General features: G+C 45.7%; 6 protein-coding genes across 8 annotated transcripts; 3 read left to right on the top strand and 3 right to left on the bottom strand.

Moving 5' to 3' along the window:
• Positions 1-3728: 3728 nt before the first annotated feature.
• Positions 3729-30464, bottom strand: NCAPD3 (non-SMC condensin II complex subunit D3; the record flags this gene model as incomplete). The annotated part of the gene is made up of 32 exons (XM_082009863.1): positions 30290-30464; positions 29237-29419; positions 28735-28796; positions 28381-28468; positions 26886-27019; positions 26093-26165; positions 25370-25495; positions 24931-25183; positions 24337-24420; positions 24100-24183; positions 21296-21369; positions 19872-20006; positions 18878-19098; positions 17260-17451; positions 16823-16920; positions 16577-16692; positions 15084-15191; positions 14428-14542; positions 14225-14332; positions 12943-13181; positions 12130-12209; positions 10702-10839; positions 10233-10366; positions 9883-10082; positions 9166-9276; positions 8590-8745; positions 7635-7804; positions 7254-7393; positions 7064-7141; positions 4102-4176; positions 3934-4000; positions 3729-3840 (listed from the first exon to the last, which is right to left on the bottom strand). Exons 1-32 carry the CDS (start codon positions 30434-30436, stop codon positions 3729-3731), a joined length of 4101 nt encoding a protein of 1366 aa, XP_081865989.1. The 5' UTR covers positions 30437-30464.
• Positions 30465-32957: 2493 nt separating this feature from the next.
• Positions 32958-40270, top strand: VPS26B (VPS26 retromer complex component B; the record flags this gene model as incomplete). Its single annotated transcript, XM_082009856.1, has 6 exons — positions 32958-33180; positions 36551-36707; positions 37556-37720; positions 38509-38684; positions 39330-39472; positions 40061-40270. 6 exons carry the CDS (start codon positions 32958-32960, stop codon positions 40205-40207), a joined length of 1011 nt encoding a protein of 336 aa, XP_081865982.1. The 3' UTR covers positions 40208-40270.
• A 3623-nt stretch (positions 40271-43893) lies between these two features.
• THYN1 (thymocyte nuclear protein 1) lies at positions 43894-48181 on the bottom strand (the record flags this gene model as incomplete). Its single annotated transcript, XM_082010052.1, has 7 exons — positions 43894-43940; positions 44054-44204; positions 44847-44942; positions 45604-45696; positions 46365-46433; positions 46925-47154; positions 48139-48181. 7 exons carry the CDS (start codon positions 48179-48181, stop codon positions 43894-43896), a joined length of 729 nt encoding a protein of 242 aa, XP_081866178.1.
• A 429-nt stretch (positions 48182-48610) lies between these two features.
• Positions 48611-55569, top strand: ACAD8 (acyl-CoA dehydrogenase family member 8; the record flags this gene model as incomplete). Its single annotated transcript, XM_082010037.1, is given in 13 exon segments — positions 48611-49323; positions 49325-49388; positions 49391-49405; positions 50301-50401; positions 50809-50978; positions 51667-51776; positions 52036-52112; positions 52391-52528; positions 52929-53064; positions 53167-53264; positions 53510-53662; positions 54595-54697; positions 55517-55569. Coding segments are annotated over 13 exon segments (1401 nt in total). The 5' UTR covers positions 48611-49140.
• A 1722-nt stretch (positions 55570-57291) lies between these two features.
• On the top strand, positions 57292-82908 carry LOC309412951 (beta-galactosidase-1-like protein 2; the record flags this gene model as incomplete). Its single annotated transcript, XM_082010004.1, has 20 exons — positions 57292-57374; positions 60545-60604; positions 61862-62059; positions 62648-62716; positions 63028-63123; positions 64699-64807; positions 65125-65217; positions 68097-68178; positions 71288-71352; positions 73623-73707; positions 74728-74865; positions 75534-75614; positions 75850-75956; positions 76365-76511; positions 76920-76991; positions 77971-78049; positions 79267-79354; positions 81172-81286; positions 82228-82344; positions 82822-82908. 20 exons carry the CDS (start codon positions 57292-57294, stop codon positions 82906-82908), a joined length of 1971 nt encoding a protein of 656 aa, XP_081866130.1.
• A 4866-nt stretch (positions 82909-87774) lies between these two features.
• B3GAT1 (beta-1,3-glucuronyltransferase 1) lies at positions 87775-101042 on the bottom strand (the record flags this gene model as incomplete). Of its 3 annotated transcripts, none has more annotated exons than XM_082009913.1 (4): positions 87775-87861; positions 94673-94969; positions 97535-98043; positions 100916-101042. In XM_082009913.1, 4 exons carry the CDS (start codon positions 101025-101027, stop codon positions 87775-87777), a joined length of 1005 nt encoding a protein of 334 aa, XP_081866039.1. The 3 variants fall into 3 exon arrangements, with proteins under 3 accessions (XP_081866039.1, XP_081866040.1, XP_081866041.1); XM_082009914.1 differs by lacking the exon at positions 100916-101042 and having other exon boundaries at positions 97535-97874; positions 97958-98043; XM_082009915.1 differs by lacking the exon at positions 100916-101042 and having other exon boundaries at positions 97535-97874; positions 97961-98043.
• Positions 101043-134864: the final 33822 nt, after the last annotated feature.

Here is a 134864-nt window from a genome sequence, read left to right as displayed (position 1 = left end):
TTTATCCATGCAAAGGGGAGTCTTCCTCTCAGCCGCTTGTTGCCCGGGCCTGGCTGGTGACTTTTACACATTTGTGATTGTCTTGTGCTTTTGACTCTGACTGCTCAGGTGCAGCCTACGGTGACAGATACCAATTCAGTAAATGCAACTAATGTTCTCAGCCCTTTTGTAAACTTACTGAATTCTCGTTACTCCATTTAACGTGAAACACAGGCAGCATCAGGCCAGAAGGATTGCTTCTGTTCACTGCTTTATAGAGAACTCATTGCACGCAGGTAACCCCTCATTCTAATCTGCACAAAGCAGGCTTGCCTCTTGTGTCTTTTGGTGTTTTAAAGAGGCTTATAGTGGAGGCAGAGAACCTAGTGCTAAGACATCCCTTTCAGGAAAATTAAAACCAAATACTTTCATGGGCTAAGATTGCCATAAAAGGTACTGAGATATCTTCAAGCTTTTTTACCTTCTCCATTCATTTTGTAAAATCCCACATTCTAAATTTTTTGCAGAGATATATTTTGATTACTTCAGAAAAGGTAACATTTCTATTTAAAGTGTAAATACGTGATGCCAGCAGTGTTTAAGTAATGTAGCTATTTTTTTACTTTTTAAGCTACAGAGAGGAGCTCAAATGTTGCTATAGTATGGCACTGTCAGAGCATATTGGTATTACTGCAAAGCGTAATAAAAAAACGCAGGTGGAACAGCGTCTCTTTCCTCTTAAGCGAGCTTCAGCAATTTCCTTGTCACAAGAGGTCTTACCAGACACAGAACAGAGTCACTCAGGGATAGTTTTTGTAAATTTATGGCAGGAGCTATCAACTTTTTTATATATAAAACTTACTGTTCTTGCCAGTGACCAACACTTTGTTTTTGTTGTTGCAAGAAATATCCAGGGATGGCTTTTTGGAATCAGTTCCAACAAGGTGACAGAGTGACTTCAATGTTTGCTACCCCTCTGCAAGTTCCCTAAAGCACTAACAGTGTGACAGCTATGGCAACTTGACAGGTTTAAACTGCATAGCCAAGGCAACTGTTTCTGGAGTTGGGAAAGCAAAAGCTCAATACAAAAGCACTTTTGTAGTGTCAGTTGCAAGTTTTCTCTAAATGGTGAAAGAAAAAAGAAAACAAAAGGAAAACAAACCTGGTTCTCTTGGCTTTAGAGAGAATAATTTGAAACATGTGTTTCCCAGAAACATACATGTTGATAGTGTTGAACAGCACTGGGTAATATAAGACTGCAAGATGTGGATGCAACACTAGAAATGTGCTGTGGTTTAAGAATTTTTTTTTAATGTAGCATAATTTAGTGTTCTTGTATTTCCAATATGAATTGAGTTGTCTTAACTTTTCCTGTATACAATATTTTGGATACTTGACAATTTGGACTTTGTCAGTGTTATTTTTTTAAGTGTTCTGCATTAATCTGCTTTGTTTCCTAGGGGCCTCGCTGGACATGCCATTGCTGCATTTGTTTTGCCTAAACAAAGTGTTACCACTTCTCCTTTTGCTAATGAAAGTAAAAATAAGGATGGGGCAGCAATAACCGTATGTTCCCTCTGTAACTTGGACGTTACTACTGCTATCTTGCAAATACATTATGGTTACCTCCTTAAGATATGCTCTTCAGCCAAGCCAAAACACAGTACTGTTCACTGGCTGCACGCTGCCTCTAATCATTGTGACAGTAGTGAGTGTAACATTCCTTTGCACCTTCTGTATATCCACTACTCCTTTTCTATGCTGCTTTTACGATACCTATAATAAGGGAGAGAAAGAAAAGGTTTGAATCAGGGTAGCTGTGGACACTATGGGAGCACAATCTACAGTCTCAACGTGAGCTAAATGCAGCCTTCACGTGAAAAGCCAGAAAGCTAAGAATCAAGGCTTATTTTTCAGTTCTAAAATGTGACAGTGGCATCTCTAACGAGAGAAGGGGAGATGATCCCCCTGATACAGCTCATGAGATATGACTGATGGAATTCATTGTATTATTGTGAATAATATTCAGGTTTGTACTAATGTATTACGTTTAACTTTGCCAAGAATGTTTTACATAAATACCAAGCTATAAAGCATTCTTGTAGGGTTTTTTGTTTGCTTTTGCTTTTTAAACAGCCGTGTTATTGGAGGCTTCTGTTTTCAATTCAGTGAAATAAGGGAAAGTCTATTCTGTCAGAGCACTCATCTACTTGTATTAGGCTGAAGGTTACAGAAAGTCCAAGGTATGTTGCTGTTTATCATTTTATTCTTGAACATTTGTTTATCCCTGGTTCTTCTCTAGAGAAGACAGATTAATGCTCATAGGGCTCACCTCAATATTGCTCGAGGACAGAACAAAAACTAGAAAAGCACAAATTAGGAAATAAATTATTCCCATTACCATTCAAAGTGGTTAAATAATATTTTAAGGCAGGAGAGAAGGTACAAAATAAATGGATGTGGCCATAATTGACCATCAGCTAAGCCAAAGCCATTCCATACATCCCCCGCTCCCAGGTTTTGACTTTGATTTCAAGAATAAAGTTTAACCTCACTTGAAGGAGTCTCTGATCTTCAAAAGAGAATAGGGAAAGTGAGGGCAAATTATGGGATTCCAGTGCAGGAGGTGCGTGCCTCTGGAAGGGCTGTGGTAAAAGCATGCTCAGCCTCTTTTTTTCCACTTGTGCAGAAAAGCCTACTCCGTTTCTGTTGTTCATGCCTGAATAAGGCAAACCAGCATGAATAAAACAGATTCCATTTTCAAATTTCAATGAAATCTAGGCCAAGAGCTCTGTAATAGAAGTTAACAATGGCAAAACTTCAGTTCGGTTCACGTGGCATCAGAGAGACTCGGGAACGGTCAGATTCCACCATTTACACAGCACATTTATGATAAACAAGTTATCTGTGCAGAGCACAAAGCTACACATATGACTTACCAACCTTGATTTTAGTGAGTTACTCATATCCTGCTTGCAGTCAAGTAAGAGTCTATATTTAAAAGCTGCTGGGTCCAACATTAATTGAACTGATTGCCTAAGATACCAGCGACGTAGTAGAAGAGACTTTGAGGCGGTAGAAATCTATAGAAAAAAATAATTTCGCTGTCAGATCAAGAAGAGGGGAGAAGCTGTGGGTGGAATTAATTCTGTAACCATTTATTTTCATAAAATTTTAATAGTTGGAAATAACATAGTGCAAGAATGGAAATATTCCATATAAAAGAACGTTAAGGCTGTTCACACACACAGGAGTTTGCACAATAAATAAGAGGTGATGTAGCGTGCAATTACCAGATTTAGGGGTGTGGCAGTGACAAGCTGTTTTACCTTTGTTCAAATTAAAGCAACTCTAGTATTTAACCAAGAGGGACAATGAGGGCTTGAGTGAATACGCTGAGCCCCTCACTTCCCTGCAAGCTGTAATAAATGCACTTATTGCTAAGCTTGTAACATTATACTCTTACTTTTCCAAATGGACAAATTATACATCCTGTGAGTGAAGAGCAAGCCTCCCTTTATACTGCAGCTTTCTAGCACTCCAGTGAGCTTTGTCAACAGCAGCAGCTTATAATACATACATACATTAATGCAGGCTTTGTATGCCCATATTCTAGACAGTTTCATGTAAAAAACAAGTAAGAACAGATAAGGAAGGGAAGATGTGTGCCCACAATGATTTATAATTACAGAGGAAAAGGACAGGTTTCAGGCAACATGATGACTCTGTACAAAAGCTCAATGAAAGGATCAGTTATCTGGTTTCAGTGGAGTTCTCCGCTGGGACCGTCTCAGAGGGACACGCTGGCTGCTCTGTTTCCTTGCTGGGGATTCTACTTTCCACTCACGTGGCAGGGATGGGCTGGAACAAAGGAAGCGGAACAACCATTTATTTTAAAGCACTTTACCAGTCCTTCTCACTGTGATTCCTGTTTCAGACCTGTGTTGGACTTACGGTTTCTCTGGTGATGTCAAACAGATAATATCTCTCGGCTCATCCTCAGTCAAGGCCTCTTTCTTCTCTGCAAATAATACATATATTTTAATATTTTAAAAAATGCCACAGATTTGATCATTTGGGGGTTCTTCCCCCCCTCAACTTAGAATCACAACGATAACTTGCCTGGAGGTGAAGTGGGTGTCTGTGTCAAGCTGATGTAACTGACCCCAGCACCAAAAGTCAAGTCATTAATGGTCTCTGAAAGAAAAAGCACGTATTAGCAGTCAGCTTGTGACACAGCCAGAGGGCAAGGCATGCTGTAGTAGAACACTTAAGTGTAAGTATATCCAGTTAATAGCAAGCTCATACACATCTCTCTATTCCAGCCCAGCAGATCTCAGTGTCTCCTGTCCAGCCACAAAACGATGTGCTGAATCTGATGGGCCATCTGTGCACATCAGCTTCAATCTCCAGACTTAGAGCCTTCCTTGTATGTGGAGGAAATGAATTTAAATACGGGACCTCAGTCAGGCGCCTCCTTGTCCTACTTACGTGGGAGAGGCACACCTTCCACTGAGGCTTTGCCATCTTTCACGTGTTAGATTCAGACCAGTTGCTTTGCCTAGTCAAGGCAGAATATGGGGCCCCTGCAGACTGACAAAGGGCCTGGACAGCCCTTCCATAAGGAACTGCCTGCAGCCAGGAAAAAGGAATCACTTTACAAGGAAGCTGGGTAGAATTTAGCTTGCCTGAATAGGCCATAGTTGTCAGCTGTCTCTTTTCTGTCATTTCTCTCAGGAGAGATGTCACAATATTCAGATTTTACTTTACTCAACACTCTGTTTTATGCTCATGTTTCCTAGAACCTTTCACAAGGAATTAAGGTAGAGAGTGCTTTATAGGGCAGGAGATGGAAATGCTGCTAAAAGGACTTCTCTCTCCAGACTAACTGGGTTTGCTCTTTAACTACTTCCCTGTCCTGGAAGGGAATCACTGAAGCTTGTAGTGGAAATCCAACTAAATCTATCTGCCTTAGTTGGCCTCTGCATCTCCCAAGACCGACCTGCAAGTGTCCTCAGACTTTGTGCAGTGTGTGCTTTAACAAGTTACCTTGGTTCAGGAGAAGTTTATGTGAAAGGAAGGAAGGAAATGGTAAAGAACTGTCATCAGGTAGGGCTTTCCATACAATCAAAGGTGGTATCTTCACAGTTTATGTACCACAGTGAAGCAATCTACACTTGCCCAGACCCACTTAGCCATTCTCAAAGTAACGAGCAGGAGTTGAGAAGGAGAGCCAAAGACAGCAGAGGAGAGAGTGACAGCCAGAACAGTTGAATAAGGTAGAGGGAAGAGGCAGCTGTTCTTAACTTCAAGTACAAAATGGTTTGCAAAGAACTGCATCTCCAATAGTTTCAGAATGATCTATCAGAGAAATAAAAATGTTTTATTTTGATTGTCTATCAGCCTGCAAGACCCAGCGCCACCATGCAGATGGCTCAACACACGCTAACTGAAGTGATGATACTGCTCTGCACAGTTTGTCTCCCTGCTGAAGGACACATGCTGCCTCGAAGCAAAGTAGGAATTCAGCCCTGGTACCACTGCAGATTAATGTTCTTCCTCCTTCTTCACCATATGGCGCTTAAGAGAAACAGCCGTGCAAGCTTCCAGACAGGGATATGGCGCTTAAAGGTTTCTGCTCTCTAAAAACATGCTCCCATTTTTTTTTTTTTTTTGCACAAAGATCATTGCTTGCTGCTCAGGCAGCAGAGAGAAACACCAAGGCAGACAAACTTAGCCAAACAGTGGAGCATATAGGGAAGAGAAGGGTCACATTTTCCAGTGAATGCACATCACTGCCGCTGGTTTGCGCCTGCCTGCTCGTGAATGTCAGGTATTTGCAGACTGCCACAGAGCTGACTGCCTTATTGGCTACATGTCGTTTGCTCTCCTGTGTGCGTGCAGGTCCGGTGTTTGCACAGATACAGGCAAAGAGTGCGGTCAGACACCTATGCTTCTGGAGCATCGACCCCTCCCTGCAACAATTCACAACCTGTCAGAGCTAACCGATACTCCCAGCTTAACTGGAGCGCTCTCCAGAGTGCGTGAGGGTGTTTATCACACTCACAATTCGCACTACAATGGAGATGCCCTAAAGGAGTTCGGCAGCGAACTCACATAAACGAAGGGAATCTACTGCTGGAACTTGGCTCCATTTGCGTTTTACTATGACTGCCTCTTGTGCTTGCAGAAGGTGACACTGCAGAATGCTGTGGGGCTGTCAGAAAGCATTCCAATAAAACCTAACTTTTGAAGGTCAGGTTTTGTGAAATGACAATTCAGCTGCAGTGGTCATAAGCACAGCTGAGTCTCACAATTTGTGTATTAGAGATTCCTCTCTGTGTATTTTTACTTTAATTTCCACTGCACAGTAAAAAATCCAAATCATTCCTTCTCCAGTGCTCAGTCCAGTTCTTTCTTAACGTAGAACACACACACACATGACTATGCAGGTTATTAATCCCACTTGAGCAGATCTCTGTGTTCTCTTGCAATTCTCACAGCTCACTGCCTGCTCTAGAAGCAGGTCATAGCTTACCTGACATCCTTTGTGGAAACAACAGGAACCCCTTATCTTAGAGCTGAAAAGGACCAGACCTTGAGTATTTTCCTCTGCAGCAGGGTGCTGTAATTCAGTCTAAAAATGCTAAGCTATGCTTCCAGAGTTAAGCAGAGCAAATGTCTCAATTCAACAGAATCTTGCACACTTCGGGTAACACATGCTATTAAGGAACCATGACAACATGCCTTCTTGGCACCCCAGAGCTGATGAAGGAAGAAAGGGCAGTAGCTCTGTTACTTCAGCAGCCCAAAATAAAAGCTCTCCTGCACTGACTCAATACTATAATACCCTGTGACATGTAAATGGAGACTGTATTGGACTGTCCTTTCCTATGTACATCGTTCACCTGAGACCTTCGTTTCAGAATGGTTCTTATATACTACAACCATTTAGATAAATACATAATCTATAGCTATCAATGACTAATTTTCTCTGCTCTTTAGGGGAGCCATGCATTGCTACCTCTATCAGAGAATGAGTGCTCAGCCCAGTTTGGAGAGGGTTTCTTTGGGTTATACTTACGTTCTGGTGTGCTGATTGCACGGCCCACCACAGAAACATTTTCACCGGTAGACTGTTGATTCAGGCTTTGAAAGGATGCTAGAATTAAGAACAGAAATGGATTCACTTAAGAGACCTCAAGGGTCTGACAATCAAGCTGTGTCAACTAGATCTAGTCCAGTGCCAGGTCAGTTTGCAGCAAGCTTCCTACCTTGCTTGCTGACAGCTGTGCTTGATGGAAGTGATACAGCCGATAAACTTCCTCCAACACTCTTAGTGCGTTGCTTGCTTCTGGCTTCCATTGCTTTCCTGGCAGAGTTCAGGATGGCAAGCGTGCTCAAGGATGCTGGCCTACAGGGCAAACCACGACAGAAACAGTAAAGAGATATTCTTCTGCAAGCCCAGATGAGATACATGCAATGAGGAGAGAGACCTGTCCCCTTCCCAATCCCTTATAATCTTAAACACCAAATGTAATGGAGAAGATTGTGCTCCAACACTGGTGACTTTCATACCGTTAAGTAAGGAGTGGATAAGCAAAGCAATAGCCCTGCAGAATATCATAACCGGTAATATAAACAGAAATGCATACCTGCAACCAAGTAACGGCTGTTTCAGGACATCATCACTAGGTGTAGTCAACTCAGAAGGCACAGAGGAAGGACTTGATCCAGGTGGCAAGGACGGTGTCCCACTTACAGGAGACTGAGCATTATTATTCCAGACACCAGAAGGTACAGCCGTCTCCAAAGATGGTGGTTGCTACAGAAAACAGGAGAAAAGATCATATGTCTAACAACGGATTCAAGTGTAGAAAACCCTAGATACAAGGTGCTTAGACCTACATGCTGTGTGATTAAGAACTGCCCTTTGTGTGACGGACATAAAGGGGTGCTAGGGAGAAAGAATTTATTGGACGAAACTTTAACAAGAAGCAAGTAGGAAGTTTTGATGGGATACATAGGTCCTAGTTTAGAGGTCTATATATAGGTGGTCTTTTAAAGTCAGCAGAGAGAGAAAGGTACTTCCAGAGTAGAAGTCATCTCATCTTAAGGTAGGTATCTAAAATAGTTCAGGACAATTGACCTGAGCACATACTTATTTCTTTACATGGACTTTAAAAGAAGATCTGCATCACTAGGACAGATCTAAGTTTCCACTTTGTGTACACCTAAAGTCAGACAAAATGAACTCTTTTCTTTTTGACCTGATCATCTTTATCACCCTGAGAACAGAGCGCAGTACAACATATAAGCACAGCTAGCGGCGAATTAGACTTAGTTCTCCCTTTAAATTGAATTCTTTTTACGTTAGTTGTTTCCTGCTTCTCTTTGCCTAATGCATGGTGTTTGTCGTCATTCTAAGCTTATTAAATGACTGAAACCAAAGCTTCTGTCAGCAAATGTGAAGAGGCATGAGAACATTACATAGCCATTCTGTTAAGAGTGCTGTGATAAAGTCCACAGACATACAGAGTCTGGGTGCTATGTGTATACAAACTTTAGCAGGGGAAACAGTACGTGTACAGAGTTAACGGCACCAACAACCTCTGCCCCCGCTGCCGAGACCTGCTCTTGGTCTGACTCCTTCTCCCTGGCCAGCTGCTCTTCATATTTCTTCATATCGTACTCCAGCTCGGCTGCCAGCTGCTTGTCCACCGCAAAGAAGTCTTTGATTTCATTTCGGTAATCTTGCATCATTTCCTGGAGCAATAAGGAATGTTTAAACTCTTTCAGAAATCTCTCCTGACTACTGATTCATGTCTCCATTCAGATCACAGCTGCTTAAGTGCAAAAGGAAATACCAGTTGGTAGAGCAGAGGTGTTTTTAACAGACTAAGAGTTTTGAATCCAATTTGTACTTCAGAACATGAAAAAGCTTTCCAGCATTCAAGCTTTCTGCCCACATTCCACTGAGGAGGCTCACATGTAACACACTGCGAGATCCTTATCTAAAATCCCTCCACCTCCCACATTATTTAACACAGTGGCAGTGTCACAACATCATATGCCTTCTAAACTTCCTTCTAAGGCGGCTGTTCATTCCATTGCTGATTGCACATCTAATACATTAACTTGAGAAAAAAAAAAAACAAAAAACGACAAGAAAACACTTCCCCTTACCCGTAGGTAGTTCATAAGGTCCCTAAGAGCTGGGCTCCTCTTCTGCTCCATCAAAGATTTCAGTGACGTGATTATTGGGATGATATTTTCTATGAAGTTCTTCTTTTGAACCTTTGTTTGAACAAGGCATGAAGAGTTACATGATGCAATAAAGGAGAAACCACTCCGTGGTTAGATGAATGACCTAAGTGAAAGGAGTTATCACTCCACAGCAAAGGAATTACCGCAATTAAGCCTGCTCTCATGCCTCAAGCATGTACATAGGCTTTTAACCTAAGTGGAAGCTTTTAAGATACATCACTAAGTCAGTCAGTTCTCTCACTGAAAGCAAATTGCCAAAAGGTGCACCAAAAAACATTGTTACGCTCAAACGCTTTACCAATAAAAGATCTGTGGAACAAATTTAGCCTAGCATAGCTTCACTGACTTCAAAGCAAATGCATTTCTAATCACTCCAACTAACCCCTCAAGTACCAGTATCCCTCACAAATCTAGCTGTAACGTCTTCATTTACAACACATGGTGCTTCCACAGGTGCCCTCAGATCAGAATGGACCTACAGACAGAGTCTGAGTAACAGCCTACAGGCACAGTATGTCATTGGCATTGGTATGCTGCTTGGATAGTTTTTGCCCAAGTTTCTCTGTCACAGAAAGGTAAAATTCCTCCGAGGATCATGGCCAGCCCTCCTCCCACACCAGATCAAGTGCCATTCACCTGGGAGATGAGCTTTTTTTGTGCCACCTGCATGACAGCATTGGCCATTGCCATTTCATCTTCATCAGGCTGAATGTCTTCATCAGGTTTTGATCTCATAGTTGATAGCTTGATTTCTTTGCAGCTAAGGACTGCAAATGTATCCGAGAGCAGCTCATTGGCTTCCAAGTCCAATGGAAGGACCTTATCCACAAAGCATGCTGGAACACACAGGGAAGAAATAAGAAGTATTTTACTGGAAACAGCAGTGCCAGTAAAGACAGGAAGAGAACACGGCTGGATTGAGAGGCTAGTGGTTTTATATAGACATCAGTTCTTTGTTTGACGTATTTTTAAAGACAGACCCTTACCTAGGATGCTGTGGCTGATCTTTGTTGTAATGCTGAACCTCTGCTCATCTGTAAAGTGGTCTAGCAGGAACCTGTAGATACGCATCCTTTTTTCTTTGTTATCTTTTCCCTTCAGAGAGAAGAGATTCTTTGCCCTGTGGTAGAGCAAGACATTTTACAAGGGCCAAGCCACATTATATGAATTCATAGAAATAATAAGACTTTAAATCAGAAAGGAATAGTTGAATGTCACTTTCAAGACCCATAAATCTGTCAGGATACCACATACTCCCACAAATTACATGCAGAAGTCCTCCCAGAAGTGTCATGGGGAAGGCAGGACATTCTTAATTTAACACTGTTTCCCCTAGCTGTTTCCCCCCTACTGCATACATAATTATAAATGCCACAAGCGCTTTGCTGCAACCAAAAGCTGCACAGCCAGACAGCCCATCATTTAGCAATAAGGAGATAAATGTGCTCAACTGACCGCACACTCTGGGGGAACCTGTTGTACTTCTCGTGTTTCTCATAGCTATTGAAATGGAAAATGCACTCAATGAAGTGTTGGGAGAACATTACTGGATTCCTCTTCAGCAAGAGATGCACCAAGCAGAACTCTCCAAACCTGGAAAGGAGGAAAAGGAAGAACTTATCATCCGTCAGCTTCTAAAAGCCACCCCTGAAACACAGCGTAGGGTTACAAGCCGTAAAGTGGGAGGATGGTTTTCCTCTGCTAAGTCTTCCTCAATACCATGTTTAATTCTTGCCCAGCTCCAGCTGGGCCCAAACAAGGCTATCAGTTTATTGACTTTAAGCCTTTTTTCATCCAGAAAGAGATAGATGTTTTCAGCGTCCACAATACTACTTCACTTTTTTGCCATTCAACAGAGACAGAAATAAATTTGAACTTGAATTCAGGCACAACACTTTCATTACTTAAATAACTTAAGTTGTATTGTGGCTGAGACACTTACAGTACTTTGCAAAAAGTGAATCACCAAAAGTCCTGCAAGAGGTGCAAGTCAATCCCAGACTTGAAGAATGTGTTTTTGTCTGGATGCAGTCACTGAATGCAGATGCAAAGAAAAAGGCTCCCAAAGAAATAGCACTGTGTTCCTTAGCTAAAGCTCTAGGAACGTGATGTTGCAATGTCACCATCTACTGGAAAGACATTTTTACATATTAAAAAGTCACTGAAGAGAAAAGAAAGTGTGAATATGTGCTAGTACGCAATGACAGGTTGATGGCCTTGGAAACACCAATATTCAGATGGACTGTTCCAGGTAGAAAGAAGTAGCAAACTGTCCAAGCCTCCTTGCATCCAGCATCCCTGTACGATCTACCATCCTTAGAGGAACCTGCCCCCCTCTCATTTCTTATGTTAACACAGCAACTTGAGACTTTGAAACTACAAAAACTTCATAAACATGCACTTAAAACCAGTTTGCATAATTCCTCTTACATGTCAAAGTAATACAAAATGTAGTAGATGGTTTAAAAAGGCAAGGCATGCCATGTAAGAAAAAAGAGACTATTTAATCCTATTCTTAAAACAAGACCAGTACTCAAGACAGAACCTATTAGAAAACCATGAGGACGATTTCCTAAAGGCTTGTTTCAAAAAGTCTTTTTTTTTCTGGGTAACTAGGAGTCAAAAATAGAGCAGAGCTGCATGTTTTGAAGACATCCAAGAACACACAGCTTGCTACTTCAAATTACTTTGAAAGAGGTTCTCCACTCCTTTGCTACCATTGCAGACCCTAGAGCATGAACAACTATCATTGAAGAGGTTAATGAGAGAATCATCTGCTCTCTTGCTGAAATATTTCTCTGCATGCTGAAGGTGCAAGACTGAAGCTGGTTTTAAGTACATCTCTGATCTTCAACTACTTTATTTTACAGATGAGTATTTTACCTGGCAATATCTGGATTTGGATCCACCAAGACGCTGACGAAACGGAAGAAGAGACAGTCTTTCCATTTCACAAACTCCTCCTGTAAGAAATCAGCGGACAATAAATTCTCAGCCTGAATCACGAAAAACCTAGTGTAAACCTTGAGACTGCAGTCGTGACAATATCTGAATGTACATCAGGCAAATGAGCAAGCCATACAACTTCAGCTGGAGGTACGCAAAACAAACCTTGACAAGACAATGTTTTGGAGGATGCTTTAAACAGCATAAAATCCACAGCAGCGAGCATCTAGGTTTACCACAGGTATCAGTAAAAAAGTAGAAACATAAAAAATCTGTTCTCCCATCCCAAGGCACACATGCTCTTCAACACTGTTCTCAGAGCCAAATGCACTCCAGATCTGCCTTGGTTGGCTTCATATGAACATTGGGAGGGTAAACATCTTGAGCCTCTCAACATTTACATCTTTAGAACAATAAGGAGAGACAGGAGGACAAAAAGGTGCCTGTGCTGCTTGTTATATTCATTCATAGAGGAGTGACACTGAAGGGAATTCAAAGAAACAAAGAGAAGACAAGAAAAGAAGTAACCACTGACTAAAACTAATCTCATTATACAACTGTGTCCTCAATACGATTTCTGCCTAGCTAGCGAAAAAAAGCAGTAACAAAATACATAGTTTAAAGTCTTCTTGATTAAGTGTAGATTAATCAAGGTATAAGCAATATACCCACTAGACAGGTTGCCAGTATTCAGCACAACAGAGGTACTTGAAGCGGGCTGTCAGATACATGCTTAGGACCTTTATTTACCTGCAGAAGGTTGGTAAGCAGGATCAGCGTCTGCTTACGAATGAAGGAATTTGGGTCCTTCAGACACAACGAAATGTTGGGTACGTATCTGTCCACCATGGATGTGTAGCGGACACATAGATCACACATAACGATGACAACATTATTGCGAACAGCCACATCATGCGATACCTCCAGTTCTCGAGCTAGAGCTGCAATGCATTTCTTTGCCAGATCTTCATGCTGTAAACATAATTTACCTGTGAAACAGGGATGAGTCTGTCAGTGCTGTGAATATATTCTTCTTCCTAACCACCACAGCCCCACTTACTGCCTCCTTTGGGTCCAGTACAAGCCAAGAAAGGAATCAGGAAGTAAACAGAGGAATAAACAAGAAACACATGCTGAAACTTGATGAGCAATCAGCACGATCTCTCAAAGAAATGATACTTCAAGGAGTTCTTCCAAACTCCTCTTAGTCCTACAGTGTGGGTCTCTATGCCAAATTCCCTCCTTCACAATGAACTATTTCTGTGTACAGGGTATTATTCAAAGCAGCTAAAAAGAACAGCCCCAGCTGTCATAGGCATAGCAGGGAGACACCCACCTCTAAGAGCATCACTAAACCAACTTAAAATAAAATAGCCTGCATTCTAACATGACTTCTCCCTAACTGTTTCTAAGCTCTGTACAAAAGTATCAAGCTTCCCAAAGCAGTTAAAGAAAGAAAAATACTGTCTATCTGCAAGAGAAGAGACTTGTCACTAATCATAGAGGTACTACAAAACCAGAACTTTCACTTAGTACTCTCCATAATATGGAAGATACAGACCGAAATACTGGAGATACAGATTGACCAGGCTTCTCTCAAAGAAGCTCTTCATTCGTGCTGAGAAGAACAAGTAACTACGTGCAGTCATTCTGTTCTAAACTGCACCAAAAGCACCAAGTTTTCTTCCTCCTTTGTTGAGTACCTTACCACATATAAGTTGATCCTTCAGCCAGACAGCGACCAACTCCGAGTACAAGGACAGTACAATTCTGAAGGACATTGCTAATTATTGATCACTATTAATGTGTTAACCACCTTGAGAAGCAGTCACAGAGATAGCAGTATTTTTATGGTTTGTGCAACTGGTAACCATGGATATTTGCCTTGCTAAAAGCTATGAGCTGAGGCAATGCAAACATGGAGCACTGTGGCTATCCATTACAACTGACACAGCTTTTGAGTGGAACTTTAACCAGGAAGGGTGGGAAGTGGATACGTGAGGGCATGCTTCTGCTGCAGGATGGCACTTACCTAGAGTAATGAATGCATGAGCTCTGACCACCGGAGGCATGGCTGATCCTCTGAATTGGGACAGTGGCTGAGAAGCTGGAATTTCCTCACCATATGGAGAGCTGGACACTAGGAAAGAACAGGGCAGAGATGAAAACATGCTTTTCTGGTAAACAGTGTTGTCTGTAAATTTAAAATTAAAGGCAGTAAGGAGAGCGCCTCACATTGGTCCTCGTTGACAGAAGCAGCCAGAATGGACTGAATCAAAAGAAAGATGTGTTTCTCCACTTTGGCTGGACACAGCTGTGCAGCCTCACCCAAGATGAAGAGGTGTCTCACCTACAGAGGAGAAGCAACACTGCAGTCAACAGACAATGGCTGAACTGCAAATTAAGTCGGCAGGAGTTGGTATGGTAGTTCTCCGAAACCAACTTAAAATTCCTTCAATCCTTTCAAGAAGACAGTGGCTAGAGAACAGAAGGGTGAAGATTTGAAACAGAAATGGGGGGGGGGGGGTGTTTAATATGCTATAACCTGCACACATCTACTAGTAATACTGAAATATTCCTCAAAGCATTCTATGCGTTTCATAGACTTATTTCCCAAACGGCTCATCCAAGAAATATGAGTGGAAAAGCAAAGAAAAAACACGTAATTTTATTAAAAATACATGGGGTATCATATCCTTAAAGCAACTGCTGATGTATAAACTGTTGTATGCTCCCAGGCCCATAAATACAAGATTTCATTACAAGCTCACACACAAGGCATGCATATCAGTGTTTTTCTACATAACAGTTACTGGTGTGAACTTTAAGGAGCACCAGTTTCAAGTACACCTGCATCCTGTGACCAATCTGTGAACGGGAACCAAACTTACCAAAAGGTCTTCTTGCAGCTGCTCTGTTCCATCCTCTTTAAGGACTATATCTGAAATATAGCTTTCACAGGTGGATACTAAATCGCCACACACCTGGTTGAGCAGCTCCTGTTCCATAATCAAACAAAAATAATTTGGCAATTTATTAATAAAACAAAATGTAGCTGTAGTATCTGTCCACATACAAATCCCTAATCTGAAAGTCCTTATATGCTTTTAATAATCTAGATCCTATTGAAATCGATCAGACAGTGACTTAGAGCTTTAAAAATTCTTCCTGCACATCAAAGGATGTGAGTGTCAAAACAGCTTGGAGAATCTGTTTTTTAATGATCCACAGGCCTAAGTTTACTTCATTATAGAAATCACACAAATTTAAACAAAAAGGATTTAGGCAACTGTTCCATGTATATCCAACACATTTGAAGTTGTCTGTGTGCGTTTTTAAATGTTGTTTGTACATTCAAATGAATTCCAAGGGGTGGAGGGGAAACAAAAAAAGCTAATTGTCTACCAGATTGTGAGGAAAATAAAGCATCATTTCTCTTTTGCTACCATCTAAAACGGGTAACATAAGAAACCAAATACATATATGTATGGCAGCTAAGCTGATGGAAGTGCTAAAGTGACCAACGTACAGGAACATCTGCATTTGGTTGTAAGCCAGCATATACTGTGATGAATATAACTACAAGAGAGGATTTTCTGACTGTCAGTTTAAAAAAAGACAGAAATCCTCAATCCACCCTGGCTTCTGAAGTACAGAGTGTGCAGTTTTGCATACTATTTACTAAACTTTATTGGAATGCCTATTATAAAATAGCTGTCATCAATACTGAAAGAGAAATATAACACATACACAAAGAGAAACCTTTAGCAAGAGAGACCTGCATCAGTTTTAGCTTCTTTGCAACTGTGCTCAGGCCAAGATCTCTATTTTACCAGCAAAAGATAGCCCACCTTCTCACTACAGAAGTGGAACAAAGCTATGGCATAAAACAAATGAGGGCAGAGAAGAGAAATGTGCAAATGATGCGTTATTAACATCCTGTCTGGTCCCATGAAAGAGGTCTAGAAAATATGTGTATCTACAGCAGCTCTGATATAGAATAATCAGAGCTTACTGTATAAATCTATAGCTTTGAACTGGACCATGCCTGAGAAATACCTGTTATCATAAAGGCACAGCAATAGGTCTCCTTTAGGTAAACTTTGACAGAAGGCAAATGCAAGGTATTTCAGATGGGGAAAAAAAATTATTCTGAAGAAAAAACATTTCTTACAAGTCCATCCTTAGCTACAGGCTGCTCTCCAGCACAACTGCAGCAAAGCAAGGAAAAGAGCTAAGCAGAACAGACTCAAGTTGCTGGCGTCAGATCCTCTTTGTTTAGTGAGCTAGTCAACCAACGGACTGGAGGCAGAAGCTGCCTTCAAGAGACAGCCCTCCTAAGTGTGAAAAGAGCTATTTTAAAAGATGTATTTTTAAGTCACACCTGTGCCTCCTCCAGCACATCTGTATACGCATGGCAGAGCTTCTGCAAAGTTTCTACAGCTGGGCTAATCACCTCCAAGGGACACTGAGACTCTCTCAGCCAGCACTTGATATTATCTGCAAAGGAGATCACACACATAAAATGAGCATTTTCTAAGCTTATCAACTGCTTATGGAGAAGAACTAACTGTTAAGATGGGAGGCATGAACCCTGCCTTCTCCTTCGCAGTTTCTGAGGGCCACTCACCCATCAGTCTTTGACAGGTGCTTTTAGGGAGGTGCTTTGCAACATGGCCGATGACACACAGTATATGTCCCGTAGTATCAGTGCTCATGTTCTGCTGCCTGAAAAATAGTAGAGCAGACAAACTAACATTAACACTAAGGAACATCACCAAACCACAGCAGAAAAATCCTTTCATCTGGGATATGCGTTAAGGCAGACCTGTCAAACCAAATGAAAACTCAAAAAGCTTAAGGTAAGAGTTGGTTACCACACAAATCTGCGGGCCATTACTTGCCTCCTAGCTGCAGAACCAATTGCCTGAATGATTAGACTGTAACCTAAGCAGATAAACAGCACTCTGCCTGTGGAAGGACAGAAAGTGCTCACTTGCTTTGTTCCTCCTTTTCATGCACATCTCTCTTGCAGAGTGGAGGACGGAGTTCAAAGCACACATATACCTGCTGACATTGTCCCAGGATTCAATGACCTTGGAAAAATCCAGCTTGGGTGAAGAACCTGCCACCTTAGCAAGCAACATCCAAGCCGGTACAGCATGCTCTGTTTCCACATGGGACATGACATTACTGATGAAAGTGGAGGTGAACTTGTTCTGTCTGGACCACATATGAAAAGCTTTGTTCAAGTAACGGCTACAAGGAAGACAGAAAACAAAAGTAAGTTACAGCAGGAGTAAACAAAACACTTGGTCTTAGATACTGGCAATAAAATCCAACATCCCTATCCAGGATACACTGGGCAACACAACAAAGCTGCTATCACTTGGCCTGTCCACTACTCAGAATACGTCAGAATTTCTACTACATATTTTACTAGCAATATTTTCAGTCTCTCAGTTCATAATCCTGACGCACTACAGACCTGGCATACAAGCATGGATGTAGTGCTGTGTGTGACTAAGATAGAAGGTCCAGGTGATACCCTGACAAATCAAGAAAATATAAATTCAGCAACCTGTAACAAAGACTTTCCAGTAGTTGTTTTTTAATACCCATAATGGGACAGCTGCTCACTTTTCTATTTAACCCTAGCTACCTACTTCATGTTGAAAGAGTTCTGAGATTTATTAAGCTGCAAGGTACTCTAAGGTCATGAAGAAGAAGGTGCCATGAATCTGCAAACTATGTTATAAAATAGCCCAAATTAGAACACTGACAGTTTCACAGATTGGCAAGGTAGCACAACCAGTATCTCATTTGCTATTTCTGAGCAATTATGCCCTGTTGACTAATAAACATACAGCTGTCTTTAATCAATGTTGTGTCCTTGTCATACTGTGTGTCATCCCATTTCTTCTGCGTCTTCCCACAGCATTCTGCAAAAGGCAGAATAATTCTATTTGTCGTAAGGCAAGTAACATACTGAACATCAGAATTAATAAAAGGCGATGTTCTCCTTTCTTTATATATCCTCTCTTACTTCTGTCATCAGAACACCTCCATTTGACTTAAATATTCATGCTGCTATCAACACATCAAGAACAGCATGCAACACCTCCTGTATTATGAACACTCAAGTTCAGAGAGAGAGCACAGGTAACAAGAAGAGCAAGTGAAAATACTCAACACAAAGGAAAACTGCACTCTTCTCACCAACGGCCAGCTTGTCCATGCTTGACAGCTCCTCTGTCCCAGGAACTGGCAGAGCAACACAAGCACCTCACAACATGATAGTGTTCATCTCTAGCAGCAATATGCACTCATAATGTCCATTTCAACAGGAAATTCAAACAGCTTAACCCCTCCCCAATAAATTTAGTTTCTTGTCCTTGCACAATATACGGTACGTGTATTTAAACAATATGTAACCTGTGACACCTAATGGTCTGTGGCCACACAGTGAATGAGAGGGCTGAGAGTATAAACTCATACTCTTATCTTAGTCCTCCAGTCAATAGGCAATTTCCTCCCATAAAGGAAAAGTTGCATATTCTACCAAATTCTGGATTTTGTCCCTGAATGCTAACATAGTAAAGGCAATAAAAATATCCGATGCATTGGACAAAGGCTGTTATGGAAAAGCCATCAGAGCCCACAATGAAGGGAAAAATGCACTTACTTCAGCTCCTGGCTTTCTGAAGTCAAGAGGGTAAGGAGATCCCACGCCAGAGCCTGCTCTCCATCTTCACTCCTGATTTTATTATAATACTTTATATGTTGCAACAAGAGCTGGTCAAGGCAATCCAAGGCCTTTTCTTGCACAGAACTTTCAGTGTCCATCACAAGAGGCACCACTCCATTTAACCAGGCCTTCTGCACTAGAACATTATCGTACTGAGACTGAGAGAAACGAACGTTGTATTAGAAACGTTTTTAAATCGTTATAGAACTCTGTATGCATGGGTAAGATGAGCAAAGGCCTAGCAGCCTCCAGATTCAGCTACTAACTTCGAAAATAAATTTTAATAAACCCCAGCATACCGCTCAGCTTGCACAGCAATGTGGCAGCACATGGGACAAGAGAACTTGTATCTCCCTGACATCACAAGGTATTTGATCATATCTATGATCAAGCTACCTGATGCTTCTGCTAAAGTACTGTAATACTTTGTTTTTGAAACCCTATAAATAATTATAAAAGTATCACAATAAAGCTGTACAGCAGATGATTTAACACTAAAAAAAAAAAGCTTTGCTTAATATAAACCCTATGCTCCAAGCCTAAGTTACTAGCCCTTTGTGAATAAATAGGAAAGATAGAAAAATATTACAATGCTATCATCTACATATTACATCTCAGTAAAGTGATTCAGATTTTTTTTTAACTTGAGAAGGCCAGCAACATAAACATTTCCTCCCTGGCATATAAATCAACAGCCAGGAAAAGAAATGTTTCCAACGGTTGGAAGCATCTTACATAAATCACAAGTATGTATAAGAATGAATCACGACTTCCAATCCAAAAGGTAATAAAAAAATTAAAGCACAGTCATGAAATGAAATTCACTGAATGAACAACTGATGTGTATCAGATTTGGCTGTTTCCTCCTTCTTTTAACCCACAGTTTGGTCATCGCAGGTCTGCATAAGAATCATGATATATTTTTCCTCACCGCAAGGAGCTCTGTTAGAGACTGCAAGGCCTGCTTCCGCACAGAAACAGCAGGGTCCCGGCAACGATCTTGAAGAGTAGACAAATCTTCTGCAGTACAAGGGATCACTTTGTGCTTCAGGATATTCATAAAAACCTAGAAGTCAAATACCAGCATACCTTTGTTGGGAATACAGGCCATGCACATTGGGTAGCAAATCAAAAATACAATCTAGCCCCTACCAACGTTAAGCAGAGATTAATTTATCTTGCCGAGAGTGAAACATCACATTAACACTTTATGAGTACTGGGCACAACCAGAGATGTGGAGTGAAACAGAAAGCATCTGTTCAGTTGTTCTGATTTTATAACAGCGTTTGGACAGAGAGAAGAACTGGGGTTGTTCAGCCTGGAAAAGAGAAGCCTCTGGGGAGACCTTATTGCAGCCTTTCAGTACTTAAAGGGGGCCTACAAAAAAATGAGGACAGACTTTTCAGCAGGGCCTGTAGCGATAGGACAAAGGGTAATGGTTTTAAACTAAAAGAGGGTAGATTTAGACTAGATATAAGGAAGAAATTTTTGACAATGAGGGTGGTGAAACCCTGGCCCAGGTTGCCCAGAGAGGTGGTAGATGCCCCATCCCTGGAAACATTCCAGGTCAGGTTGGACAGGGTTCTGAGCAACCTGCTCTAGTTGAAGATGTCCCTGATCTTTGCAGGGGTTTGGTCTAGATGACCTTTGAAGGTCCCCTCCAACCCAAAGATTCTATGACTCTTGTATGAACCACGTCTTTTACCCGGTAATATGGAAGACAGGATTTTTAATTTTTTTTTTTTTTTAAATCAAAAAGCATCAAAACAATTGTAAAGCCTTAACTTGAGAAGCTCAAATCAGTGTGTGAACTGAGGAGGAAGAATTGGAGTGAAGAGGACTAACACAGGAAGGCAGTCAACAGCAGATGCGTGTTTTTTAAAATGATGAAATTTTCATTGAAACATATCTCTTTAAAAGCTAATGACTTCATTAAAAAAATTGAGCAAAAAGCAAAGCAATGCATACCTCAAAAAGAGGCTGGATATAACCTAACCTCTTTGTTAACAAGGTCAAAACAAACTAAGCAGCTAATATGCTTCAGTTTATAAGGAAGTTGCTTAATTGAAATGCCTATTGACATTTGAAAAGAGCCTCTCTTTCTAAATGACGGAATAAGAGAATGCTGACAAGAGTACTAGAAAAATTTTCCATCATCATGCTTGCATTATTTGCTTATTGGGAATTAGCAAGCAAGACCTTTTTAAGGCCTTTAGGCACTCTGCAGGAAGAGCAAGCAGCTACAGGTAGGCAAAGTTACACAGAGTTTGCTACAGTACTATGGCCTAGTTATTTATTTTAACAGCATTCTGGGTAATCACTGAGAAGAGGGAAGCATGCAAAAAACACCGTACCTGCACAGCAGATTTCCTCACATTGGTTTTCTCATCTCCGGCTCTCAGTCTCAGCATGGCCATGACTTCTTTTCCTATCCAAAACCGTGGTAAAAAGAAATTACCCACACCACCATTTAGCAGCACTAAGCCACTAAACACTGTGCAGCAGCAAGGAGGAATACAGCTCTGAACTCAACTGAGAAATTCGCTGCCTGAGACATTCGGAGCGCAAGAGAGGAGGACTGAACAAAGCACAATAAAAAAACTACCCAAAATAATTGAGAGTGAGGTATAAGCCAGAGGGGAAAAACAACCAACCAACCAACCAACCATTTTTCCAAGTTCTTTCATTTGAAAATATATCGTAGGACTTGTCACAAAAAAATGTGATCTACCAAATTATTTGATACATGCGGAAAAGTAAAATAAATCTGTGTTTCTGACCTATTTATTTTTCTACATGAAAGCTGTCAGGCTACCTTCACAATTTGAAAGCTCATCAGGTGAATCATACACAGTTCTAACAAAAGTCTGTAGCACAGGTAACCCTGCCATCTGTGGGAAAAGCATGTTGAAGGCAGACCACAGACAAATGGATCCAATGCAGACCCAAGATAAGTTAACAGACTTGTATGCAGAGAGCTCAGAATGCCTACAGCCTTTAGCGAGTTTTCCCTCAGGGCTCCACACAGTATCAAGCATTAATATATGGACTGCTGTGTTTTACAGAGGAGAAATTACTGCATTTATGAACTGACTTGAATTCCTGAAGGCTACAGAATGGCAGCTGCAAAGAAGAACCCAAGAGTCTACAAGGAAACCGGAATACATCTCTCCTCCCGGAACATCATGTTAGGCCTCATACTTATTTCTGCACATTCTCAGGAAAAATACATAATCGAGATGATAGTTTATTAAATGACACATAAATGAATACAGAGAGCCACAATCAACTATTTCTCACCTTTTGAATCATTCAGATGGACTCTTGGCAAGCAGGCAATACTGATTTCAAACATTTTATCATTGCTTTTAAGGTTTCTATTTATTGCTGATCGTTAGATTTCCAATAGCATTAAGTAAGATTTCCCAAATATATGCCAAATTTGAAGATCAGTTACTTAGAGAGATTCACGTGGCTATCCACTCTGTTGCCGTTAAGAAATAGGATTAGTCACAGGAAACTAATCAAAAGTAGTTTGAAAATAAATTTTTACCAAAGGAAGCAAAAGTACTTTGATCTGCGCTTTCTTAGTGGGCAGCTAACTGCAATCGCATCTTCCAGCTGAGAACAGCTTGACAGAAAAAGCACAAGATCTTTTTATTGCAAGATTTTGCCATTAAAATAGTCCAGTTCTTGTGAAGGTGAATAAAATAACCACACTTTGCCAACTGGCATTGATTTTACTCACAGTGACATAGAGAAGAGAAAAAAACCCCAACCATCAAACCACGAACCAAACAAAAAACCTGCGTTCTAAATGGCTGAGAACTATCAAGGGAACATAATGTTTATATACTGTTGGGCAGTGGTAATTCTGCAATGCATATGTCACCCTGCAGATTATCTCTACCCTTCTTATCTTTGCCCTTGTGCATGTAGCATGTTCTGACTATCCTCAGCTAAGATTTATTTTGCTTCTAAAGTATGAGCTGTTTGGTCTTCATAGAAGTGCAAAATTAGCACAGGCATAAGCCAAACACAGGCGTGTGCCAGACAGCTTTGCTAATGCACCTTGACTGACTCGGCGAGCCCTGTATTTCAGCTATCCTCTTGAGCTCCAGACAGTCCTTTTTCATCCAATCCTTTTCTTAATTTGTTTTGCCAAGTGCCAAGTGTATGCTCAGCTGGGTATCAGATACAAAACCAGGCATCCTCTGCCACAAGGAGTCTGCAACTAAACAGGGAATACACAAACCTTAAGTGGCCTGGAGGACATTTCTATCTGAGAGAGCAGATTAAGGAAATTTATCAGCAAAATGTTTTAAAAGAAAGCTTTCAATGGAGAAGATTGGAGCCTGGCTCATGGAGATAGGGAGAGAGATCCCATGTGAAGAGCAGCATGAGACGTGTAACAAAGACACAAATGCAGGATGTGAACCAAGCAGCGAATTGAATTGCCAGCAGTTCAAGAGAGGTGAACTGCAAGAACTGAGAGCAAAGATACTGGCAGAAGCCTAAAGGTTAGGAAGAAAAGCTTTTACACAGAAGAGGAAAAGAGGAAGAGATTCAAAGAAGGAACATTGTGGCCACAAAAGCCAACTTACTTGCTGATTTCATGCTATCAACAAATTAGAACTAGCTGCTTGCCATTCTGCTTCAGTCCGTTTAACCTCACGCTTTGCTTTCAACTCCAGCCAATACCTGATGCTGCCGAGAAGTGAATTCTTCCCTACATAAGAGTGCTAGCCAAAGGTGCTGTGTTTCATGTAGGAAAAACATAGTAGTTCTTGGTGCACTGGAGCACGAGATTTAATTACTCTTAAATTTATGGAGTTACAAGTATTATATCCCACATCAATTACCATCCTTTTAGGAAAGAATAAATTACCTGCTTTTCGATAAGTGTTGCCACCACATTAGTGCAAACAAACATCAGTATTTCAAGATTAAATGTATTGTCCAGACCTGAGTGGAAATAGTACTTCTTTATGGCTGGCACTTCCACCCCCTTCATCACCCATAAGTGTTTTTTTAACAGCTCTACAGTAAGATCTCTCCACTTTCTTTGAAAAATGGACAATGAATACACCTCAGAAGGTCTAATTTCAATTAAGGTTTTGAAAAGTTATCTGAAAAGGTTAGTATAATTTTGACGTACCGTCAAGCACAGCAGTATCACTGCTGTCTGTCAACTCAATAGTTTTGAAACTGTGTAAGGTCCTCAGTGGATGGTTGGACACAGCTGAAAGAAGAGTTAAAAGTTTAAGAATAAAAAAGGCACGTGTTCTCCCAGCAAGATGGTTCACTGCTAAATAGAGAGCCTCATGCATGCCCTAGGTTTAACAGATATGCACATTTTTAGAAAATGGCATGCCAAGAAAAGCCTGCGACTTACTATAAGAGAATGACTCTATACCTTCTGCGCTGACTGTCAATCTCGCAGTGTTTGTGTTTGCTTCCAAGACTGTATGGTCAGAGGCTGCCAAAAAGAAATAAAAAAAGAAATTAAATGAAGTATTTTAATTCTGGATATTCTGTCATTCCAAATGTTTTCAGCCAAGTAATCTAACCGTAGGATGCTATGTGCATACTTCTGAATTGTGCCATCTGGCCTTTACCACACCTAAGGGAGTTCAGAATGCCAATCACGAACAAAACAACTTAGCAGAAGCAAAAGGCAAGTCAAGATTTAAATCAACTGTCAGACAAGAATTAACTTTTTTTTTCTCCAATGAACAATTTCAGTTGTCTGTAAATATCCTTCAAAGGTACCTCATGGAGGAATCTACTTAGAACCGATATACAAGAATAAATCCCTTCCAAATAGAAGGCTTCAGGAGTAACAAGACTCATGTATTATGACACAATACACAAGGACACTATGTGCAGATTTTTAAGTTCCTGACAACTAGTTCTCCCATCTCTCAGTAATGATTCCCCAGAAAGTTCAAGAAATATTTTCACTATCTAATTTATACATAATACTTACAGCTTTGTAGTAAGTCCTGTATACTCTCCAAAGTAGCAGCAGCTTTCATGTCGAGACAGTGGGCAAAGCTGCTTAAAGCTTTGCTACGGACCACGGGTGCTCTGTCCGAACATCGGCCCAATACCATGACCTGTACTAAAAACTTATGCCGTAGAAACTTCTGATGATCCAGGGACAAGGAGCTGTCCAAGTTCCTCTCGGGCACATCCAACAAAGCTAATGCTACATCAAGAGCAAACACTCTATAAGCAACCTGTTTGTAAGAAAAAGCACACAAGGTGCTCTGTTAACGTAAGCGAAGACACAGGCATTGCCTACTCCGTTTACCCGTTTTTAGGTACCAGCACTAACAACGACACTATTCAGTACTGATATTGAACCCTTCATCTTCAAAATACTGCTGTCCCTGAACCCTGTAACATCAAGGAGATGTACTTACTTTAGCATTGCGTGAGTATTTATAAAGCCAGGCGATGAAGTCAGCAAACTCTACACAAGGGAGTTTATTCAGCAAACCCACCAAGGCCTGTGCAGCATGTGTGCGATAATCAGCTTTATCTGGGACCTAAAAAGCAAGGGCAATTGCATGGTATGGTATTGCTCTCCTCTAGAAGTCAGAATGGCATTTCAGGGCTTAAAATAAGCGTTTTTTTATTTAACGAGGCGATACAATCACATTCAGCAAGGACTGGGAGAACAATCACAGCTTCCTGGTCACTACTTCAGCACTCACCCACAATCACACAATTCCCCAAGGCAAAGGTGGAGCTCAGAGTAAATCCAGAGGCAGTATTTCTACATGTCAGTCTTCAGATAGTTAGCTAGGCAAAGAGCTCTCATAACCCTCGTTTTCCTCCACCAAAACAGTGGTAAAAGCAACTGCAAATTTTGGAAAAGTCAAAAGTAGGGTACAACCAATTGTGAATGAGAGGGGAAGTGTTCAGCCGCAGTATTCTAGGGTGTGATGCTATTTTTAAGATGTCTGAAAACTCCGATAAAGATCAACACAAAACGCAATCAGGCTGCCAAGAAATTGGCAAATGATTAAAATCTTTTCATTCCTTACAGAACATTGTGAAAATGGATTTCTTAACTATTACAGATACTGCAATGTATCCACATGTGAGTTCTTCAGCTTAAGATGCAACAAAGCTTAGCATACCTTGGTACAGATATGTTGCAGCAATATTCGAAGAACAGGAAAAACAACTTCTTTCAGCTCATCTACTAGAGAACTGCACAGAAGGAAAACAAGCAGATTTTAAGAAGGCTGGTTTTATAACGCAGCAAAAATCAAGTCAAGGACGTTCCTTTTGGAATGCATTTCAAAAGTCAGAAGAAGTACGCAGTCTGGAATCACGAGCGCTAGTGCAACAGCATATACTCAGAGAGCAGACCGACTTACTTTCTACATTAACCTGGCTTTACAGGCAGAAAACATTTCTTCCAATACCTTTCTACAAGTAGAAGGACAATATGAAAAGCTTCTTTATTCTCAGACTGCTTACTATATGTTGTCTGGGGATCTCTGCACAAACTACATTTTTCAACAACATGGATGCCCACACAGGGGGAATAATGAAGATAGGCAAAATATATCTTTAAGTAGGAGAAAGCAAAGAACTACGGAGAAATGAACTCTGTATTAATCTTTTATCTTCTTTACAATACTTTGTAGTACACCACAAGACCTGAAAAAGTGACACAAAGCAAAATACAAAAGGTAGGTCCCTTCCACTTGCTGCCACCTTTCTGCCAAACAGCACCTTCCTTCCCCTCCACCAGCAAGTTATTCCTATTACAGACATTTTAATTAAACCTCATCTGCACAAACAACTTCAAAGTCAGTGCCAGTTTGTCTCATCCCTTTATCAACTGAACAGTAAAGCAAAGGCATGCCAGAAGAAAGAGCAAGACACACCCAGGAAGGGTAGTGCCAGAGCTCTGTACTTCACCTGATGAATTTTATAGCCTGGTTCCTGGCAATGATCACCGCTGATGTGATTGCAAGGACTGTGTGTCTGGAACCTGCACCGCTTTCCAGCATAAGAATGACATTGAGGAGTCGCTGGAAGACATATCGAAGAATCTGGAAAGAAAAGGTCGTTTTCAGGTTCATTTCAGTAGCAACTGGAGCCCATGGATAAGCATTATGACCAGATTTATGAAATAATTCTGAACCAAAGAAACTCAGATCCAAATAATAGTTAGGAGTCAAAATATGACTCCTAGCAGAATAATTCAAAGAGGACCCGTTCATTAATATGCACAACATCTTTCCTAGCTGTGATGTTCTCATACCAGTTCAGCAAGGCCTAAGAAGGGCTTCCTGACATCAACAGATCCCCTCCAAAGCAGTGGACTTCCATTTAGCAGAAACGTTTGGAATTTGAAGAAATTAATCGGGTTTTTTGCATAGAAGACATATTAAACTAAATGCATGTTTTTACCACCATGTGCACTTGAACTTTTGGACCTTCCTCCCTGCCACGCTTTTGGGATCACAGCACACCTCACTATCCTGACATCCACTGAGCAGTCAAAGAGGAGAGGCAAGGAAGCTGAGGCGGGTCTGAGAAGGGGAGCTACTACATCTTCCCGATGTCACAAATGTCAATTCTGAAAAGCCTGTGCTGCACTGCGAAACTGAGGAGGCTCAAACACATAGGTCTAGGGCTGCCAAAGCTGGGCAGACACTCAGGTATACATCAGGTTAGCGTGTATTGAGCTCCAGGCTCTCCTGACTAGACAGCTGCTAATACCCTGGCTTGCTAGCTCAGAAGTAGCTGAGATGGGTTTACAGAGACTCGCAAACACAGTAGCACGGTCACACCCGAAGTTCAAAAGCTCCATCCACAGGAGCAGCACACAGATAAGTGGGAGATGACACAGTGTGCCTGACAATTTAACAAAATAAAAATGTAAAGCTGCAGACACATTTCTGGTAGAACTGGATGTTCCATAATGACAGAATATTCTCTGAATGAGAATCAGCCCTGCTTACCATCATCTGCGCATAACACTTCCCCATCATGCTTCACTGCTGCACAACCCAGTGCCACAGCACGCTACCAAGCAGTGCTGGAGCTCCACCTAGCAGGAAACAAGAAAATTCCAGGCAAATGTAGTAAGCTGGAATTCTCTTTTTTAAGATACAGAGATCTAACGCTACTGTAGCCATCCTCTGTTGTCGATTCATTTGCCACAAGAGTCACTAAAGCACAGAATTCAACGATCACAAAACGCATCATCATAAAAGTCTAAGTAAATAAGGAAGTAAAAAAAACCATCTTGCCTCTGACCCAGCAAACACATGCACACACACAAAAAGTAAAGCTAATGTAGCGAGTGAAAAACACGCAAGCAAAAATGACATGCAGACAGGGAAAGAAACAACTACTCCTTTTCAATACAGCAGTGAGAATGGTAAAGATTTTGTCCAACTTCTACCTTATCTTCTGTACCATGTAGAGGGGAACACAGTAATTGCAGCCCATGGTAGGCCAGCTCCGGAATGTACTTGGCTTCGTTAACTTTCCTAAGAAAAAGAAGACAGAGATGTCTTCATCTCTCATCAGAGAAACATTTGCTTATAACTATTACAACTAAATGTGCTCATTGACTGGAAAACATTCAATATTCACTAAATGTTGTTTACTGTTAGGTAGGTGGAACACGTTCTAATTATCTTTAGTGAAAGAAATCACTGCTTTCATTTTTGTATAAACAGGATAACACCAACACAAGCACTGAGCACTTTACTTGTCAAAAGCACTGTATAAACATTAAGAATTACTTGCTCACATTGCTGCTGAAAACTCGAATTTGTGTACTGCTGGCTCAAAGTTTGTCATTTCAACAAAGACCTGCAAGGAAAGAAAGCCAAGCTTAGCTAATTCCCATGAGGGGAAGATGACAGGTCTGCTTGGATGCTTGGGGGTCAGACCATAGAGAACTTGAGTCTAACTTTCAAATCACAGTACCTTCCCGGAAGCAGAACATAAGCAGACCCCCTCCCAAAGCCCAGAGGCTCAATACTGTGCATCTCCCTCCCGGGTATGGTGAGTGTTAAGCACTTCAGAACAAAACAGACACTGCCCGGCTGGCACTAACCAGCAAGTGCCAAGCACAAGAGACAGACATGGAGCAGGCACCCTGCTCCGAGATTTACACTGAGGACGGTCTAACCAAGGGACCAGTTTATGAAAGGACTGGGCTGCCATCACTCCCGTGGCTATGGAGTGTTCTGCATCCACCAAAATTTTGTGTTAGGGGACATAAGGTTCCTTGAGTTGAATCTTATTACCTGCAGGCAGTTCTGGACACACTGAGGTTTTTCTTTTAGGGAGAACTTAGGCAAAAGTCTTAAGAAGTTTTTCAAAAGAAGGAAGACTGAGTTGCGAACTTGAAGAAGATCATCCGTTGAAAAGTAAACATTTTCACAGTCCTCTTCCTCTTCTCCCGCCTCCTCTTCCAATATCTCTTCCATCTATATTGGTAGAAAAAAGAAATAGCACCATCCTGTCCCACAGTACTGGCTGATCTCTTTTGCACATTTCGGTGCTTCACAGAGTTCTCAGGGTAGTGCCAACACAACTTCACATCCAAAATTCTAAATCTTTTCTTTTAGATAAGTTAACGCATTTAACAATGGGGGAAAAAAACCCCCAACAGACAGAAAGATGAAAGTTGGATACAAAACCAGAAAGCTCCAACACGGCCTATATTCGTTTTGAAGGAGAAAGGCCATCAAAACTGAAAACAATTATCTGAATTCTAATCTAACAATTGGAGATTCACCTCAGGTTAATTCCCATTGTGCCTATGCCCTTCTTCCCTTGCTTGTCACAGCCCTGCAGCACCGATGTTCTCTCAGGATTTCTGATGCGTAATCCTCAGTTTCGTTAGAAAAAATAATCATATAAATGTTAGAACAAGCAGCTGAGTACAGCTAACCAGAGCATTTAGCCCTTAACTGCCTATCAATTAGTTCGCAAGGAAACTCAAATGCCGTTTGCAAGCTGGTCACATACTAACTTGAAGGTCTCTTGAAGAAGCTGATATAAATCAGTTTGTCCCTCTGCTACTGAGCTTTCCAACAATATGTCGCAGACAAATATTTTTTCTATATGTCAATAGCGAGGAAACTGCAGCTAATGTAGAATCATCAGACCTCTGAAATTCCTAATCATTGGTAGAGGATCAAGAGCACAGCTGAACTGCTGAATAAAAAGTTAAGAATTAAAAAAAGAGGTGGAAAAGCAGAAGAGTATCACACTGACCTAAAAGTAAAATAGCTTGCCAGCCGTGTGCTTATTAACAGAGATTTGTATCTGAAGAGATTACACAAACATCTTACATTGCCATTCCTGCACGGTTTTCCTTTCTTTCTATTTCTTCTTGCATTGGTCTGAGAGCTTTGAGCATGCACCTTCTTTCTTTTCCTCATCAGATCTGGTTCTTGAGGCCAACTTTTTGTCAGGGTGTGAAGACATTTATCAAACATCACTTGATGGAACAGCTGGTTAGCTACGCTACCTGCCCAGAAAAGACAACATCAGCCATCTTCCAGACAAAATACAGAGAGAGCATCAAATCCTCTGGCCACCTCTCCATTTGCTTTGACAGCCAAATAGATGGCCAGGACAATGGCATTGTCCTGGGAGCCTAAGAGAGTTCAGGAGAATCAAAAGAGTATTGTTTGAACAAAGCCAAACTGCATCAAGATGACATGTCATCAGTGACAACATTCTCCATCAGGATCCACAGCCGACTGACCCCTGGTAATGTGCTGCATAACAAAGATGAGCAAAACTTTAGAGTATGTATTAGCCTTGAATACTGAAGGATACTGCTGTGAATCAACCTGCTAGAAAATTCCAGTGGCTGGTTATTTTAAACAAATACTTTTATTTTCACAAATGAACTTGTCCAAAAGCACTGCACAGTGAAATTGTCTCTAGTTACAGAGCAGGAGCAGCACTAAGCTTCTGCCTTCATCGTGTATTATTGTCAAACCAGAGGAATACGTGTGATTTCAGCTCTGCGTACCGTTCAGACTCCTCTGTTGAACTTGCCACAGAACTACTAAGAAGATGCATGGCAATGCAGACCTGGACTGAGACCATCAAGCTACTTTATGACAGGAGACCAAGCTGCTTCCAGACCGTACCAGCTGTTCTGCACTCAACACCATGGCTGAGTGTGATCCCCAAGGGCTTCAGGCAGATCAAGCGGACAGTTCAAAAGCCATCACTTGTTCCACCTGGAATTCTCGTAAATGAGAGGATGCTGATTTTGCCTGAATGACATTTTATCCAATGCCAGAGAAGCACTTCTCTTCACTCACCTGGGATTTCCAGCAGTAAGAAGTACAACCCAGCCGCATGAAGAGCGTAAACTCTCTGCTGTGCATTAGCTCTCTTATGCTGGCCTGCTTGGACAAAGTGGTGCAACACAGCCACGAGTGCATGATGAGAAAAGTTGTTTTCAGCAAACAAGGTCCAGATATTCTGAGACAAAATACGTGAGTAATAGTGAGAAATCCAGTAATAACATAGCTTGCTAGTATTAACATTTTAACAGTTGCCACTGCAGCCAACCCCCTGTATATATCATATTAAAGTATAGTACAGTATATCTTTTAAAATATGTTTTGATAATTATGTTATAATGTATAATATTATATGTAATTTATATTATGTTATGCTATATTATAAATATATTTTTTAAACTTGGGAATAGCTTCCTGCTGAAGCATTCTGGCACATATGACAAGAATTTTAGACTATTTTGTACATTTCAAGGCGGGACAGACTTGAATAGTAGAAAAGCACGGGGCCTGTGTTTTTGTTCAGCAGGACGTGGCCCAGCTGGCCTTACCTCTCTATTCTCACGGTCCTCCGCAGCAAAGGGAGACAGAGACCGGTACAGCCCGGTGAAAGCATCAAGTCCATCTTCCGTGATCTCCTCTGCTATCCCGGGATCCAGAGGTTCCGCCTCCGTGAAATCCACATCCCAGACCGTGCTCACCCAGGCTGAGAGGAAGCGGTTTGTAAGCGAAGTTTCTTCACACACACACACATTTCACTCCAAATAGTATTTCAAAACAAACATGGGACCGGCCTTTTAAAGCAGAAACAGCAGCTCCCCAAGGGCTGTCGCCGACAGTCTCCCACCCGAGTGCCCCCTCGCTGGCTGTCGTGACCGCGCCGGGGCGAGGGCAGCGGGGAGGAGGTTTGCGTGTCCCAGCGACCCTCCCCGCCGTGCCTGAGGGAAGGGGAGCTCCGCGCACTTCGGGGTGCACCCGCGGGTACCCCTCGCCCTACCCCCCGGCACCGAGCCCGCACCTGCGTGGACATCACGCAACCGCCACCCCGCCAGGGCGCGCGACAGCTCGGCCGCCGCCGCCATCCCGCCGCCACCGAGCGCTTCGAACCGGCCAATCGCCGCGCGCCGCCCGCCGGCCTCCCGGAAGCAGTCAGGCCGCCGCCCGCAGCGCGCCTGCGCGGAGCGCCGACCGGAACGCGGGTGGGCGGGAGGGGAGGGGTAGGGTGGACGCGCTCGGCGGCCCCGGCTCCGGCCGGGCAGCGCATGCGTAGTGCGCGGCCCGGCCCGGGACGGCGGTAGCGTTCGCGCGGCAAGGCAGAGAGCAGCGGTCACGCGTGGGGGGGCTGCGGGGCCGCGCCCGCCCACGCCGCGCTCCCTCCAGCGGCAGCCGGGAGGTGCCGGGCCCCGCCGCCTCCGCCGCCGCCCCCTCCCCGGCGTCCCTGCCGCATTGCGGCCCCCCGGCCTCTGCCCCGGCGCCGTAGTACCCGCCGCGGGGCTGCTGTCAGCGCCGTGCCGCTCCTCGCCCGGCGCGGCAGCCCCCTCTCCGCGGCGCGGGGGGGGTCGGGACCGATCCGGCGGCTCCCGTCCCCGCGGAGCTCTGTCCGTGGTGCCTGCGGGCAGGCCGGGAGCCGCCGGCCCAGCTCCCCCGGTGGGGCCGCGGCCGCCCCGCTTTCCCGCCCGCCCCGCCACCCGGTGCCATGAGCTTCTTCGGGTTCGGGCAGAGCGCGGAGCTGGAGCTGGTGCTGAGCGACGCCGAGAGCCGGCGGCGGGTGGAGCACAAGACGGAGGAAGGCAAGAAGGAGAAATACTTCCTCTTCTACGACGGGGAGACCGTCTCCGGGCGGGTGGTCCTCACCCTCAAGCACCCCAACAAGCGGCTGGAGCACCAGGGCATCAAAGTGGAGTTCATCGGGCAGATCGGTGAGAGGGGGCGCGGGGTGCAGGCCTGCTGCCGGGCGGCCTGTCATCAGGGGTGGCGGACCGGTCCCCGACGACCCTGCCCAGGTGCCTGTCCTCTCAGTCGTGTTGCGCGGAGGCCGACACGTTCCTCTGGCCTTCCTAGCGCTGCCGGTTTGCACGCACGCTAGCGCGAGTCCTGGGAACATCGCCGCACCCTACGGTACGGAAATCCTCGCCGGTGCGAAGTAGGTTACGCTCACTCCCGAGAAGCACTCGGCTGCAACGGAGAATTCCCACGGCTGCCTGGAATGTTTCCAACCCCTGGTCTGTTCCCTGGGCTTGAGCCCCGGCGAAAGGGAGGGAACTCCAGCCCTTTTCCAGGTCATTGTTCTCTCGTCCTATTTTCTCGCTTCTGCTCAGTCACCGATTTCAGCTCTAAAAGGCACATGCTTGGAGGTGGGGTAAAATTCAGCTTCTGTCCTGCAGCTGCAGGTCTGAGCGTGGACATCCTAGCAACGCCAGCGCTCGGGCAGTATTCTCCAGGCTGTCTTTATTTGCAGCTCTATGAGCTGTCTGTTTGCATTTCTCGTGTGCGTGCCTGTTGGTTCAGTTAGGCCCAGGTACAGCAGGGAGCAACGGCTCTGCCAAGGACGATGAATCAGGTGGGTTTTGCCTGTCAGTGTCAAATCACCGACGGCACCTTCCCAGCCCCTACCCCACAACACGTTTTACTGGGGTAGATCAGCTTTCTTGAGGCCTACGGGTTCAGCTTGGCTGATTCCATCTTTTATTCTCTTATTCTTTGAGTGAGTGACCATGCATCCCTGCACAGATAGTTGGGTGACTTCAAGTTGTTCATAACTTGTGGTCATCTGTGCGTGTAACCAATTTAGATTTCATATTTCCTGCTTTCTTAAAGGAAAGGTAGCTGCCACGCCCACTCTTCAGTGGAGATGTCAGTGTTCTGTGGACATGCCCGAGACCCACAAGCCAAAATGAGTTCAAGACGTTCCCAGTGCTTGGCGTGTGCGATGCCTTACATCTGTGGCCCTCCGTGCTGGGGTTTAACCCTCAAAATCGCTGTGCAAGCTGTGGGCCTGCAAACCTTTGCATTGCAAATCATGTGGTGTAAGGAAAGTGAACTAGAGGTTTTCCCACCCAACCCCAATACTGCTCTTTAATATTTTTGCTGGCCTTGCTTTTTTGGAAACACTGCTTTTTTGGAAAGAAAGGGGAGGAGGACAGGCAGAGAGAGCCTGTAAATGACGGACTGGAAGTTCATCAGGAGCTAGCTTATGGCCTCCTATTTGATTATGATTGTCAGTGGAAATTAAGCATGAAATTCGCTTCCTGCTCCACTCTGTCTCCTCTTTGTTGCCTTGCCTGCTTCTCATTCCCCATTTCAGAAGACTTTTGAGCCATACATATTTAGAAGAACTGCTTTGAATTCACGTTATTGCCCAAGCAGGGTGTGTTAGGAGCTGCTGTGTCTGCACATTAGTACTTTCTCTTTGCCCATCAGGCCACTTTATTAAAGCGCTGAAGTTTGCACCGCTGATGGCACTTCCTTAATGCTTTCCATCTCAAAACAGCTTGCCTTATATTCTGACTTCTGGCTGACATGAGGTCAGTATCTATATGAGACAATTTAACGGGTAGGGAAACTGAGATGGAAAGGAGTGATGTGTCACAGGGAAAATGGCTGTTCCAGCCTGGGTACCAGTGTCCAGACTGTGAACGCTGTGTCCTCCATGGTCTCCTGTGAGCACAGAACCCATTTTAAGATTGCAGTTTGCCTGCGGTTACTGTGTCCTGTGTCCTGGTCCTCAACCAAAATGTTGGCAGGTTATTTTTTTAATCTTGAAACCTTATAGCTCTGAAACCCTGAAATTACAGCTTATACCTGTCTGACATGCTAATGTCTTCTGAAGTGTGTGAAACATCAATCCTGCCTCTTAAGGCTGCGAAGTGCCAATCTGTGCCCTTCTGAGGTAGCAGAGAACTTAGTACACTGACATTTGCCTCCCCTTGCTTTAAATTCGATCATTGCCTTCTGCATTGTGTGGGAAGATGATATATCCCTCTTTTTCTGTGGCATGTGGCTTCTCCCTGTCACATCAACAAGCACTTTCCTCTGAATGGACATGTATCCAATGCAGAGAGAGTCAGTTTTTTTACGTCACCTGCCTGCCCAGCTTAAAGGGCTTGATGGCACTTGCTGTTCTGCGTAAGTGCGGGGTGTTCTAGTGCCAATATTTCCATTATAGAGATAAGGTGAGCAAAGGGGTGTAAGGAACAGACATTACTTAAAAGCTAAAATCTCATCCTGCATCTCAAGGAGCAGAGAACTGAGTCTCGCTGCAGTTCCTGAACTCTGCTAATACTTCTCAGAAGCCTCCTCTGCACAGTTTAGTGCTGACAGTGAACTTGTGGGTATATGATTGTCTGATGACTTGGGTTTTTGTTTCCTCATCTAAATGTATCAGATTGGCTAAGGCTTTACTTTTTAGAAGGACTGCATGGGTGTCTTGTAGTCGCATAGCTCACGTGCAGGGTTGGGAAGGGCTGATTTCCTTGATGGTTATGTGTAATAGAGCTGTCAATGCAAATTGCAGTTTTGAGTTTCTGTTGCTTTGACTTAAGGGAGAAAACTTTGTGGAAGTGTAGAGAGGATTGCTTTCATTACATGAGGAAACCTGTCGTCGTTTCCTGCTGACGCAAGAAGGTTGTGGGGAAAACTGAAGCAATGTGACCACATTGATTACTTGAGCTGGTTTGAACAGTGCTTCCAAAGGTGAATGCTCTTCCCTCATCGTTGTTCACGCAGCCATTAATGTGTTTATCCAGGGGCTGGTGTAACAGTTGACTCAACTGCCTCCCCACACAAACTAGGCAGTCATGAACTGAACACTGACTTTGTGCAGAATGGGTGAGGATCTCCACTGTTACTTATTCCCTGGTGTGAATCAAGACCACTCCAACTCTGTTGTCAGAGGATAAGCAAGAACAATTGGAAGCCTCCTAGCCTTTCTTTTTTGCTATGTCACTGTTTGCTGTTCCAGAGAAGCAGCGGTTGTTTTTCCTGTCTTTACAGTGGTGATGCCTTTGGCCTGGAATATTCTGTAGAAAATTATTGGAAGGGATTGCCTGAGCTGCTGGCTCCTCTTCTCAAACAGTCTGAACATAATTAATATTGATCATAGGTGACCCATGTCACTTTTAAGGCAAGCCGAGTGCAGTTCGTTGCACCGTGGTAGGTTCTCTGAACAGCGGTGAAGGAAGTAACGGTCTGGACAAGACAATTGCTTATAGCTGTGAAATCTCCTGCTTTTCCTCACTGTGTCACGTGGGATTAAGCATCACTGCTTAACCTGCACTTCTGTCTTCCTAGAACTCTACTATGACCGAGGAAACCACCATGAGTTCGTGTCTCTGGTGAAAGACCTGGCCCGTCCTGGTGAATTCACTCAGTCACAGACATTTGACTTCGAATTCACACACGTGGAAAAACCTTATGAGTCCTATACAGGGCAGAATGTGAAGTTACGGTGAGTGTCTTCCCCTTGCTGACCCCAGTTCTTGGTTCTGTGCAGTGTGCAAGTACTGATATTTACCACAATGATAGTGGAGTGCAGCATCCCTTCCCAGACACCCTTGCAAGCTTACAATGTAACTCCAAATGAATTTTGGTGGGCTGAGTTGTAAAAGGCTGTCTTTGAGGGCTCTACTTTTATAAGCATGCATCAGGCTTTATGGAACTTGCTTTGCACCATTTAAGTAACAAAAGAAATCAGCCCCTTCTGAATCAACCAAATACTTTCTAATTTATTTGGTAATTCAAAAACCAAAAGAAATTGTTCGCTTTAGTCTCCAGCGGGGACATTTTTGCTGCCTTGTAATCAGTCTTGTCAACTTTAATTGTGCTCTATATGCAAACAGATGCCTAGCTTGTATCTTGTTCATATGTTGCAAACTGTATTTCACATCTAGGCACCCCAGTTGACTTGAAATCCAGTCACTGGCTTCAAAAGGGGGGGCTGGAAAATTCTGAGGTCTGCAGAAAGAGGTGTGTCTGTGGAGACCGGTGTGATATAATCTCTTGCAAAAGGGCAGTGGTTTTAACATGTGCAAGCTGTTACTCAGATCTCCAGAGTGGTGCTTAGATAACTCAGGCTCACAAATGCATGAAAGTTTAGAGAAGTCTCAGAAAAGTGTGCTTTTCCATTTGACAATTCCCTTCTGTCTTTTCCAAAATGGGTTATTGGCAGCTCCAGAAGCCAGGGTACCATAAGACTGCTTGGGTAGCCCAGTGCAATGCATTCAGCCTCATGTCCCTCCCTGCTTCTTCTCTGTTGCTACCTGTACAACCCTAATAGGAGGGGGACTCTCCTTGCAGGTATTTCCTCCGAGCGACTGTCAGTCGCAGACTGAACGATGTGGTGAAGGAGATGGACATAGTTGTGCACACTCTGAGCACCTACCCAGAGCTCAACTCCTCTATTAAGATGGAGGTGGGGATTGAGGATTGTCTGCACATTGAGTTCGAGTACAACAAGTCCAAGTAAGTGTCTCAAGAGCAGCCAGTGGCTGTGGGGAACCATCTGCTACAACAGGGGACAGCTTGGTTTGGAAGGCGGAGGCATGTGTCTTGCATGTGATCCTCAAAGGGATTCTTTGTTCACGTGCTCCAGTGAGGCTGGCAGACAGCTCAGATCCTGGTTGAGGATCTTTGGCTTCCTCTCCTTGCCCGTAGATGTGCTTTCTGGACCAAGGAGTGGGAAGCAATGGCTGTGGCTTACTCAGCTTGGAGCACAGCGTGAGGCTGTTGCAGTAACTTCACATTCCCTGTATCCTCAGCAAGATAGTATTTCCAAGTGTCTTCAAAGTGTAATGTCTGCTCTTTACCAGACAGTACAGCTGAAGTGGGGCCTTAATTCAGGCCCAGAAGCTGAAAATGGCTCTGTTAAACTACTTTTAATGCATCTTTCCCAGCTGATGCTAGCAAATCTCCCTGCAGTGTAACATTTTGGTTAGTTTTAATTGACCTAAAAAATTGGTTTTGGAGGCTTTGCCGTCACAGGGGTTTCTTGCAGACATTCAGCCTGAAATTCCGTTTTTAGTTTATCTGATCATGCTAAATGTTCTTGTCGGTTTCCAAAAGACAGGAGGATGAAAGATGAAGTGCTGTTTACAGCAGCCTAGCGGAGGTGGTTGATATGCCATCTGAAATGTACAGCTGGGGCCGCGAATAAGAGCAAAGTGCCTGACAAGCAAGTTCCCGCTCTTCAGTCTGAGTCCTGGTCTGCTGTGCGGTGTTTGATCGTGGTGCTTTCTTCCATCATGTGCTAGGTATCATTTAAAAGATGTGATTGTTGGAAAGATCTACTTCCTGCTGGTGCGAATCAAGATCAAGCACATGGAGATAGATATCATCAAGAGAGAAACAACAGGGACCGGACCAAATGTGTATCATGAGAATGACACAATAGCTAAATATGAGATCATGGATGGGGCACCTGTGAGAGGTGAGAAGGCAGATGAACCTTTCAGAATTCCTCTTCTGAAGTCTCTTGGGGTGGGAATACGAGTCCTGCAGTATCTTCAGCTGCATCTGTGTGCTCACTAGTAATATGCATCCTATTTTACTGGTGGACTCGCAGCAGTTTACATAGGTGATTAAATATGATCGCCTGCCTTCTCTGGCATGATGAGGGGGAACTGAGGCATAATGAGTTGCAATGACTTAATTCTTTTGATGAAGCAGTGGCAGAACCAGGAATAGATGTAAATTCACTGTTGGCATGGGCTACCAGCTGGCATTGCTGCAACTTGGAGCTGAAAGATGGTGTTCTAGCTCTGTGCCAATCTCCTGTGCCACTTGTTTTCCAGTTCCAGAGTCACCTGCCAGAGAAAATGTCACCTTACTCATTTTTTCCTGCAGTGCTGTCTTGATGCAGGTCGCATATGAGTCCTATGCTGTTAAAGTGGAGATGGAATAGCTGTCAGCAAGGGCAGGGTCTGGCTACGGACCACGCATGCTGATTTTTGAAGGGAGTTGAGGTCTTTTAGCTCCTCTTACTCCACTTGTGGAAATGGTCACAAAGTTTGTGGCCTAGGGAGATTTTGGTCTGTGCATTCTGTCTGTGCTGATGGTTCTGTGCACTTTGTAGGGGAGTCCATTCCCATCAGACTCTTTCTGGCTGGCTACGAGCTGACTCCAACGATGAGGGACATCAATAAGAAGTTCTCGGTGCGTTATTACCTCAATCTGGTGCTGATCGATGAGGAAGAGAGACGCTACTTTAAACAGCAGGTGAGAAACAGAGCTGTTAGTTCTCCTTGGGCCTGTAGACTATTGCTTGGGATACTATGTTATAAGGACCTTCTGAGAATTTGGGATTCCCATAGGGGAGAATTATGTTCTTCACTGAATATCTGTAAGGACTAGACAAATTAGAGTGTGCAAAGAGGGTCTAAAAGGAATGGTCCACGCAGGCCAGATGTGCGTGGTGGTAGGGATGCATGCCAGGAGACACTGGCACTTCTTTTCCTCTCTGTTGCCCTGTGGTGGAGCTTCTGTGCTTTACCCTATCAATTCCAAGGTGGTAGCCAACGGCAATAGGACAGAGCTGCCCTTGACATCCAGGGTTGCCTCTGTGTGCTCAGATCCCGGGGAGGAGCGCTCTCCCCACATTTTCAGGAAGGCTGCATTGTGAGGCCTCTGCTTGCCACTGCAGGTGGCCTCATGCGCACGGCTGAGGGTGGAACACGCCAGCACAGGCTGAGCTCTCACTGGGTGCAAGCTGCTCACCTGGCAGCTCAGTTCAGCCTTTGGGGTCTGGGTGGGGCCGGGAGAAGGTCTCACAAGCCCTGACAAGCCCTGCTGGCTGTGTTACTACAGGAGGTGGTACTTTGGCGGAAAGGAGACATAGTGAGGAAGAGCATGTCCCACCAAGCAGCCATCGCCTCCCAGCGGTTTGAGGGGACCTCCTCACACACCGAGGCCAAGACACCCAGCCAGCCTGCAGAGAACAACGGCCGGCAGTGAGAGGCCATGCAGAGGAAGGCTGCTGTGAAGCCAGTGGGGACAGCAGCGAGGAGGAAGAAAAGAGACTTCACGAAAATAAATATCCGTTTTTGACTTAATTCCTTTCTTCAAAGGACTCATAGGGTGGGAAGGGGATGGGAGGACAAGGCAAGCTGGAGCACTGGTCAAGTTGAAGGTACCTCAGTGCTTCCCAATCAGCTACATTCCTCTGGGGTTGGCTGCTTTGAGGCATGTGTTGGAAGGCTGCAGAGCTGCCTGATCTCCTCTTTGCCCTGAGACCCTTTTTGAGTGTGGCAGTGGGGAGGGAGAGAGCAAGTGAAGGTCAAATCTGCTGCTTCTTCCCGGCGGTGTGGAGGTTGCTCTGGGGCTGTGTAGGATAGATATTTTTCTTGCCTTTCTGAAATCTTCACGAGGGAAAATGACACAGTGATCAGCTGGAAGGTAGAGGAAGGAGTCAGAGACTGAGGTGCGGCCTGTTTGAAATTGCTTAGTGTTATCCCCTCGCCGCCTCCCCTTCCTCTTCATGCTGGCGTTGGATTCCTTGTCACGAACAGTTATATGGTGTAGCTGAGTCAGCCCTGGGACTGCCACACATCGCACGGAGCATGGGCAGCAGGTGCACTGTTGTGTCCTTGCCCTGCAGCTCCTGACTGCCTGTTGTGTCGAGGGGGAGCTGTGGCTAGTAGGAGGGAGTGAGGCATGCGAATGCAGTAGGAGGTGGCACAGGTTGGGCAGGGTGGTGAAGGTCCCAGTGCTGCGGGGTGGGTAGGAAGGCTCCTGGCTGACAGCGGTGCCTTCCTAGTCTTGTCCCGGCAGCTGCCTGAGTGCCCCTGAGATCCAGTCTCTCTGGTTGCTGCACTCATACAGGTCCCAGTTGCTGCTGCAGCACAGGGGCAGATGAGCCTTGAGAAGTCTAGAGAATAGTTTTGGGACATGAGAAATAAATGGGGGCTCTCTTGGGAGTGGGCTTACGCTACACATGCTGCCCTGCTCATGTCTGTGTCCTTGTGACAGAGCAGGCTTTGTAGTAGGGACAGTCAGCAGTTTAGAAACACGTGCATATTGTTTTGTTTGCTCCCTCACACCTGTGGGATGAGGATTAGTAAGGACAGAAAGTGCATGCAGTTGTTTTAAGAAGCTCATGGCCTATGTGTGCTGCTAGATGAAGCCAAGCAGCAACTGGAAGGATGGTAAAGCTCTCCGAGTCCAGAGACACATTCCTGAGGTTTGAGCCCTGAGAAGTCTGAGGGTATGCCATGAACTGAGAACCTGAACATGAGTCTTTTCTAAAATAAGCTTCTTTTAGTCTTCAGCTAAGTAGAATCATGAGAACTTTCCCAGAAGGGAGTCAATCCTCCATTAAAAATTAGATGTGGCTTTGTAGATTGAATCTGGAGAATATCCATCCTGTTTAGATGCCCTTCAAGGAAGCAGGTGGTTAGAGCTCCTACCATAGCTCTAGAGGTACAAGCCTGCACTAAATGCTGTGATATGAGCTCTATCAAAGTGGGCTTTGTCTGGATTTCCCTGCGAGTTTCTGGCTCGCTAAGGTTTTGTCCAGCTTCCTTTTGACTCTGGAATGAATGTCCTCTGCCTCTGTCCTACAGCTGAATGTAGAACAGTTGTCTTGCAGCTGGGAAACGGAAGTATCCTCTGCTTTGTTTAGTGGAACAGTGCTGGTGGAGGGAGTGGGGCCTGGGTGGGAAGGGGAGCTTTTTATGTAATAAGACAGCTACTGTATTTCAGTGATAAATGTGTGTTTCTGCTTGCCAAAGTAAGTTATCTTTTACTCACCACATGTAAGGTTGTGGTTTTTAGTAGAGCTGGACAGTCTCGCTCTGTTGTAGAGGACACTAATGATCTCATCGCTGCTGAATGCTTGTGTCACATCATGTTTCTGCTCTGTAATAGTGAAGACGTGGCTTGCTTTTCTTTACATGAGAAGTCTGTGCCATGGGCTGGAGCCGTGTCTTCCTAAGACTGAAGCAAAAGCTTACTTTAGACAACTACCTTGTTATGCCAGGGCAAGGGGTGGTAACCTGCTGCAGGTCTCACATGGCAAAGGAATCTGGATGTTACTTTTGACACTCGCTCTATGCCTCCCTCTGTGTGGGGGGAACCACCTGTGCTGTGGCAATACACAAGCTTTTAGAGACAAGTGAAGCTCCCATTGGGAGCCTCTGGGGATAGCAGACTATCTTCCCATGGCTAAGCTGAGCACAGCAGCACCCTAACCGCCCTCTGCTTTCCCTCAACTCCCATCCTGCCTAGACTTTTTTTTTTCCTTGCCTATTCCCCTTGATAGTAGGCCATGTGGTATTAAAGAAACCCCATGGATGAAGATGTCTCCGCATTCCAGGAGTGTTTTGTTTACTGGCTGAACAGCATCAGTACTGGATGTAAGATAATTGTTTGACAAGACAACGCACTGTAAGGAGACTTCTATTAAACATCTGTTCATCACTGATGAAGAGATTGCTTGGAAAAGGTTCATGAGCCTACATGTTGGGTTGGCTTGGGTTTTTCTTCCCCTACTTTGTGCCCCTCTCCCCTACTTCTGGAGCCAGAATTTAGAAATTATTCCCATTTTTACTTAATCTAAATGGACCATTCAACCTGTTACCCACTAGGCCCTCTGTCTGGGGTGGAGCATCTTTAGAGAGAAGTTGAAGCCTAAGGTCACTCCAGGACAAGGTACTTTAGAATAAAGCGTTACATTATCATGGTAAGGGGCAGACACCACTTGAGCAGTCGTGTCACCCTGAGCTGGGTGGTTCTGTTCAGTACTTGGGTCATTCCCTCTCTCCCAGGCCGAGTCAGGCAGCAGGGAGTGTGCAAATACTAAACCAAGCACTGCAACCTGTAATTAAGCCTCTGCTGTGTTTACATGTTTCTTAATTCGTTGTCTTTTCAATGGCTGTATTTTAAAACTTGGGGTTTTTGTCTCTCCGATTAAAAAGAGCCAGCCCTGGCTGTCAAATGCTGTGCATGACTGTCTGATATGGTTTATATTGCCTGGCCTGGATCTGGATTTTTTTTTTTACAGTATTAAGACATTTTTTCTTTAGTGCCATACTAAAGTGTAGCTCTCCAAATATGCTCAAGGAGTTTGTCCTTTACAAATTCTTGAGTTTTCTTTAAGCTATGTGACTGCTTAGAAGCTTTGCTGGTGGAGGACCCATGCAGCTTAAAAATTAGCAAGCTAGCTTTATTCTCTTCTGTCTCCCTGTTGTCAGTACTAAAATAACATGGGAAGATTTGTACCTGCAGGAAATTAACTGTGATCTGCTTTGCAGCAGCCAGGCTGGATGTGTATATACATCTAAACTTTCTTGTTCTAGACAGAAGCTTAGTGATACCTTTCTGCAGAAAAATGTTCTTCTGCAGGACATGGAACTGCACTGGATCCTGGAGTAAACATCCTCAAGGAGGATGTACGTGTTTTGTCCCTCAAAAGATAAATTGCAGATTTTTCCACTTTAAAAACTGAGTAGCTGCAATTGATTCTAAAAGGCTTTATTTAAAAATAAGCAAAAATAACAGTGTGTCAGAATAAGGGACATGTAGCTGCGATTCATGTGCGGGCATGTTCTTGTTGCTGCAACTGAGCAAATAAACTTGAGAATTATGCTGGTTTAGGAGGAAGCATCAGCGGGCTGGGTAGAAGCTGCGCTGCTGTCCTTTTCTTAATGTGGCTTTTCCTCTTCCAGGCTCAAGACAAAATCAAATTCCTCTGCGTTGGAAAGGTAAGGAAGAAAAAGCCGTCAGTGGAACTTCCAAGTTCTCTGAGTGAGGGCTGCCTCTCAGAGGGAATGGCACCAAGAGCCCAGAGAAGAAGGTTCTTACCTTGTGTCAGTGGCTGGATGGAAAGACGTTGTCTGGTGAAGAGCATCATGTTCTTTAGGGGGCCTCCATCTGCTTTATGTGCCAGGTGGTGAGCCTTGATTTCAGAAAGGGGGATGAAACGTTTTGTCATCCGCACAAACTGGACATCCACCTGGGAAGCGATGGTTGGAGAATGATGTAGCCTCCAGATGTCACATAAGATCTTTGTGGAGGGCAGGGGGGATATAAAGATTTTTAAACTGAAGCAAATGGCTGATGCATGCTATCTTATAACGGTATGGAAACTTCTCCTTGCTCAAGGCTAAAAGAACTTTCAGATACTTCCGGCAGGTGATATGCTTACATGAATCTTAGCTCTATGCACTAGCAACATACATTCATGTTGTTGCAGACAGTAAGAAATTAAGATGCAGGATGTAGACAACCTGTGAACAGTCACTGCCCTATAGCTTAGTGTGCATCAGAACTACAGCTTTGTTTGCTGTAGGCTGAGAGTGGTATGTAAAGGTGTTCGTTCTCTTTCCTAACCCCGCATTCTGCCATGCTTGGAGGTCAGCTCTGCATCCAAGTAAGATTTGAAAATTTAGGGAGATATATTTTGGCAGCCTGCTAGAAGAGAAAGGGGAAAAGGTAGAGAAAGCGATTAGGATTGGATTTTCTATTGAGAGAAAAAAAGGTAGCTAGGCCAGGACAGAAGCTTAAGAAGATACGCAATATGATTATAAGAGGCTTTTAACTTCAGTCAGCTCGCACACAAAGCTTGAAAACAGCTGTATTTAGTTTACTACATTACCATGGACCATTTGGGGTTCTCTTTTCTGCTGGAGGAATCATAATGAGGATCCTTCTGATCAAACTGTGTGTGATCAGGGTATGCCTCCTTTACGATCTGAAGCAGGACAGGAGAAGAATGTGAGACAAGTTCCCATCAGTTAAAAACTGTTGTCAGCAAAGGGTATGAAATGGCCTTGAGAAAGCTGTGACTAGACATAAGGAATAATCCTGGTGCAAAAATCAGCCTTGCTTTCCCTGAACTCCATTCTAATGGTGGGATATATTTCCTTCCTTTACATTTCTTGGGTCAAAGCACTGCCAAACAGCATGGCTGTCAATGAAGCACATTCACCTCTGGAGAGCAATGTGGAAGGAGCACACACAACAGAGGAAAACTGCATAGATGATCATAGTCTTTGTGATGAGTTCTCAAAGAAAGAGCTTTTCTGTAGGTTTTACACTACTGCCTTGCAGGCTCAGCTGATTAGAATTTAGTGAATCAGATTTTAATCAGAGTGTGGAGCAACTCTTGACTTGGCTGCACTCTGAAATGTCAGCAGGATAACAGCAGTGTGGTTCCATTTCTCTGGGAAAAGATGCCCGACGTGATACGTACTGTTGAGCCTAGATGCCCTAGGCTCATTTGATGCTCTGATTAGATGCCTTTTGCACTCCTTTGGTGCCGAGACAGAAGTAGGGCTAGTGAGCTGTTTGATAACCCACCGATTATTACCTTTCCCTCCCCCTGAAACACAGAACAAGAAAGAAGCACTCACCTTGACAATGCCAACAATGCCAGGCTCTTTACAGTTACTGTGGTAGAAGAAGGCCTGCTGCCCAAGCTTCATTGCTCTCAGGAAATTCCTTGCCTGTCAGATGTAAAGGAGAGACTTTGAGCTCTTTGTATCAAGCTCTCAGGGTTTCATGATAAGCAGCTAGAAAGGAGAACTAACAAAAAGAGAGGTATAGTGTAAGGTTTCCTACAGTTGTTGTACAGATGTTTTATGCTGCAATGAGATGAAGTAAAAACAAGGCTAAAAAGCAAGATGCTGTTGGTTAGAAAGTATGAGGGAATTTAACAGCCATCCTCATGCAGAGATAGCACAAGACTTAAGTCAGCTGTCAGTAAACAAGCAGCAGAGTAGATCATGTATAGGGGGAAGCATATATAGTAGGGGAAGCACATGTGGATTTCCTTTGCAGAGGGGAAAAAAAAAAAAAGCGGTACACTGACAAGGTGTAGTTTGGCTAGCAGAGATTTGCTAAAAGGTGTCAAGGGAAATAAAGGCTGGTCTAAGCCAAAGACCGAGCTGAAAAAAAACTGGATGATTTGACAGAATATTACCCAGCCTGAATCTATTTTTGACCTAGAGGCAATTAAGCAGGAGTTTTAACTTCTGACAAAATACAGCTGTAAAAGCAGGCAGAGTGCCTCAAGAGGAAATACTTCAGGCAAAGGGAACAAGCTATCTGTGGGAAGAGCCACCTTTTTTCTAGTGCTATCTCAGTGATTCCATCTTTGACATTTGCTCCTTACCTGGTAGTTTCTTACTCCATCCCAAAAGGTTGTCTGATTGGGCTGAGCTTTCAAGTCGTCAATGCTGAACTGCAGGATGCAATGAAAATATGGGTTAAGTTCAGGAGGCAGCCTGATCTTTATTGTCTCATTGTCTACAATGTGCCTAAACATCTGTTCCTAGTAGCTTCTTCAATTATAGTAAAAACTTCATGCAATTTTTTTGGTTCCCACAGGGGCTAAAGAAAAGCCTTCATAAAGGAGGAACAATGCAGCAGCATAAAGGCAGAGTCTGAAAAAGATGCTGCCCTTGCTACCAACAGCTAAGCATCCTGAGGAGTTATTCCCTCTTTTATTACAAGTATCAAACCCCAAGGTTGTCGCCCTGGAAGAGAAAAACAGTATGTCTTTCTATTTCCAGGAAGACAGATGGTTTTTGAGAAGTAAAGACACAACAGTATTAATATTGCAAACAATCTGAATTGTTTGATCCTGTAACTTGGTGTTCAGGCACTAATGCTCTGGATAGTAATGAAATTGCTTCTATACTTTGCTGAGTAAGGATGGGTGTCGGTGCTTACTTTCACATCCACTCCCTTCTCGAGCCTGCTCTCTGGTTCTGATTTCAGAAGCCAGTGACAATATGTTATCTTGCTTTCCTCCCCACCGGAGTCAGATTCTTTTGTCTTCTTCCAGTTCTTCCATCCTGACTTGGAACTCCCAGCTGGAGGTTTTGTGGACTTCTCCTCTTCCTCCTTATCTGGAGTCTCTTCCTCGGTTTTGGCAATTTTAGCATCAGGCTCCTTTTTATCTTAAAAGAAACAACAAAAAAAGACCATAAGGACTGGAGCTGAGACATTTTTAGTCATCCAAGCTAGTTTCATATACTGGTATTCGACTGCAGCAGAAGTTTGGTGCACCCCAGATGCTATGTGTAAGGTAGCAGCATTATGCACCAGTGTTTCTAAGTATTTCTAGTTTGCGTCTGAAATAGGGATATTTTTTGTGTGTGTGGTATGCAAAAACATAGTTTAATAGTCACAGTTAATCATAAAAAAAAGCCAAGGTAGACCATGTTGCTCACATGAAGCGTAGATTTTTTTTTTTAATTAATTGCTGAGAAATCAACTGCAGGCGAGTTGATTTAACTGAGTCTAGAGAATAACAGCAATATTCAGCAGCAAAGCAAGCTATTTCAATTACTACAGTAGCTGGAAACCTTAGATTAAACCTCCACTGTGCCACCTGTTGAGTGGGGGTATATATCCCTGTTTGTCCAGGACTGAGACAGCAAAAAACAATTAATAAGAAGTGATTGAAGGGTAAGAAGGTGGTTATTTTCTGGAGTTGATTAAGCGGATGAGTGGCACAGATAAGCCAACTGTGTAATTTTTTCATCTTGCACCTGAAACACCACATAACGCTGCCACAAGTGCAAGATTTTTGCTTTTTGGTTCTTTTTGCAGATGGTACCACATCAGCTTCCTGACACTACACAGGGTATACTTTGACTGACCATCTCTAATGGGTAGGCTCTGAAAACTCTTCATACATGGGCACGAGTTACATTTCTTAACCACCTTGTGCTGAGAAGACATCATTGTCCCCATAACATATATCTAGCAGGCTTGTCTCAGTCACACATGGATGCTCAGCCCATTTTTACAGAGGAAGTGCTGTCTACAGGACATGTGGTTTTTGAAAGACAGACAGTCAAGATGACTGTCTGTAGTTTCACTATAGTTTGGAAACTCAAGTGAGGTTAACCTAAATTAGTTAGGATGTCAGCACAGACCTGCTACTGCTCCTTTGTCCCTCTTTCTGCTTGGCCAAGGCATCTCTGGTCTCTTTGAATTATCTTCTTTAACTGAGAAACACCTGCTGAAGGAAGAATTACTGCTTATTCAGCTGAAGGAATTAGAGAGATCTGAGATGGAGAACAGTAAGGTTGTACAGTAAGTGGAGAGTAAATAAATTTCCTTCCTTGAGCTCAGCCATTTCCTCTATCAGTGCAAATGCTGGCACTGGTTGAGGACCACACCCTTGGTGTGTTGGAGGCAGGCAGGCCCTCCACAGCAGTGCTCTGATGGACGTTAGCAGGAGGGCTGCTTTTGTCCACAGTGGCACAGCCATCGGAGAAAAGTCCGGAAGGTGCTTGGCCTAAGCGTGGCCCCTCTGCCGTGGAAGAGGAGCTGTGCTTTTGGAATCGGGAGAACAGCTTGCCTCCAGAGCTTGCTCCAGCCTCGCACCAGGGGCGTCTGGCTCAGCTCGTTGCTCACAGAGATTATGCATGCAAAGGCCCTTCGGGAAAGGGAGCAAGCTGGACAGTCCAGCCCCGGCCCCCTTCTTCTGCCAGCAGCCTGTTAGAAGTTATTTGGCTCCGAGCTGGCCTCCTTCTGCCACAGCGAGTGGCATCAACTTTTCCACCTTCTATGCCAAGCTTCTCCCCTCCCTCTTACCCGCCCGCCCGCCCACCGACCCCTCCCCGGCTCCCTCTCACCGGCTCTGGCCGCAGCAGCCCCCCTCGCCTCGGGCTGGGGAGAAGGATGCTCTCGCCTTACCCAAACCTCGACGCAGGAGGAGGAAACACACCGCCCCCCGCCCGACTGGAGTCGGAAGTGGGTGACCGTTATGCAAAAAAAAAAGAAAAAACCCCATAAGCCATGGCCTGTAGGCTTGCCTCCTTCCCCGCAGCCACCGCGCCAGCGGGAGGTGCCGAGTGCAGGACTACAGCTCCCAGCCTGCCCCGGCAGCCGGGCTGCTGCCCGGGGACGACGGGCTGCCGGCCGGGCCCGCCATGGCCTGGCGAGGAGCCCCCCGCGTCGCGGCCCGGTTGCTGCCGCTGCGGCCGGCGGCGGCGCGGCGGGGGATCGCCTCCTGCATTGACCGTAAGGCTCCGCGGCGGCCAGGCGAGCGCGGCGGGGAGCCCCGGCCCCGCCTGCCCGTGGGACTGAGCCGGGGCCCGGCCGGCCGCGGGGACCCCCCACACCCCACTCCGCCCCCGCGGCCCCCGCAACCTCTGCCTGAGGGAGGGAGGCGGTCTCGGGTGAACCTTGAAGCAGGTCGGTGACCCGGGGCCTCCCGTCCCCGCTCCTGGCACAGGGTGACGCGGGCCCTGCTCGTCCTGACGCCCTGCAGTCGCGTACCAGCTGGGACAGTGGCCACCGGCAACCAAAGGCTCCTTCCCCTTCCCTGTGCCTTTGATAGGCCTTCACGCGTTTTCAGGCTTGACTGTGAATCGAAGAATAGCTCAAAAAGACACAGTAAAACACTGCGAAAGGGTCACTGGGGAGGGAGGCTAGGCTCTCTGCACCCACTTGTAAGTCTGGGTTATCCTGCGGTTGAAGTCATCTTGGCATCGCTGAGCTGCCGCGATAACAGCTCTGTCTGTGCCGGACTCCTCCCACGGGATTCCCAAACACTTCCCACATGAGCTGCCTGGATGTTTAAATGTAACCCCCTTTAGAATTGAAACAGCAGCATCCCTATGAATTTTAGGAGAGGAACTACAAAAACAATGTTGGAACTATGTGCAAATGAAGCAGGAGTTTTCAAATGCAGGATGTAACTAAGACTTTAAGACTTTGTTTCCAAAGGGCTGCTTTATTCATTGCTTGCTTTCTGGTGTCAGAAAATCTGAGGAATGGAGTGACAGCTGCCATAGACTGTGCTGCCCCTGTCCTGGTCTTGCAAGGCAGTTAGCGCTGAGTAGACGGAGATAGCTGGGACAAACCTCAGGTTTGTTTTGTCCTAAGAAAGTCTCTTCCCAAAGCCCGCTGCCCTCTATCAGCACAGTTCATGATGGCCCCGAGGAACAGAGAAATGGTCTCTGAAGCAGAGACCCTGAACTCTTTGTATGAGTTAAGGGACACTCTGAAATTGTTTGGTGTATAGAAGAGGTTGTAGCGCTTGCTTTCCTGCAACAGACACGTGTCTGACCTCTTTCTGCTTTTCTAGCATCCGCCGGCCTGACAGAGGAGCAGAAGGAATTCCAAAAAGTTGCCTTTGATTTTGCTACCAAGGAGATGGCTCCTCACATGGCTGAGTGGGATGAAAAGGTATGACAGCCTCAGAAGGGTTGTACTGCTTGCTTTTTCTACCCTTGGGATACAGGTATCCTTGGGTCTCATCAGAGGGGTTCCTGCAATAGATCCTTGGTGCTGTAGTGCCATCTGTAGAGATTTTCTTTGAAGCTGCTGCTGTAGCTGGGGTGGGAAGCCATCAGAAATTCCTTGAAGCTTTCCTAGCCAGGCTATTCAGTCCTCTGAAAACTTGGATTTACTCCTGAAGATGGTAGGTATCTGTCTAGGTAGCCGCCTCTTCTTTAACCCACCCAATTAACTTAAAGTCTGCAGAAGTTTGGGACTGGACTTCGTAGCCCAGGTGTACCAGAAAGAGGAGATTAAATATTGAGATTGGATTGATCACGAATGTTCACTTGTGATGTCTCTGCCTGTCCCAACAGGAAATATTCCCTGTGGAAACAATGCGGAAGGCAGCCCAGCTAGGATTCGGTGGGATCTATGTGAAACCAGACGTCGGTGGCTCTGGATTGTCACGACTTGATACCTCCGTCATCTTTGAAGCTTTATCAACAGGGTGTACCAGCACCACTGCTTATATGAGCATCCACAAGTGAGTGTGTCGGCTGAGAGGTGGATGGTGTCAGCCTGGCTGAAAAACACAGTTGTTATCTGGGCTCTGAATCCAGCTGGAGACAGCTCTCTTGGTGCTGCTTATTATTTAAAGTTGGGACTCCAAGTAGACACGTCCCTGTGAGGATCTCCTGACAGCAGTAAACAAATAGGCTACAAAAACTGAGATGCCACCAACAAGTAATTTTAGCTTTGTGGCATGCAAGATGGGATTAAGTTCTGGATTTTGTTCCCTGCTCTTCCACTTAAGCTGTCTATAGATAGTAACCTGCCTGGAAAAAAGCCTTTGTGCTTTGGTCATACTGTAACAGAGCCCAGAGGCACCAGCTGATACCAGAGCCTGGTCCTGCTTGTACCGACATGTTCAGTGACGGGCTCGCTTTGCACGACAAGATGGAGTGATGATGCCTCCTTCTTCCAGGTGCAGTTTTCCAAAAAGACAGTAGAGATTAGCACTGAGGGGAAGGCTGAGGAGGAGGGCTGCCTCCAGGGCTACTTCGGATTCATTGCAGCAGAGGTGGAGCAATACGCTTTCAAGCCTTGGTGCTTTTCACTGAACCCCATGGAGCTTTGTTCTTCTGTTCAGCCAGGGACGTTCTTGTATGACTTGCCTTCCTCCCAGGGCTGTGTTCACGTACTGTAATGCTGCTCCTTCTCTCCTGCTCCAGCATGTGTGTTTGGATGATCGACACCTTTGGCAATGAGGAACAGAGGCGCAGGTTCTGCCCGTCGCTCTGTAGCATGGAAAAATTTGCTTCTTACTGCCTGACTGAGCCAGGTGAGCATCCTCAACCAAGAAATCTCCCTTCCCTCACTCCTAACATGGTTTAACTGGACATGAACATTGCATGGAACAGGAGGTGAAAAGTTTTGTTTCACGTTCATTTGGGCATTCAGCAGGAAGTTGGGAAGCAGCAGATGATGATTGATGAGATGCTCGTGGTACAAACCCGAGTGTCATTGGTATGATCCCTGGGACAGTTTGCAGGCTTTACAGACCTGCTGCTTCACTGGCTGCTTCCTTACCTCTCCTGCAGGAAGTGGCAGTGATGCAGCTTCCCTGCTGACCTCAGCTCAGAGGAAAGGGGACACCTACGTCCTGAACGGCTCCAAGGTACCTCTTTGCTCCTCCTAAAGCTGCTGGATGGCACTGCATGCACAAGGGGGCCTGGGTCTCACCACCCTTTCCATTTCCTACTATCTCGTCAGCTCTGTGCATTCTCCCAAGGTAGGACATGCTCTGCGGAGCATTCACCAGAGCTTAGTAGAGTTGGGTCCCTAAATATTTCCTGGCCGTGGGGTCTTTTCCCATCCATCTTTGTACCCCAGTGCTGCTGCAGGCTCAGAGTTAGCATATGGAAGCCGCCCCTTTCTTCTTGTGCCCTTCTGCAGGCCTTCATCAGTGGGGGAGGTGACACCGATGTATACGTGGTCATGTGTCGCACGGGAGGCCCAGGCCCCAAGGGCATCTCCTGCCTGGTGCTGGAGAAGGAGACACCAGGGCTCAGCTTTGGCAAGAAAGAGAAGAAGGTAAGAGGCTTGGTTTTTACTTCCTGCATGCTTGAGTGAAGTGCAGGACAGAGATGAGCGCATCCAAAATCTTCTTGGATGTGAACCGGAGTCTCAGCCTGGTGTGTCTTTTCCAAGCCAAGTCCAGCTTTGTTGAAGTTTGCACAATACCCATCCGTTTGGTAAGTGAAGGATTTTCATCTCTGGAACATCAAGGTTCAATGGATCTGTGCCTCTTCTCAAATACATGCATTCCAGTTTCCAACTTGGCACACTGAGGCCAAACCACGTTGACCACAGGCATACTGTGGCAGCTTGGCAATGAGACCAAGGGGTTGAGAGCAGGCTGGGCAGTTCTCTGCTGGGAGCTGGAGGTGTGCTGCTCCTCGGGCAGTCTGGAAGGTGCTCTGCTTTTTCCCAGGTGGGCTGGAATTCCCAGCCAACTCGGGCTGTGATCTTCGAGGACTGTGTTGTTCCTGTTGGCAACCGCCTGGGAGCTGAAGGGCAGGGCTTCAGCATTGCCATGAAGGGACTGAATGGAGGCAGGATAAACATTGGTAAGAAAGACAGCTGAGAGCCAAGGGAAGAGGGCAGAATCATCTTGTCGCCCATCTGCGTTAGCTTCATATTCACGCTGTGTCTTTGGCTTCTCCCACCAGCTTCTTGTTCGTTGGGAGCAGCTCATGCCTCTGTTCTTCTGGCTCAGGAACATCTCACTGTCCGCAAACAGTTTGGAGAACCCCTAGCAAACAATCAGGTAACCTTTCCATCAGATCTGTACTCCCAGAGCTTTGCTCTTTCTGATCCTGGCTGAACAAGTAGCCAGAGGTCCCACCACTCACTTCACAGGGTCTTCCCTGGGGAAGTCAGGAACATGATTTTTCCGAGTAAGAAAGTGTGTCAGGCCTGAAACCTGCCTGAAGGTCTTGGGGATGTGGTTCAGGTCACAGGCCCCTTCAAAGATGCTGACCTAATTTTTTCTCTCGTGCTGTCTGCTGGCAGTACCTGCAGTTCAGGCTAGCGGAGATGGCGACACGCCTGGTGGCAGCACGGCTCATGGTTCGCAACGCAGCGCGGGCACTGCAGGAGGGACGGGAGGATGCGGCTGTGTTGTGCTCCATGGCCAAGCTCTTTGCTACTGATGAATGCTTTGCGGTAGGTTACTCAAACCTCAGCTGGTATCATAACTGCAAGCTTGGAGGCTGCTCTTGGTGCCCAGGATGTCAGAAAGAAGTTTGGCACTGTAGGGACCCAGACACAAGCACATTCATTGAGCCAGAAGCCTCATTTCAGGACCAGGATGTTTTATGGGACAGAATTCTGCACCCTGTGGAGGCTGCAGTATTAGCCTCTCCACAGTTCAGGCCTCCTGGCCTCTAGTGCTTTCTACGCTACTTTGCAGGGCACCAAGTAGGGAGACAGGACAGGGAGTAGAGCATTTTTATTTTCAAGTGATAATATGCATGTGACAGGCTGATCACTCTTAGGTAGTAAGTGGTCTTTCGTAGACCACTGAGAAATAAAATGTTATCACAAAATGTCCCTGAAAAGAGAAAGCAAGAAGGAAGAAAGGAAAAGGAAATCTGCACCTTGACACTTCCTAGATCAGTGTCATGTAGAATCTACCATATTTTCTCAGCAGTCTGCATTCTTGCTATTTATTATGTTTTATGTCCCAAGTTGATAGATAATGACGCATGGAGTCATGTTTCAATAGAAACCAGAGCCCTGCACAGATTCCTCGCTCGACTGACCGCTAGATGGTGATCTGGTGTTTTGCTTTTTGCATCAGTAGCACCATAGAAATGCGGCAAAAAGTTTTAAGTGAAGTGTTTCCTGGGTATTTCTATGCTAGACCATGTTCACAATAAATGCACCATTAATGTGAAATGGCTGGTAACACGATAGCACGGAGAGCAGCACTGATGGGGACTGAGCGTGCTTTGTCATCACACCAGAGATGAGATTAGGTGATCAGAAAAAAAAAAAAAAAATGAGCCCAGGTTCCTGGGTTCTTACCGAGTTTCTGTCACTGACTTGTCCTTGACACCACACAAGTCACTTCACCAGTGATGTTCTCTTCTTAGATCTGTAACCATGCTCTACAGATGCATGGGGGCTACGGCTACCTGAAGGATTATGCTGTGCAGCAGTTTGTGCGAGACATCAGAGTGCACCAGATCCTGGAAGGTAAAACACACGCTTACTACCAGTGACTTGGCAGTGAAGCCAGGAGAGAACAGGCCCTCTGGAGGGCCCCACCTTCCCGCATGAGACTCTGACTCTTGCGGTTTAGAATCCCATTTTACTCTGAGCTTGTGGTGTCCCTGGACCTGTGAATCCCCTGGGCCAAGAGCTCCTGGTGTATTGGAGCAGTTACTGTGCATTTTAAGAGTCTTACAGCAGTGGGGGGTATCTAGTTGTCATATTAGCAGTGCCTCTGTCTGATTTCAACATTACTCCTACAGACATGTGCTGACGCTCCCCAACCATTCCTTTCCTGTGATTCCAGTCTATCTTCACTCTTTGACATTTTGTCTTTAATGGTGTCTGACCTTTTCTAATCTCAGCCTCCTAACCACTTTGTTTTCCCTCCTTTGATATCCCTTCACCTACAACCAGGGTACCTAACAAGGGACATACTCTTTCCAGTACCAAGTGGGTCTACAGTCTTTCTTTCTCTGTGTTGTATATGTGTTAAATAGTAAAGCAGAGAACTCAGATGTTGGTATATATCCAGTTCTGCTTGATGCCTGGTGCCCACATCCTCTCAGTGCACAAATAAAAAGAAGCACCAGCATCCACCACTCTGAAACCTTTCCTGAGCAATGTGGTGGCACTTGGCAGTTGTATTTTGGCCCAACATCTCCTAAATGCCACCTCAATTGGTGGGAAGAGCTTTTCTGTGCTGTAAACTGCAGCTCAGGGAAGAATTCTCTTTGCTTTCATTGGGGGCAGAATTGGACCATCTCCTAACTGTCTTTCTTTTGCACCCTCATCCTGCTGCAGGTACCAATGAGGTGATGCGGATGATTGTGGCCAGGAACCTGCTACAGGGCTGAAGCCAGGAGCTAATCGCCAGCCTTAAATTACTTCGCCTGTTACAGCTTGGTCTGTTTCCCTCCCCTGTTCACCAGCTCTCTCCCCGGGAGTGGAGAGGGGGATAGATATAATAGTGGAAACAGTCTTTCTGCCTTATATTGACTGGGAGCACAGCTGGATGCCACCCACACACTGCCACAGCTGCACTCTGTGCCTGGCAGAGCTGCTGTTACTAGGCTAGTGTTGTGCAGCCTGACGATACAAATCACAGCTGTGAATACGAGCCTCTGTCTCCAAATCCTGATCATGGGCTGCTTGGCACCCATCTTTCTCTGAAAGAGAAACACTAGACCTGTTGGTCACCTCTGCAGAGTCAGGACTGCAACGGGAACTCCAGGCAGAGGTACAGCCTGATTCCATAGGACTCTTCCTCTATCTGAAATCTTTGGTTCGAGGGAACTAGTTGCTCTGCTTAAAAACCTGTCCTCCTGCGTGCTGACTGCACCACTGGGAACAAGGTAGCCACAAGTACTGCAGCTCTAGCCACTTCCAGAGTGCAATGGCTTTTTAACTGAGGAGCAGGATGCGTCTTGTTTATCTAGAAGCACTCCTCTCTTTTCCCAGCACACCTTCTCTAGTGTACCGACTGCTGCTTGTTCTCCCTGTTTCCACCACATACTGGTGCGTAATCTCAAAGAAGCCTTTGCCATACAGAGGTACAAATCAAAAAGTAAGGTCCTGCACAGAAACATTTAACTCTGTCGCCTCAAATCAGTACTCCCTGCTATGTTGTTAGGGGGAGTAAAAACATTGATAGATTCAACTATTTCCCCCCCTCCCTTCAGATTTGGAATCAATAAAGCAATGATAGCAACTTTACTTGAGGCCGTCAGAAGTTGTGATAATTTTCTTCTGTGGTATTTCAGGTATCTAATCGGAGGTCACAGGAGCCTTTTGAAGTAAGGGGTTGCAAAAAAAAAGTTGTTTCTGAGTTTGTTTTGGTTACAGCGTCTCTGTTAATCTCTTCAGCTGAACCAGCTCCTCTTCCCCCCGGGCACACGCCTAGTCCACGGCCGGGAAAGGAGATGGCAGAGCATAGCGGCATGGGCGTTTTCCGACCTTGGACTTTGCTACACGGCAAGCGGCTGTGGCTAACAGGCCCTTACGTCTCCTCCCTCGGCTCCCTGCATGCCCTGCACAGGGACTTTCTCTCGCAGGGCGGTTTGCAGCATGAGCACTTACGCCTCGGAAAACGGCCGCCTGCCCGCGGCGGGGTGAGCCCCGTTCCTCCAGCCGGTGAGCCGCCCCCCTCGCAGGGGGCCCGTCCCGGAGCTGCCTCCCCTCTCCCCGGGGCGGCAGGCAGGGCGGGAGGGGGGCTGAGGGAACTTGCTCCGCCGCGCACCAGGCCGTTACCTCAGCGAGACGGCGGGAAGGGAGCGGGCGGGGGTCCTCCAGCCCCCGTACCTGCAGCCGCTCAGGCCCGGCGCAGCCCGGCCCCGCCGCCTCATGACTGGCACGAAAGCCGCCAGTCCGCAGCGCTGCGCGCCGTCGTCCCACCAATCAGAGGCGCCGACGGGAGGGAGAGGGCGGAGCGCGGCGGCCGCGGGGCCAATGGCGGGCGAGCGGCAGGCGGAGCGGCCCACGGGCGGTGGGCGCGGTGGGGGGGGCGCGGCGGCGGCGGGGCCGGCGGGCCGGGGCCGGGGCCGGGGCCGGGGCCGGGGCGGCGGCGGCGGGCGGCCGCCATGTGGCCGTGCGGCGGGCGGCGGCAGCGCCGCCTTGGGGGCGTCGCGCTCCTCGTCTTCGTCCTGTGGCTGCTGCTGCGCAGGTGAGAGCCGGCAAGGCCCCGCGGGGGTGGCGGGGGTCGCGCCCCGGGGGCGGGACGGGGACGGGACACACGCACCGGAGCGGCAGGGGTAGGGCGGGCAGCGGGCTCACTCGCCTGCCGCTGCCCCGCTGCGCTTCCGAGCGTAGGCCTGCCGCCGTGGCTTGTGCCTGCTGGCGAGAGCAGCTGCGCTCGAGCGGCAACCGGCGGCTCCCTTTAAGGCGAAAACGATAATTAACTTTGCGCTTCGCTCCCGCCGCCTGGAAAATTAATTGGCGGCGACGCAGACTCGGTAAAAGCAAAACATCTTTTCTTACCGGAATGCGGAGGGAAAGAAAGCGCGCTGCTGCCCACCTGCCCTGATGGAGGGGGAGCGTGCCGCCAGCAGGACGGGGGCGCGGGAAGGACCGGAGAGAGTGATGCTACCTGCACGCAGAAATGATTTAAAAGCTTTAAATAAACGTTACACGTAACACACACAACTTCTCGTCTGTCATAAAAAGTAATGGGTAAGGAAAGACCAATTGCCAGCGCTATAAATCAGATTCTACGCTAGGGTAATGCTATCCCTGCCGACCTTGGCTCTTGTAAGGCTTTACATCATCGCAGCTCTGATGGATGATGCGTGTTTGCAAATCAATCCCTCCGTGGGTTCTAACCCATCCCTGAAGCTGCCGCGGGTGTCTCTGACGCGCTCGCCCAGAGCGTTATTTCCCTCTTGCTTCAGCCTGTTCTGGGTCTGGTTCTTTCTGTTCTGCGTCCCAGCGGCAGCGGCAGCGCGGGCTGAGCTGTGTGGTTCCCGGAGACCTGGGCTGCAGCGTGTGGTGGTGTCCACCTCCCCTTTCAGAACCCTGTTTACTTTCTTCTTCTGGTCCCATTTGTACGCTCCAGGCCAGCGCCTGTTCCTCTGTAGCCCACCTGTAGGAACAAGAAGTTATTCAAAGTTCTAGCTTGAATCCTGTGTGGTTTAGGTCACGTTCATTTTGAGGGCGATGCTCTTCCCTGGATGAGCGTGTCCCGTGTTACAGCCAGAGGTGTAGGTCTGCATGGTAGCTTCTCTGTGCCAAGTGACAGAAGCTCTTCAGTCCCTGACAGCAAAGCGCTGGAGATAATATTCAGGCAAGGGAAGATGGAGTTATTTATTACCACTCAGATCCTTTTTATAACTTGGGTATTTTGTAATGGGTTCTTAAAATTCATAGTAGGAAGTTACCTGATCCTCAAAGCTGTAGAAAAGCCTTGATAAATCTTGGCTTAATTAGAGGCAAAATTCTTGTATAGCTGGTCTTGGGTTTGTGCCACATAGGTTCTTAGCAGAGGATTATTGCAAACTGATACCTGATGAAAGCATAGAAGTCTGTCTCCTGGAAGAATGTCTCTATGAAACACCGTATCCCTTGGTACCTAGTTTCTCCGTGGCCCACGTCACCTGAGAATAACGGTACTACAAAATGCAGTGATCATTATCCCAGCCACGCTGAACGTGCACCTGGGGCTTGTCTGACTGACGCAGGACCTCAGTTGCTGCAAGACAACAAGATGTGAGTGAAGGCACCTCAAAGCTTTCACTTTTCTCTGGCTGGAGGAAGCCCAGAATAAACCACAAAGCCCTCTGAGGCAGGTCTAAGTAGAGCTTAGGGTTTAACTGTAAAGTCCCTTGTCCTCTGAAGCATGTCCTTTCGTATTGGCAAAGCAAGCTAGTGGTCTCCATGTGCATTTTCCCCTGTTTTGACTTTATTTTGCTTTTCCATTAGCTTTTTCTCCCAACTGTTCTGGGCATGTGGTAGACCAATACCAAAGCTAAATCTTGTTATCTTGTGCAGGGAGGACTTCAGCTAGGTTTTTGTTTTACAGGCATGAATGCCTTATCATAGCTGTCTGGCTTAGCAGTTAACTGTGACTTTCCTATTCTGCTTGGAGTGTTTTTCACTTCAACTTACATCTTTTAAAGACAGATTATTTCGTTAAGAACAAATTTGTCCAAGCCAACTTTGAAGCTTCTGTTCTGGGGGAGCTTGGTAATCTAATGCTATTTTTTTGAAAAAAAGACTTCCCTGAATTAGGGAGGAAATGGCTACAGAGTTACAAAGTAGACCAGTAACCTCTAGCAAAGACAAAAAAAGATTCTTTGCAACCTATGCTGTCCTTAGAGAAGTGAGAAAAAAGATCTACATTGCTTTCAAGAGGAAGCACAGAGCCCAGGTGGGCTTTGAGCTGTGGAAATCCGGCTCAGGGTAACAGGATGAAGCTCTGCTGAGTCACAGAATTTTTTTTTCAGGAGAAGCCACTTGAACAGATCCCAGTGAGAGATGTGGGTTTCAGGGTATCCAGGATAATCTGTAGAAAATATTGGGAGCCTGGGGACTTCCTACCAGTCCTCCTTGGTGAGAAAAAACACTGGAGCCAGGGAGTTTTAAGGTAGGAAACTTGCTGGAAACTTGCTAACAAAGTTATACCCAGGATTAAGAAGATGAGCTTAAGTGATTTGTTTATTTTTATCTGGCTATGTATGCTTCCTGAGTACAACCTTCATTCTGGCACCAGTGGCAGTTAGCAGTAGCGTTGTGTGCAGGGGTAATTTAGGGCTTTACCTAGCTCAGAAACAGATGGGAAACTTTGTTTTTTTCCAACTTAATCTTTAAAAATTGGAGCTTTGTGTCTCCAGACCCCTTTGAGAATTCTGCCTCAGGCTTGCCGCCAAGCAATAGAAGTAGATATAGCTGAAGTTTCAGGATCTGATTTGCAAAAGTTGCAGTCTGTGCGAGAGGTAGTTCTAGGAGAATAGAGGGACAGGTATCCATAGGATATCCTGCATGTGGATTGAGAACCACCTCCCCTGCTGGTAAAATTCATAGTAATTCCTTGGGAGCAATGCTAGTGTTTCCTAGCCTCACGTTGTCATTCGCGTTTCCTGTGTAGATGGGCATTTTTGATCCTGTTCCTATTCAGGCAGTCACCCTTTAAATACGGCAGCTAGATATTTTGTGCTTATTTCTCCTCCTTTGAGCTGTGTTACCTTCATAAAAGCTCTGCTATTACTGCACCACCTTCTGAATGGGATTCATTACCATCTCCTTGCTCAGCAATATTTCTTGTAAACGTTTGACAATAAATGTACGTGAGTGCTCATTGACTGAAGGCAGTGAATATCTAATCTAGACTTCCTTTTCCAGGTATTACCCATGCCTGCTGCCAGTTGTTTCAGAGCCCTGTGAGAATGCTGTGCTATACAGGTACCCTCTGTGCTTGTCAGCCAGCCCATGCAGTATCCTGGAAGCCTTAGATTTAGTTCCTTTGTAGTCTCCTTGTCTTGTGTCAGAGGACAGGTAATTGCTGCAGGCTCCTGGTTAGCAATCCCTGTAAGCCGCGAGTTCTGAGAAGTCCTCACCTCACTAGTACCCGCTTTTCACGTAGACTAGAAAACAGCCAGAGGCTTAAGTATTTCCCTCATCTCCGAATGTGACATTTCTCTCAAATGTGTGGGTCCCTTGCTTTCTTGAGATGGGAATTCATCCCTCGCATCTGGCTGTGCTAACGTCTCAGAGGAACAAGCTGCTATTGTCTAACTCTTTTGTGTATTCAGAACTGTGGAGCTGGGATGGTCTGATGGAGGCAGTGTAACTGCTCTGGATCCGGACTAGTTGATAAAATGTTTTCTTGGTTCAGAAAATGAAGTGGGGAGCCATGTAAGGCAATAGGAAGTAGTTTCTTGCACTCAGGAACTGACTCAAATGGAGCCTGTGATGGCATGAGTATGGAAGCTGGTAAGTGCTTTGAAACCTGGTATCTCCTTTGCTCCAGTTCTTTTGGCAAACAACATATTAAGGAATTAATCTAAGCAGTAATGCAGTAGAGGTAAGTTTGTGATGACAGCAGACCTCATCTCTCTTGAGTGATGAAGGTAGTCCAGGATTCTTTAAATTAAGGAAAAGGGTCTCCATTCGCAGTGAACAAGTGAGGGGTCATTATTTTTCCCATGCATTGAGTTGGAAGGCATCTGAGACCACAAGACATTCAGGGTAGCAGTACTGAAATGTAGCCGAAAATGAAATGAAATGCTGCTGGAACAAAGATCTGGAAATAAGCCAGCGTATGTCTGAGATATTATATTAAATTTCATAAATTATGAAAGTGTTTGCTAGTACCGTGAGTGAAAACTTCCCCATGTTGTATTTTCAACAAGTCAGTTTTATGATCTGTGCCTGAGCAGTGCCACATTTCAGTTGTAGAGTATGGCAGAGTGGCTTGGGGCATTCAAGATGGAAGCCACTAGTGAAATGAATATTAAATACACATCTCGGTCAGATCTTCTATCTGTTTTATCGTCTTCTGAAAAATCTATATGCTCTAAATGACAAAGAGCATGGCTTACTTAAGAAGTATGAAGAGCAGAGCTGATCCTGCCAGGTAGGGTGAAATGAGCAGCCTCTCTTAGTGGGACAGATTTCTTTACTAGAGACTGGATGCTCATATGTCTCTCTCTCTTCTAGGTTTAACTGGAGTGAGCTGATCCCTCTGCAGTTATGGGGGAGGACCCTAGGCTTGCAGACAGAAAACTCACAGTTCCTCCTGGAAGGCATGCCTTTCCGCATATTTGGAGGTTCAATGCACTATTTCCGAGTCCCCAGGGAGTACTGGGAAGACCGCATGCTTAAGATGAAAGCGTGTGGCTTAAACACCCTCACGACGTAAGTGTCCTCACTCCCTAGGCTCTGTCATGTGTACCTTGCAGCCTCTCCCCTCTTCCACAGTAGTTGGTGGGACTTTGTCATTAATTCCAGTGGGCCATACAATGTCTTTCTGGACTTGTTATTAGGAGAAAAGACACACAAAAGAGTAGTGGGGACTCAGGTTTTCTTTAACCATCGCACACTGCAGTATCCTCAAATACCAACTGGTACAGATGTCTTATCAGACATATTGGGAAAGTGCCTTCTGAATGCTGACCTGGTGAGGTCGTTCAGCACGGCTGTGATTTTGGAATTGCTCTGGCTTGGAGAATGAAAGATATACCTGGAAAGAGACCACATTTGATGGTTGTGAGAAACTCAGATACTGCAGAATACAGGAAAAGAGGGCAACAAAGTAAGGACTTGTCAGAAAAATAAAAGGCAGGCACAAATAACATGTAAATAGACACTTGTAATGTGTACATGCAGTAATCTCTGGATCTGTTACTGACTAGCAAAGGGAGTGCATACTTTTTTTTTCTGTGCTTCACGAGTGCAGTGCCCTTTTCAGCCATTCACCTCCACTGCCCTAACTCTGCATTTCAGGTACGTGCCGTGGAACCTTCATGAACAAGAAAGAGGGAAGTTTGACTTCAGTCAAAACCTGGATCTAGAGTATGTGGTACAGACAGCTCTATTATTAAATACTCCTGTTCTGAGGGGAGGGTGTGCATGTTGATTCTGGATGAAAATGTCATCTCTATCTTCTCAGCGAAGCCTGTACCTTGGTCAGGCAGTGGAGACTCTCATTCCTTTCCCTGCTTTCTGGAGTCCTGGAACTTAGAGCTTTACAATCCAGTACAGTTGCTTCATCAAGCAATTCTCTTCTGGTTTTGCTACCTAAATTTCATGGCGATTGGTGTATTAAGAGTGCATGGAGTGGGGATTCTGCAGTCAGACAATAATTACGCTCTCTGGATCTCTAGGGCCTTCCTTTCACTGGCAGCTAAAAATGGACTGTGGGTGATTCTGCGTCCTGGACCTTATATCTGCTCTGAATGGGACCTTGGTGGTCTGCCCAGGTAAGTGTGTAAATAGTTCAGTTGAGGCAAGCGTTTGGGACTGTGGAAAAAACCCCACCAAAACAAACCAAAAGCCCTGATCATACAGTTGAGCTTCCTCCAAAGATTTAGAAGGGCTGGCTGTTAGATGGGAATATTAATTTTCTGTGTCCTCAAAGCAGGTGAATACTCATTATGTTATTGAGCTCTCCTAAGCAGTACAGATAGTAAGCCTGGAACCAGAATTTTTTTTTTGAGTGGTTATTCTTTAAAATAATAATTGTGTTATGGCATAATGATTACAGCAAGAAAATAGAATTGGGGAAACCCATCTTCTATTGCTGTTGCAACTTGACTCTCTATATAATAGGAATAGTAGTATTTGCAGCTTGATGTAAGAATTTGCTTCATCTCAGGTCCATTTTAAAAGGCCTACTAGAACATGTGTATTATATGGCTGGCAGTAATAAAGACCCATAACTTTTCCAACCTCCTGTTGTATTTTCTCCTAAAGCACACAGCTTGCTGTTAAGAGGCTTTGAGAGCCGAGTTGAATACGTTAGCATTGAGACTTGCCTGGTTACTAGATACCAGTGGAACCAGTACCAGGTTCCATACCGCTTGTTTTCTTTACCTTCACAGAGCATAAACCTCAATGGAGATACTTGACAAAATTTGAGGATTATTTCTTTTAATCTTTTCATTTTTCAGAATTCCTTGCCTTTGGCATGGGAGAGTTCAGGTGCAGAACAGCCAAGGCGTGTCAGGGACTAACTCACAAGAGCATGGTTACTTGTGACCAGAGGCAGTAGCTAGCTCTACATTAGATTATGAGACGTGCATATATTGTCACTTGTTGCCACATCACCCATGTATTTTTTATCAGACACATAAAAGATTCTGATAAAGAGCAACAGTACTATTCTCATTTTACAGATAGAGGCGATGATTTTCTAAGCCCACTGAGCTGCATATAGCATACAGGAGTTGAGTCTTTCAGACCTCTGGAAGCACTGTTAGTTAATGCCTCCTTTTGCAGAGATAAGGAAGGTACAAGCTCACTCTGCTTAAATTGTTACAGCACTACATTGTTCTGCTCTTAAATCGCCCTTTTCTGTGTCAACCCCAAACCAGCGAACTAAGTCTTGTAAATCAGCAGTAGAAACCATCAGAACAATTACCGGAAACTTTGTTTTGAGCAATGATTGGGGTTTTATGAGGGAGCATTTGGTTGTAGAGTGCCTTTGGGGATGCAGAGAATTCCAGAGTAATTCAAGGTTAAGTTTAGCCCTTGAAATCTTGCTGAGAAAGTTAATGAAATGAGCTTAGGCCCAACACACAGCACAAAAAGAAGGGGAACAGCTTGGCAGTTGCGGTCTGGATTAATTTAAAAGTGTGAGTGGTAGAGAGTGTCACATGGTGTCATTCACTGACTCATGATGTTGTCCATACCTGTGCTGTGGGCTTAACCAAGTGAGACAGAAAAATCAATGATTCCTGCCCAAATGTGACTTGATGTTGGTGGGTGGTATTACCTCTGGCACCTGTGACTGGACAGGAGACTCCAATAGATTCTGTTTGCTGCTTTTCTTATAGTTGGCTACTGCAAGACCCAGAGATGCAATTGAGGACAACATACAAGGGCTTCACAGAAGCTGTGGATTCCTATTTTGATCATCTAATGCCTATTGTCGTCCCTCTTCAGGCAAGTACAATCCATTACCCTCTCTGTCCACAAGTGGGGACTGTCTGCACAGATGAGTGTGAGCTGTGCGTAACGGCAGCAGGTTGAAGCAATAACAAATCTAGCAGCTTCGCTTTAGGAACCAGTATGGACTGTAGTTGTCTGTGCCAGCTCTCCAGATCTAGCTGTTTGGTTACGCATAGACTTTGTGAGGATGAGAGGGTGGAGCTGAGTCTGTCTGAGACTCGTGCATCTCTCCTGCAAGCCAGTGCCACTGTGATTTTGATCCCTCTGATTAGAAATGATGGTGAACAACTTCTCCCTTTTGTTCCCAACAGTACAAGAAAGGGGGTCCCATCATTGCAGTGCAAGTGGAGAATGAATATGGTTCCTACGCCAAAGACCCAAACTACATGACCTATGTTAAAATGGTAACGTTGGCACATTTACTTGTTTCTGTGGTAAATCTCTCTCATAAACGACCTTCCTTACAGTATTTTCTTTCTTCTGAATAACTTCTGAGCATGGCTTCAGAAACCCTTGAAAGCATCACTGCATAATCCAGCTGCATTTCCCTTGTTGTTTCTTCCTGGAGTGGAAGAGATGGTATATGACTCTCTTAATACTGATAAGCCTGCTGATAAGCCTGTGTTCTTATGTCTTCCAGAGTAGAGGACGATAGGGAAATGAGGGGTTTTCTATAATACATAGCTGGTCTTGAAAAAGCTGTCTCCTGCTAGTCCTGTTTTGCTTCTCTTAGATGACATTAGAGAAAGGTTTCTCTTTGTTGACTTTCCTGGGAGGAAAGTTTATGTGAACAAGCCACCAGCACACACCTAAGCTCAGCATCAGGCAGGTTGATTTGCCTAATGTTTCCCTTGTCCTTGGCAAATGGAGGCTAGACTGTGCCCTGGCTCCTGCCTCTCAGCTGAATGATAAAGAGTTGGCCAGTGCCCAAGGAGGCCAGGTTATCCTGGTGGATCTAACATGAGTCTGACCTGTTCATTTGTCTCCAGTACAATTGCAAGGCAGACAGCTAACAAGATCTGCAATATGTCTTACAAGGTTCGTTCTTTAATTTCTTCTCAAAGAATGCTTAAACGTGTTGCTGCACGTGAGAGATGTTACTCATCCAGTGGTGTGTGCGTAAGTGCTATAAATTTTATGTTCCCTAGTCTCCTGCTACAGCATTATCAGATCCTTCTGAAACCTTTTGGGTTCCCCAGCTTTGCCCTGAGCACCCTGATGTTAACTCTGGCTCAGGTTGTCCTATTGCTCAAGGTATACGAAGGCTCTTCAACCAAATAAATTGCGTGTCAGGAATCCTAATCTGTGTAGAGTGGTACCTGCTCCTGCACTAGCTCCATCTGGTGGAGTGATTTAACATTACTTAGAAGGTTAAATATGAAGTGTATATAGGAACAAGTTAAAGAGTTAATTGCCAATCTGAACTGATAATGTCAAAATTTTCTGTTTTATCTACATAGTTTCCCTCCCTATGTCCCACCAGTGACAAGCATATAAGCAAATGGCTTTTCAGAGCCCATAGAGACTCTGTTGTGTCTGAACAGCGTGCCGACTCAGTGCTTCATTTTCCATATCTCAGTGATGAAAGAGCTTGTGATGTTTCACAGACTTGTCAGAACAGATAATGTTTCCTTGCCAGGCCTGTGGGTGTATTTTTGCAGTGCTGTTTCATCATATTCTGGTATTGTGTGCAATTTACATCTGAGGAAGTATATTGTAGCGGTTAAAGATGAAAATGTAGGAAAGCAGGATTTGCAGGGCTTCCTTTTTGGTTGGAGTGGAATCTAATGTGAGGTAGAGCTCCTAGTCTTTGTTCTGGTTTGGGCCTTGAGCGTTGAATGCTGCAAGTTGATTAATTCACATCTGCATCTAGCATACATGACAATGTTGCAGTCTTCCTGGAATTAATATATCCATTAAAAAAACCCCACAACTCACACAAAACCTGAAATCCCTGTCCTTTTCTCATTCTTTTGGGTGCAGTTGCCTTTGCCTTCCAAAACGTCTAGGCCATGAAGGGGTGTATTGACACCTCCCTCCCCACACAGTACATGAACTGGGATTAGCTGAACACACACCTGTGTCTGCCTCAGATGCTGATTCTATTCCTGGTTTCTCTGCTGCACCCTGAAATCCTGTAATGCATTTCAATGTGTGGCAGCTCTCTGCTGTTTCTCCATTTCGCACTCATATTTACAAGGAGGGGAAGAAACTTAGTATTAACGTACTGCTCAAAGAATTATCTTAGTAAAATTCGTTAGAAATCCCCGTTCCCTCAATAGCTGAATTTTGTCAGATACCAGCAGGTATCGATTTAGTGATGATAGGCTGATAAACTGACCGGGTTGTCTTAAGTCTGAATTGGGTTTGTCTTTAAACTGTGTTGTAATGCTTCTCTAATGTAGACTGTGTGTGATGCTCAAGTCCACGCTGTGTGCACAGGGTGTGCAATATGCAAAGGTTTCTTTAAACACACAGCAGACATTAAGTAGTTGGTGCACATGACACGGGTAACTCCCGTGTGAGCTGATGTGTCTTTATCACCATTTTACAGCTAGTCATTTAGAATTAAGAGACTGAAGGCCTGTTTTCAAAGCTCCTTGAAGCTGAAGGAGTGACTTCCAATGCAGGTACAGTGAAAAGAGGGGTTAATTTGCAACTAGGATTTCCTAATCTCTCCTTCAACCATCAGCCACTATTCTGTAAAAAAAACACCTGTAAGGGAACAATCCTAATGGGAAGAGCCTTGTGTGTGCATATGCATTTTAAAAACCTTAGAGTGCTATTTCATACAGCGTTGTGATATTGAAGAACCAGTAAATTCACTCAGACTTGGCTATTCAAGAACACAGGTACCTGAGCTGTCCGTGATGGCATTCACCGGCAACCCAGCTATTTTCTCCTTTCAGCTTCCATTGCTAGTCAGGAAGGGTGAGCTGCTTTTCTTTTTCTTCTTTCACTGGAAGCCCTCTTTTGATGTAAAGCAGCTATTTATTAAACTGATCTCAGAAGAAGGTAAAATCCTGAAGTTTGATGCATCAGTGACAAACCGATCCAGCTTTCTAAAACAAAATAAGATTTTTCAGTTGTTTTTAAGCTGGAAAAAGTAGGCAGGGAAGCTTCAGGAGGAATAGGAGGTTTCACAGGAATAATATTTCTTACCAAGCCACTACCAGTTTCAAGCTATCCCCAGAGAAGGCAATAATGTACTTTAATGCTTTAACATCCTGACAAATACTAAACTCAGGCTGTTAACACAATGGCTTTCCTCTTTTTAATTTAGGCCCTGTTAAACAGAGGGATTGTGGAACTGCTAATGACCTCAGACAACAAGAACGGACTGTCATTTGGCTTGGTGGAAGGAGGTATGTGCTTGTAGGAGAGCAAGGTAAGGCTGTGTTCTTTGCCTGAGGCGGCTGATGAAACGTAGCCTTTGAGTGAGAGCAGTAGGCTTCGTTCACTAAGCTGCACCCATTACCTGTGTTCTGTTTGTGGCAGGAGCTTCAGCCACAGAGGAGGGACCCCCTTAGCTGGATAGTGTACACACAGAACAAACTCAGTCCCGTCTCAGAAAGGTTTAGAGTGTTTTTTTTAGGGTGTAACACAGACTGCCTTCAAGGACATTAAGCGTGTGCAGACTAAATACTTTGCTGCCTTCTGTCTGGTATTGGGCATCTGTATTTCCCAATGAGGTTAGTCAAGAGATGGCAACACCTAGCATTTCTGCTAGATTAAAAGGCTGAAAATACTACTTATTCCTTCATTTGAATATGTATCAAACAAGTACCTCAGCAATTACTAATAGTAATAACTTCTTAAGATACCTGCTTTGCAATTAAAAAGAGAGGAAAAAAGTCCATCATTAGATTCTGAAAACTAACATCCTGGAAGTTTAGCAGTAGTTTGCGGGGCAGCCCTGTCTTCTTCATCAAGCTTGCTCTGGGGTGTATAGCCTTTGGTAGGTAGGTAAAGGAGGGTATCAGATGTGCATAGTACAAAAGGATGTCCATTTTCCCTTTCCCTTTTAAAAATTGTAATTCTATTAAGTGTTTAAAAATGCTGCTTAGCACCCCTCCGGCTTTTCACTGTGAAAAAATGGAGGTACAGCTGTTTGAGTTTCACTGTGCCCTACATCTGACTGGTTGGGGCATAGTGCGATACTGATGTTCAGATTTCCAGATCCAGTTCAGATGAGATTTGCTATGTGCTTGGCCTCTGATCTCTCCTGGGTTTTTGCCAGTTGCCTGCCTGAGTAGTAATTGCTTCCCTGAATGAAGTGTTTGCAGGGTGCAGTCTTTGAGTGCTCCTGTCATCACTCAGTCGTAAATACTGTTAATTTTCTAATCTCAGACAGGGAGATGATTAGTGCAAAAGACATTTCCCTCCTTTTTTTTTCTCCTTTTTACATGACAGTACAAGAGGGACAAATTCAATAACTCTGAAGTCCATGGGTCTTCCAACGGTACAGTGGTCTTCTCAACTGGGTTTTTTTGGTGTGCAGCAGTTTCCAGCCTTGACCACATAGAGTCACTCTCTCCCTGCCAGCAAGCTGACATGCAGCCGGCTGGTGTGGAAATGCCTGTCTAGCCCTCACCATCTTCTGTGGGAATGTTTACTGCCTCTGAGCTCATTCTTGTTTGCAGTTGTCTTTTCCAGTATGTTGCATGCTGAGCGCTCTTTGATACCAATTTGCCTCTTAGATGTCATAACAATCTGCTCATTAGAGTCAACATGTCAAGTAATCAGATGCGTGGAATAACTAGGGCTCAAAGCAGTATAGCAGCAAGGTGGTTATGAAAGCATTAAAGGGGGGAGAACAAAATCCACTGTAGAAATGCGTTAAGAAAAGAGAAGATTCCATACTGGCATTGAAAACTGATGCAGTGATTCTGTGATTTTGTTTGTTCTGTTCATCTGTGGTATACTGATTTCTTTTCCAGAAGCATTTGTAGGTTCCTGTTAATGCCAGGAGCAGTCAGTCTGGTGCTCTGCAGAGAAAACTGTTGTAGAAGGACCTGAGACTACAGCATTGTAGCACTTATTCAGTGGCTGCAGCACATTTTCAGGCCATGAGGGGGAAAGCTTTTGTTGTTGTGGGTCCCTTCATGCCTCATAGGTATAGTGGGATGTCCAGTGCTGTAGGGAGAAAGTCTTGGTCAGTCTCAGAGTACCTGTGCAGTGCCTGCAATCCTTCTCCCTTCACACGGGCACAGCCAGTGGCAAGAATCCCCAGCTGGGTGGCTCTATTCTGACCTGGTACAGCCCTTCTGGGAGCTCATGGTTGACAAAAAACCCTCTGGATTCCCTCCACACTGTGACTGAAGCACCATGGTGGAAAGCTGTGTGTATGTGAAAGCTACTTACTGTGGAGAGGATGAATAAGGCTTTGGGGACTGGTTCTCCACATCTTTACACCATTTTCAATGGTGTGCTGTTAATTTGCATGCAGAGCAGAATTGGGAACGTTCACCTTCACAATTGCCAACTAATATATTACATCAATGCTAAATCCATGTTTTATTTTGTTCTCCCACTGGTTTTGCCTGTGCCAAATTCTTCAGCTCAACACACTACATAGGTCAGCCTATTAAAATCAAGGTATAGTGAGAAGTGAGCTTTTGCTTCTGTAAATATTCTGTTTGAAGTGCTCTGTCTGACACAACTTGGGCTGAATTTGATACCAGCTGTCTCCTAAGAAATCAATTTTTAATACAGAATCATATTATTGCTCCTGCATTTTCAAAGTTTCTTGGGAGAAATATGATCAGTGTCACCGAGGGCTAGAAAAGTATGAAAATGGTTCAAACGTGTACCAGGGGCTGGGATACTAGTGTCTTCTAATGCATCAGCCCTGCAGACAGGTCTTCCCACTCCAGTGCTTGAAGATCATGCAAGGACTTCTGCTATACATGCAGCACACATAAACTAGTTGCTGGTTCCCCCATGCTGCACAGGGCAGAAGCACAAATAAGTCTTCCAACTACAATTTCTATCTGGTTCACTTGTGCTGTGGTTTCTCTCATCCAGCCCCGCAGACATGACAAGCTCTAAGATACTGCCCAGGTAGTGATTCCTGCAGCTAAAGCCTGGGAGATCAGTGTGGCATCCAGATACGACTTTCTAATAATAAGTTTGCCTTTATGTGGTACCTTTTATCTGAGGCTCTCCAAGTGCTTTACAGCCTCTAATTAAAGCTTGTGACACCCCGTGAGCTGCTCTGATGCTCTCTCTTTCTAGTATCTCTGAACGTTAGAGCTAAAAAGATGGCCTGCAAGTATTCCACTGTGTGCTGCAGTCCAGTTGGATTCTGCATACTAAGTGAAGACTTTGATGGGAAATTTCTGAGGAGGTTGTACTGGTGGTTCAGAAGATGTTCCAGTTCCCCCCAATCTTGTGCTGGGCTGATGCCTAAGATGATCTCCTAGGCATTTTGTACATGTCTAAATTACTAAAAACTTCTTATTTTCCCAATAGCACTGGCCACTGTTAACTTTCAGAAACTGGAACCTGGGCTACTGAAATATCTGGACACAGTACAGGTAAGATGCAGAAAAACTTTCTTCACCTAGGTTTTCCAGGACAGCGTTAGAAATGAAGCATTGATAGTCTCTTTCGGTTTTGTGTGTTGGTTTGGGGTTTTTTTGGGACAAATGTTTGGGCTTCCTTCTTATTAGGTCAAATCCTTCTGGAATCAGTGAAAATACTTTCAATGATTTCTCTGGAGAGTGAAGGTTTTAAGTATGCTTTTATCCAGCACCGGCTTAAAGGCTTTCCATTCATCTGTGCCCTGTGTCCTGTGCTTAGCTGTTAGGGGTTAGGTTGCTTCACAATTTCAAGTGTTGACACCCAGTAGCATCCTACTTTGCAATTGTCAGACCTCTCTCTTGAGGTTCAGTTGCCTTTTTCCCAAACTTTTTTACCCTGATACTGTGGATGCCATCATGAGCATGTTTGAAAATTGTAGTCTTCAAATGCTGGGTACTGATCTACTGCAGTTCTTTCAGGGTCACTGTGATGGGTGTTTCTGTCATCTCCAATACCTCATATTCAGTGTAGATATGTAAAGTTGTATTAATGGCATGCTGTGCAGAAGAGAGTATTGGCTCCACTAGGCATTTGGTCCTATTTCTGCTAGGACCTGCAGCAAAACTGTTCGGAGGAACACTTTGATTTCAGATACGCTTCCATAGTAGCTTCACAAAACACCTTCCACACAGCACAGTCCCAGGCTCTTCCTGCCATCTCAGCAGCCCAGCCTACCTGGCATTTAACAGTGCTCGCTGCAGAAAAGTATTCAAATTTAGTGCGTCGCTTCAGTGTCTTTAAGCCCCTGTGCTGTCGGAGATGTGAATCAGGAGTAGGGAATTGCCTAATGAACACTTGATGCGAAAAGTATCTTGATTGTGTGCTGAGGGAGTAGTGAGGGAATAACAAGTTTTGCTTTCTAGTGACAGGTTCTCTCTCTCTTTGCATCCCCTCTGTCCTCTTTTTTCACTGTTGCTCTGCTTGCTCCAAATGTCATCCTGGAAAGATGTGAACAACTGACGTCTGCCCCTGGCTGTGATCAATTCTCTTCTGATCTCTTCCCTTGGCTTTTGCCTGGACTGCGAAAGGAAACCTTGCATGGCATGCCGAATGCTGAATCCTATCACTTTAATTTGTTTTCTTTTCCTGCACAGGCAAAAGAGTCTCTGCTGCATGTGCTTTCACGTTCTTTAGGTCTCTCAAAATTCCCCAACCCCTGCAAATGGACAGAAGGCGGCACCTTCCCCACCAACTGAATGCAACATGGCCCAATAAAAAGCAGCTCCTCCTTTGTCACACTTAACTAATTGCAAGATAGGAAGCCTGTCATTCATATTTGTAAGGATTATGAAGCTGTGTTATCTTTTCCCTTGTTACGGCCTTTTATTCCAGAGGGTGATAAAACTCCTTTTTTGCCTAGTTTACTGATTGATGAAACATATTTCCAAGAGCTGGTCTGAACCTGGAACAATTGGATTGTTGTTTTCAACAGTTGTTTTCTTCTAATGAAACACGAGTTTCTTTAATGCCACTTACCTTGGCCATTTCATGTGGCATCAGATAAAGACCCTATCAAATATAGGGCAAAATTGCCTTGGCTGGAAATAAATACCATGAGGAGGGAGTGCCAGCCAGGCTGAGCACATGTTGTCCTGTCCGGTGTGATGGGGCCGGGTGGAATTCTACAGGAGCTAAGGGAACTGGCAGGCGGTGAGAAATGGGAAGCAATTGCTCTGTGTGCAGAGCCTTTTTAATGAAGACCTAATTCCTGCAAAGGCTAATTCTTTCCTGCTAACACCATATGCAGCATTAAAAAGGCATTAAGCCGCTAAGGTCTGCTGTTCCTACCTTGGCAAGCATGGGCTGCAGTGCACCTGCAAACTCTCAGCTGGCCGTGGCGTAGCTGGTAAGCAGACATTTATAAATGTGTATTTCTATCAGAAGCTAAACAGTGACAGTTGGTTTGTCTTTTTGCTACAGTTCTACTGAACAATATTCAGAACTGTTTGGTATCATCTTATTGTGTGCCATGGCTTCTGTTTTATGCCTAGCAGACTACTTCTCTGCTTTGCCTGCCTGTTCTGGGCATTGTTGGCCCATAGCATCTTGTTCCTCACTTGTTCCGAGCTCCTTGGCTGCTATTTTTTTATGCCAGCTTGAGAAGAAGACACTCTTGTAAACCATGTTGCCAAACTGCACTTGAACAATGCTTCTCTAGAAAATAGGGATGAGTGCAAACACTGCTCTGCGTCCATTTTAACCCTTTGTTTTTGTTTTGATACAGAGAGATCAGCCAAAGATGGTGATGGAGTATTGGACTGGATGGTTTGATAACTGGGGAGGTCCTCACTATGTCTTTGATGCAGACGGTGAGCACCATATACTGTTCTTGTAGATAGCGGGGTTTATTGCTCGGCAAACAATCACGGAAAAATGACATACAGTTTATTCAAATTTTCTGTCCTGCTATAACCTTTGCTTTCTGTGAGTCTTTCTAAATGAGTAATCTCTCAGTCAGTGGGTCACATTGCTGTGTCTTGGATTTTCTTTAGTAGCGTTAGTAAATAGCAGCTCTTTTTTTTCTTAAAAAATCTGTTCCTTGAAGAGGGACTCTAAGAGGTGTGCAGAGAGCCAATCATCTTAAGATGTTAGTGTCAATGTGTCCTAAGGCCTCGTGCTACTCTATGTTGATTTTAAAAATGCAGCCCAGTGGTTTAAATCATCTTTTTCACCTCCCGAGGTAATTGAAGTCCTGTGAAGACTTTATTTGTATTTTGTAAAAATGTCACAAGTTGTGTGAAACCTCCATCATAATGATATTACTTGTCTAGTGAATAAACAGTCCTCATTAAGAGAGGATTATTTCACCATTTGTGGGAATATGGTGAACTTAAGCCTCTTGCAAGTATAGCATCTTTTGAAAAGTATCAGTTTTTTTCTAGTTTAAAAGCTCATTTGGAAGGGTGAGTAGTACTAAAAAACCCAAACCCAGAACCTCCAGGGCATCTAAAGTACAGTGAAAACAGAGCTATATAAGACTATTTTAATGACACTCTCATCTGCCTGTAGTTGTCTTTGTAATTGGGTCATTGGCGTGTTGAGTTTAGGAGTGATAGAGTAGTCCTTACAAAGCAAAATTCCTGCTCAAGTACATGAGCGTACCCCTTTTCACCTATAGGAGAGGTATATTTGAATGTATTAATATGTCCCAGTATGTCAATAGACTTGCTGCCCTTACCAAGGGCAAAATACAAATCACAATACAAATCACTGTAATTACACAGGCGTGACTGACTGACAAGAATGTTTGTGTCTACTTTGAATTACTGGAAGAGTGTTAGCCTAGCTTCTTGGTCTGTGGCCTTCCTGGCACTGCCCTTCCTTTACAGAAATGGTGAATACTGTAGCAAGCATCCTCAAATTAGGAGCATCCATCAATCTCTACATGTTTCATGGAGGCACCAACTTTGGCTTCATGAATGGTGCGTTGGAGGCTGATGAATACAAGTCAGATGTCACCAGTTACGGTGAGTTTTCTTTCACTGCCTTGCCCATGCACCTGTTGAGAGAGCACAGCTCAGGCTACCCTTTGGGCTAGCTACCATTGACAGAAGCATTGAGAAATGATCAGTGTAACTGCTTTGTCATGGAGAGACGAATTGGAACATAGCTCAGAAGCAGATGCCTGTTTAAAAGGGGGCTTACATTAGTGTTTCCTGTTTCCAGACCCATTCCAGGATGTGGAGGATCCCCTCATTCTGAACTGGGAATAGAAGTTGCAGATGATGACTTTGCTTCATGTTATCTCCATGCTGGCCCTTCTTTCTAGGGAAAGATGGTGAACCAAGATGCAGTTCTGTTTTTTAATTTTACCAAGTCAAATTGTACTGTAAAGCTCTTTTCATCCCAACAGCCCTTTGTTAAAATTGTTAATTGTTGACTTTATCCTGTGTGAAATTCTGGGTACGTGCAAATTAGTTCTCTAAAAGTATGCTGCTCCTCGGTGAGTGGCTCTTCTCCAAATTAAGCAACTCTTTGGTTGTCTAGCTACATTCACACAGATAAAAGTGTACAGGTTTCTGTAATATAGGCAGTGCCAAAAATTGTGTCTTGGGCTTTTGCTTCTTTGATGACAGCGTACATGAAGGCTGTCCCAGAGCTGCTGTATGTTTTTTAAAACGTGCTCCTTTTTCAGATTATGACGCTGTGCTGACAGAGGCTGGAGACTACACATCCAAATTTTTCAAGCTCCGACAACTCTTCAGCATGATCATTGGTAATTATAAATCCAAGAACCAAAATACTGTTCTACCTACAGTGTTAAATTGGAGTCTTAAAATTAAACTGGCCCTTCTGCTGGAGCCCTGTGACTCTGCTTGGTTGACTGGCTGGGTGCTTCTTCCGAAAGATGGGAGGGAGGACCAAAGGAGGTCTGGACAGGCCTTAAATCTGTGTTGGCTTTTTGCATCTGAAATAGTTGTTCTATCTTTCTCTTTCTTTTTGCATCACAGGCCAGCCTCTTCCTCTTCCTCCCATGATTGAAAGCAAGGCATCATATGGTGCAATTCTGTTGCATCAATATATCTCTCTCTGGGATGTGTTACCATCTCTTTTACAGGTAGTACTACCAATTTTAATGCATCTCAGTACTAGAAGGCATCGCCTCTTAGGTGGAAAAGGCAATTCAGTGCACTGGCTTGTTATCCCATGGGGATAAAGTTGGGGAATGTTTTGTGAAGGATATGCAAAGGAGGCAAATCTTTTATCTCACCTTTTTTACTGCTACTTCTGTTCTCTTGGAATCCCAGTTTTGCAAGTCCTTGGCTCCCTTTTCTGGTACCTTGTCTTCACTGCTGTAGCTTTCATAGAGCCATAAGGTAGTTCAGGTTGGAACAGACCTCTGGAGGCTTACAGGGTAAATGTAACCTGCGGCAGAGTGGAACATCTATCTTAAATGAATTGCCTCTATGTGGCCTGTCAATGCTGAGAGGCCACTTCTGCCATTAAATTTGTTTCTCCTTTGCAGCCCATTAAGTCAGAGTTTCCTATTAACATGGAGAATCTGCATCTAAACGATAGTAGTGGACAGTCGTATGGATATGTGCTCTATGAGACTGTCATATTTGGTGGTGGACATCTTCATTCAAGGGACCACATCCGTGACCGAGCACAGGTAAGGAGCAGAGGGCAACTGTAACTAACTTCAGTCAGGTGTAAATGCTTTGGCCTAGGCAGCTAGGCGCGAAATGGGTCAACCATGAAGGAAAATGTGAAGTTTTAGATTAGAAGTATGGTTCGCTCTTTTCAATTCTCAGCTAAGCCCCAATCCTTATAATTTATGAATCAGCTTGAGGTTCCAGTCTACTAAAACTTATCTTTAAAAATCAGCATATTGAATGTTCTGAGAAATGCTGTGATTTTTTTCCTCCCATCTAGACTGAATCAGTGACAACAGTTACAGATGCTGAGTTCTAGTTTCAAGCAATTTCCTTCCCAAAGACAAGTTCAGTAACCTCTGCAACACATGATTATAGTATAATTGATGAGAAGTTGCTCTCTTCTCTTGTGCTCTGTTCTGCAGGTGTTTGTTAACACCATGTATGTTGGTGAGCTGGACTACAACACAGTGGAGCTCTCCCTTCCTGAAGGACAAGTAAGTAATTGGAGATTGCTCACAGCAATAGTCTGTGGATAACAGAACCAAGACTGCTAAAGAGGCATAGCTCTCAAGAGGGCATCTCCCACCTAATCCATTTAACTAGCTGGTATGGTAGCCTGACACAGGGAACAGTTGTTGTACCCTAATTATACACTATTTCACTAATGAAATACAGTGTGATTTCACTGCCAAGTTACTATTTGTGATTGAGAAGTGGGTTTTGAATACTTTTCCATGGAGAAAATTCAAGTCATTGTAGTCCTTGCTGCACAAAATTTGCCAGCCTTCCTGCCACACCCACAGCTGTAGACATTGAGTACCGGTACCCTGTTTGTGCAGATTAATTCCGTGTAGGCTTCATCTTCCTTAGCACAAAGCAGGTTTTAAGGGGGTTTGGAGGCTTTTGCACCTTTTGGGTCTCAAATGAAATGAGGGGGAATGTTTCTCTTTAGCTCTGAGAGTAGTCTTACCCTGGCAGAAGTTGTCAGTGAGACTAAGTTTATTGATTGAATGCATGTCCCAGTGCCGTGCATGGCTCCTAGGAGTAGGTGAGTGGGTGGATATACTAGTTGTTCGTATGACTTGTGGGAGAGCTATGTGACATAAGCCTGTGCTATGTCAAACTCCATTTCTGGCTCTGTGGGTGATATCAAAATGGTACTTAAACACAAAAAAAAGAAAACTTTTATGAAAAGGCCTAGACTTCCTTAGTGGCATAATTATTTGCAGTAGCTGAAAGATATGGGGATGCTGTTATGTCACATAATCCAGAACTTTGAAGTAAACAGATAAATTGGAAATGCCAAAGTTATTGGTGCCACCTCCCCTCTTAAACACCTCTACTGACTTCTGTTAACCAAGCATTATGTCTGATACAGCACATGCTGCGCACTGGTCCAGCTGATGCCTGATACAGCACATGCTGCGCACTGGTCCAGCTGATGCTCTTCCTTTTTTTTTTTTTTTTTTACAGGGATTCAGGCAGCTAAGACTCTTGGTAGAGAACCGCGGTCGCGTCAATTATGGCCTGGCATTGAATGAACAGAGGAAAGGTAAAATAAGTTCTTTGTTTTCAAACTGTCCTAGTTAGTTCTCTGAGTTTAAACACTGTAGAACTGTCTTTCTTGTATGCTTTACACAGAACCAAACTGAAGACCCAATATAGCTATCATAGTGCTAGCCAAGACTACCATCTGGGAGTTGTTGGGAAATGGTATGACAGAGGGAACTTGTTAAAAAACACAGTTCATCACCCCCTGTCTGGAGTGATCATAGCTGAAAAGTAGTGGCTGCTTGATGGCTTGCATTAAGGTTTCTTATTTTATAGGGGTACAACTAAACCCAAGGCCATCAACGAATCGTATTCTGCTCTAGATTTGTTAGGTGATGTTAGGGTACCCTTTCTCTTGCTCTGTGAGCATGTTACTTCACAGGGAGAGAAGGAAAACACCTTTTTAAATCTGTGTTTTCCCCTGGGGGTTTGATATTGGAGGATCACAACATTTAAAAACTCACACAGTATAAGGAGGAATGAATTGCATCCTGTTGAGCATAATTTACTAAAATGTTTGAGTCTTATCACACACAATTGTGGAGCTGGAAGTGGCTGAAACCCCAGGATTCTATTTTAGTGGGGAACTGTGTGCAAAAACTATACAAAATAGACTAATGGAGTTAGGCACGTGACTCTACTAATTTTATTTCACTGCAGAAGAGGTGCATAAAGCCTCTGCGCTGCTTAGGCAGTCTCAACGGCAGTCCTGTAATTAGGAGGCTGGATTAGGACCCAGGCTTTGCCTGCTACGTGGAGAATATCTAACAAGAGAGTGCTAAAGCTAAATTACTTATTAAGGTGTCTTAAGATCCTTGGATGAAAAGCACTGGATCAGCACTGGACATTAGTGCTTGTCCATGTTATATTTTGCTGTGTCTATTAAAGAAGTAACTGATCTACTGCTTTAAAAAAAATCTATACATGGACAGCTAACTAACAAACAACAACAAAACCCCATCTGCTGCGTGTGCCAACAATGTTTTCTGCTTGGAGGGTGTTTAACGGCTTGGTGAGTTGAAGCAAAGGAGAGAATGGAGAGGCCAAAGTATAGTAATGTTCCCCACTCGATCTGGATGAGCAGTGGGACCATATGGACTCTAATTCCATTGCAGAATGTGGCTGCTTTCCATCTCCTGCTGTTCCTTGCATTCAAATAGGAAAATCTATCAGCTTTAGCTGTTTTTCAACTCTTCATTACCCCCATTGCTCTTGCAGGCTTAATTGGTGACGTCTTCTTGAATAAAACCCCCTTGAGGAACTTCAAGATTTACAGTTTGGAGATGAAACCTGGCTTCATGAAAAGGTTTGTGGGATTTAAAAATTTTTTCTTCCTCATTTGAAACCAACTGTTTACCAGCAGTACAAAATCTAATAGGCAGCAGTTAAATGTATCAGAAAGGCAACACAAAGTAAAAGGTGGGTGGATTTTTGTGCTGCTAAGTTCCTTGCTGATACCTTTGCTTGAAATAGCACAGAAAATGGTGCCGCTTTATCCATGCCATTATTTAGGGGTGTAATGTATTTCCACTGTGGAGGATTTAAAGACTTCGTCACAGCCTGTACAGCAGGGTTAGATCGGGTAGGTAAAAGCTTACTTAAAGGGGTGGCTTACCCAAAGGGGTGGGTTCCAACACACCCACATGTTGGAGAAGTTTGTGTCTTTCTTGAAATTAGCAATATGGCTGATATATTTAGTAATTCAAATTTGCAAAGGACGGATTAATTCTAGGAAGCTACTAATAGTACATTAACAAGTCCAGATGGCTTCCTCTCTTTTAAGTTATTTTGCTTTAATTCAAGAAAGACTGAAAAAGAAATCTAGCAGAGGTAAGTCAAGGAGCCTCTGTAGTACATCTAGAAAACCGTAGCAAATGTTTAAGGCAACAGATGCACTCTGGCCACAATCTAGAGAGCCTGTTTGCAGTTATGTTGTTAATATCAGAAAGTAACACACATGCATCCCCCAAGATATCACAGCTCCCGCATTTTGTGTAGGAAGAAGAGAGAAGCCATGATAAACTGCAATGGCTTTTAAAAGAAAAAAAAGTCTACATTTTGAAACTTCCAAGGACAATCTTAACAGGTGCTGGGGAAGCTACTTGAAGGATTCTTATTGATAGGGTAACTTGCATAACCATTGACTGCAGGGTTTTAGAAGAATATTTCCCGTAAGGAACATTAAAGCAAGTGAACTGCCATGCCCAAGCAAGAGCAAGATTAGTCAGTTACTGGCAATTGACCAGTAGCACAGTCAGCTTACAGTCACTACGTAGGAGGATGCAGCGCATGGTATTGTGAAAGGAATTGTCGTAGGCTTTTAGTTGAATAATTCAGTAGCAGTCAAGCTGCACTGGATCAATAACATCCCTGAATCCAAGAGATGCAGTTCATAAGGGTCAGAAGGAAGATGTTCTGACAGAAGCTCAAGGCTTTGTGGCACTTCTATACTCCTTATTTTCTCGTCTGTTCATCCCCTGCTCCCAAACTGTTGCCACAGGTAAGAAATAACGCCAGATCGCCCCTAATTACTGCAAACTTGCAGGGATATGTTCATGTTTCTTGATAGGAACACGGCCAGGAATGTCTGTTTTGAATCCCGTCAATTCTGCAGTTTTCCTTTAGCCTGTGCAAGCCACATGCATGTAAAGCTTGCACCTGGCACTGTCATGCCTGAAGGAGGATAGGCACTTCATAAGCCAACATAAAGCAGAGATTTTGACGTTGCTGTAAAGTATTAGAATGGTGATAGCCCCATATATCCTTTTCCTTGTACCAGAAATTGGCCTGCCTGTGATGTGGCAAGCATAGGGTAATGAAGACTGAGGCATGTACCACCAGTACACTTATCTGAAGTGGAGGGGAGAGAGGAGCTAGGTGCTTGCCTTGAATGTTTACAGGAGATAAACACATCATCCCTTTGCAGCATGAAGAATATTACTTTTAGGCCCTACCACTAGAAAGCAACTGCTTGACATTTCAGGCGTGCAAGGAAATAGCAACCTTGTTGTAACAACATCCATTCGCCATTATAAGCAGCGGTTTGAAATTATCTTGAGATCAGTGTTGTGTCTCTCAGTGCTGCCTGGTGCTTCCCTGCTGTGTTTGGTCATTCTCTTACAGCTTGAGACATGTTGCTGGATGGAGTGCAGTCCCAGATTACTTTGTTGGTCCAGCTTTTTTTCGCGGAAGGCTGTGGATAGAGCATCAGCCACAGGACACTTTCTTGAAGCTACAGGCAAGTCCTATTTTTCTTTCCCCCCCTATTTTTTCTTGATCAAGATTTCTAAAAAGCTGGTTAGAGAGACACTTGTGTAATAGCTTTGAGCTCTGTCTTGTAGGCTGTAGTTTTGTAGTCTTCTTCTGACCTTGGAGAAAGAGAATTATTTAGAGGGTGTAGAAGTCTTCTCAAAATGGCAGGTAATTCTGTTCAGTCTGTAGTGGTCCTGATGAGAAAATATGTGCAGTACTGACCCTGCAGAGCTGCTAATGAACAGTTAATCTTTTTTATTGACATACAAATGCTATTTCTTTTCTAGTTGCAGAGGAGTGATGGGCACAAAAAATAAAGGAGACGCTAGTTTTATCCCTGCCTCCTCAATGTGACATGGAAAGAGTCACTTCTTTGTAGACAGAGCATGAGACTTAGTGTTCACATCTTCCTTCTATGGAAGATTGCTGCTCTTGCAAAGAACTTAAGATGAGATATTAAGTATTATTAAACTTCCTCCTCGGATTTCGCTCCCATAGAGCCAAGGTTCATGCCAATCATTATTGTACTGCTCACTTTTCCAGTTATGCTTTGTTGTAAATTATGCTAGTCAGTAGGAATACAGTATTTCGTCACCTGGGAAATAGGGGAGAGGAGATATTCTATGCTTGGGAAGAAATAAAGATATGTCTATTCAAAAGGATGAAGTTTCCTGGACAAGCATGAATCACGAATTACACATTTTTGAAAGCCTTGTCTTTTTAATTAGTACATTAAGGATAACTCCTGTTCAACGGGGCTTACTTAAATGTTGATAGCTTCTGGGAATTGCACATGGAAAGCAAGCAGAAAACCTGCAGAAAGTGGCCTGAACGAATGCAAGTGTGAAAGTAGACTTAGTTTCCTGTGGGGATGCTAACTAGGCAATATGGCTGCATCAGTAATTCTGTGTACTGTCTTGATTCTAGGGCTGGGAAAAAGGAGTTGTGTTTGTCAATGGTCAGAACCTGGGCCGCTACTGGAAAATTGGACCTCAGGAAACACTCTACCTTCCTGGCCCCTGGTTATGGAAAGGGAGCAATGAGGTGAGAGGCTTCGGTGGGATTTCTCTTTGCTTGTTTGTATTATTAAAGATCCTGCTCTGACTCATGCCCCACAGAGCTAGACATATACAGTACATTAATTACCTATCTTTAGCTGAAAACCAGCACAAGAGAGAGGAAGGAGAGTGTTATCTCCTAAGATCTGTGAAAATTAGGGAAGGTGCTGCTCTAAAGTTGACTATGGCTCTGACAACCATTAAGACATGATGAGGATGGCAGATAAACTTCAAAGCAGTGCATCAAGTTCAAAATGAAGACAAGCCTGATTTGATGCTCGTTCATTTTCTGCATCGTGTGATGCTGAAGAAGAATCACAGTTACTGTTCAGATGCATATTGATTGATCTCTTTAAATGATGCTTCCTTCCCCTGCTGTGATCGTAGGCCTTTTCTTCCTAAAAATATTTAAAGTCACTCAGCCTTCGTATGAAGGAACTTTATATATGCCTCTCTTCTGCAGATTGTCATTTTTGAAGAACGCACTGCGGGACGGATAATACAATCTGTCGACATACCTTATTTAGGAAGGACCCAGTATGTGGACTGATGAGAGCTTCTCTCCCACGTTTGGTTCATCTTGAATATTCCTGGTTGCATGTCTGGGGACACGATGGCCTAGGCGCTTGGGCATGTTAATTTCCACTAGACCCAGGTAAAGGATTTGCTCTTTGGCAGTAAGTTCAGAAGAGAGAATGGGCCCCGAAGGAACCAGAGTCCATTGTTTCATAGATGGATGCGGAAGTTCATCTCCCTGCACTACTGAGGACCCACAGCTTGGCTGGCTGCACATGATGTTATGGACCGTCTGGTGAATGTGGGGGAGTAAAAAGGTGCTGGAGGCAGGGGCGGGTGGGGGGGAAAGAGAGAGAGAGAGAGAGAGAGAGAGAGAGAGAGAGAGAGAGAGAAAGAACTGAAGCCATGTGAACTGAAAACTGAGCTCAGCTCTCCAGTGACTTTTAAAATGTGTTATTACTGGCCTCCTCATTTTTATAATTAGATAGTGAGAAAATAGTTGGTCAACGTGTGAGTAACCAGGTGTGGAAAACCATATTGTTGTGCTTCCAGGGAGAAATTAGCAACACACTCTGCAAAGAGGCCATTACTTGTTCACTTGTTGGAAGCCAAGTTGGTTGTCAAATGACTTTAATTCGGGCTTTTTTTCCCACTAAGTTTGACTATGAAGGTTGTCTCTCTCTCTCAAAAAGGAAAAAAAAAAGTTTTAAAACGTGAAATGTGTTTTGTCCTCTATCAAATACATCATTATGTTTCAGGCCAGGCAGGAATGCGAACTTCCAAGGAGGAGAAAAGGACAAGCTAGTCTTCCAGTCATCCCTCCACCCCTGCTCTGACTGTGAATTACCTAAAGATGACATTCTCCCTTGTAAAATGAGCAGGGATCAGATTTTGGTTGGAATAGAAGTAAAGGGGTTGCATACATAGTTGCAAATGGGAGAGCACATCTGCACTTTGTGGTTAAACCTGCTATGAAATCTTGGGATCTTGAGTTCTGTTTTCTTTTTTTCTTTTTGTCCCTCAAAACAGAAACAGAGGATTTAGGAAAACATGATGTGTTTTTTTTAACTCACCAGCTCCGCAGTCACTGAGGAGCTGCCATCTCTTTAGGGAGAGGAAGAGATCAAATTCAAGCTGCAAATCTGTTCAGAATCTCCGCGAAGTCACTCAGCCCCTGCTTTCTGTTCCAGTAACCAGAGGATTCAGGCTATGAAAGAAACACCAAACATGTGCACTGTCTCTGATAATGGAGTTTTGGGGTATTCTGGCTCTTAGAAACCATAATTTTATTTAACAAATTTAAATACAATTTGTTTAAAACTGAGAACAGACAGTGCAGCTGTAATACACTCCATCCTGGCCAGAGCTGGTCTTACTGAACGTACGTATCTGTGCTCCTGAGGACCACGGTAGCCTCTGTGCAAGTTGGAAGGGCCCAGGTTTCTGTGACCAACTTTGAGGAGAGTGGAGCGTATATGCAGGGTTTGTGTTCAGGACTCAATCCTTTGCATTTTTCTGGAAGTTATTTCCTTCCAAGGAGGGAAGGTTGCAACCCAGCAGGGACTGGAATTAAGATCAGTGAAACAAAACATGCAGCTAGGAGAGGACATCAGCTGGAAACTATTTAAGTGTTATGAAAACATTGTAGTCCTTTAAAAATGTCTCTTTCCACTCTAGGGTTTGCAGACTGAAGTGAACTTGGAAGGCTAGTACAATAACAGAATAAATCTGCTTGAGTGCAGAGAGCTACCGTTTTAATACAAGATAGCAATGCCTGTTGCCGTAGAGCTGCCAGCGGCCAGTAGCATAAAATGCTTTCTATCCAAGTAGCGCTTCAGCCACTGCCTCTAAAGGAACATTTTTGCAAAGGCTACGTAGCCAGGCTTCTATGACTGGGAACTAAAGAATGCAACTTTTCCCCAATGGTTTTGATATACAGTGGGAGAAAATAACTTACAAAAAAAAAACTTCATTTTAAATATTAGGCAATACACAATGTCATTAGTCCAAGGGGAGACTTCTGCACTGTGAAGCTAACAATCAAATCTATAGCATTTTAATAGTTCTATGTGTTAGGGCTAAAAATAACCAAGTCTATTTCCAGGATTACATTTTCCCTCAATTCAAAGGTAAAATTGTGCTTCAGACCTTTTTGAAAGAATTGGGACAGTGGGGGTTGATCAAAGGTTTGACAACAACTATGAAGGGGGGGTAAATTTGGAGTTTTTTAAAAGGGGCTAGAGGTGGGGAGAAGGGGTATGTTGTACCTCAATTTCTTCCTCAGCAAGTTTGTCAATCTCAAATAGAGAGTCAACCAAGGTAGTAGCACCCAGGTTCCTCTTCTGCATTGCTCAGTCCTGTGTCTCTCACTGAGAAGCAAAATACAGTTTCATCAGAAAACACCCTTTCGTCAATGCTATCTCGGGTCCTTTGATGTTACAGAACAGGGAAGAGGCGACTAATGTTCTACATAGATAGTTTTTCAACCTACCTCAAGCCAGGTGCTGAAGAAACAGAGCACTAAGCACAGGATCCCCTTTACAAGGGTGCTGCTCTATCCATCAGAAGTTAACTCTCCAACTGCTCCGGCGTGGCTTTTCATGCCAGTACCTCTGCAGTAGCATGGCATGGCCCTGAAAAAGGGGCTAGGACTGAAGGATATATTCCAGTAGAATGGTAAATGCACTAAAACCAGCTTTTATCATTCAATCCCTAGTTTTAAGCACTTTATTTTTTAAGAGTGGAAATTTGGCTTTATTGTAGGAGCACCCTTCAGAGAATCCCACACCTAATGCTCATGTGAACCAAATTAGAGCTAAACAGAACCAAGATCTGAGCCTGGATGAAGTATGACGGTGTATGGCTGCAGCAATCTCATTAAAACCCACTTCCAATTATTTTAGCATGGATGAATAGAGAACCACATGCTGTAAACATAACTCCATCCAGGAACATAGAGGTCTGTCAGAGTGCCCTCCAAACCATGAAACTAATGAAGGGAAAGGAGAGGGAATACAAAGAGAACCGAGATACTTGATGGGTTTGTTCTAACCTGCCTTGCTTTTCACCCTCCCCCAAAACCTTCCTGTCTTGTGCAGCGTAATAAACACTGATTAAAGTAGGTTTAAAATTAAGGGCTAAGGTGCCATCTCAGAAGGCAGCTGTCCCCTCCATGAACAGAGAGCTGCTTAGGCTGTTGCACACATAGCCACAAGGTACGTGTGTCTCGGGAAAAACAAGTCATCAGGGGCCAACACGCTCCTGTGGGCATTCTCACCCTTGCTTTCAGGTCCTGTAAAACAGCCCCCTCAGTCTAGACTACCATTCCAACTGGGCTGTGTCTTCAGTGCATCATGCCTTGCATGCACTTCTCCCAAACCGAGCATCTCGCGAGGCAGCTGGTCTTGTACTGAAGTTGGTGTCAGTCCTGTATTTTCTGTGCTTTTTCTCCACCTCCAGAGCATCTGGTTCTGCTCAGAGTCCAGGAGGAAGGGCAGGGGAATTTGGGTCGTTTATGTATGCAGCGTTGCTTGTTTTCAGTACGCTAAAACTCTTGGAAGTCAGCAGAGGTCCTGGCTACTGCACGTCTGGCTGGTTGTGTGCCGTGGAGAGGAACCTTGCAGGCTGTGCATGAAGAAATCTGCAACAGAGACACAACCAGCATGTATATTACCCTTCTGCCTCGCTGCAGTTAGCTGCCACCCCTTGGAACTATCCCAAAACCCATCTCAGATTGCAGATCTGTGAGTACTGCTGCTAGGCAACTGGGTGTTGGTGAAAAGCAGTTGTGACAGCGCTGAAGAGCTATGGCCTCTCTGCAAAGCTGCTATATATAGTGCAGATATGCAGTACAGGCTTTCCTCTACTGTCCTGCCAACGGGCTGCAAAGGCAGGCCACTGCAGCAGGCAGGGCTCCATCCAGTTAGCCCGAAGGAATGTGGTATAAGAGCTCGTTACTGTTAAAAATATACCGCTGCTGAGCAAATCTACCCCTTTCCTTTGCTGCTCTTACTTCTCTGTATTCGAGAGGAAAAGAAAACAAGCAGCAACCTTCTCTCCCCTCCAGGCCTGGTTCTACACTCCAGTTAAAGGGAGTTGTGCATTTACTGTTTTCCCCCATAATAATGAAGAGAGGCAACATAGTCTGGATGCAGATATGAGCGAATAGCCCATCCTTCACTCTAGCAAACCAGCTGCAGAGTGCACTCTCAAAATACAGAAGACTAAACGCACCAGGATGCCCAGGTAATTAAAGGTGGGAAGCCAGGACATGAACAAATGAGCAGAAAGTCAGCCATCAATGTGTGTGTTCTTTCCTCCTTTCCACTGAAGGAGAAACTACATGCTCACCTTAGGTAAACAAATACCTCATGTGGGGTTTAATCCACACCCTCCCGTACTTGTCACTGATTTTGTGTGGCTTTGATGTGGATATAAATTAAATCTCTTAGTGAAAGCTTCTGCCCGACTTAAAAATGCTTTCACTGATATTGCCTTAGCTTTCCTCAGGTGTTTGCAGGTGGTTGAATCCACATCCCTCACCCTTGTGCTTTAGCTAGATTAGTACAGTTAATAAGGTAACCTTCTTGTTTAGACCAGGGTTTGTTTTTTTAACAATGCCACTTCTGCCTAAGCTCTCACTCCCTGTTCCCCCACCTTCTCACCAGGTATTTACCCTTTTAAGAGCTTGTCTAAAGATAAAAAAGATTAACTAATGGCCTCAAGAAGTTTTGCAGTAAGGGAAAGTCAGAGGTGTGAAAAATGGAAATTAAAAAGCACATTTAAAGGAGCTCTTATTTCCTGTCATTGTCTAGTATTTTCCTTTTTTACTGTTGCTTCTCATCACCGTTCAAAAATATGAGCTCTTACCTGGTGTTGGTCTCCATTCAGCCCCGCAGGGTCAGATTTCCACATTGGGATCTGTGAATCCTTTCTTCCCCTCATTCACCAGCACAGGCTTTTCTGTCCTCGTATGCCAGACTAAAATCTGAAGGAGCCAAAAGAAGTCATTAGCTGCACCTCTTCACTGCACTAACAAATATTCTTGCACATTAAATCAATAGTGCAATTTAACCATCTACCCTGGAGCCTAATGGTGCATTCACAGCTGAAAGGAGGTTGGCATAAAACTTCATTTAGGCAAGCCTACTGCTATCCAAAATGCACAGTGCACAGAAATTACCCATTTTACAGTGTTCTGTCGTGGGACATTAACCTGCTCCTTCCATGTAGTTATCAACCATCTTCCTCGAAAGGCTCGTCAATGTTTTCAACAGTGTAAGGCAGTTCCTTCATAACCTGACAATCACATACATGTTTCCCCATAGACCAAGTTCCTTACTCTGGTTCTTGGTTATCGTGTTACTACATCCTTGGCCAGTGTGGAGTCACTTGCTAGGCTCAGAGTGGAAATGCAAATTCTTGCCACTTCAGGCCACATCATGACTCCTGCATTAGAGGGAAGAGGCAGTTATACTGAATACCACCAGCTGTTCCAGTAGTCACCACTGCCTTTGGTTGTGTGACATACTAAAATGAATTTTTCAGTGCATCTCTGAAAATCCATTTTTGGGGAGAAGACATTAGTCTGCTCCCTAACCTCACTATCACTTCTTTTTCACCTTTAAATTCTTTCAAGGCCCTAAAAAGATGTGGGAGTGACACTGATCTAAGAAGTACTTACTGCTGCTCCAGTTTTGTTGCAACCTCTGCTGTCTCAGAGCTGCAAGATCCAAGAGCTGGTTACAGAACGCTCCCTTCCTCCCACATGCTCTGGGCTGTACACAGACCTTTCGTAACCCAGCTAGCATTAGACTACCGTATGACCTCAAAAGCCCCATACATATTTCCTTTGAAATGCTGGCCCTATGCTGCCATGCACTATTCTGTACCAGGTACAATACACTGCATTACTTTACAGCCCCTCTCCAACTTGCTTAAAACAGAACTGAAGCTTCTACTAAAAGCTTTGCTCAGTGTTGGCAGCAAAGTTTAATATAGATCAACATCTGTGGAGGAGTACTGGAAAAAATACAAATTGAAGAGGTGGTCTAACATTTGGGGGGGAAGTATTACAGGTAAATAGTTTCTAGTAGCTGTGCTATACTGCTGGCACAGGCAGTTCTGGAAGCTGTTTAAAATACTCTGTCCTCACTAGACTCAATTATACTTATTGCTTTGCTCCTAGAACCTGGATTGCTGGGAGCAGCTTCATCCCTTCAAAGCTCCAGTTTCCTGTTTCCCTTCACCTGTTCGCGTTGATATTTCCTACCTTGCGGGGGTTTCCCTCTTGTTGCTATGACAATACTCTGCACATTTAATCCAAGTATCTGCAAACCATTTCATACCCAGTCCCTGCTTTTCTGAAAAACGAGGGCATGTTCTGTTTCTAAAGGATGAACAAAGCACTTTTCAAACCCTTGTGGTTAAACAGGAGCACCCTCACCTTCCCAAGAAGCTGTTTGACCAAATTTTTCTCTGATGTGAGCAGTCACCTCCTGTGCAGGGCTTAAATCTCACCTGCTAATACTAAGGCAGTAGAGACCAACTGCTGTCTGGAGTGGGTCCAAAAAAACATTTCATCGCTCCCCCGCAACCACTTCAGAGCCCGCTCATCAAAGTTAGCCTTTATTGTAGTCCTGCTCACCCACTGCAGCAACGCTGCTGCAATTACTGCGTTACTTTCCTATGAAAAGGCAAAACCAAACAGGTCTGTACGAGTGGCTCAGCGCTATGCAAGCATCAGTTACGGACTCCTCATCCAACAAACAGAATGTATAAACCTTAAGGCAGCCCAGGTGCTAGAAAAATCTTGTAGCCAATTCTGCTTTCAAGCGGGAGCAGGTAAGAGCTCTTTCCACTTCTGACACACAAACACTCAACCCTGCTGATGGCCAAGGGTTGCACTCTGCCAGGAATAGGACTCACACTTAAACAACTCTAACCACATACTCCATAAACAGAAGACCACAACTACAAATTAGTAGCTTTTCTTTAAACTGGATCCCACTTTTGCATTGTTACAAGTCCCCCAAAAGACAGTTACATTAATTTAAAATGGACCAATTTTCAGTTTGCAGCTTGATACAGCAGCTTCTACCATTTTTCATGCTGTGTTCTGTAATGTGGGAGGGAGATCACCATTTAGTACAGAAACACCCGCTTTTCCTCTCAGCCAATTGCTTGATTTTTTCCACAAGCAGTGTGTTTGTTTTATGCCTCAGGGAAGCTTTGGCTTGTGCAAAAAGTACAGCTTGCAAAGGAGTAAACAGTGAGGGGGACCAGGTGCCTGACTTCCCCTGAACATTGGTTTCATGTAAGTCCCCTGAGAGAGTCCCCTTTAAAAATCTCTGCTACTGCAAAAGAGTTCCAATCATTTACAGCCTCGCCATTCAGAATCACAGGACTCAAAACAGGTCTAAGAGATTACAAAGATTCACCTCCATAGCAGACTTCTTCATTGTCTTCTAACAGGAAATTAAAAAGCAAACAGGCAAGTCGACCTAGAGTTGGAGGGAGTCACAGGATTTCAAGCACACAGACCCTCTGTGGAGGGTTTCAATAATTGTTATTTGAAATGGAGGCTGCACAATGTGAAGAAAAAGAAACACCAAGCTGAAACAACAGATTTGCTTCTTCTCAGCTTGTGCTAAACCAAATTTCTGCAGGCTCTCTTAGGCATTGTGGAGGCCCTCTTCTCACAAAAGCACATCCATTGGTATAAAAAATAAAGATTGCTTCTCCCTATAACTCTTGGTTTTCTCATATGTCAGGAGAATAGTGGCCACTGCTATTAAAAGAGCCAGAGCTCAAACAGCTATCTTCAACTGTGCAGTTACACCAACTTGAAGATCTGTGCTTTGTGATGGATATTATAGGCAAAACATACAAGGCTACAAGAGAAGAAAGGGTTAGAGCGGTCTAATTTGAGCTATTGCAGTTGCAGCACAGATCTGAAGGTCCACCATGGAGCATGCAGGCAGAAAGTGCTGCAAAACCCTAACTACTCTGACGTAAATTCCAGCTTTGTGTTGTGGTACAGGTGATGGCATTGCCACAGCAGCTCTGGTGACTAATCAGGACAAGACAAGGCCAAAAGAACCCTCCAAGTTCTGCATGTATGTCGTAAAAATCAACAGCTCCAGCACTGGTGTCTTCACTGTGCACATGAAGCTTAATCAACGAAGTGCTGTCACGTAGCAGCCAGGATACTGAATGCTCACTGCAAATCACTGGTCACAAACCCACACGAAAAGAGGAGCCCAGTCTCAGGAACAATCTAACCCAAAAGAAGACAGGTCTGCTCCATCGGTACCCTGCTGCTCAGTCCCTGAAAGGCAAGGAATATAAAGAGCTCACGAAGCTGATTCCCCTGCCTGCGGTCTGTAGCACCACAGGATAAAATCAGGAGGAAGCGAAGTACTCCTTTTCAAGCCTTCTTGCCTTAGGCTGACATTTTCCCTCTCCCCTGCCCACTCTGCGCCAGTTTTAGCTGTTTTAGATCTGTGATACCATAAAGCAGCCAGTTCTGGTTTCCTTTTGGTGTGCAATTTCTTGGCTGCTGCTGGGCCCAAAAGCTTGGTCTCCTCCATATGCACAAGGATTCACTCCCCTCGCAGAGCCAGTTCCAAGACCCACGGTAGCCACAGTGTTGGTGTGTGGTTCAGGTACCGCTGGGAGAGCTCTCTCTGCTCCCTGTTCTCTGGCCGGTGTCTGAGAGCAACTGGTTGTACCGACTGTGGCCTTTAACAGCGTCCACACGCGCCTTGCCTGTAAGGCTCAGAGACAGCCGATCCCAGGCCAGCGCAAAGCTGCCAGCTGGTTCCCTTTCACAACATCCACCTAAACACCGAGCTGCTAACCCGCAGATTTAATCTCAGATCTGACTCAGCCAAGAGATAAGGAGAGAGCAGGAATGACTACTTTTAGCCACCGCTTCAATCCCAGTGAATTGCTACCAAGACCACCTGAGTGCACAAAAGCCTGTCTCACCCAACGAAACGTACCTATGCCTATCTCCCTGGAGATACAAGCGGCTCCAGGAGCAGCCTCATTTCCAGTGACCTTGTATTTTTTGGTCTGCTCTCTTGCGCCAGCCCAAGCTGAGGTTTCTTCAATAGCTGGGGCCACTCGAAGTCGCTGTCCTTTAAGGGTTCCCTGGTTGAGCACACTGCAGCTTGTTTCGTCAGGCGTTAACAGAAAATGCAGAGCAAAATATGTTCCAGTTACACCTACCTTATGGGAATACAGAATCTCAGACCTCTATCCTGTGTCAGTGGATTGAAAAGAGCATGATTTGCTTTGGGGTGTGCGTAGGGAAATGCAGAAGCAGCAGAACACAGAAATACATAGCATGCTTGCAAAGCCTTGTTTTCTTACAACTCCAGTATAAACCAACCCTTCCCTCTTGATAAGGAGGGATAACTCTCTCCTTTCTCCTCAGCAATTAATACTGACTTCCTTAATTTTCTCCTTCATTTTGGGCTGTTCCCAAATCAAAGAGAATAAGCAGGATATATGTCTTTGGCAAAAGCTTAAGCTTTTTGCAGAAGCGTGCATTTGTGGGTTGAATTCTGATAAATATTACAAATATCAGCACTGCACACAGGGAAGGCAGCATTTCTTGAGAACAGATGTCTATGCTTATTTTACATACTTCTCTGATCCGTCCTTAATGACTGTATCTGAGCACACAGTAATTTTTAATGTAAATCTCACTGCAAAGCAGGAGTATGGTTATGCTTAACAGAAGCAAATCACGACAACTGCTGGGAGCACACTAGCACAATGAGAAAGAATTCTGTGCTTTGATTTCAGGGCAAGAGGACCCCAGACCACAGCCTACTTTTGTCCTTCTCTGCTGCTTGTCTGGACTCTCCTCCTCTTCAAACAGGTGAGCAAAACAGCAATTGGGAAATGGAGGCTGCTGGCATCAGCTAAAAGCAGAAAGGCAAAGCTCAGCCTGCAAAGCTGCACTCAGAGTTTGCCAGGAGCAGACAGCATTCAGTTCACAACAAGGACCCTTGTAAGATCCCTACAGCCTAGCCAAAAAAAGAAATGCAGTCTGCTTCAAATCCTGGCCAGCAATTCCTGCTTCTTCTCCATCTCTGACTTGCAGCTCTTGCGTGACAGCACTGACACAGTAGCCTGTCTGACAGCATCATTTTTTTCCTCCTGCCTGGAACCAACCTTTTCCTCCCTCTCCTTTCTCCATGTGTTCCTCCACAACTGTCACTTCCTATCCCCAGCCTTTTAACACAGCTTCTTTCCAATAGTTATTTACAGCAGGGACAATATACCAAAGATTGCATAACTGGTCAAGGAGTAAACAGCCCTAATCTTCTGTACACCAGACTAAAAGCAACCTGTGCATCTTCCTTGGCCTATTGGAAACACACTTATTTCCAGCCAGTCCTTTCTTTTCAGCTAGTAGGGCACGCAGCGCCCGAGAACAGAGATCTACTTTTAATCCAATCTCTTTTCCCACCCTTGGGAAACCATCTGTGTTATTTACCCCAGTGCTGGACAGCCATAACCATAGACATGTAGATTTAAAAAATGAGGCACGGCAGGTATCAGACAATAAAAAAATTTGCTCCTTCCCCTCAGCTCCTCTTTCTTACTCCTGGACTCCTTGCCTGAGCACTGCTGAACATTGAGATCCTTGTTTTTGATGTGGCTGGGGGCTGTGGAGTCATGCAGATGAAAAGCAGAGACAAAGTGTATTATTCAAAAATTTTTCCTATCCCAAAAAGGGATGGAGACCTGGATCCAACACTGGGTCTGTTGGCAGTAACAGCTTATTTGCAAAAAAAGGATAATCCTCCTGGGACAATTAAGCAATAAAGACTCCCTAAATCAGACTGGGTGGTGCCTATTACAGACAAAGGCATGAGAGTGCTACACAGGGGTCTGTGATCTCAGAGGGGACCCCTCCACACCTGCAGTGCTCAGTGGACCCACACACAAAGCTTTCAAAAGCACTTGACAGCAACACTATTGCTGATGTTCTATGATTGATGCCTGTCACACTAACCAGCGTTGTCTCATTGTCTCTCGCATGCTCCCTTGTCATTCCAGATAGATATCCATCTGTTGTCTCTCATCTTAGACTGGGAAGTCTTTAGGGCAAGAACCATCACTGTGTTCTGAGTTTCTATGTTATTTAGCACATAGGGGTCCTGCTCCGTGACCGGGTGGCTCCTAGGCCCATGTACAGTCACATAATTAGCAGTCATTTGACAGCAGTAAACCCCCCCCCAGAATGAAGCTTCCTGGAAGCCTCAAAGAGCTCAGAGAAATATTCCAGGCATTAGAACATTTTTACATTATCTCTGACACAGAAAGATCCAGATTATTGTGGACAACTACAGCGATACTGCACAGCAGTTAAGAGGGAGAAGGAAACTTCGCAATAAGGCAGCGATTGTGTGAACAGTCCTGGTGCAGCCAGGAAACACCGTGGCTGGTACTCCTGGGTTACAGTTCAGACGGGTTCCAGAGTGCCAAATCTCATGTGATGCTAGCTTATCACAGGAGTACCAGTATGCAAAAGCCCCCTCTCAGGAATTCACATAAAGCAACAAACATACATTTCACCTATGGAATTCCCTGCTCCAGGGGATTAGCAAGGCCACAGATAAGCCCATTTGGAAAATAATAAGGATATTTTCTAGAGGTAATGTAAGAGGAACAGTTACAGCGGAGAGAAGACTGTATTTCTGAGTGATGGGGTTGAATGGGCTTTCCCCTACCTGTGAATCCTTACAACCCATATGTGTGTGAGGAAAAGACTGTACCTTAGTGCAATTGGCAGCTTTTGGCTCAAGGTCATTCAAGGTCACTAGTTCCCGAAGCAGGCTGCTCTCTTGGTAGCCTCCCTTCACTCCTCGCAGTTTGAAGTAAGCCTGAGATCGCTGGAGAATCAGTCTGAGGTTCACAGCAAAGCCCGCCATGTCTATCGCAAAGGGGCGATGGGGATCGAACACGGTTTTCCAGCCGTAGACCTTCCCTGCAGCGTTCACTTTGGGTGACTCATAGCGCAAGCCACCGACGAAGGCTACTGGCCACACTGACACCTTTCTGGTGCTGCGCATCTGGAGGCAAGGAAAGAGAAGGGTATGGTGGGTGCACACAGAAGGATTGGCTGCATGCGACTTCCAACACAAACCGGCACCCCGGCAGAATGACTTCCCCTTGCTCTCTGTCCTTCTGTCCTCCCAGAACGTCCCTGAGCTTCAGCACGAAGCCTAGTGCTAGGAGCCTGGGTTATGCTCCCAGACACCCTCTGCAGCTTGGACCCAGCCGCAGAACTCATTACTCACCTGTACAAGGATGCACATCCTGGAGATGTAGAAGCAAAGTGCTTTGGAAAGTGGCAACTAACAATAGCAATAGTAATGGATAGCCATGGAACCAGGCACCAGTTCAGCACTAAAACCAAAGCTGCCAATAATAAACATAACTGAGATTTAAGAGTGGTTTTCTGTCCAAAAGTCTTTAGAGCTGTGGGGCATCAGTCCTCCACATGGACAGCTGGGGAAATCAGGACACAGAGGAGGGAAGCACCTTGTCCAAGGCCACCTGGAAACGCAGGAATGGCGTATCTAGGAAGAAAGGTGCCTTCTCTGAAAGCTAAGGAGTTTGAGCTGCAATCTCAACCTATGAGCCACAGAAAGGCTAAAAGCATCTTTAGAGTGAGACACTGCAGCTGTAGCCCACAACCTCAGGGACAGCTGAGAAGTGCAGCCTCTCTAGAAACTCTCAGCGTGCAGGACGGTGCTTTGTAGCTGCTCCTGCTACCCAGCGGAACAACACTGGATGCCTCTACTCCCTGTGGAGTCAACAGAAACAGATAGGAGCCGTCAGGGGACACTTCAGTGCCTGCACTTGCCAACGCAGATGCTTTGAATGCCAGTCTGCCCACTGACCCCCCAGCACCCTGTCCTGCTCTGCTGGCAGGCGCCGCCTCACATTCTGCTCTCGGCCCAGTCTCTTAGATCAGGGATCTCCCAGAGCTAATTTCATCACTGCTAATTACTGCGAATGAGACCAGAAGAGCTCTGGCACTTGCCCTTCTGCATTATACACATGCTAAAGGCAGCCCCTGTCCACAGGGAACAATAGTGCATGTCTTCTGCATTTCACAGCACATTTCATTGGCTCCATGTGACCTTAACTGCAGCTACGTATCAGAGAGGAGACAATTCTGTGAGCAAAGCACATGGGTGAACGAAGGAACACTTTCTGCTTTATTAATGTGTCATGTCTGTCTCTGAATGCTGCCAGAACCAGCCTCAAAGGGGACTGTGGAAGAAAGACGTTCAGTCCGAGTTTGCTTTCAGCTTTAAAAGCGTGGCTATCCAAGCTAAAGTGAAAGCCACCAGGGAAGGGAAAGGGGGCATGTATGGAGCAAATAAATAGGAGATTCTTGGTATGAAAACTGGCAACTGGTCAGGAAGGAAGCAATCCTCCTTTCTTGTCCCTTGCTGCAAGAGCTCAGCCTCAGGAGGGCAAGGGAACAGGTAATTTCTGAGCTGGAAGCCAAGTGAGGTACAGTGTACCTGGCACTGTAAGACCACTGCAAACCTGCAGACAGGGAAAGGCTCCAGTAGGAGTGGAACAAACAGCAAAGGTGGGAAAGCACATGGGAACTTTTCCCTGCTCAAGCCTGACAAGATTATCAGGACATGCTGAAATTCAGCCTGCCATCCCAGTTCCTGGAGCTGCAGACTTCCAGGCTGAGATCTCAGCCCCATCACTTACAACATCTGTCCCTTGATGCTGCAAGAAGAAGAGCTCCAGAGGGGAGTGCTACACACATCTGCCAGCAGAGAGACAGCCCACTCCATGGCAGTGCATGAAAGGCTTTGCTTTTCTGGGCGGAGAAGCAAGCTTGCTCCTTGCATGTGTGGCAACCTAGAGACAACCGCACAAAGAATGTCTGAACAAGATGTCCTGCAAGTGCCGCGACTGTGCTCACACCATTCAGGTGTAACTCTGAAAGGGCACTCAGCTGGGGATCTGTGCAGAGCCGGTGCCAGGCTCTTCACAGCTAACAGAATTTAACCAATGGATACTCTGGGATGAGAGCAAACAAATGCAAACAGCAAGCAAGGCAGGGAAACCCCAGGGACTCCTTAAACAAGAACAAACATGAATTAACAGACAGCCGAGTGCAATACATAGGGGTGGTGGAGAAGAAAGGTGGATAACATTAGATCAGGAACTAGCTGGCAACCTCCTCCAGTGGGGGCAGGGAAGGAGGATGGGTCAGGTTTCTTTTGCTAGGCACGTGCTTCTGCACAGGCACGTCGGAGAGTAGGCGATATTCCAGCTCCCCACAGGGGAAGGCAGCTCCTCATTAGCTTCCTTTACAGTAAAAACTATCTGCCTCCTGATCACATGCCACAGGATAAACTGGGGTTCCCGTTACTTCGCACAGGATGCCTTTGACAATGGGAAACGCACACTTTGCAGCACAGTAACCAAGCACCAGAGAAAACTTCAGGACAGCTGCAGTGGGACTGCAAACAAGACTGATCCAGAGCTCAGAGGAAGATGTACACAGCATCTCCTCAGCTCAGTACTCAGCGTCTTTTACACCCCACGTGCTAATCTGCTGTGTTCAGCCAGATGGGGGTCCCCCAGCAGGGTCTTACCTCCTCAAAGAGCTCCAGGCTGTAGGTGTTATCATCATCCGCAAAGTAAACAATCCCAGGCTGGCTGTTATTTTTGTTAAAGGTCTCTCTCAGCCATCTCAGGGCAAGGTTCCTCTGCATGGTCCCCCGGGGGATGCGGGGATCCCTCATGTCTCCTCGCAGCTTGTAGTTGCGGGGCGTCTCCACATTGAGGTGGGTGTAGTTAAGCCCCGTGTCCCGCAGCAGCCGGGTGATGAGAGGCGTACGCCGCTGTGAGTCCTCCACCAGGATCCAGTGCAGGTTCGGCACGTGTAGGAGGGTGTTGGCCAGGCGCGTCAGCTCTGCCTTCTGTACGGGCCGGCTGTAGGTGGGTGTAATGACGTGGATGGTGGGAAGGGTGTCTGACCATGGGGGTGGGCGGGTATAAACATATTCTGTCCTCACCACCTCCACAATGTCCCGGTCCGACAAGCAGTATTCCTTGGAGTCCAAGCCTGCAGCGAGATCACGCCGGGAGTCACCACCATCATCTGAGCAAGGGTATGAGAAAGAAGAAAAAGCCGCATGGACTCAGTCCTCTAACATCCCCCGACTGAGGCAGCAGGCTGCTTGCTAATAGCAGGTCACCCTCATGGTTTCAGAGGAAAGGAAAAAAGCTCGGATGGAGGCTTTAATAAATCAGTACACAAATAAATAAAGGAATCAGGGACAAACACACATGAGAAAAGACGTTCCGGCTGTTAGAAAACCAGCACCAAACAAGGCCTGAGAGCCCAGGACAATACGACAGCTGAGTGCTCAGAATAAGCAACTTCAAAAGGCACCCAGAAGAGACAGGCTTGCACAGCAATTAGATCTAGATAAAGAAAATAGCAACATGGATTGATGATCTGTCATTCCTGAAGAGCTCCAGTGCTCTGAGAACCAATGCTCAGTGGGACAGGACTCATGGCTCTGCACTCAGGCACTGGAGCACCTGGACCAGGAGGCACGGAACTAACTCGTGGAAAATACAGAGTCAGTGAAGATCCCTCAGCAGCAGCATCTGGCCAGGATACTGCGGTACCCCTCTGCTCTCCTGACAGGCCTGGGATAGGGCAGAGAGAAGTGTGGAAAGACACACTTCAAATCCAGAAATGGATGGTAGAAATTAAAGCCTGTAATTGTAGGCTTTTTCCTGCAGAGACTTTCACCTGCCTCTGACTAACCTCTCCTCAAAAAGTCCCTACCAATCTCTGAACACAACAGCCTATTCAGTAGTGCAAATGTGAACAATGAACAGCATATATATAAGATACCCTGATGCAAACATACAAAATCCTTGCAAAGAGAGACTTGTTCACAATCAGCTCAGGGAAAAAAAGATAGTCATGCACCTGTCACTTTTCCAGGGTGTGACTTTCACATTTTCATACCACCGTAGACCAGCAGGAATACCAGTTAGGAACTGGCAGAGATGAAGGGGCACATCCACTCAGGATATAAGCCAGCTGCGCTCTAGTGGGCACATAATACTTTGAGCCATAGATTTTGCAAAACCAGCTACTACCAGGAGCTTCAGATGAGAAAGAACAGGAACAGACAGACATCATGTCTGATCCAGCAGGGTACTACCTATGTTCTTTTCATAGCATGTTATTCTTCCAGCAGCATGGACTTTGATACCACCCCCGAACCAAATGAAGACCGTACTCCATGGCACTGATGGAGGGAGGGTGTATATCTGAGGCAGGGGGACAGGGACAAGGTATCCTGCACAGGCCCTGTATAAGGCAAAGGACATCAGCATCAGATAGCAGAGCTCTCTGAAAGCAGAGAACACTGGAATCAATTCAAAAATAAATCTGCAAAATGCATTGGACACAGGCACAAATGTAATTAGCCAGGACGGTGCTTGAGACACTTTGCAAACCCCTGCAGGTCAAACCCTCAGCTGTAAATCCTGGCATGTGTAAGCACTGCCGTTCTGTGCTTGCTAGCATATAGATGCACATCTCTTTTTCAGCACCTGCTACCAAAGGATCTTGGAAACACATTACAAGAACAAAATGATTTCTCCCAAGAGCTTTCAGGTTGGTCTCTATCACCACTCATTTTTCACTGGAGGCTCAGAGAAGCAGAGGCAGAGGAAGTGTCTTACCAAGGTCATCGGTAAGTTCAGGGCTGAGTCAGAGTGGAGCAGCCTCTGTGCCGTAACTTCAGGGCCCGTGGCCATTCACAAAAAAGAGCTCCTAGTTTTTAGGGCATTGAATTAAACTGGTACACAAACAGTGTACTCTTAATAGTCTTTCAAGTCCTGTTTCAGAGACCAGTAGATCCCTCAACCTCTGAAATGCTATCCCACCTTCCAGAGGGGATCACAGTCATACTCCCCTTAAGAACTGCCCAAAGCCTCATGGGTGGCTGTCAGTCCCCCAGGGAGAAAGGTAAAGCTGCTTGGGACAGACACTGAACTTCTGACAGTTCTAACTGCACATCAGACTGTTCAGCAAAAGGATAAGCAAATGTGGAGGATTGGTGTAAACATTAAAACGAAAAGAGGAGAGAATCTCCCAGAGAAAGGGACCAGAGAGGGAAAATGAGCTGGCCTTCTTCCCTACAGGCAAGACTGCCCAGACTGACCTGCCTGTCCTGGTGCTCAGCAGAAGGGCAGAACCAAGAATGAAGACCACAATAGGCAGCGTGGCTTATTCAAGCCCCGAAGAGCTCTCACCACCCTTGGATATTGCTGCTATGCCAAGAAAGGATAAAAATGAGGACCGTTCTGGCCAGAGAGGATCCTCCAGAACTTCCTGCATTCATCTGACCTGGGCCAGAGCTCTAATGCTTTGCGTGAAAGGTAGCATGGAAGCTGACTCTCTCATAGCATTGTAACTCCACCAGTCAGATGAGATGCTGGCTCTTGCCTTCTCCTTCAAGTGCAAGAGCACCAGCTTGCTGCTCTCCTGAGGGAACTTAAAAAAAATGCTTTTTGCCTCAATCTCCCAGAGCAGCTGTCTCAAGTGGCAGCTTTGTTTCCTCTCCTCTTTGGTTTTTTTTTGCAGCTTTTGTGCTGGACTAACTTGTGTGCAGAATGCTGCAAAGGCCAGCAGGAAGGGCTCCTCTCTTATGGATCATCAGGGAACAAAGAAAAGCATCTTCCTTCAGTACTCTGATTCTGGATTTAGGCCATGAAGAGCTCTCCAAGTGCAGTAAGCACATCCCATGGCTTGGCGTTTGATGTCTCTGAAGAACCCCTGTGAGCACTGGGCTGTTCCTACAGCAGAAGTGGAGAGGCTTCTGCATGAGCATGGACTGGGAGCTGAGATGAGCATGGCTGCCATGGAGAAATGAAATGAGAGAGGAGATGAGGACGAGGGAGGGATGCACAGGCTTGGCATGGGCTGGTTTGATTTCTCTCACCCTTGTGCACTGCAAGCAGTGGAGCAATGGTGCTCTGGTGCCAGACGGTGATTAGTAGTGTCCAGGGCAGAACTATCAGCACGATAGCCAGGATGTCTCGTCTCTTCGGCATCTCCAAGACTGACTGGACCCACAGCTCCTCATTACCTGACAGTGAAAACCCCAGAGACAGAACAGCAGAGCACATGGAGAACAGAAATAAATGGGCAAGAAGGAACAAGGACAGAGAGAGAGAACGCGAGAGAGGGAGAGAGCAGCGAAGGTGACACGACTCGTAGGTCTTACCAGTGCTTACAACCCACCCATTGCAGAAGCAGGTTTGGAGGGGCCTCGGCTGCTGGGACCAGGAGCAAGAGGGCACTTCTGCAGGACACTGCTGGAGCTGCCAGCAGGAACCTCAGGGACTCATTTGGAAGGAAACCTGCAACACAGAGCAAAGGTTTGTAGGCAGAGAAAAGTACTAGGGAGCTGCTCCATTCAGTTCACAAATCCTCTTCAAGAAGAGTAAATCAAACTGGGGCAGTGAGCAACAGAAATGTGTTCCACCCCTCCAGGGAGAGATGTCTCCTGCATGGCCAGAGCCTTGCTTTCCTTTGCATCCATATGTCAAGCAAGGCCCTTGCTTCAGCCAAGCAAAAGTTGCTCAGTGCCACAGTGTCTGAATCATCCCCCAATGGAAAAAGGACCCTTCAACCACAAGCCAGCCAAGCCTTACAACACCAAGCCTTCCCAAGCCCCTAGGAAGAAGCAGGGACCACAATGACCACATTACTTGCCTGACACATCAGCAAGTGCTCTGACCCACCAGACCCTCTCCATCCGCCAGGCAGAGCATGTAGGGTGACTGCGCCTATGCTCTTGGGAATAGAGCTCTAGTGAAGCTAGTGACCCTTCGTTTTGCCCGTCATTGTAGTCCCTTTAGCTCAGACCATCTTGCTTGGCACCTCTGATGCAGCCAGTTTTATTTCAGGCTTCCAATGGCCTGTTCAGGTTCATTTCTTCCATCTCGGAGGTGTTGTGACTGGAGTATATTAAACTGCCACAATGGCTTAGTTTGATTCAATATAAGCACATACAAGATTTAAGCAGACTGTATTTTATCCAAGTATCTTGGCAAGCAAAGCACATCACTTAGCAGGGACGCGCACGGTGGACAGTTTGCAAACATGGGTAGCAGTTTAGTACCACTGTTCCCATGTGGGGGAATGCATTAGCCCGCTGCTAAAAGGGCTGCATTGCAGACAAGCGAGAGCCCAGAGAATACTGCAGTCGAAGGCAGGGAGCAGTCTGCTCTGGGGAAAAGCACTCATCTCCCACTGCAGAGCCGCTGGCTGGCTGGTCAGTCACTGACACTGCAGTGCCCTGGAAACTATCAGATCCCCTCCTTAGACCAGAGGGGAGCTCCTCAAGCCTGGGCTGTAGATACGATGCTAGTTTGCAAATATTTTTCCCGAGACCCTTGGAGCTTGCTTTTTCTTGGTTGCATGGGGCAGTCATGGAGAGATCCATTCAAACCCCCGATTAGCCCAATTTGGATTGATCTGAATTTCCCTTGACCAGTGGGCTGTACAGTCAGCCTCCGGCACTGAGCCCAGTGGAAGACTTGAAGTGAAATGGTTCCAAGAACTGATGGGTTGTCCTTTTAAAGTGCAAGCAAGCAATATTCAAGTTGCTGGACAGAACCTGCTGCTTCCAAATTAGCACTTCAATCACAGGGGTATTAATTTACCAGGGAAAACAAAGGGTAGGGAAAACACAGGTTGGCCTTTGTCCTTAAAAGGGGCATGTAAATATCCCTCAACAAAAGTTTCAGCAAATCCGTTTTTTTTTATCTCCACACTTACAAAAGCCCAACTCATCGAAAAATTGCAGGCCAACTCTAGCAAACAGCCAGTTCCTCACCCAGAGGTCTCTCACCAGGGAGGGATCTGCCACCTCCCATACAAAAACCTGTGCCAGAGATTATGGTGCTGGCATCTACAGAGCTGGGAACCCATCCTCCTCATGTGCACCCACCCTCCTCCAGCACCATGCACAGAGGCAAAGCCTCACTCGGGAGACCCTCATCAGAGGATGCAATCAGCAGATGTGCTAGCAAACTGCATTTAGGAAATGCAAGGACTCAGCGGTATAGAAGGAGGTTGCGGTGGATCAGGGCAAGCTGCAGCTAGTGAGGGTCATAAGAAGGAGGTCTTCTGGAAGGGTGTCCAGAGGAAGTAACACAAAGCTCTAAACCAACCACTAAACACAGCTGGTTCTATGGAAAGTAGGGTTTCCTGCAGTCAAGTACAGGGAACGAGCAGGAAAAAGCTTTTCACAGACCAAGGCTATGCTCTGTGCAGCTGGACACCCTGCAGACTTTCATGGAAGCATCTCCCAGTAATGCAGATTTGTTGCTGTTTTTTTCAGAACTGGAGAAAGCAGCCTCATCCAGACAAAATAAACCAGGGAGGAAGAGGAGGAATTACTCCAGCAAACATCAGCCTTATGCTGCATCCCTGTCCAGCTCTCAGAGCCAGAGAAATCCTGCTGGCCTAGCACTACCAAAGCACACAGTGCCCTGAGGAAAGAGCATCTGGCCTTATCCTTGCTGTCCCTGCAGTTGATGTCAGTGCCTGAACAGAGGGCACTGAGCACTGGCATCCTTTGAATCCTCTTGTAAAGCCAGAACATGTCCCTTGAGTATCCCTGTAGGGCATAGCTGTAAGGGGCAGCTCTGAAAAGACTGAACACCTTGCCTGGTAAAGCGCCTTCGCTGCAAATGCACCAAGGACAGGACTCTGCCACTGGTGAGGGGGTGGGAGGAAACAACGTGCTAGAAGAGTCACTCAGAGTCAATTCACAGCACCTGGCAAGCTGCCACAGTGGGCTGGCATGCATCAAATGCCCCGTTTGTTGAGGGCCGCTTCCTCCAAATACAGTGCTCTTACCTTAAAGATGCCTTTTCCTTGCCTCCTGCCAATCCAGACTCAAATTTTCAGCATCCTCCCATAGGACAGGCTGACCCTCGGCTTCGTATGATGGCGAATGTGCACCTTTGGGCTGGGGTGCTACTCTGATTTCCATCCCTTCAACACAGGGGAAAGGGAGCAGGCCCCAACGATTTGTGCATTGGTCTTTTCAGGATCGATTCCTTTTAATTTGCTACAGAGCATTTAGCAGCTCCCTGGTCAATCATCTGTCACTTTGGTGCTCCAGCTGGGCCAACACAGCCCACTTGTGCCCCAGCAGAGAGCTGTTGGCTTTGCTTTGCAGCTCTGCTCGGGCTGGCAGCAGAGAGCTCCCGGGGACAGTGCTTTCCGCCGTGGGAACGCTTCGTCCCCATGTCCTCCTGGGGCTGGCTGAACGCTGAGCTCCTTTTGCGCTATCGGCAATCGTGGGCTGCAGATGTGAATCAGATACCCCGCGTGCAGTGTCTCTAATTAATGTTCCCTTCCCTATATACAGCGCGCTCCACGCGCCCAAAGGGATACAACCCCAGTAGGGATCTGAATCGCAGATGGCGACTGTTAGCTGGGGGAGAACATGGAGCCACAGACCGCAGCCTGACCCCCAGCTGCTGACCCACGCTTCTGCACCCCGAGCTGCCTGTCGGCATCCACGGTGTACCATGTACTCTGCTCTGCAGCAAAGACATTTGCGCACTGCTAATTCCTGAAGCGATTTGATTTTATTGATGACCCTGAGAAGCCTGACTGAAGGACATCGTAAGAATTCACTTGGGGCTGCTGTGAGCGCTACCAAATCTGGACCCAGACGAAGTATTTCAAGCGCGTTCCCTCCCAACACGCTAATGCAACTGAGGGCCTCAGCGCAGGGTGACGCCAGTTCTCAGTGTAACAAAGCCGCACTCCCACCTCACCGTCACATGTTAAAGCTGCAAAAGGTGAAATCCATTTTCTCCTGTGAACAACACCAGCTAGGAAATACACCATCATACTGCTGCTGAGAGAATTCACAGCTTCACAGCCCAAGGCAGAGGGCTTGCCCCATGTCCAAAAAATCCCTTGCTACCAAAGCCAAATGATGGTTTTTGTTGCTGTTTACGGCACAAGTGAGGCTAGACAAAAATTAGTCTGGGGAAAATGATGCTCCTCTTCAAAGCATTCACTCTAGCCCTGCCCCATCATAATACCACTCTCCTTTTCCCACTGAAAGCATTCGAAATGCAACCTGGCTTTGTTCAGGCTGTCAATTTTAGGCTTCTGCTATCTCCTCCTCCACAGGGAAAAAGAAGGAGGAAAAACAAATTTAAACATGAATGAATAAAAAAGATCAAACTCTATTTTCCACTACAGAAAGTATACTTTCTCTTTCAGTTTTGAAAAATCAGGCAAAAGTCACAAATCACCAGTTCAAATGTAAGCGATTTTGGGGTTAAAATACTTCTAAAACAAAGGTGTTTTGCATAGTTTGGAAAGACTTTCCTTAGCAGAAATATATTTTGACATGCAGAATGGCTATGCCACATAGTGAAAGAGATTTCACATCCTCCGGCAGAGGGCAACGGAGGCATGACTATATTAAAAGGGCACTCATCTAATAAAAAAGCTTTAACGCATCCTGGAGCCATGTGTTAGTAACGTGCTGGATTATTAAATGCTGAAGGTTCTTTTTTTAAATCAAGTTAATTGGCGTCAGCTCTGACACTTACTGTAGGAAACACTGATTTGATCTGCAGTCTGGTTTACAGTCAGTTCTCCCTTCTTTCTTCCTCTGGGGCTGATCAGCCCCAGCGTCATTACTCCTTGGTTTTCCCACATCGAACAGAAGTGATTTAGAACACGTTAAACTAAAGAACTGCTTGAGTTGAATTTGTATATATACATAAGTCACAGGAGTGAAAATATTGTCTAGATGTAAGAAAAACACACACACAGAACCCAAACAAACATACCAAACACTTATATATGTTACAAAACAGCCAGGAAATAACAAACACACACAGCCGAATCCCACAACAGAAGCTTTACAAAGAAAATAAACACTCATACTTCAGGATACAAAGTATATTCTCACTAATAGCTTTTCCCCCTGGGCAAAGTATCCCCTAAACACAGGGTTTTTTTCACCTTTGCAATAGCAACTGGTCCTGATCCCCGCTGAAAAATAATGCAGAAGCAGCACAATTCAGAGCTGGTCCCTCCGCTCAGCCCACATCAATCCACCGAGCAGCTGGACCACAACCCCTGCAGCCCAACAAACCCTTCCGAATTTACAGCCACGTTCACACGCCTGAGCCAGTCGTCTTGCACATAAAACAACCGCTGGCACACGAACGCAGCATTGTCGTGCCCGCTTTTCAGAGGAGGAAACTGAGGCATGGGGCAATTGCAGCTCTCCCTTGCAATCACACAGCGCAGCGGGCGCTGGGGACCAGGGCTCTCCCACCGGGCTCCTCTGGACACACGCGGGCACACAGGTGGCCGGCTCCAGGTGCTCCATAGGCAGCCCTGCGCCTGTCCACACCACGTGGCAGGCGACGGGCACGACAAGCCTCTGCCTAAGATTTTGGTATTTGGCAGAAAAGGCTCGTAAAGCACAGGCTAAAAATAAAGGTAGTAATAAAAGCCTCGTGCTCGTTAATTACTCTGTAAGCCATTACTGTCTAAAAAACCCATAACTTTAATGGGGGCTATTATAAGTATAGTAGCAAAACTGTGGAGCTAATTACTGTTTAGTTATTAAGCAGAACATAGCCAGAACTGAGTAATGAGCACGCAGAATTGCTTGTTCTTCAAGGATTTAATCAGGGGTGCTAACTTCAACCTCAGATTCTCTGGACTCACGAGAGAAAAGGACAGAGGCTTTGCAGCCCAGCCCTACCAGAAGGCTGCACGATGCAGCAAGGGGCAAGGCACCATCCTTGAGCCAGAGCTGATCTGTACAACCTGAAGCTTGAATCGCAAGTCAAGAAAGGGAGTGAGAATGATTCAGAAATGTTTCAGACCACCATTACCAATCTGCCAGATAGAGAAGAACCAGATTAATGCACGGGAATCAAAAAAGTTGAGCCAATGCAGACTGGGTCTGTGATAGAGGGTGATGGTTTGCATCACCTCTTCATCCAGCATTTGTTTCCTTCTTCTAAAAATTTAAAATAATTCTTGTGTCCAAAAATAGAGAAATAATGTGTTCTTCTTTTTTCTTTTTTTTTTTTTTAAACACAAAAAATAGGAAATTCAGAAGTATTGGAAAAGCCTGGAAATGAAGCGTGCTTTTAGGAGGCTGTTTTTCTACTTCATAGTTTTGCCCAGCTTCACCTGCAAACCCTAGTTCTGTCACTACACTTGCCTTGGCTACATACACAGAGGCCATACATACACAGAGGCCATTCCTTGAGTTTTCCAAGCTATTAGAGAAACTGGGGCACAGAAATTGCAGAATTTCCCCAACCTTGCAACAATTGACGCAAAACCTGACCTACTCTTCCCCTCCAGTCCTGAGCCCTTGAGCCCTGTTGCAACAAATGGGATCAAGAACACAGATTATCTCACAGAAAAAAATAATATTAACCAAGCTTCTCAGAACAACACGTAAAATTTAAAGCAAGCATGAGCAAAGTGGATCAAGGGAGCTAACACAAGCACAATTAGCTTCTGTAACTTATTGCCACAGGATACTAAGAACAAAAAGAACTTAACAGGATTCAAAAAAGGATTAGTTGTGTATGTGAATAAACTGCATATCCAGAATTAGAATGAACCACCCACCAGTTTGGAAAACATATAAACCCTTGAGTTTCAGAGCTTCAGCCAAACTTTAACAAGCATCAGAAAATTTCTCTTCTCCGGATTAACCTTCCCTCAATGCTGCTCCACCTCTGCAGATGCCGGTAGAGGTGGCCAGAGCTAGAAACAGGACAGGAGATGTAATGGCACTGCTCTTATGCAGACCACACTGCCTACTCCCAAGATTTCACTGCTTCCAACAGCAAGGCAGATCTTCTGTTAAAACCTTAGAAGGTTTAAAGCATTGTCCTAAATGTGTTTGCTGTCTTGTACAGGTTCTTACACTGCAATCATCACCACAGTGCCCAAGTGCTGTCCGGGATTTCTCAGACATCCTTAGCTACAGTCACTGCACTTCCTTTCCTTGTTGCTCCAAAGGCACATAGAGGAATGCCTTGGAAGGGGCAAGTATCCTTTTATTACAGTGCTTTTGAAGAGGGTTGAGCCTGGGCTTTGCAATCTTCTTGTGAAAAGCAAGGCAGAAGCAAAAAATGTGTCATGCACTTGCCAACAGAAAGTGGCAAGGCTGATGTGGACCCTGGGTGCCTGGTAGAGTCTCATTAGTCTTGGCCTGGCCACACAGGAAGTCCTGCCTGTTGTAGAGGCAGCGCTGCCTTTGCTGCTTTTGGAGGATGCACTGGTCTATCTGTCAGGATTGGCAATGCTTGGTCCAGACTCTCTCTCAAGCCAGGAAAGCTGTGGGTTGACTCAGGTCTCGGATGAGAAAGCATTTACAGCACCCAGTACATCTTGATAAATGGCTGCAGTTCACACACGGTTTTTAAAAAGCATCTCCATCAAGATGAAAACCTGTTTGACCTACAGCCCACTTCCAAAATAGAAAGACAACTGGGAGTTGTTTTCTTAGGGGAAATGCTGATGACACCCATGAAAAATTGTTCGGTTTTCTTCAAGGTTGCTTGTGGGTGAACGCTGAATGAATGCTGGGAAAAGAGTGTCCAACAATTAGCTCATCTAAAGGGCTTCTCTTATCAAGTCTTCTCGAACTGGAGATACAATGATACCTTGAGTTATCCCCTTTGCTCAGCTAAGACCATGTCAACATTGTCAGAAACAGAAATATTTCCAAACTCTCTATTTCCACCTCTGTGGTCTGCATTGCACTGAATATTTTGTGCACTGCTGACTTCCATAGATTTTAAAAAGTGACATTAACAAAGGATGACCCAATTTCAACATTATTGGACTAAATTCCACAGCTCCATAATAGGCTTTGCATATGCTTTGTCCAAAGGGTTTGAGGACATGCGCTTCTACGTGATTCCTCATGTAAGAGAGGCGGCAGGCCATAACAACCAAGCCTCGCCTTTCCAACCAGCAGGCCAGCGAAGACCACTGTTTCGGGACCTACAAGATTGAATCATTGAGCCAAACGTGTCAAGCTAACACCTGGCTCCATGTGGACTTGCCTTTCTCCCTATACCCAAGGAAGCCTAACAAGTTAAACATGCATAACATAGCTGGATGATGAAAGAACGGGCATGGCTGTCAGAAGAAAGACTGCCATGCTCACTAATGCTGTAATAAGATTACCTCACCACCACGCAGTTCACAGCTTTTGTTGTTAGCAGCTGAGAGAAGTCCCAGGCTTTTATATACTGTCTGAATTCCGGGTGTGGGATTCTGTGGGTGCATCTGAGAACCCCGGGCTGGTGGGATACGTGGGGGGCTGCCTCCTATCAAACTGGCACCTGGGAAAGTTCACAAATATGACCATCAAATACAAAGAGCTGTGCCCAGCAAGCCCTAATTTTATCTCCCAGCTGGCTCTGCAATATGTTCCCAATTCCAGACCTGGAGATGAGACTGCTCAGCTTCCACACACTGTTGCCTTCTGACTTGCCAGGAGGATGAGGCCAGGGGAGTGCAGCAAGGCCCATCACACCGCTCAGCTGCAGGTCGGGGCCCGCAGCACATGGCACACACTTTTCAGCATCAGCTGGAAGGCAGGTCCCCAGCTCCGTACCTGAGACCTGGCTTCTTAGCCATCAGCACTTACTTTTAATTACTGAGCTCTTCCCTTTTTCACCCCTGAAAAAAAAAATCCTGCTCTATTTAAAAAGTTATTAATAACCTGATTCTAACGCATTTAAAAAGGGGAAAAAAGGAAGCCTTGCAGAGCTAGTGAGCAAACTAGCCCTCTCCCACTGCAGCAGGCCACCACTGTGCACCCTAAATACCTTAAAAACGGATTTAGTTTTGAAAAGCAAGATTTTTCTTTTTTTCCATACCAACATCATCTTAAGGGTAGGTTTTTTTGAAGGCCAGAGAAAAAAATATGAAGGCATCCAAATTCTCCATTACTTTTCAAAACACCAGCTGCTGTAAGCACAAGTCCCTCAAGATGCCACTGAATTGAAAACTGCTTTGCAGGAGCTATTGTCAGAGCTGCTTGATGGCATGCACATGTCCGGGCTGAGAGGTGCTCTGGACAGGCAGTGAAGAGCATCCATTGCCGTGGGAGCACAATGGGTGCTGTTCCTGCTTCGGGGAGGCAGAGCGCTCCCAGCACGCTGTAAAGCCACACGTGGCGTCTCCTCCGCACTCCTTCCCACAACGCCGCTTCCAACACGTGTCACTCACGAGGAAGCTACGGAAGCCTGGAATTAGTTGCTTTGTATTTCAGAGGCACTAAGAGCAGCCATGCAGGTAATTCGAGCTGAAGAGCTTCTGGGCTATAAATTCACATCTAAATTTCTGCCTTATTGCAAACTACCTTTTCACTGCAGACAAGCCTGCAACAGGGCCAGGGTTCCCAGGCTAGCTGCTGCACCCTACTCAAGCAGCCTGTTCGAGTCCTTGTTAGCTGCTGCCCAAGCAACAAACCCTCCAGCATCATAGCATATCCCAGTGCTGCAGAAATATATTTATATTGTAGCAGCAGTGCTTGGAGGGACAGGGCAATTCACTGAGTCACAGAAGTATTTCTCGCAGGTTTTCTCTCCTATGGCCTTGTGTGAGAGATCTAGCAAAGATGCAGCATGGCACTGAGAGCTCTCTCAGCTCCCTGGTTAGCAGTCGGTCAAAAAATCATAGCCAAAACTGTTACACCAACCTACAGAGAAACCCCCCAGCTCCCATCCCCAGTAGATGGCTTCTTTAAAAAGTTGAGGCTCAAATCCTAAGCCCTGCTCAGTGCTGGGTGGTCAAAGAGGGCACAGAGAGTCAGCCAGCCTGTGACCTCTGCAAAAGTCACTAATGGGACTGAGGGATTAACATCGATTCTTTTATGATACAGCGTGGAAAGGGAAGGGGGGGATCTGAGATGATAAAGCAAACGCTCAACTATAATTCAGCAGCTTGCAACACAATCAATCGCCACTTGCAGTTCTGCAGTCCATTAGTACAGCCACAAACCTACACAACCTTCTCCTTGGAAACAGAAAGGTCATTTTAAAATTATCTCCCTTTGATTTCTGGTCCCTGCCAAAACTCGGCAGGGTCTCCTAACCCTGCTGTGTCTGCTGAAAGGCAGCACACAGGGGTTCCTGTGATGCACTCGTCCTTCTTCCCTCCCCTCCTTTCTCCACAGTGAACATGGAGGTTGCCTGGGAACCTTTGACATGTCAGAATAACATGGCCTGTCTTCCACTTGAGAGGCATTTGGAAGGAAACAATTTATTTTCTTCTACTAGTATAAAACCCCCATATGCCAATCCAATAAACCCAGAGCTATTCCAGCATTGCCCAAGGAGGTGGGATTTGGCTCTTACTTTGTCTCTTAGCGGGAAAGGCACGGGCTAAATCTACCAGTTTGTACAGCTTCCAATCTAAGCCTGGTCCTGACTCTGGCTTCCCCTGTGGCTTAGTTATTTTGGCTCACTTGCACTTCAGCTTGCTCTAGAGGTGAGATGAAAATAGCTGCCTACTTTTGGACAGGAATCACAAGGCCTAAGTAGCTCACAGGCTAAATACAGACATGGCACAAGCACTGATGCCTGAGGTGCTGGCAAAGTGCAACTCACACCAATCTGATGTGCATTCCTGGGGAAGGTAATTTCTCCTAATTTTAGAATCACCCAAAGGCCAAACCCAGCCCAGATCTTCTCCATATGAATGAGAAATGGAGAAGCCAAACAAAAGCTGGAGACAGAATTAAGCCAACAGTTTCACAACCCAAAAAAGCAGTGAACAAGCAACCCTCATAGGAGGATAGGAGGACAGGTACCTACGAGTGCCTCTCCCCACTGCCCAGCTCCCCAGTACCACTCACCAGCCCCTGCCATTTCCAAGAGCATCTTCATCACTTGCAAAAGCTTGACCTGCTCAGCCAAGTACCATCCTGCCATCAAACTAGCTGGGATGTAGGGAAATATTCCTTGTGGTCCGCAGAGCGTCTCAGCACCAGGGAACTCTAATCTACAAGTTCCTGAAAGCATGCACATGTAATCTGACACAAAGAGAGATGCAGACATGGCTGATGGACAGACTCCCTTGCAGGGTTTTAATTGCAAGGTGAGGAGCAAGACAAGCCCTTGGGAAGCTCTGAGAAACTGGAGAGTTTTGTAATGGCTGCTCTAAGAACATGGTAATCATGCAGTAATTACGGTGCATCTCAAATCAACCAGGCAAATTACATCGTTATTATTACGACTGTCACCAACCTTGCACGGCAGGGACAGAGCGGCAGGCCATCCCTTGCCCAAGGAGGGAACTGAGTTAGGAGAGTATCAACAGAGCTACAGCACGGACCCGTCACACTCCCTTTAGGCTGGTCCAACCCATGTGATGGCAGCCTGGTAGCTTCCTCAAGCGAGTAGGACTACATCTGTAATTTCCTTGCTTGTATCTCAAGGTACAACACTTAATTAGTCAGTTTGATTTTAACTTTTTTTTAATTAAACAAATATCTTCAATCACAAGAGCAGCCCTTGTCATTTGATTGGAACTGTCAGTCTTTCAAATGTCATTCCTACAGATGACTAATCTTTAAAAACAAGAATTACTAAACTCTTTGACTCAGTTGATAATGAGCCAGACCAGTAACGACGGTTGAGACATAGAGGGAGAAATCAGTGCTGCTTGGACTCAGAAGGGCTCAGTGCTGCATGTGGCCCTAAAGCCTTTTTGCAGCTCAAGGTACTGGGGCTTCCTGAAAAACACAGAATGCAGGCTATGAAAATGGGGGATGTGGCACATCTGTGAGGACATCTTGGCACACTTGTTCCTCCAAGTTGTTGTCATGCTGAAAAAAAAAAAAAAAGGGAAAAATTTCTTCTTTCAGTCTCTCTGAATGTGTTGGTTTTCTCAGCGCAGAGTGAAGACCTTGTTTCATTCTGTCTCCTCTGCAGGCTCCCTTTCGAACAGGTTTCCCTGGACTCCCTGATCCTCCGTTTCCCCACATCTACCCAATGTAACACTGCTTTGGGAAATGTCCCAGGATTTACAAGCCGAAAGTGCACCATAGTGTTAGCAGCAGAGGAGTGTGTGTGCCGGTCCCAACCTGGATGCAAACACTCGCCTACTCTGCAGCCTCTTTCCCCCCACAGACTGGGGTCTCAGCCCTGAATTGCTGCATAGTTCACAATTTGTTCTGTAACAAGAATGACTCAGGCAGTTGGATAAGTTATTAACTTCAGCAGCCAGAGTCTCTTCCCATTAGGAAGCTATGGTACGAGATGCCTGGGCGAGACAAAAAGGACTGCTAGGCAGAGCACAGAGCGCACGAGACAGCCATGAGAAATAATGTTGGCAGCATTATTAAAAGATACATTGGAGGAAGAAAAGAGGTGTATGTGTGAGGTGACAGCTTCAGAGGATTGTAACAAATCCTTTGCCACCAGGGGCTTCAGAGCTGTCAAATTTCCCAAAGTCAGGGGACAGGGCAGTGTCAGGGAGACATCTCAGGTGCCCCTGCTCCACAGGTCAAAGCTCCACTTCCACACACGTGTCCTGCTAGTGCAAAATTCCAGAAGTATTCAGCAGCAATAGGTTTAAGTTGTGCAATGTTTTGCTGCTGACCCCAGCACCTCCTCACATCATCATGGTGACAATAATCCCAGTATCCTCACAATGCCATGGACAGTTACTCCTCCACAAAGGGCAGAAATTGGCAGCTCCCTCTCCTACTGTCCTTTGGGCTTTATTTATAGGAAGGCACCTTTTATTGCCATTTTTGCTTCTTCCTGAGGCTAGTCTGCCAGGCTCGAGGCAGAGATAATTCTACACCTCCAGGATCCAGACAGCTCCACCTTGCTGCCAAGGGATTCATCTTAGAGTAATTTTATTCACAGTTATGCCTGCCAGGCCCCCTTCTCAATACTCTTGGCTGAGCACTGGCTGCTTGCACTTGGAGAATTTCAGAGCTAAAGTAACTAACAGCTTAGAGTAACTAACTCTGTCTAAGGTAGATATGACTTCAAACGGAGCCACCCAGGAATGAGCTGAACTCTCATCACATTGCTTCACAGTCTCTTTTAACAACCTCGTGCCACGCCTGAACCTCACTGCTCAGGCCAAGCTAGCACGTACCAATCTACCAGCATCCTTCCCACTGCCCAAAGAGCCTACCGCTGTACAGACAACTCATGCACACGCCAACGGCTTCCCACGCAGGTAGAGTTGTCCTGGTCCCCACCCTTAGCACTCAAGATTCCACTCAATCTTTTCAATGCTCCCAATTTTAGCACTTGCACTTTTTTCCTGGTAAAAATCATGCCAGAAATGATGCTCATCTAACTGACAAACAGAAGCAAATACTTCCAAACTCTCGCAGAAGGTCATTCCAGGAGCTGCACACACTCTTAAAATGAATATGTTGGAGTCACGCCTTGTGGATGTGCCACTGTTATAAGACAGATACTGGAAGAATTATTCATTAGGAGCGACTTCTGTAGCTCTAATCTCCATAACCGGCTGCCGTTCATCCAAATGGATCACAGCCCATCTGAATAAACCTTTGAATGTCCATGCAACCACACATCACACAGCCCAAGTCAGCCTCTCCTGGGGCACTGCACTGCTGCAGTTACTGCAAGAGCTGAGGATGGGAAGGATAGAATATTCCTGTATCTCACCAAGGCTGGAGGGAGCATGCAGACAGAGAGTGCCATAAACTGGCTGGCAGCCTTTCAAGGGCGGCAGGCTTGTGCCAGATTATACTTCTCTCTCCCAAATTAGAAGCAAAACGTGCCACTAGAAAGTCAGGTGAAAGCTGTCTCTCAAGGAAGCAAGAGGCTGCCTGTCAGTACCACTGCGTGAGGCAGCATCTTAAAGCATCCTGCTAATCTGAGCACAGCCATAGCTTCCCCAAAAAAGCCACAGGGTCCAGCCCTGCTTTCTGCTGTCCCAAACCTGCCTACTTGCCCTGGCAGACACACGTCACGGGTTGCTGACCCCCACCATAAACTGTGCTAGGATTTAATCACAGCACCATTCTCCTCCCATTCACACATTCACACCAAGCTCCTCATGGAGGCAGATAAATGATATTACAAATATTTCCCTTCTTCAGCCCTGGAGCCTGAGCTAGGCAGTGGTATATACTGACCATTGGAGACACAAAAAACCCACCCTCTCTGCCTCAGTCATGCAGGTTTACCATCCAAATGACATCCCTGCACAGTCCTGCCAGGCTTCCAGCATCCAGCAAGCTCACAGTTCAGAACAGGACTGCAGCTTACTCCGTATGTCTCACTCCCTCCTTCAGAGACCCAGCCCACTCATGGATCTGCCTCTCAGCAACCACCATGTACATCTATTAATCAGAAGAAATATCAACTTATTCAAGAACCAAAATAGGTTCCAGGTACCACACCCAGTCTCTAACAAAATTCCTCCTGCAAAGCTGCTCTTTTCTCAGCCTGGACTCAACCGAGGAGAGTGCAGTGCTGCTCTCACTTTGATCTCTCCGGAGGGTTTTACAGCTTTGTTACAGTGAGGGACAGGAGTTAACAACCCTGTCAGGCCGCTCCCTCATCATCTGGTTAATGTACCTCGTTAATGGCTACGGCACAGCATCGCTCACCTCCTGTACACTCCACCAACTCCAACGTTTCCCTTGGGCTTGCAGTTACACTCCCCCACAGGGATGGAGGGATGGCAGGGCAAGGAGGGCATGGGAAGTGACATGGTGCCCACAGGAGAACAGTGACTTATCTAGCATGTTGTCACAGGCCCCTGCAGAGTTATTCACATACCAGGGAGACATACAGCTACAGCAGGCACGCAGGGACTCACAGAAAATAGCAAAGTTATGCTTCTCTTCCACCAAGTCTGAATCTGAATCCGGCAGTGCTGGACTGCTCAGGACAGTGTAATTGCTGGCCTGGGTTGGACGATGGCTCCTACGCCCAGTGAAACAGTATGAATGATTTCTTTCAGTGTTGCCCTCATCTATGCATACAGAAAATCTTGTAAAGGGTACAGCACTCTGCTGTGCTTCTCCTGTGCACAGATGGGCTGAAGGCCTTGGGACAGTGGTTCCCACAGTACTAATTCCTACCCTAGGACTACTGCATCAGTACAAGGGTGGCACTACGTTTTTGTGGTTGGATGGGGAAGACATGAGCTGAAGCTGAAAAAAGTTCACTTGGAGGCACTAGCCAGAAGGTGTCTCAGCACAGCTCCAGGTTTACTTTCCGCGTCACAGTCTATGGGATTCAGATGGAATGGTCATAGAAGATCATCTAGTCTGGCCCCGTGTGGCCAGAGCAATGTCACTCTCTGGCACTTGCTGGCTTTTGCTCATTCCCTGAGAAGCCGGACTCCCCCAAGGGCTTTCCCATGCAGCCTCCGGTAAGTATAGTCCTGGCTCTCATAGGGCTACCTGTGTTAAGAGAAATGCGTTGGTACACATTTCTTTTTTAGCTTTAGAAGCTGCTAAACAGATGGAAAAACAAAGGATGAAATCTAAGGAGTTTAGCCAGAACACTTCAGCACCAAGGTGGTATTTATAGACAAGCCCATGGGGAGGTAACCCAGGCACCCACTCCACTGTCACACTGCGTTTCTCTGCAAGAGGCCACGATGCGCTGCTCCGAGGCAGCGTTACTCATGCAGCTTGCTCAGCACCCACACACATAGGCAACCAGACCCACTCATTCACAGCAGCACATGAAAGCGTCTTAGTCTTCTCTTTGTGCCACCAGGACAAGAGAAGAGTATGGGCTATGCAAAACTACAACTTATCAGAAGTGGGAACCCTCTCCTACTGATGGTGATAGGAGTTACACTTTTTATTCACTGAGAGCTGGAATGGGCCCTGAATCATGCTGGCATTATGTTATGATAATGCTGGAAGTATTATAAATGCTTTGTGTGCCAGACAAATCCTGGAGCAGGCTTCCAAATCCCCTCAAAATCCCCACTTGCTTCTCTACATTCATCCATTCATGAAATCCAGAGCAGAGCCTCATCATCCATCCTTTTGCTCCTGGTCTCTTACCAGCTGAATGGAAAGTGAGGCAGAGTCAAGGAATCTTCTGGATTAGCCGCCTTTTGTCTTTCAGGTGCCGAATCTGAGGAAGAAACTGTGCTAGGGCATTTAAGAATGACATCCAGCAAAGCAGCTGAGACAAATCCCATGCCTCTTTCTCCTGTCAGAAAGTGAAGCGTGTCTCATTCTCTGGGAGCTCTAGCCCCCATAACCAGAACAAGCTGTGGCACTGGAGAAACTGGGGCTCTGCCACCCACACAACATAATGCATGGTATTCAAGAGGCTGGAGGAATGAGACCTTGCAGCCGGCCGGGAGGAGATCTTCATGCTGCAGCTACAGTTGTGGATGTCTGGCTCCACATGAATTCCCACTCACAGAAGGTCAGATGAGAGCTGCACTGGCCTGGCAGTGCCTGTCCGCAGGGGCCTAGGCTGGGAGACACCCACCCCTGCTTCCTGCAGTGCCATAGGTGTAGATCCCCACAGCTGAGCTTGCTGTCTAGATTCTTTCTGCAATCAATGGGGAGAATTCTTTTGGCCTGTTTTAGATGAATGCCTTCAGATGAGAGGAGTTACACCCTGGAAGTGCCCATTTCTCTTTACTATACAGCTGAACTTACATGAGCCGACATCCACATCTTCAGTACACTTAAGCACAGGGTTTCCCACCTTTCTGGGGGGTAAGCAGACTTCGTTCTCTGAGTTTCCTTATCCACTGGGCTTTGACATGGTTCCCAGATGGAAGACAGTGCAGAAGAGCAAATTTTTCTGATAACTCAGCTCACTGGTCTAGAGCGCAGAACGCAGGAGTGGAACAAGAGAGTCTGAACTCTACTCTTCACATTGCATTAGCAGGGCACCAGCTGTTGTTATTTCAGAGAGGATAACCAGTTTCCAGCAGATGCTGTGGAAGGAACTTGAGGATCAGCTTCTCTCTTCTGTGGGCTCTGCAGTACACAAGTCTTTGCAACAGCTCAGAGCTGAACGGAGAGAATCATGATGTGAAGATGTAAATCTCCCCAGAGGTTTCAGAGATGTGCTTTTTTAATGCCTTTCTGAAGATTGTTCCATTCTAACTGGTCAAATTTCTTTTCTGGGTCCCTATATCTTTGCCAAGGGAGACCCTATGTGATCACATGCCAATCACCTTTCCCTTGTCAGCATTTGGCTACCCTTCCATCAAAACCAAGAATGCAGTATTTTCTCTCTCCATCCTGTTTACTTACATGCTATGCTCCAGTGCAGAGACTAGATGTTCACAGCATTAAGGACTCTGGCATATCAAACCACGTCTCATGAACTGACAATAAACAGCATTCCAGGGCAGAGAACAGGCTGGAGCTGGGCCAGCAGTGACCAATACATTAACACACCCTTTGAGAGCTAATACATCACCTGCTCTTAAAGAACAGCACAAGAAGCACAGGAAGCCTTGTACAGAAGCTTAACTCTTGTCCCGTCTTTAGGAAAATATCTCAGATCCAGGAAGGAGTGGGATCTTGAGCATTTCCTATTTATTCTGCTGTCACTGCCAGGCATACCACACTGTGTTCGCCATGGCTCACATGGATAGGGTAGCTGGAGGGATTTCTGAGGCAGCTGGCAAATTGCTTAAAGGCCTGTGGTACTCGGGCGGGACAGGGAATTTCTCAGACAGAAACACAGAGTATATGTGCATCTGCACACAGCTGTACAAGGGGAAGAACACACAGTTCTATACATAGGCCAGGATGGAAAATATAGGTGTGCAAAGCTGCGTGTGCAAGCGTGCTCCAGGCACAGTACAGGTACCTATAATGTATCTTGCTGTGCAGGAGTCATTTTATGAGCCTGTGAACAATGTGCCTTGGGAAGTGCATTTGGTACAGCTAACCTATCCACAGACAGAGAAGGTCAAGAACAGGAGGACTAAACCACCTACATTTGTGGGACAAAGCCATTAACATTAAAAGAGGCTGGGATCTGCTCCCCAGCACAGTGAATTGTTCTCAGTTATTTCCTCAATCTCTCAGTGCCTCAGTTCCCTGGAGGCGTGGAGTTCCCATTAAAAAATGTAGGAGGTTATATTCAATACGCGGTATTACTTAGAGGACTTGGGGGTGGTCCATGTGTCTAGATCAGGATATGAAGACTAATTATGGGCCACACCCTGTGATCTCCACTCAGCAAAGCCCTTATTAGCTTCTGAAGGTGAATCCAGCCTCGATGTCAGCTTGCCAAACCAAACACAAACAGCTGGGGCTCGCAGGAGAAAAGGAAGAATCTATCCTCACTCTTCAGACCTTGTGCTTGGCCAAGATCACTCTGGTAGCTAACTGACTCAGGATCTCCACAAGAAAAGCACAAAAGACAGCATGTTACAGAGAACAAGGACCCATGAAAAAGACCCTGAAGAGGGCCCTTCCAGTGACGTTGCTTCCAGAAGATTCTTTGTGTTCGAATGGGTTGAAGCAACACCAAATGCACCTCCAGCCATGTCCCCAAACAAGACTTACAGCTACAGCCCACCTAACTTCTCAAGGCTACTGCATGCAATGGAGAGCTGCAGAAAAAGTGGAGGGCAAGAAAGCCACAGAAGACATCACCCACAGAGAAAGATGCTGACCAAGGCCTGCTGCGTCCCCAGAAGTCAGAGATCTTGCTGGTAAGCCCGTATGAAAAGCAGCCCTGGAAGCCAGGCAGCCTCTGGCACTGCTCAACCCTGCAAGACAAAATGCACAGTGATGCAAGAAAGGACCATATCCTGTCTTCCTATGGATTCAAATTTGCCCAGTGGGTTTTGTTTGAAGAAGAAAAAACTGCTTTTGCACACCTTTTTTTTGAGCTAGTAGAAATAGAACAAGGGCAAGAGAGAGCAAAATCATTGCAAAAGGCAAGTCTCCAAGAAACACTAAAAAATGAATTGCAACATTTGCCCTAGTGTCCCTTGAAAGACAGTTCTTTTCATTTCCCAAAGCTTTTGCTGTTGCAACATGAGGGTGCTGGAAAAGATTAAAAGTGCAGATGCGCTGTTTTCCTTTCAGAAAGCATTATTTTGACACTGAGCAGCCAGCTTCGCTAAAGGGAAGAGTGTGTGCTCACACTTTGTTACTGGAAGATTTCTTGGTCAGCTTAGGCCAGATATCCCAGCAACTGTTTGCCAGAAAGATGCAGCATTTGTGAGCATGCTAAAAATCGAGAAGGTCCTGCACGCTGGAGGCACTTGCTGCTCTTCTTGCCTCAGAAGGTGCACAATTGCTGAGCAAAAACCAAAGACGCAGAACAACACTGCAGGTCAAGGGAGGAAAGAGAACAAATCCAGGCATCACGGTAGTTGGCTGGAGCTCTGCGAGACACTGCTCTGATGAGGACAAAGCCACAGGAGAAGAGAATTGCTGACCCCAGTGGCGCCACATCAGGCCTGTGACGCATACAAGGTGACAGTCCCTACCTCGGGTTGGGGCACTATCCCCTCTTTGCATTCACTCTCCACTATGAGCCACCTCGATGGGTCAGGAAACTTTGGGATGCCAACTATCAAGTGGGAAAGCTCCCTTCCCATTCTAGTAGCATCCAGTGTCCTGCTGGCTTTGGCCATTTCCAAAGGTCTTGGCCCCTATCACAGAATTAGCCCTCCTGGGATAAATATCCTTCTTTTTCACTAATTATTCAATTCCTTCACCAGAACATCTTCCATATTCCTCAATGCATTGCAGCTGACACAGAAAACAGAGTTGGGTACTACACACAGAAAGAAGATATTTTACTCTCTTTTCCTGAGTGACTCCGTTTTCACACACCTTTTCGATCCCAACTTTGTCAGGTAAGCCAAGCAGTCCCAACCTTCTAAGCTAACCTTCTAGCCAAATCTTGGTCAATTCATTCGCATTAGAGATTTGCGTACAGAGAAGGACTAATTACACTAACAAGGCAAGCAACATGCATCTCAGGTGAGTTAGGAGAATTTCCTCATATGAGCAAGGATTACTCACAAAACAAAAGAACAGCTTGAAGCTCCACTGTACATTTACAGAGCCCTTCTTCCATATGTGTGTGCACACACAAACACACCCAACCTCACTCACTGACACAAGCTGATGACACGTCACTGTAGGTGTTCAGGGACACTAACAATTTAGACACTAGCATAACAGACCTGTGCAACAGATTGCATAGCTTCTTCCAATCCACATTGGACCATAAGCTCCTTAGATCTGTATGCAACCACTTACGTCAATTGATGGCACACTGGGGGCTCAGGACTTTCTGCGCTGTGTGCACATAAGTGGGGACTTCTGTGACATGTCATTATCTAAGTAACCAAAGCAAATGCTTCCTAACGCCATGCCAAAACCCATCAAGAAGCCCCTGAAGGCAAGGGGAGGAGGGAGTATCTGATGGACAGCACAGAACAAATGGATATTGCAGCAGCAAGATCCTGCCAAAGATAGTGAGGGACACCCAGCCAAGACCTCTACTTGCTGGGATTAACTGGATATGGGCTCCACAGCTGTAAACATCAGGTTCTCCTCAGTGCTCTCCCAAACATCTGGGCTAAGCCACATCCCAATACTATTTGAAGTTGCGCTTTCTGGTCTGACTGAGAGAAATTAGGACTTTCAGGGTCAGAGACCCAGGAATTGAGTCAGAGAGAGGCCCAGCAGGGAAAAGCCAGGCATTGTTTGTGGACAGCTTCATTGATCACCATGGACTTTCTCTCCCATAATCACTATTTTTCATCCCCACCCACTCCCACAAGATAACACAACACAGAGATCACTCCTCAGATGGCAAAGCATCACTCAGCCATCTCTATTCCTCCAAAAGATAGCACTCTGAAAGCTTTTCCCTTTAAGCAGCCTCAAAGTTGGCTCTCACCACTGCTGGCACAAATGAAAGGGATTTCAGTTCCCCCTCCTCCTAAATCCCATCCCTTTCTGTTGCAAAGAAAAGGCAGAGGATGACCAAGGGAAGGGAAAAGCAACTCTCTCAGTCACCTCCCACCTTCCTCCTGTCTTTCTGCATGGATGCACGGGTGGGCTGGAAGGGCGCAGGGACATTGTGGTCCCCACGCAGCTTCCCCGAGAGCCGCACGCAAGCCCACGAGCAGAGCCCCGGAGCAGGTGCAGGTCTGGGAGGGCAAGGCTGGGAGCACAGGGCTCCTGGAGGCGAGACACAGGCATATTTCCCCATAACCCAGCCAGACTTCCCCAGGCAAAGCAGCTTGGTGTCCTCAGGCACCCAGCCTGAAAAAGGGGAGGCAAAGTGATCTCTAGCATTGCAGCCCCTGGGACTCATTCTGCATTCTTTAAATACACTGGGAGGGGAAGAAAAATCGCTTTGAGTCTCTCCTGCTTCCTCCCACTCCCTGCCTGCTGCATACACACACACAGAGCCCTGTGCATAAAGGATCTCTGTCCTGCTCAACTCAGCCATGCAATGCCTGCAAGAGGCAAGAGTTACCTTATTCCCATAGCCTGAACCGCCTTCTCTTTCCATCGTGGCTGGGAAGCTGCTCCCATTCATGCTTTAATCCCTGGGAACAGAAGCACGATTCAAAGCAGCTGTTCACCCACTGGAGTGGGCTCCCCTCAGCAACCTCCTCCTCCTTCTCTCCTCCCTTTTTCCTCGTTTGTTGGGTCCGGATTTTTTTTTTTTTAATGTATTCTTTCTTAATCCAGGCAGCAACCAAGACACTCCTTCATTGCCTCTCTGCCTCCCCGTTTCACTCGTGAAGAAATAGCATTGGAGAGCTCCTTCCTCCTCCACTGCCTCTGTAGACCTCTCGTTCCCCAGGTCTGCCTTTTCTGCAGCGTGGCGTTAAGGGAAAGAAAGAGAGTGAAAGAGGGAGGGAGTGTGCAAACAGGGAGGAGGAGGAGGAGGCCAACGGGGTGTGGGAGGAAGGAGCCAGAGCGTGGCTGGCTGCTTTGTATCCAGAGCAGTGCCGACGGCCCCTTCCCTCCCCCCCACCAGAGGAGGACCTGCGTTGCTAATGGTCTGTACCAATTTATTCCACTTAGGCAGGGGCACTTCTCCCTGCAATGGAAGGAAAAGCCAGGGAAGGCTCTGAGATGGCCCCTCAAGGAATTGGTTCCTGCTCTCCTCACTCCACAGCATCACCCACTGAGTTTGCAGCCACAGGCTAGGGGAGACGCTCTCCCAGCTCAGCAGGCAAACGGAGAGTGTGAGGCTAGGAAGGGCTGGGCATGAGGGAAGGGTCTTGCTGGTGAGGAGTCTCAGCACCTCTCTGAGAGAAAGCAGTGACCACATGCTAGGTGGAAAGCAAGGTTCCCCTCTGGCCTCTCAGGAAGGCAGGCTGAGCTCCACTTTCTGCACGCACACTTTAGTCGTAGCACCCTCTACTCCTCGTTGTACGTGGCTCCATGCCCGGACTGACGGCTCCCCAGCTGAGTCCACTTCGGCTTTGCAAGCAGTGAGTAACACTCGTTAGACCTCATGCAACTCCCTTTCTATCTAGCACCAAGTCTACCCACGGCCCCACTCAGCCACCCCTGCCCAAACAGCACGGTACCCCCATGTCCACGCTGGCAGCTGACTAAGGGCCCCAGCACTGGGCAAAGGACAGCAGGAACATGCTTCCCCCATGGGAAGGAGGCTCGGGATGTGACTAGGGCTGCCCCTAATCTGAGGACAACTGCACCAAGCCCAGTGGGCAGATGGGACATTTCAGTGACCTCTAATAATGCAGCAGGACCCTAGAGATACTCCCTTCCTTCATAGCGACCACCTGAAGGACACAAGGCTTGAAGGGGCTAGGGACCAGAGTAAAGATCTGATTTCCTGAGACTGCCCTTTAATAGTTAACCCAGGCTGGGCTGACTCATGCTCAGCAGCAGATTTCTCCAAGGTGGCTGAACACCATAGTACGTGTACGTCTCTGAATGCCACGCTCGCAGCTGGATAGTTTAACCTGAGCCAAAAGTCAGTCCTGAGGTTGGGGGTGAGTTACTTTTTACCTGTCCTGCCACTGCTGCCTGCTCACCAGATCAACCCCTCCATATACCACCATCTCTTCCTGGCTACATGTTCCACAGTGGGCATGCACAGATCCACAGCGACACAGCTACTTCCTTCTTACTCCCTCTCTTCTAGATCTGGTGAGGTTACAGTGCCATGGTAACCTGGAGGTATAGGGAGATTTACTTATGCTTTACCAAAAAAGGAACAACAAAGAAAAAACCACAACCTTCTAGCTCCTGTGAAAAGCTTCAGTACTCGGGGAGCTTGAGGTCCTATCATGGAGCAATCTTAGCGATCTTCACCAGTGATCCCCACCATTTTCACCAGGCTTTTTGTTTTGAACCTACAGCACTCAGACACCAGTTTTAACTTGCGGATCTTGAGGGGTACCTTTGAGCAGAGATGTCTGCTATGTAGTTTGGAAGTCAAAGCACTACCCACGAACTAGCAACCACCCAGACATACTGACAAATCCTAACTGCATCACCACAGGGACAGTGGCTCCCATACTCTTTCCCCCTGAAGTGAAGCAAGCTGGGGGACTCCACGCATGGCCCCAAGCCACTGCCTCAGGTGGAACTGAGCTTTGCTGAGACTGGCAGCAGACTGCTGAGACTGGACAAACCAGGGGGATGATGCCTCCAGGCCAGTGCAGAAGCACTGTCCATGGAGGGTGATGCTTAAAGGGAAGGTGCTTTCACACCATACCTACTGTGTGGATGAACAAGGATGAACAAGGACTGCCAATCCGGAATCCTTCATGCAGAGCTAAAGGGACAGCACATCTGGGCTAGCTTTTGCTCAGCCACCTCCTCTGCAAAACAAGGCAGTTCTTGCAATCAAAGGGAACATGGCCTTTTTTTGTCCTTGGTCTCATTTTCTGCAAGGTACCTAGGGAGAGATCAGCTCCAAAGACTACTTGCCTGGGAATTTTGTGCCAATTCAGCTAGTACTAAGGGTTTCACTGAACTCTCTGTCTATTAAAAATGCATAATGTCCACTTATATCAAAAGGGCAGATTCACACCCAGTGCTTTTCCAGCATGTCCCAAGCTACCTGCTGTTACGGGATTTGGGAGGTGGATAGGAAGGAACTGTCCCTTGAGGCCTATATCAAGAGACAAGAAAGAGCACATTCATTGACTATTTCAGAGCTGGGTGAGAAAGGGGAAAACAAGGGAGAAGAGACATAAAAATGCTCCTGACACAAAACCTAAGCACATAAAAACCCAGGGAGGAGGGAAAGAAGATGTGCTGCACCTGAGATTTATAAAAAATTATGGGTGAGCCATAACATTTCAGGCTCAGCTCTGCATCAAAGACTCACAAAGGTGAAAAGCAGTGGGAAAGGTGTCAAAGAAGCTCAGGAGGGACATAGACACACAGAGAGAGGCATTGCTGCATCCCTCCCCTGCAACCCCCACTCCCCCAAAAATTACAGCCTGACTCACTCGGAGCTCCTTTTTGTGATCAGAGCAGCAGAACAATGGTGCAGAGATGCTGCTCTGACATTTTCCAAGGTTGTCCCTTTGAACCTTAGCATATTGACTTGTTTGCATGCTGGGTACTGAGTGTGCCACATTCATCAGAGCCAAATTCCAGGAGAGGGCAAGCCTGCTAGCAAGAGAGGAATGGGAGGACAGGCTCAGGCAATCCTCCCAAGGGATTTCGGGATAAAGGGGGGAAGGGTGTTGTTTGCCTGGAATCCAGAGTGCTTCACAGAGGATGTGAATCTGAAACACACAGCATCACCGTTGACAGCAGCGTATATAAACAGAGCAGTATCTTCCCTCTCCCTCCACCTTCTTATTATAGCACAAAATACCCCGAGTAAAATACATACACGCAACAATCCACTATAAAAGGAAAACAAAGCCCCAAGTGCGCACGCACACGCACATACAGATATTTTTCTGGAGAATGTAGCATATATTCAGTATCTTAAATGTCATTTTTAAAATATTAATCCTGTGCTTCTGAATAGGTTTATGTAAGGTTTCTTACCACAGGACTGGAGGCACAAGAAAACCTAAATTAGATGCTTACAGCCTGACACACTCTGCCTGCCCCAGCCATCCAGAGGCCCACTCCTTGACCGTGCTCCGTCTCCCGCTTCCAGACTCCAAAGCCACGCAGCAGCAGAGCCGGGGCAGGCACGCTCCCACCAGGCTTTTTTCCCGGGAGGGGACAGAGCTGCAGCTCCCTTTCCCCCTCTTCCCTGTGCTTGCGGCTCACCATCTGGCACTGTCAGGAGGATCTCCGCTTGGAACCGCGCTGCAGCCAGGCACAAACACGAGCAAATGCCTCTCTCCGGCTAAACAATAACCTCATTAGCTGAGGCAGCGCAGGGCAAAGGGAAGAGTGCGGGGGCAAATATTCAGCAAATAGCAGGGTACGTTTCAGCGGTGTGCACACAAGCACAGTGCTGGGCTGCTTGGAGGGAGCAGCGTACCAGCTGGAGCAACCCAAGGGCTGATGCGGTCCACGTTTCCCTGTCTAACCCGGCTGGCAGCCTCCCCTGCTATCCCCATCGCAGCTTTACTCCCTCCAGCAGCGCTGCCAAAACCTCAAAGTTTGGCCCCTTTGCCAACCTTAGACAATTCCCCTTCTGCCCACAGGAGGGCTGAGCAGTAGCTGCTCATAACCATAAATCAAACTAACCACTTGCATTAATTCTCCATGCAACAAAACCCCTCAACCTATTTATGGTGCTCCCTTTAAGCACCACAGTTCGTCCCACAGTCTGGAACAGATCCTTGCTCCTACTTTGGTTGACATGTGCATACCGGGCAAAAAGGTCCTCCAGTAAGCACCCGCTAGCCCAGTTACTATTCTCCAAGGGCCAAACAGAGGCCAGCAGGTTTTCAAGGTTTTATAAGCTTCTTGTGGGGTAGAACAACACATTCTGCTATTTGCACAGACTGTTTCCAGCAACTATTGCCATTATTGCTGTGCTAGAGAGAACAATTACCAGCCTTTCAGTCTGTTGGGCTTCACTCGGGGTGGGGGGGAATCTGGCAGATAATTCTGTGACAAATCTTTTCTGAAGCCAAGGTTTCTTTTTCTTCTAGTAAAGGTACAGCAAGCAACAATAAAAGCTGTCATGCCATCCAAAATCTCCTTATGTTCCACTCGAAAAGTCTATCTCATGGGCTTCACCTACACAAGCTATCAGAGATGCTTCCTCATCACCCAGCTAGGCTTCTGCAGCCAGCCTTGGAGTTAGCAGCGGACAGGCACAGACTTCTCACCCAGCACTTCCCAGCTGGGCAGTGCCCTCAGACAGACGCAAGGAACTGCACACCAACAACAGGCTTTGGAAGACGGACACGGCACTGATCCATGAATGTCCAAAAGGATGTTTGGAGGAAAACCACCCCCTGAGTACGGCCCATCTTTACCTTGAAGCGAAGACAGGGAGATACTCTCTTCCCTGGCAGCACTGCCTGTCAGGAGCTGTTTCACCCCATCAAGGCTCTCTGTATGTGCATGGAGGGCATTTATACACCTGATTTGTGGATTCAGCATGCCCTCAGGATGCTTCACAGATATCTGCAAAACACATTTAGGAGTGGGTCAGAGCAAGCATTGGGGAGATCAAAAGAAAAGCCGTGGTGATGTATCAGCAGGTGGTGCTCTCCCCTTCAAATCGGCAAACAAGTTAAGCCCTAGCCTGGCATTTTACCACGAGGATTTCCTCCAGTAAATATACCTCAGCCTAATGCAAGACCCCTCTCCTCTGCACTGCTGAGAGGGACAGAGCCTCAGTTCAGAGCCCAGGAAAGGAGAGCCACACTTTGCATGGAGCTCCCCTTGGACAGTGGTGCTTCTTAACATCTTGGAAGAAACTCTTCATGGGCTAAAGACCCATCGTAGGTAAATCTAACTCAGGGGACCATCTAAAATGAAATGGTTTAGCACATTGCTGGGAGTTGGCAGGAGTGATTCAATAACCCCTGGACTCCTTGTCCAGCTACAGCCTTTCTCCGATCGTTATCTTGGCCAGAAGCCAAGGCAGAGATTGTTCAGAGACTAGCGCAACCCAGACGGTGCTAAATCACATACATCCAAACTGTTCTCTGAGGGATTTTAATTTATTGGGAAGCACCCTCTTAGCAAACAAACATAAACAGCGATCCAGCTCTCTCCACACTACTTTGTAATTAACCGCTGTTTCCAAACCCTTCACTCAACCCTCCATGAACCCATCACACAGGTAAGAAACTCTTGTCTTTGCTCTAGATGCCACAGCTTGAGACCCCAAGAGAGGAAAGCAAGAACATGCATGTACCATTGAAATTATTGCTGGGTCTCTTGGTGTGTTAATTGAGACAACCCCAAATGGTGACTTCCAGATGACAGAAGTCACAGGTCCTTTTTGTTTTCAAGGCTCAGTAGACTTACCAGCAAGTCCAAGCCAAACGCCTGCACTTCTCTCTGCCTTAATACTCTAGCTGCGCTTTTGACACATGCCGTGCCCTATTTCCTGCTCTGTTGTCCCCACTTTTTCTACCACTGCTTCACCGGGCATCTTTGGATCTTATTGAGAGAGAACTTCCTTCAAGAGCAGCTTGTGGCACTCTGGGATTGCAACACAATGAACTGATAAAGCGAGACATAGAAGCGCATAAATAATCACAATATCTCACATGTCCCAAGATCACACAAGCAATTTAGACTCTTTTTTTGTGTCCTGTTTATAAATATGCATTTCGGAGCTCTTTTAAAACAACAGAGCCTGATCCAAAATTGCTCCAAAAGCTCAAGCAGCCTGCCATTCCCGTGCACCACGCGGGCATGCTGCACCTCTTTGTGACCTCACCTCATCCTGCCACGGTGAACATGGCCCTGCTGCCTCTTGCCTACAAATATTCACAGACCATGATAGCACAGCACAAAAGAACCAGCAGCAAATATCTCAGCATCTCCTACTGCTCCTGTGGCAGCCATGTCCCTGCCATATGCCCATTCCTTGCTATTAACCTCCATCTCAAAACTATTACGTGACAACATGGGAATCATGTCACCTTGTCTGGGTTTATCCAGCTGCCACTAAACAGAATCCCTTGGATCTATAAAAAACTTTTGTGTTCATGCCTGGAAAAGAAAAATTAGTATGCAAACACAGTGATAAATCCTCCGACTTGCACATTTATGTTTTTATCATGTAGTTAATCAGGAAAGAGTATGTTCGGTTTAGATACAGCTCCACACTTTGCCGCTATAATCCGAATCCCAGAAGGGCCTTATAAAACCATAATCTGCAATGCAGAAGCGCAAAGCATATGGGAGTGTCTATAGATTTTCCAAATCACCTGTGCCCTAATTTAATATGAATAACAATTAGTTTACTCTTATCAGTTAATTGTGCCCCTTGTGGATTCAGCAACACTGCATCTCGTCACCAAATGCCTTTGTCTGAGCAAACTTTAATTACACTTCCTCGCTGGGCCCAGCCCTACTTGCAGCTTTGGCAACAAACGCAAAATTGCTGTTAAACAAAAAAAACACCACCACTGACAACAAAAAGGGAGCAAAGAACACTGCTTTCTGGTAGAATCAGAGAACTAAACAAAAGCAGTCCAGGGTTAATAGCAGGGAGTATTACTCCAGTCCCTCCAAACTCGGCAAGAGCAGCTGACATCCCCACAGCATCCTTAGAGGAGCAGCACGAGGAGTTTCTCCAGCCCCAGCCAGCACTGACAGCCTTCCATCCATATCTCTGCTCTGGCCATGCCAAGAGGGAGGAGATGTGCCTCCCAGCCCTGGACACGAGCAGTAGAAGATTGGAGATTTCAGATTTTCAGATTTCACCTCTGGTGCTGTGATTAGCAGAGGATTGAAAGCCAAGGCACCAGGGTCCTATTTCCAGCTCTGCTGCTAATGCCAAGTGTGCAAGACACTTAATTCTGAGCCTGCTTCCTCAGTTCAACAGCAACAACTCTGTCACTGATAAAGCTGATGGCATGTGCACACACACTCACCCAATGCTTTGGTAATCATCCTGCACTGAAAACATTGTTAATGCACCAGTAAGCATTGCAACATTTACCTGTTGGCATGGGATACGTCTTTTCTTTTCAAGGTCCAGAAGTCCCCTTGTGAATCATACAAAAAAACAGATTGAGGATGACTGTGTTTCTACTTCCATTTCAAACACTGCAGGGTTTTGCACACACATAGGCCTCAGTTACACCATCAGCTTGGCCTTTGCATAGTAGAGGATGCAGGCTACAAACCTTTTGGCAGAGATGAAGGAACAAGCCTGCAGCGCGGCAGATAAAGACTCTGGTGTGAGGAATGTTCCCAACCCGCTAGATTCAGCCCAGGAATGGAGAGGCATCACAGCAGCAGAATTAGATGTTGGAGCCCCAGAGGATGTGTGCCTTCGCACTAAGGATGCTGCAAGCTCCATCATGCCGCTGCTGCTCTCTCTCCTTAGAGGACTGGTATCACCATGGGGATCTGGCACAGCTGCTCGCTTCCTTTCCACAGCACGAGGAAGTCCTGCAGCTTCTTGCCTCACAGCTTTCAGGGCAGGCGTAAGGGAAGGCTTCTTCTTAATCTGTGCTGATCCCTGCTCCTGCACCACCCTGAAGACAGACGGAAAGGACACTCACCCTGCTCAAGTCAGGGAATCCATCACCTGCCACATCAAATATGCTCATCATCTTTCTATAGCATGACCTCTGCTCCTCTCTAAAATGTGATATCTCCATCTTTACAAAGGAATAAGCCGCTGTGAATACTTAATTGCTTTTATTACTCTCCTGTAATTGTTATCACGACCTTTCCATGCACTATTTTGGTGTGCCTCTCACCGGGTCATTATTTCTGAGCCATAGGCTCCAGTGGAACAGAAACATTAATCTCCTACAGACAGTAGATGCAAAGCTCCTGGTGTTTGATCTCTTCTGGAGAAAACTGATGCTGCAAGCACGACCTGGTTGAGCTCTGGCATTCTGGCAATGCCATGAAAGATCTCTGACTTCTCTCAGTGGATCCTCTTGCCTCTCTCTTTGATCACCTTATTACCTTAGCAAGTAGTGAAGAAAAAGCAACTACAATTACAAATTCTACATAAGGCCAAGTGTCACTCACTGGAGTAACTGGAACAATGTGAGTGGGGAGTCCAAGCTGCAGGATAATCCTGCAAGCAGCATTAGGTATTTGGACAGCAGAGTGAGTCACTCCCTAAACTAATTCCCAGCTAAAGACAGAAATCAGGTTTTCATTCTCCATGGAGGTTCAAGCAACAACACCTTTGCAGTACTCATTTCTGCTCCAAGCCATCCCACACAGCACACTGCCAAACACATGCAGCACCAGTCAGGACCAGCTGGCAGGCGAGAACAGGGCCCATCTTTTGACCGTCTAATACTTCTCAGAACAAAGCTTATGGCTCAAGCAGGGCCACACTTTGGCTGAAGGAAGAAGCTAGAAATATAAACTGAACAAAAGCTTATGCTGCAGACCTGCCAGATTTGGCAGTGTTCATGCAGGTCTGACAGCCTCATCCTGTAAATAAATTGTTTCTCGTGAAAGCAGAGGAGACGCCATCCATCTCAGATACTGCAAACCCATGTATGGCACAGAATTGAACTGGCCTTTCCAAGAGATTGTATTTTATTAACAGTGCTGTTTAAATGGCTACCAACTTATCAAAAAGTCTTTTCATAAACAGAAATTTAACATTTACTCATTATTCACGCTCTTTCCTCTTTCCTCCCTTGTCTCCCAGCTACTTATTCCCATCTAGAAAGAGAGAGACCAATCTCCTACAGTGGACCTGCCAAAAGCAAGCTGAAGTCTTGCTCCATCTGTGAACAGAGAATACTCCAGGTGAGGGACTGCCCACGTCCTTTCAGGAAATAAAAAGCTCAAGCCCTTACTGAAACCTAAAGGACTACAGTCTAAGTCTGCTTGCAGGAGCACACAGACTTACAGCAACCTAATTCACGGCATACATTGATTACATATGCACAGGCAGGAAAAGGGACAGCATTTCGACTCAAGCACCGACGCGCAAACGCGCGCTCTTCCTGCAGGAGCACAGATCTGAGCTTTGCGAGTTGGGCAGTCTCCAGCACATAGAGCATTTATGACCACAGTGTCTGTGGACGTGCGGGCTGTGCGTGGCATTCACATCCAGCAGCACCCTCTGCCAAGGAACCGAGCCCATCATTTCAAAGGAATGCACTATTATAAAAACAACAAACATCTCACTTCTAAATAGCCACTTTGTTGCTTAATCTCAAAGCCCTTTTGCACAGCTGCTGCAATGCTTCTCTCACACAGGCGTGATGGCAGAGACAGGAACGGGATCTGGAGTCTTCCTTGGACCATAGGGCTCCGTTTGCACTGAGGATATTTTCAAACTTGCCCAAAGTGTCCCTAGAACTAAATCAAGTTGGGTCTGCAAATACCCAGTTTAACACCGTGTTAGATGCTGACCCAGTTCCTCCTTCCATCTCTGTTCCAACAAGTGCAGCTGTTCAATGCCAGCATAAGACAAAGATTCAAAACAGCACGGTTCAGAGGCCTGGTTGGTTATGATGCTTCATTTCAGGCCTGCAAGCTGTAGCACCAAGACACCAGGCTATGTTTTTGTTGCTTGCGACAGTTCAGCAGCTCATGTCTGTTCAGTTAAATTAAATACTGACCTGATTAGTTCTGATACGTGCAAATATTCTCCACCAGCAGCTGGGAAACAAACCTACAGGACAGGAATAACATTTTTCCTCTGCAATGAAAGGAGCAAGTGCAGTGCTCCACTGGGAAACAGCCCTGCAAAGACAATAATTTCTAATCTGTGTGATGTACAGTGCCATTCCCACTAGGGAAACTACCGCCCTAAACACATCTGGATTAATGGAAGGGGGCTTCTGCCCACAGCCACTCCTGGGAAGGCTGCTCTTCTATCCATATGTCCATATCCTTCCTGAGACCTCTGGAGCTACCCACAAATTTGCACACGCAAGCCAGCCTGTGCCCAGGTTGTTCACAGTGCTGCCCATGGAGCCAAACTTTCACTCACCCTCACATCATGGCCTCAGGTGGGAAGCCTGATGGATTCCCACAGGTACCAGCTGATGGAAGGAGCAGCCACTGCCCGTCAGAAAGCATATTGCTCAGGAGCTGTCGGCTGCATTCAGCTCCATCCTCTCTGCTGCCTTCTTGCTCTGAACAAGCACTCTTAACTTTCCCTTTCAAGGGTGTGTCTACCCTCAGGCGATACTGATGGGTTTCATATTCTAAATGGTATGATTATTATTTTATACTAGGCTGGAAGGATGCAAAGCTTTATGAAGTGGGCCTGCTTTTCAGGCGACCTACTCGCTTGAGGATGCCACAATAAATCTGTGAGGGAAGGAAAAGATTTGGAAGTACCCAAATGCCTGTGATAGAGAATGCTCTTCCTCTCCCTCTCCTTCTCCTTCTCGTCCCTCACCCTGGGGAGACAAGCATTTTCTGTTTTAGAACAGGGCCTTTCCAAACACTGAGTGTTTTGCAAAAATTTAGTTTAATTGCCCAGACCTACCTCCATGAAGCAAATTGAGAAGTGCAAGCTTTAGATTTGCAATGTGCTCAAGTTCCCAGAGTAGGTTAGTAAGGAAACCCAAGCCTCCCGGCTGCCAGGCACTGGTCTAACCTGCTCTTTTAAGACTTGCATGGCTCTGGACAAAGAACATACACATATTTCACTCCTGCAGCTCAAAAAGCCTTACCATGCTCCTTTTCTAAAACAAGAAGGGTAATCTCATCTCTCCCCCAAGCCACAAATATAGACGAGAGGCTGAGTTTTGGACATACCAAGTCCATACTTAGAGCAAGACATCCAATACATGAATAATGGAAAAGTCTGTCGCATCTTGGTGTAAGTTTGCACAGACATTTGCACTTAAAGCAGACTAAAATCCTTCCGTTTCATACTTCCCTGATTGAATGCAGCATCCAAACTCAGTACAATAACTCCAAGGGCAGTGAAATGTCCCATGCAACTGAAGTAAAATATTAATTTATATTTGTGGATTATTTCTTTTTAAATGTCCATGAAATACCACAGATGTCCTGCATCGTTTAGCTCTCCCCTGGCTGTAACACCAGTCACACATGCTATCTCAGCCCAGACTGCATCTGAAGTAGTGGAAGTCAGCACAGAACAAGTTTTTTCCCCTATTCTTCCTTTCTAAGATAATAACAGCTCAGGACACTGCTAAAAGTCTGCATGCCCAACTCATTGACTTATATGGAAAGAGGAAGGACCAAGCTCTACACTATATGGCCCTAATTGCCACTATTTGCCCCAGGACAGTCCAGTTGCTATTTCACGTGGATCTCTTTCTTCTCTCCTCTGCTGACTTGCCAGTCCAGGGCATCTGTGTTTACAGGACCTGCGTTGTACCCTGGTGTCAGAGCTGTCAGTCGCTTGCAGCAACTGACAGGCAGCCGTTTCGTTCGGCACAGTTGGGTGAACAGCCCCTTCCAGCACATTTTGTTATTCACATGCTCCGCCTGCTAATTGCTTTCTGAAATAGGGAAGAAACAGATGATGAGCAGAATGCAGCTCCTGACAAATTCCCCAGCACTGTAAATACGACTCACCTTGCTGTAAACAAGGAAATGCTAAGTGGTGGTGCTGGTTAGCGCTTAAATTAGAAAGAAAAAAAAAAAAAGAAAGAAAGAAAAGAGAAGAAGAAGGAAAACACAGAGTACAGCAAAAAAATCTCAAACTCCTATGCTGCCAGACAGCCTGCACAAAGGTGAGAATCCCAATCTATTTTGTGTGTTTCACTCTGAAGACACCTGAGAGCCTCTGGAGAGTGCATGCTAATACCAACACAACTGCAAGCCATTTCAC

The sequence above is a fragment of the Phaethon aethereus genome (genome assembly GCF_964289735.1).
Source record: "Phaethon aethereus genome assembly, chromosome: 23".
NCBI lineage: Eukaryota > Metazoa > Chordata > Aves > Phaethontiformes > Phaethontidae > Phaethon > Phaethon aethereus.
The sequence above is the reverse complement of the archived record's forward strand: the minus strand, read 5'-3'. Positions and strand labels throughout refer to the sequence as shown.